General features: G+C 43.0%; 4 protein-coding genes and 1 long non-coding RNA gene across 8 annotated transcripts; all 5 read left to right on the top strand.

Moving 5' to 3' along the window:
* Window positions 1-3,217: 3,217 nt before the first annotated feature.
* LOC115164596 (immediate early response gene 5-like protein) lies at window positions 3,218-4,759 on the top strand. Its single transcript, XM_029717250.1, has one exon. The coding sequence runs from the start codon at window positions 3,405-3,407 to the stop codon at window positions 4,296-4,298; it is 894 nt and encodes a 297-aa protein (XP_029573110.1). The 5' UTR covers window positions 3,218-3,404; the 3' UTR covers window positions 4,299-4,759.
* An 827-nt stretch (window positions 4,760-5,586) lies between these two features.
* LOC115164595 (carnitine O-acetyltransferase) lies at window positions 5,587-13,893 on the top strand. Its single transcript, XM_029717249.1, has 14 exons — window positions 5,587-6,008; window positions 6,966-7,244; window positions 7,587-7,705; window positions 8,817-8,870; window positions 9,482-9,647; window positions 9,800-9,974; window positions 10,189-10,367; window positions 10,482-10,582; window positions 11,736-11,855; window positions 11,949-12,071; window positions 12,183-12,318; window positions 12,417-12,479; window positions 12,606-12,743; window positions 12,966-13,893. The coding sequence occupies exons 1-14, from the start codon at window positions 5,982-5,984 to the stop codon at window positions 13,179-13,181; spliced, it is 1,896 nt and encodes a 631-aa protein (XP_029573109.1). The 5' UTR covers window positions 5,587-5,981; the 3' UTR covers window positions 13,182-13,893.
* Window positions 13,894-24,345: 10,452 nt separating this feature from the next.
* On the top strand, window positions 24,346-53,886 carry ncs1b (neuronal calcium sensor 1b). 3 transcript variants are annotated; one of them, XM_029717248.1, is made up of 9 exons: window positions 24,346-24,469; window positions 35,595-35,619; window positions 41,483-41,511; window positions 44,573-44,711; window positions 48,430-48,508; window positions 48,955-49,043; window positions 49,339-49,416; window positions 50,124-50,237; window positions 53,255-53,886. In XM_029717248.1, coding segments are annotated over exons 3-8 (486 nt in total). In that variant the 5' UTR covers window positions 24,346-24,469; window positions 35,595-35,619; window positions 41,483-41,509; the 3' UTR covers window positions 50,223-50,237; window positions 53,255-53,886. The 3 variants fall into 3 exon arrangements, with proteins under 3 accessions (XP_029573108.1, XP_029573106.1, XP_029573107.1); XM_029717246.1 differs by lacking the exon at window positions 41,483-41,511 and adding an exon at window positions 26,085-27,341; XM_029717247.1 differs by lacking the exons at window positions 24,346-24,469; window positions 41,483-41,511 and adding exons at window positions 24,560-24,699; window positions 26,085-27,341.
* Window positions 53,887-58,016: 4,130 nt separating this feature from the next.
* On the top strand, window positions 58,017-121,444 carry hmcn2 (hemicentin 2). Of its 2 annotated transcripts, none has more exons than XM_029717245.1 (81): window positions 58,017-58,566; window positions 62,429-62,499; window positions 62,844-63,002; window positions 63,098-63,220; window positions 67,645-67,816; window positions 67,966-68,072; window positions 68,192-68,312; window positions 68,395-68,658; window positions 68,758-68,902; window positions 69,997-70,118; window positions 70,338-70,610; window positions 71,078-71,219; window positions 71,554-71,681; window positions 72,468-72,581; window positions 72,690-72,848; window positions 73,030-73,224; window positions 74,584-74,679; window positions 74,856-74,983; window positions 75,078-75,222; window positions 75,853-75,965; window positions 76,534-76,693; window positions 76,818-76,977; window positions 78,530-78,657; window positions 78,795-79,046; window positions 81,946-82,029; window positions 83,937-84,128; window positions 84,224-84,354; window positions 84,582-84,729; window positions 86,234-86,360; window positions 86,812-86,969; window positions 87,122-87,400; window positions 87,525-87,667; window positions 87,780-87,930; window positions 88,065-88,298; window positions 88,430-88,543; window positions 88,693-88,880; window positions 89,069-89,165; window positions 89,312-89,473; window positions 89,740-89,853; window positions 89,963-90,159; window positions 90,309-90,390; window positions 90,509-90,640; window positions 90,784-90,927; window positions 92,501-92,660; window positions 99,836-99,960; window positions 100,074-100,257; window positions 100,405-100,502; window positions 100,614-100,892; window positions 101,039-101,229; window positions 101,327-101,408; window positions 101,518-101,654; window positions 101,763-101,904; window positions 102,028-102,172; window positions 102,328-102,455; window positions 102,644-102,800; window positions 102,904-103,025; window positions 103,120-103,284; window positions 103,394-103,501; window positions 103,648-103,782; window positions 103,897-104,031; window positions 104,189-104,458; window positions 104,590-104,780; window positions 104,860-105,073; window positions 105,209-105,343; window positions 105,458-105,648; window positions 108,490-108,571; window positions 108,780-108,950; window positions 109,100-109,252; window positions 109,432-109,569; window positions 116,212-116,333; window positions 116,439-116,676; window positions 116,868-116,927; window positions 117,171-117,290; window positions 117,622-117,756; window positions 117,867-117,986; window positions 118,125-118,250; window positions 118,377-118,505; window positions 118,614-118,907; window positions 119,156-119,275; window positions 119,376-119,502; window positions 119,802-121,444. In XM_029717245.1, exons 1-81 carry the CDS (start codon window positions 58,293-58,295, stop codon window positions 120,184-120,186), a joined length of 12,642 nt encoding a protein of 4,213 aa, XP_029573105.1. In that variant the 5' UTR covers window positions 58,017-58,292; the 3' UTR covers window positions 120,187-121,444. The 2 variants fall into 2 exon arrangements, with proteins under 2 accessions (XP_029573105.1, XP_029573104.1); XM_029717244.1 differs by having other exon boundaries at window positions 116,436-116,676.
* A 9,614-nt stretch (window positions 121,445-131,058) lies between these two features.
* Window positions 131,059-132,142, top strand: LOC115164591 (uncharacterized). Its single transcript, XR_003869950.1, has 2 exons — window positions 131,059-131,427; window positions 131,567-132,142. It is a non-coding gene; the product is annotated as an uncharacterized LOC115164591 (long non-coding RNA).
* The last annotated feature ends 12,037 nt before the right edge of the window (window positions 132,143-144,179 follow it).

The following is a 144,179-nucleotide window of genomic DNA, read 5'->3' as shown; positions in this document are numbered from 1 at the left end:
GATCTGAAACACAAGGTTGATTTATGTAGCCTCAGAAAAATCTATTGCATGTGGTTTGGAATGGAGTGTTTTCTTTCTTGTTCTCGCTGTGGGACGTGCACATACAGAACACACAGAAATATTTTGTCTAAAGCATAAGCTCTGTGGAAAAAAAGCTCAATTTCCAGACTTTTTACTGATTTCTCCCCCTTTTCATAGCACGTGTGTTAAATTTAACATATGTTTTCATGTGTGAATGAATTGAATTACATACATCTGTTTCCAACATGTAACATCAAAGAACATTCTATAGTACAACGGTCTGAATTGGATCATACTGTATATCCACGTTATGTGGTAATTAAAGCTAAATCCAACCTGTTCATTAAGTTTTCCTTTTTATTTTTAATGGATGCAGCGTCGTATAGAACCTATGCCACTTTCAACACACCTTGCATACTGTATATTTAGCAGTGACTGATGGTGAAACTTAGGTATGTATTATGGTTCAAGGAGGTGTTGGCTCCATAATGAGCCCACAGCAATACATTTTAGTCATATTTTATATTAAGATGGCTAGCAATCTCTTATGGGTATCTGACAGTGTAACATTTGTGGTCCCGTGTGGCTCAGTTGGTAGAGCATGGTGTTTGCAACGCCAGGGTTGTGGGTTCGATTCCCACTGGGGACCAGTAGGGAGAAAACATTGATGAAATGTATGCATTCACTACTGTAAGTCGCTCTGGATAAGAGCGTCTGCTAAATGACTAAAATGTAAAAAAATTGCTGTCTTCGTTAGAGTTTTGAAATGGGAGTGTAGCATTAACAAAGTGGAATTCTGGCAATATACAGTATTAGGTTTAAAACTGGCTATTCAATTTGCAAGATGTATTCTATACCTGACTTTTTCTTGAGAAGGTTGCAGGTAGTCTCTTCTGCTGTCTATCATAAGGATGCTACCTGGACCTGGAGTGGTAAAATATTAATAAAACACCATTTCTCTGCCTCGACCCTCATCTCTATCCTGCTCTTCCCCCTACATCGCTCTCTCTATCCCCTTGTTGTTCCACCCTCACAGTAACCTTGCGTATGCATATGTAAATGTACCACGCTTGCTTGGTAGAGACAATTGTATGCATCTTTACTGGCCTACAGCCTCATTCCTTTTTTTCCCCTTTCAGCACCTTCCCTCTTTCCTAATACACAGAAAGCAGTTTTCAGACTGCATTGCAGGGAATAGAAATGGTCTGCTTGCGTTTTACAAGTCTATAGAGTTACATTAGAGCAATGAGCATCTGCTTGGGGAAATGTATTTTGTTGAATGATATAATTTATGAAATTCAACGATGCAACATTAAATAGTATACCTTTACCGTTCCCATTCTCTTTGAACAGCCTTGAAGAGAAGAGTGTTGAAACAAAAAACATATTTTGTCACGCTTATGAATCTATATCCCTTGTGATACACAAGGTGTCACCAAAACCCCATACTAGTACACTCTGAGACTATTTTCTCTGTTAAAACAGACAGAAGCACTGCATTGTCACTAGCTGCCGTTTCTCCGTCTTGCTGATCACTAATTTCTGAAGCCCATTCTTTCTCACTGAGTAAATTGAGGCCACTTGTCTACTTCCTTGCATTGTTTCTCCTTGGTTTGACCATCGAGCTGTTTGAACAAGTAACAGAGTTATTATCAATTGTGCTAAGGGAAAGTAAAGTAATTAACATGTTATAATATGGACATTTTTATACTGCTGCTTAAGTGTAAAATACAATCTGAGTGCTTATGTATCCTTTAAATGACAATATTTAATTTATTTTAGAGTTAGAGAAGGATGGCACACAAGACGGGCGTATCGCTGCAGGCCACATATGCGCATTAGCACCACTGTAGATGTCTCTCTGTCTGCCTGAGATGGTGACATGGTGTTAAACATTTGACCTTCATCCTGGTAGTGATTGGTGCTGTTATATGCCCCACTCTGACAGTGATGTTAACTGTGTGCGGCTGTCATAGAATATGTGCCCTGACTTGACATTTGCAATGTTAGTGTCAAGAAAAAAGGAAATAAATGGCTGTGGATGAGATTGAGCGCATTCAGTCATTGCACAGGTGCATTCAAGTTTTCTTATTGGGTATTTTCTTTCATTCCTATCTTTTATTACATTTAAAAACTCTAACAACCCTGACTTTAGTATAATGGCAGTACGCTGTATGGTTTTCCCGATGCCTCCTTCTTGCCAGTGTGTTACATTTTAAAGATATTTGAGTGATCAACATGTGGGTTGGGGAAATCCCTTGTGTCAACCTTCAAAGAAAGCAATAATGAGTCACACTCATTTGAGTCCCTCATTCTGGACCCATTGAAAAATACACACCCAAACACTGACAACAATGCTACACTGACAGACATACCATCACACATGCGCCCATGGCTACCAAGTTTACAAACAGTATTATCAGGCCATAATAGCCTTAAAGATGTTTCTTTATTTGTTATTTTTACCTGAGTGGTTAGGCCTACCTCTATTACTGTAACCTATTTGGCAGAACATGAACGCCGTGTGCAGGTGTGCTGTATGATGTCAGCCATCTGTCTACTACCAGCAGATGTGCAGTTCAGTTGGCTGATTAGTCTATCAACAGGGAGCTTTCCCAACCAGACATAAATGCTTAGTGACAGAGAGGTTTCCGTAAATCACTGGGACTTTATGACATCACCTCCAGGTGCAGATGAATTGATTCATCCCTAACCTGTGTGTGTGTGTGTGTGTGTGTGTGTGTGTGTGTGTGTGTGTGTGTGTGTGTGTGTGTGTGTGTGTGTGTGTGTGTGTGTGTGTGTGTGTGTGTGTGTGTGTGTGTGTGTGTGTGTGTGTGCTCAATTAATTACTGCACATCTCAGGCACTGATTCAATAGCTCATATGTGTGATGAGTTGAAATGGTAAGTATTTTAATGAATTTAAATGTTTGAAGATGTACTAAATAAATAGCAATACCAGAAGTACAACCGGTTTCCACGTATTAACATTGGGGAGAAAGGAAGGCCTACTTATGCGTAATGCGCAATTGTGCAACTTGGTACGCTTTTGGCACACATATATTTGAATAGTAGCGAAGAACCGCCTCTCCCTCATTGGCCAGTACGCACTATAACCCGAGGCAAAAACTCCGTCTTTGACAACGCCGGGGTTTCGTTGGTGGAAACCGTGATAGGGAGGAACCTATGTGAGATGTCTTTAAATTGTTCACAGCAAAAATGGGCGTAAATCCATGCCCATACCCAGAAAGCATGAGAAAGCATGTTGAGATGTTCTCCACGAATTTAATTCTATAATAGGCAAATCACTTATATTTTTACGCCCAGAAGACAGTCTATTGTATTCACTAGAGTAGGTGACAAATAGAAGTATACATTTATTATCATGTCGTGTGCAGTTGACGCGCAGAATTTGATCTCTATTTCTTTGCGGAAAATACATAACTCCAGAACGCAGAGGGGAGGTATCAAGCTCCACAAGAACTTGCTGGTCACATATGTCCTGAAAAACGCTAGAGATTTTTACATGAGCATGGAGTTTGCAGAAATGTACAGCTGCCTACAGCAGAACGGGGAGATGATGACTGTCTGTGATGAAAAGCAGGACTCTTTTGAAATGACCGGGAACTGTGAGGATCTAGCTGGTGAGTTTTGCTGCAACTACACAGGGGATGTGTTGGACACTTACCACTGCGCAGCGCCACAATCGGCTTGCCACCCAGCAATGGTGCCCGAAGCGCACATCCAAACGGCACCTGCCTGTTTCATGGCTCCTGTCTATCAATGTGACTCTAACCTCAAGTACTCGGGTGTCTACTGGGACTGTTATGCGGAACCTTACACAGCCAACCGGGACATTCCTGTCTCTAACACACACAACCAAAAGACTGTATTGGACTTGGACACACATGTGGTGACTACTGTCGAGAATGGATATCTTCCCCCAGACCACTGCTTGTCATTAAAACAACATGGTCAGGGCCCGCAAAGTTCTCATAAGAAACGAAAAATGTATTCAAGTGATGCTTCTGATTCCGATTATCTGTCAGACTTTGTGCCCATGTCAAGCAAACGCATTAGGTCTGATGACGTTTCTTGTAATTCTGAACAACTGGACACACCGAACATCTCCAACCTCATGTCAGTGTTAGGCTCGGGGTTTACTGAGCTGTTGAACTTCCAAACGGACGTGGAACAGGTAGTAAATGGACAAACAAACTGTTGTAAACAAGCACTGGCGGGCAGCGGTGCATGGACTAGAGCAATTGAGGCTTTTTGATTGACACACTTTAACTTTTTCTACAAACCATTGGTGGTCTCAAATACAATACACAATTGATATACTTAACACTGTTCTGCTCTTTTTCAATTTAAAAGCTGTTGAACTCAATTTAAATTGTACTTTGGGGAGAGGGCTCGCGCAATATGTGCAATGACCTATGTTAACCATGGATTGCTGATGCTATGTATGCCTATTGGCCATTTAGAGGCTTTGAAGCCACGGGCCGGCCATATTGGCATTCCCCAGTACTTGCAGTCCTCAGTAGCAATGAATGGAATTTTACAGCATTTCATTGAAATGTTTCAAGGGCAAAATTACATGTATTTAAGAATTTGTGTTCTTGTATTGGGGATAGTAATTTTTTTCTACATATTTTTTCATTTTGAATGTGTATCTTACATTAAGGTGTCTGTAATAAAATACACGTGGCAAACAAATGTGGGCAATAAATGCATTTATATAGCTTCCAAAATGTTTTTTTTTTACACTGGTGGGGGAGTACCAAGATGGCGGTATGGTGGCTTCAACACAGCGCATCCAAATTGTATTCTAGTGTGTATATGTAATTCATTGGATATGGTCCTTTCTCCCGCACCAAGTTGTTGCCTTCATGTGCCTTGCTAAAATGTGTGATGCAGAACCAGCTCCACCATGCGATGATGGAAAAGAACTACACCAATTCATTATCAAATGCATTTTGATAACTCCCGTGAAATTATAAGAAAATTAGCATGTGTGTTATGTATTTCCTACACCAGTATTGGCTAATGTTTTAATTAGGCCTGTAGACCAAGTACATTTTTGTGTAATGATCTCTTACACTATTTCTGTGGCATCATACTTAATTATGGCCCTCTACAAAGCAAGGGACTATAATTTTTTTGTAACTGAAGAATACATTTATTTGCATATTTCCGTTAAGGAACGCCTACTCTGTTAAGTGCGCGTGTGCAATAACTAAATTCGACTTTGCGCTCTTTCTAAACAACGCCATTTTTTAGAAACGTTGGCAAAGGGTAAAGTCTACAAAAAGCAGTCAATCCTGGGTTTTTTTAAGAGAGATTTTAATTTTGGCAACAAACTGTATGGAGATGAAATGTTTCACCGATGAGAAAATGTGCAGAACGTCGGCCAAATCCATCTCGCTTCATCTTCTCCCACTGCCAGCCACTTGGCTTCCTCTCATCACCATATTTGGTAGTGAGTGGAAACGCCAGCCGGATGCTTCACATTTATACGTTTATCTGTGCCTTCTCCTTCAATGAGGGGTACGGACGTCCCAAGGATCCCAGATAGCGAAGACCGATTGAATATAGTCAACAACTTAGCCCTCTCCGAGGATCTATTCATTACGGAAACCTTTTGCCGTTTAACAACCGAAACGGAGAGGGACCTACTTGAATTTGTCCAATAGAAACTATCCTTTGCGTTTTCCTTTTGTCGTAAATTGTTTCTGTTGCAAAACTAAACGAAACGTTTTGCAACAGAATTGGAGTAATGATTACAGCCCAGCTGTAGCCATATCGGTTGGGGTTATGACCGGAGAGGGGCGGAGAACGCCGATATTCCTAAGTAACAAACGTCATGCGTAGGCTACGTCCTTGAGGAATGAAATGACAGTTCGAGGTGTTTTTTAAAATTAACAACAAGCAAAGCCTTGCTGGGCCATTTCTATGAAAAATGCTGGGTCTTCTTGTGAGAGCGGTGGTGAGTCAAACGTTTTTATAGCCTAATTCATGAGTGCGCAGTTGTGCGCCCATAACTAAGAGCAGCGCGTTCACTATTACTGCTGTAAATGCGGGTGGGGCACCAGGTTAGGCAACTGTTATTATTGTAGCCTAAAATGTGAAGTCAGGCCACTCCGCATTTCTCCACGAAAATCATATCAAATTAGCATTTACCCCATTGTAGTTACCACTCGAGTCTCTATATTAGGTTACAACATGGATAGCCGCCAGTTTCAAGGTTTCATGGTCGTCTATATCAGATTAAGATAAAACAGTGGGTTAAACTAGTATACCATTTTAAATAGCCAACAGATTGCTTTTCAGATGTGGTGTGGTGCATGTTCATTGGAAGGGTTCACGGACTGTAGCAGAACTGGCTATTTATATTCTAACTTTAAAAAGCTGTCAGGAAACTTGACAGCCAAGCACAGTCCAAACAAATAGTCTAACAACATACTAAACTTGATAGATTTGTTTTGGTCTCAAGTTTCTGTCATAAAATTAGGTCATACAGTGTTCTAACAATCTATTATTTCAAAAGGTTTTTGGATTCATGAAATAGGATTATGTTGATCACACCTTTTTACATCGAAATTAATGTAAATACATGTTAAATCACTTTGTTAATCACAGTTTTGTCTGTTTTTCTTATCTTATGGTTTCTGTTGCAATGGCCCCCTGTGTCATGGTGTTGACAGTTGCTGGCAATATAGGCCTATAAATCAGTTCTGTGGTTGTCAACCAACATTGTTGATATATTTTATATGCCAATGGGATTATCAACTGTGGATATTAATATTTTAGATACTTTAAGACAAAATATCAACCTAGACATGTATGGTATTGAATTATGTCATATTGAATGCAGAACAAATTATTTATTAGAAATGCAAAGACAGATTTATTTTGTATTTTATTTTTTATTTTATTTTTTTAGCTAAGGTCAAGCTTGGTGAAGCCATATCACCTGGTCAAGCCAGTGTCAGTGACTATCCTCCCAGAGAGGTCTTCGCACCACCAGGACAATTTGCCCAAGCTGCCAGTGCCTCCACTGAGGCAGACATTTGAGCGCTACCTGTTGATGCTGGAGCCCCTGCTCAGTGAGGAGGAGCTGGATCACACACGCAAGCTGGTCAAGGAGTTCCTCATTCCTGGTGGGGTGGGAGACAGGTTGCAGAGAAGCCTGGAGCGCAGAGCCAGCAACAAAGAGAACTGGGTTGGTACATACTGTAGTTGAACAGAGAAGGTCACAAAGAAGAGGATTATGTGGTAGGGCGGCGCATGGCCCATAGAGGTTGAAAGAATAGAATAAGTCCTTAGAGGGATACAGGCAGCTAAAGATCTGTGCTGATTGGCAGGAAAAGATCCCTGTATTATATCCAATATGCAATCACGTAAATGTGATGTTGATTCCATCCATTTCCCCCACTTTTCGAGATTACATTTAACATTTACCCATAGGTTTACTCCCTTGCATATGTCATAACCTGTGAATGTGTTTAGGAGAAAATGATCTGATACTTGCTGGACTATAGCATTGTCATTGCTGTTTATGTAGCTCACAGAGTGGTGGATGCAGTCAGCGTATCTGGATTCCCGGATGCCTGTGGCAGTCTATTCCAGCCCTGGGGTGGCCCTGCCCCGCATGACCTTCCAAGATCGCCAAGGACAAATGAGGTGAGCAACAAGGAACCATGCGTGTCTGAGACCACTGTACTAAAACCAGCCATTGTGACAAGACAGTTTAGATGCCTTCCCTCCATTAGCCTTCCCTCCATCACTGAAAAGTCTTTATGGCTGTCCTACACGTCAACGAAAAGCACGTTTTATAGGCCTACTGCTTCTTAAAAAGCAAGTTAGTAGAAAGTGATTGACTTTAGTGTTGTATTACACCATAGCTCTTGTGAACTTGAGAATAGGCTTGAGTTTCATACTGACCTTTAGACAGACTTCCCCTTCGTGCTGGCTATTTTAGGCACATTGGCTGTTCAAAGCATTGCTCAGCTTTTTTGGACCACAGTGATCCATAAGGTACGTAGTCAACATTGTAGGCTTACGTGGCTTTTTGTTGAGCAAAACGTGTCAGTGAATGTACTATAGAGAGAGCACGCACACATGGGTGTAAGAGTGGGCTGCCATTGAGTTCGCTTCATCTGAACCATTCGCGCAAATAATTTGCCGCTGTGTGGTACTGCTTCGATATTACGGACAGTGCCAAACTTATACAGTAGACTAGAAGAGGATACTAGAGCAGACTCCAATGCTCATATGAAAAGCCAATTATTCAACAATATACTGTACTGTACACCATCTTAGCCACTAGACTAGAGTGACACAGACAGTTCACTAAATGCAGAGATATAGAATCAAAATAGACAGATGTTTCTTATAATAATCGTGGTCCTGAGTCTGACGTAAGCAAGTCTGGTTGGAGATAAAATATATTTTTATTGTCACATACACCGGATAGATGCAGTGAAATGTGTTGTTTACAAAGTCAGCCATAGCAGCATATTATGGTTAAATGCCTTGCTTAAGGGCACATCGGCATATTTTTCACCTAGTCGGCTTGGGTTTTTGAACCAGCGACCTTTCGTATACTGGCCCAACGCTCTTAACCGCTAGACTAGATATGAGGCCATGTAAAACAAAATAGTGCACTAAAGTGTATCGGAGTAGATTATGTGACTAGAACATGAGATGGGGAGCGGTGAAAGACTGAATGTCAGTTGGCTGAAGAAATACCATATATGGTTTCATTATTAATTCAACAATGTTTTCTGCTCAGGTTTGCTGCAAAATTGATTGCAGGGGTTTTGGACTTCAAAAAAATGATTGACAGGTTAGTAATATTATCTCTTTTAATGATATACAGGTAACTGCCAAAATAATGGAAACTCTTGAGTAAATGAGGGATACAAAGTATATTGAAAGCAGGTCCTTCCACACAGATGTGATTCCTGAGTTAATTAAGCAATTAACATCCTATCATGCTTGGGGTCATGTAAAAAATGCAGGGCATGCAATTATTTTAGCTACCCATGGCTACGCCCCCATAGGATGACAATGCCACCATCCACAAGGGACGAGTGGTCGCTCAATGGTTGGATGAGCATGAAAACGATCTAAGTCATTTGCCATGGCCATCTCAGTCACCAGATCTCCCAATTGATCCCTTACGGGAGATTCTGGAGTGGTGCCTGAGACTGCGTTTTCCACTACCATCAGCAAAACACCAAATGATCTTATTTCTTCTCGAAGAATTGTGTCACATCCCTCCAATAGTGTTCCAGACACTTGTAGAATCTATGCCAAGGTGCATTGAGGCTTTTCTGGCTCGTGGTGGCCCAATGGCCAATTAATACACATTTTGTTGGTGTTTCCTTTATTTTGGCAGTAACCTGTACATCTAACGTGTTCGTCACCCTGGCTGACACTAACTCTGTGTCTTAGTGAGACGTTGCCTATTGAGTATTTGGGTGGGAAGCCTCTGTGTATGGACCAGTACTACCAGATCCTGTCCTCCTGTCGTATCCCTGGACCAAAGAGAGACACTGTGGTCAACCACGCTATCGGGAAAGTGGCCCCTACTCACATCACTGTGGTCCATAACTTCCAGGTAAACTAGAGCTTTGCTTTGCTTTCTTTGCTGCTGCTTGATGTTGCTACAACACAGGGGAGATCAATCATGTTGTTGCATTGTTAGTTTCTTGGCTGTAACCCACTTAACCAAATCTCATATGCTGATTAGCCTTCTCCCTCTGGCCCTAGTTCTTTGTCCTGGATGTGTATAACAGCGATGGCTCCCCACTGACGGTGGACCAGATCTATATGCAACTGGAGAAGGTCTGGAACTCGTCCCTGCAGAGCAACAAGGAGCCTATCGGCATCCTGACCTCCCAGCACCGCAACACCTGGGGCAAAGCCTACAACAACCTCATCAAAGGTATGGCAATGGAGGGGGGACATCACTATGACAGTGAGGGCTCAGAGGAGCATATTGGGTGACCCACCAAATAAACAAAAGCCATTCTTGAGCCATAACGTAAGAGTAACTGGAAGCAACCTTTCACTTTGGACATATTGTTTTAGAGCTATTGGTCAATGATTTCCTCTAGGTCCTTGTTGGGTTGCTTATTGTATTGTTTTTTCCCCCCTAGACAAGACAAATAAGGAGTCTGTCCGTGCTATCCAGAAGAGCATATTCACGGTGTGTCTAGACGCCCCCATGCCACAGATGTCTGAGCAGCGCTACCAGAGTCGTGTCGCTGCCCAGATGCTGCATGGTGGAGGGAGTCGCTGGAACAGTGGCAACCGCTGGTTTGATAAGACGTTACAGGTGAGCTCTGAGATTAGAACTATAGAACAAAGGTTGCATCCTCCCAGATATTGTTTCATATTTTAATTCACAAGTCTCTTGCCATTTTTATAATGTTTGTTATTTAATCCCCAGTTTATTGTGGGTGAAGATGGTACATGTGGTCTGGTGTATGAGCATGCCCCAGCTGAAGGCCCACCCATTGTGTTCTTGGTGGACCATGTGGTTGAGTACATGTAAGGCATTACAGAATATATTTCATTAATTGATTAATGGTACACAGTATTTCTGTGGTCACTGTGTACTCTAGAGATTTATTTTAGCACCGATTGCTGGCTGCAATGGCTATTTTTCCAACCGGATCAGGTGCATTGTGCCTGAGCATAGCAAGCATTTTGAAGATTTCCAGTTTGTCATGTTCAGATACTGCCTCATCCTTTTAAAAACTCTTAACTACCATTTGAAGCCTACTGACCATGACCCTGGTCTACTGACCATGACCCTGGTCTACTGACCATGACCCTGGCCTACTGACCGTGACCAGGCTGTGACCGTGACCCTGGCCTACTGACCGTGACCCTGGCCTACTGACCGTGACCAGGCTGTGACCGTGACCCTGGCCTACTGACCGTGACCCTGGCCTACTGACCGTGACCCTGGCCTACTGACCATGACCCTGGCCTGCTGACCGTGACCAGGCTGTGACCGTGACCCTGGCCTACTGACCGTGACCCTGGCCTACTGACCGTGACCCTGGCCTACTGACCGTGACCCTGGCCTACTGACCGTGACCCTGGCCTGCTGACCGTGACCCTGGCCTGCTGACCGTGACCCTGGCCTGCTGACCGTGACCCTGGCCTACTGACCGTGACCCTGGCCTACTGACCATGACCCTGGCCTACTGACCGTGACCAGGCTGTGACCCTGGCCTACTGACCGTGACCCTGGCCTACTGACCGTGACCCTGGCCTACTGACCATGACCCTGGCCTACTGACCGTGACCAGGCTGTGACCATGACCACAGCAGATGCTACATCCATTTTTGGACTTACAAATGAATGATATGTACCCATTTATTCTTGAAGAATATAACTTATAAATTCCTCATGAGCTTAGTTCAACTGTATAGCCTCAAAAAAGGAACTTTGACTATACAACAAAGAATATATCACATATGGAAAGTGAACACTGTATAGCCTCAACATGGTAAAAACTATAATTTTTTTATCATGGATGGTCAGCCCTTGCATCCATAGCTATGAAGTCTTGTCTATGAATTTAAGTGATTACGTTTCTCCAGCCCAATCCCTCAGTTTATTACCGAAACAGTGGCGGGGCTTTGTAATTGTTTCAACAACTGATTGGCCCTTTGTTTTGTGTTTAAACAGGAGGAGGATGGAGGTAGTACGCACTCCCATGACCCCTCTGCCCATGCCTCCCAAACTGCGTTTCAATATCACACCTGAGGTGAAGAAGGATATTGAGTCGGCCAAGCAGAATATGAACATGTAAGTAGATTCTGTTTCAGTTTTCCTATCAGTTTCTGTTCAAACATGTCTGAAGTGTTCCTCACCCTTTGGCTGACTTTTTTTATACCCCAGAATGTCACATGACTTGGATGTGAACGTGGTCTTCTTTTCTGACTATGGGAGAAATGTTCCAAGGGCACACAAGTTGAGTCCAGATGCCTTTATACAAATGGCTCTACAGCTTGCCTACTTCAGGTGGGTTTCATTATATTTCTACTATAACAAAACAGCATCTGAAACAGCAGTTGGGTTACCTTAACCGGTCACTTTGCCACATTTGAGACTTACTGATCTTTCATGTTTCAGAATGTATAAGATGTGCTGTTCTACCTATGAGAGTGCGTCCTTGCGTATGTTTGCACTTGGTCGAACAGACACCATCCGCTCCTGCTCCAACGAGTCGCTCAGATTTGTCCAGGCGATGGAGGACCCAGCTAAACCGGTGAGTCAACTCTGAAACCTGGATGTTGACAGTAAATAGACACTAACCACTGACTGTTACTGTACTGCAATAATGTACGTTTTACTATATGTTGACAGAACACAGAGAAGGTTTTTCTATTGGACAAAGCATGCCAAGCCCACAGAGAATACACTCATATGGTGAGGACTGGAACTCTGCATCAGTTTTTGATGGAAATATACATTTACTGTAATAACCCATGCTTGTCCCCACCCACTGCAATGTACATTTCTTTTGTGCTTTTATGTATGTCCGTTACTGAGCAGGCAATTCATGGCCAGGCCATAGACAGACATCTCCTTGGCCTGAAGTTGCAGGCGATTGAAGAACTGACGTCCATGCCAGAGATATTCATGGACACAGCCTATGCTGTGGCTGAACATTTCAATCTCTCCACCAGCCAGGTATGCAAGCTGTTTATGTGAGATATTAAGCATCCCAAAATGCAACATATAAGAGGACAAGTTGCAGACCTGTAGCCAGTGGTAACATTACTAAAAACATTGTAAATACAAGTACTATGTAAGGTTTGGTACTAATTTTAGTTTATTAGACAATGATAAGGTTTGGACCGTATTTGTAAATGCTAATGCCTAAAATGTCATTTTTCACTGTCTCTTCTTCAGGCTGGTGCTAAGACGGACTGTGTGATGTGCTTCGGTCCGATGGTGCCGGATGGCTATGGAGTGTGTTACAACCCCATGGCAGACCACATAAACATTGCCATTACAGCCTTCAACAGCTGTGAAGAGACACATGCTGCCAACTTTGGCCGGGGTGTGAAGAAGGCTCTGAGAGACATGAGGTCTCTGCTGGAGGAGACAGCTAATGCTAAGCAGTGAGGCCCCACAGGGGACATGGCTCCTCTGTAGGGCTGTGTGGGACTGAACCTGTGCTGGATGTAGTGGGAGAAACTAAAGTCACCCTGGTATATCTAGTGCTGTAACATGGAGAGAGGAGAAGCACTTTGCACCGATTTAGGTGGGCCTTGGAAAGCTTTTGGGCCCTTCAGGTAGACTTGATATGTGTGGGAAGGAAAGTCCTGTTATACCCAGAAGACTATACCTGTACTTCAGTGAAAAGTGAGTATGACTGATGGAAAGTTATACATTTCATGTTTAATGATATGGGTTTTTCCATTTCCAGATAGTTAGCACCTTATGTTAAAGAAAGATCCACACCAGATGATGGTGACTATTATAATTCTTTTTTTTTAAGTCTACACATGTTGGTGCTGTCTTAAATGGTATTCTGATGGATTTTACATGCATTTATTCAGTTTGTTTACCTACATATTTGTTATTTCATATTTTAAAAATAATCAGTTCAAACAGTTAAGTTATTTAAGTAATGAAATTGTGTGCCATACTATACCAGATGTGCCATAATAATGACTTGCTGAGTGGTTCTGCTGTGATTCACATTGGTAAATGTTTTCTATACAACTAAAAAAACTAAACCAAAGACTGCTGTAATGATAATCATTTACACTTTGAGTATTTATTTTAATGTTACAAAACCTGACAATATTGATTAAACTAAGGAAAAACTGTCCTCCAGTAACTGCCTAAATTTCATTAAATACTGTATAATAGAAAGGCGAGCCACAGATCAAGGCTCCACAAATGAGTATTTCGCTCGGAAGCTACACTTGCTATGCAGGTACTTGCCATGGAATTCTATCTCCGCCATGTTTCCAGCTGAGCGCTAGTGAAAAAGCTGTTGGCCCTTGAACACGTTGGTCTTCAAGACATCTACATCTCGTATGTAATGGAGATGGTATTGGAGACATAATGTTTTTTACAATGGCATACATGTCAAGATGAAGGTTCATTGTTTAATGTTCACTCAACTAGACAGTTTGCATTGAAATACTGAAGTATCAAAACAGAGCTGTCTCCCTCTTCACTCACCATAATGAAGGTGGACTGGGCTGCTGTGCTGTTGTCCACGGGGCCCATGTGCAGAGCCTGGATCCTGATCTTTAGTGAGGGAGGGGCATTGATGAGCACTTGAAAGGTGAATAGCTGAGGTCATCGTTGGATTCTCAATGACTCCACTGGGAGCAAACAGCTGGACATCAGTCTGGGAGCAACACTGAGAGGCATATGTCTTAAATGAACCAAATCATGTTATTTGAAATTTCACATGTTATTCTACCAAATCTATTCTTCTATCACTTTGTAACAGCATGATAGAAATATACCTTCTGTTTCAGCCCATAGCCACTCCGTACCGTCATACCCTGGTGATGAGTGATTACTCTTCTTGGAGGTCTTCTGACGGCTGTAAGTGAGCAGCACTCTGTTTTCAGGGGACAGGAGATTCCAGCAGGATGTTGGTCCTGGAGGTCAGTTCAGTGTCCTCTATTATTTTGGAAAAAGTAGCTATTACCACAACAAACAAAAACATTTTGTTTAATCGTACGTCTCACGTTTGACATTACGACTCGTATGTCAAAAATAATTTGTAGATCAAAGAAAGGCAGCACAGCACTATGAAACTTTATCCTAATTTTTTATTTGACCTTTTATTTAACTAGGCAAGTCAGTTAAGAACAAATTCTTATTTTCAATGACGGTTCCTGGGTTAACTGCCTTGTTCAGGGGCAGAACAACAGACGTTTACCTTGTCAGCTCGGGGATTTGATCTTGCAACCTTTTCGGTTACTAGTCCAACTTACCCAAGCCACAGGTGACAGAGAGGGTGACAGAGAAGGATGTTGTAACAACGGTCCACCTTCCCCTCTTTTCATAAATGCATTATTACTAATGAGTGTATAGAATTGGTATGTGATGTTTGGACTGGTTTGCTCTCCATATGCTTCTCCATATTTCAGATAGACCTGCAGAAGGAGTGTTCTTCTTTATTTTTACTTCTATTTTGAGGATTCAGTAAACATCTCTATTTGGGTGTCTCTCACAATTGTGCAGCTTGCACTATATGTGATGGGCAACAGGGAACCTAGCGGTTAAGAGCATTGGGGAAGTAACCAAAAGGTTGCTGGTTCGAATCCCCGAGCCAACTAGGTGAAAAATATGTTCATGTGTCCTTGAGCAAGTCACTTAACCCTAATTGTTCCTGTACGTCGCTCTGGATTAGAGCGTCTGCTAAATTACTTTAATGTAAATTATGTGTTTTGAGTGTCTGACATGTATGTGAATGCCTCTCTCCCTGCTGACCTGTATGTGAATGCCTCTCTCCCTGCTGACCTGTATGTGTCCTTTGGAAACAGGTCCAGGCAGCAGCAGCGCCTCCATGAGAGGCAGGAGGTCAGGTACAGATGGTGAACCAGATGACCGTCCTCCAGAGGAGAGGGGGGAGTGATGTTTAATGCCATGCTGCCACTCCCAGGCACAACATACTGATCCCAAACCAACACCGCTATGGATAAAAACACCTGACACCTTGCTTACTGTCCTTTGTTTTTTTTTTGGGGGGGGGGGGGGGGGGGGGCTTTTAAAACCACCCATGGTCACCCCAGATACTCACCCAGGTGAGTGAAGACAGGTGCCCTGTTGGCAATGTGAATCTGAGTGGCATTCACTGGCAAGGTCAGGAATGTGAGGTACTCTGAGAATCAAATAAACTGTGAAGGAGAGTTTATTAACTGGAACTGGATGGAGATAGATATGGTCATTCTCCAGACTGAGAAGATGTGTGTCATTACCTCTGGCCTGACCACCACAGTAAGACTGAGAGGTGAGACTGCAGGAGGAGCCATCTCCTCCACCTTCCCAGACTGCAACACTCCATCACAGCCAAACAGCTGGTGGAAGACCGGTAGAAATGATGGCCCATTAGCTTATGAGGACATGTCAGGTCTAATAATATTTCAAATTGTCTCTTAGAACTTTCTAAAGTGGAGAAACCCAAGCAGGCCTTTACCTGGCACATCTCTTCTTTGACAAGCTGCGGTGGCACCCAAGGGAGCTGGACTGTCTGTTTCACATCGAGTCCCGTCCACAAACTGAGACCCAAAGGCTTACAATGAACTTCTCTCCCTCTCTCCACATATACCTGCACTGTTCATCCCCTGGTCATGAGGAACAATCAGAGGGATACAGTGGGTGGAGGGAGAATGTCAAACTATAGTCGTTTTATTGTCCCTCCACCCCACCATTCCGATTGACGAGGTGTCTTGGCCCAACTGTGACATCCTACAGTGTTGGGAGACAGGCACAGGGGCTGGAGCACTGCTCTGCCATGAAGGCCAGCTGGGTCCTATTCAGACAGCATAGTGTGAGGGAGGAATGTGGAACAATGCTTGTTAAGTTTATACCCTTAATTTCAGATGACATCTGTTTGACAATCAATTGGACTGAGTCTGATGGGACCCATCCAAGTGGAGAAGTGGCACACACGTTTACAAAAAAATCAGGGACAGTTAAGTGACAGACCTCATTTATTGATTTTCATGTGGGTCAAGGTAAAAAGAGCAATCCCTGCTGGTTGGTGAACACTGATGTTTATTCTATTGGTCACTGAAGGATGTAATTTACAGTGCAGAACAGTACATTTGTCCACAAACCCACTCCATGCTTGTTTCATGTACAGTATTCTGTTGTGACGTGGTAGTAGTGTAGGACGGAAAACTCCATTAAATCCCATGAGAGTTGGCACATGGAAATGCCATTATACACTTAGTACCAAACATTAGGAACACCTTCCTAATATTGAGTTGCACCCCTCAATTTGTGAGGGGGATGGACTCTACAAGGTGTTGAAAGCGTTCCACTGGGATGCTGGCCCATGTTGACTCTAATGCTTCCCACAGTTGTGTCAAGTTGGCTGGATGCCTTTTTGTCCACCACCGACTATTGATACACATGGGAAACTGTTGAGCGTGAAAAACCCAGCAGCGTTGCAGTTCTTGATACAAGCCGGTGCGCCTGGCACCTACTACAATAACCCGTTCAAAGGCACTTCAATATTTTGTCTTGCCCATTTACCCTCTGAATGGCACACATACAAAATCCATGTCTCAATTGTCTCAAGACTTAAAAATCCTTATTTAACCTGTCTCCTCCCCTTCATTTACATTGATTGAAGTGGATTTAACAAGTGACATCAATAAGGGATTATAGCTTTCACCTGGATTCACCTGGTCAGTCTGTCATGGAAAGAGCAGGTGTTCTTAATGTTTTATATACTCAGTGTATGCAATATTTGTAATGAAGCTCTTGAATAAGACTTGTTGACAGACCAATGCCTTTCAAAGGGAGCATAATAGGTGTGTAAATCAACAAAAATAACAGGATGTTAATTTGGCCTGATCATTTTCACAGAAACTCTAAACTGACCTTATAAGTTCACACAAGCAGTATCATAAATTCTGTGGTTTAGAGTGCATTCTTTCTAAGTTTAATATAGTACCTCTAGAGGGCAGACAAGGCCTATTGTCACATTGCAGGTGTACTGCAGGACTGAATGCTCCTTAGGTGTGATTTCTACAGCAGTGGAGGCTACTAAGGGCTGGGATGGAGTGAATGGAATGGTATCAAACACATGAATGATCAAAGTCATGAATGTGTTTGATACCATTCCATTTACTCCATTCTGTCCATTGTTATGAGCCGTCCTCCTCTCAGCAGCCTCCACTGGTCTATAGGGTTCAGTTGGGATTCTGTTGGTGGTGGATCGATTACTTTTCCATGATTGTTTTCAATAGAAATATATTCAGCTCAACTCTGGCCTTTTGGTTTACTTCTGGAAGCATCACTGCTTTAGGAGGCAGTTCGCTGTGAAGCATACTGAGCTTCTTAATCTCTTCTATCAATTTGGACAGTTTTTTTACAAACTCTTTTGTGTGCTTTTGATGTGTTATTAACAAGTAGCCCTTGGACCATATAATTTAGCTGTGTGTATAATTGGTGGAAAATGAAATTCTTGCACCTCAGTAATGTACTTGAGAAACAATCATTTGATGCACTTCAATTAGAAATAGAACTAGTTTCCATTAATCTAGGTCACGCTATTAAATTCCCTTTCCAATATTCCTTTGATGTTATTGGACTGTCACTTAATTTAATGAAATCATGAAAAATATATGCGAAGGCCTCTGAATAAGACAGTTCTTTTTTGCTTTTTATTTAATAGATTTTATTTCTACTTATATATTCCGTAATTGTCTGTACTTTCTCTGAGAATATTGCAGTCTAGGCGTACAATCCAATCTTAGATTACCAATGATGTTGATTGGCGAACATACATACATACATACATACATACATACATACATACATACATACATACAATAATCTCTGTTAGTAGGTGTTGATTGGTGCCCTCCCTTCTAGAAGTGACAAACCTTTAAAACTCGTTGATGGTTTTGGCAGTTTAGAAAGTACTTGAGCCAAATCTAATATGATATTTCTGCTGCTGTCCTCCTATTGGATGAAGGGAGATCAGACTGGGCAGCCAGCAACTCCAGTTGGCCCTGAGGAGGAGGACAAACTGGTTGCCAGGCTGGTGAACTTTCAAGGTGAAACCTGCTACATCTCACATCTGACAGAGTATGCACTGTGTATATATAGGGTGATTAATAACCCACTAGACTACTGTATCTTACTCCATGCCATACTGTTATAAAGCATAGATGAGTGGAGAAGTAATTTTAATAAGTATTTTAGGCCAGCAAGTGGTCAGACCAAACAATGCCATTAAATCCAGGAACACATTTGACATGCTTTTTTTGCTGCCATACTCAATAATGTCAGTTTGCTCTTAAATTGTGTCAGATTGTCTACTTTTGTGAACTTTCTTCTTTCACTTCATCTAGTATGATGTGTATTTCACTTAAGTTCAAGTTGTATTAGTATTTACAGGATACACATGGTATACACCATCCAACAAAATGCTTACTTGCTTAGTCATGGAGACAGAATTGTTTAGTTCAAAGTGACGTTTTATGAATTCATTTTTGATTTACCCACTGGGCACAAACTGGTTGAATCAATGTTTCCACATCCTTTCAAACCCCAAAAATGTATGTGATGTTGAATCAACGTGGAAAAATGATTAGCTTCTAAAAAAAAGTAATAAACATGAGGGCATTTCGTCTCTCTTTTCACCCAACGTGTTAACTTAAATCCAATGATATGGTGTCATGTTTTTGTTGATTTCACTTTGAATTCACGTCAGTTGACAACTCAACCAAATGTAAATCAAAACTATAGACATTGATCTGATGTTTGTGCCCAGTGGGTGTTGTATTAAAGGCGTTTGATTAAATGAAATGGGTAAAAACACCCTCTCTCTCATGTCACTCTCTAGGGTTTATTTCTGTTTTTCCTGGTATTGGTATATTAGCAGTGAGTATTTAAATTCTGAATATACTTATTTTACCCTGACAGTGCTCAAGCCAGCCTACTCTGTAGCATGATTACGGAGGGAAAATAATTTCCCCTGTTGAGGACATTGTCTGGGAACTATGTTGTAATTAACTAGAAATGTTAACTGACAGGAAAAGAGAAATGAGTCTGTGCAATTCACTTACTGTTAATAAAGACATGATTATTTTTCTATCTCTGAATCAACACATGCTTTTGATGCTATGCAGTAGCACATACCAAATGTTATCCAACTGTAAGAATCTGGTGTTTAGATATTTTGCACTAATATGGTGTTTGACAAATTGGAACTCTGTTGTCAAGGCAGGAGTCTCTCTCCTCACAGTGAGCATAGTTTATCTCTATAAAGCTGGGATTCCAGTCCCATCTGCCATTAGTCGGCTAGATGTCTTCCTGTTGTCAGTCTGAATTAACAGCTGGGTATTAGGCATTATACCAACAGAGCTGCTTTACTAAACCCTGCTGCCCCCTGGAAGAGCAGCACAACTCAGATAAATGTACAAGTGGGGAGTCTAGTCTCAAAGACGAGAGAGGGGATTCAGTTTTTATGAAGCACTAAATTTAACATGGATATATTTCCCCAGGTTGGTACAACAGCAATTTCCGCTCTGCGTATGCTTGTAAGCAGTTTATATTGCATGGGAGGACAGACAGAATGGGGTTGAAACATACCTCCGTGAACGGATGTCATTCGAAGTGCTCTGTGTGTTCTGTACGGCAGGGCCATCAGATCAACTAGTCCACTGCCTCTTATATTTTGTCATGACTAGCACTGACCACCACATTCTGAAGCTGTCACAAGAAAGGAGAGCAGCACTAGCCTCAGTGGCCCAGAATGGGAGTTCCTTCTTTTGTGTTTTTATGCATTTTGTCCTCAGTGACACCTGCTGAGGGATTGTCCTGATGGTTTGGAACATTGTGCTGTTGTAGGGAACCTGTAGACCAGACAATGTAAAAGGATAGACACATCTAGATTGATTTGTTTTGGTTAACTGTGCTGAAGTAGTGTCTCCCAATGTGCATGGATTCCCTCTTAAAATCGGCTCTCCAAAATTATGCAGAGTGGATATGGCCTTGATACAGAACCACCATGAGATACTTGTTTATTGGTTGTCCTTATTCACCCATTCCATCTGTTACATTGGCCCTGAAATGTGTGGCTTCCAGCAAGTGCCCATAAGTGCCTACTTATGTTCCTACCCCATAGTACATTATCTTCATCAGGTGTCCTTATTGTAAACTTAACGTATACACTGTACTTACTCGCTATTCTAATCTAAAACATCCATTCCTACACTCGTAGGGAAAAAAAGGTGCTATCTAAAACCTTAAAAGGGTTCTTTGGCTGTCACGATAGGAAACCCCTTTACCTCCAGGTAGAACCCTTTTGAGTTCCATGTAGAACCATTTCCACAGAGGGTCTTCCATGGAACCCCAAAATAGTTCTACCTTGAACCAAAAAGGCTATGGGACAGCCGAAGGGGGGGGGGGGGTCTTTATGTATTGCCCTTTGAAATGACAAAATAAATATGATGGTGAGTTGACAAAGTTAATAAATTGTGTCCTGCTACTACAGTAAGTCAGCAGAGTGTTTTACTTGTGAACATACAAGATTGTAATTTTTTGAGTTTGTCCTGGTGTTTTTATTTCAGTATTTGCTCATCTTTCTTGCTGTGTTTTATAGAGTATATCGATCACTGTGATTCATCAAATGTGCATTAATTTGAAAAGTTTTGTCCTTGACTATTTATGCAGTGCAATAATGATTGATCTGATGCTGAACAAATAGTACAGCAGCACATTAAAAATATCACCAATAGCCTCATAACCTATATTCAAATATATGGATGTTTCCTTTAATTGTTTGGGGTGTTGTTTATGCAGGAGGGTGGCTCTCTTTTCACAGTTGTAATGTAATAAATGATCTGTCAGATCATGCTACACACAGGAAATCTGTTTAATTTTTCCCTCCAGGGTCATGTATTTAGAAATTAATACATGGCTCTCTTTCCCTCTACTGATGAAGATTTGATTGCATCCCCATGCTGTGCCAGGCATGGAAATTCAAGTCAGTAACTATTAGACAGGTTTAGCTGTATACTGGTTCAATAACACATTCAACTGACTGGGCTGGATATTATATTATTGTTGGATTGTTTTAAGTTAGTCACTATAACATAAGGTATGGACATGAATGTTGATTTGAGGTGGATATGATTTTTTTTAAATTGGTTCACAGTTCAGATCATGTGTGCTTGTGCACAGGGCAGTATGGTATAAGGTGTTTGGTGACAGATGGGCAAATGTGTGTTCCTGGTTCCTGACTGTGCCCAACACTTGGCAAACGTATAGCTTTGCCAGTCTGTGCGCTGGGTGTTTTTTAACCAGGCCAGTGCAGTCTGTGTCTCAGCACTGGCCAAGGTCCCCCTCCTCCCAACCCTGCATCATCCTCACCAATCATTTGAAGCTACTTTCACCCGCACTTTCCTAATACATCAATGCACCTTTAGGCAATGTGTTGGTAAACCTTGAAGATACAAGCAAAATGTAGTAGTAGTATAAGCTTTACGTTGTTGTAGGCAAGCATTTGCCACTTTTTGTTCTTTCTCATTGCAATAAAACACGCAGCATATTTGTATTATTACTAATATGGTCATTAATAATTTTAAATAATGAGCTGATGTGGCAATTGGAAGAATTCTTCCATGTTGTGTTGCTACCATGTTATCATGTTGTGTTGCATGCTGTGTTGTCATGTGTTGCTGCCATGCCTATGTTGTCTTAGGTCTCTCTTTATGTACTGTTGTCTCTCTTTTTGTGATCTGTGTTTTGTCCTATATTTTTATTTAATTTATTTGTATTTTTAACCCCAGCCCCCGTCCCCACAGGAGGCCTTTTGGTAGGCCGTCATTGTAAATAAGAATTTGTTCTTAACTGACTTGCCTAGTTAAAGGTTCAATAAAATAAATAAATACTGAGAGACACATAGATGTTGTTTGGCAGTTTATCTTAATCTATTCCTCTGAGAGTATACCTGATATTGGTGCAATGTAAGGGACTGCAGGACTCTGTTGTGAATACTGAAAGTCTGGCCCGAGCCCGTCAGATACACTGTGTTCCTCTGTTGTGAATGTGAAGAGGACTGCCTCCAGCTTCTAACCTTTAGTCAACCCAGTCCCAGTTCACTTAATCCCAAACAATTTAGCCTGTAGCTGGTTGACAGATGTAGAAATTGAAACTGATGGATTGGATTCACCGTTTGTGTACCATTTCTCCTAGAGGTCTGAACCAAGAGTTTGATATCAGACCATTTGTTACATGAATAAGTCACTTTGATTTGTCTTGCCTTCCAGGTCACCCACTTGGTCATTTTGTTAATATATTTTCTGAAACAACATGTACCCATGGTACATGGGCTCCCGCGTGGCGCAGTGGTCTAAGGCACTGCACCTCAGTGCAAGAGGTGGAACAGTCCGTGGTTCTACAGTCCGTGGTTCGAATCCAGGCTGCATCACATCCAGCCGTGATTGGGAGTCCCATAGGGCGGCGCACAATTGGCCCAGCATCATCCGGGTTTACCCGGGGTAGGCCTTCATTGTAAAAAAGATTTTGTTCTTAACTGACTTGTCTAGTTAAATAAATGTTATATATATATATATATATATATATATATATATATATATATAAACCCATCTCATTGTTATTAAATGATTAGAGCTACACAAATTGTTTTTGCACCCACCATGCGTCATGTCCGCAATGGTCACGTGAGGTGATATGTGTATAATTGAGCACTCAGTTTGTTAGAAGTGACGAAGATCCATTTCGGATCGAAACGTTGTCACTACAGAAGTGAATTGGGAGCTTTAACAGTATTCTTTATTAGCCCTGCAACTATGTTTTTAAGGATGTACGTATGATCACAAACTTTGCCTCCAGCTTCTAACCTTTACTCAACCCAGTCCCAGTTCACTTAAACCCAAACAATTCATTTGAAATAAACATTTTGCCTGTAGCCCGTTGACAGATACAGAAATTGAAACTGATGGGGAGGTCTGCGCTGTGCATGTGTTTGGGGATTTTATCTGACCAGGGGTGCCGTTCTCTGGCCCTGGATGAACCGTTTTACATCGCTTTTCTGTAAAATGCTGAAAAACAACAACAAACCCAACAGCTGGAAAGTCATCTCTCCTCTAACTGTCCTTATGTTCTTCAAATTCCACTGTAATGACAAAGTAAACCCTCATCCAGCACACCACAGCACCACTAGAGACGGTTCTCTCAAGGTGATGCGATTTAAAAGTGATCCCAGCTCCACTGCCGTTGTGCCCTTGAACAAGGCACTTAACCCCAAAATTGCCCCAAAGGCACTGCACCACTGTTTACCCGGTGCCACGTTGGTGTGCGTCTGCGGGGTTAGTAAAGGCAGAGGACGAATTTCCGTTTATAACCAAATGGAAAATAAAGTATACTATTCTATTAAACATGCAGGAAAACTAATTAGGTTCGCTTTCCTATTGTTTCTCAATTGTTGTTAATTTAAAATAATTTCACAATACCTCTGATTTACAGTTCAAGGCTTTCGAAAATAGCACAGGAAATAAAGGGTTAATAGCAAATTGTGTCCAGTGGTTCGGACTGCGATGTTCTGAGGCGAGCCGATGACAGTGGAAGAGATCGGCAGGAAACGCGCTCTTGTACAGAAGCCTCGCGGGAAAGAACATAATTCGTCCATTTACAGTAGTCAATTCCGGATGCCAGCCTGAAAATTAATTAAGGTGAGTGTTTCAAAAGAAAGCTGTCATGTCTGTTACAAGGGTAATATTTGTCATAGCTTGGACAGTGAAAGTCGTTTGAGAAGTAACCGAATGACGGGTACAAAGCGAAGACCTCTCAGTGGCTTATATTAGATTTCCTTCACGGTCGCCATCTCTGTAAACTGTTAGTGTTGCTAAGCAATCGTGCTGAAACAGTCTCTGCTACTGGTACTTTTGCACCACCTGGGAAGGTAGGTTAATGCACAGAGCCCAATAAAAGTTTCACAGATTTTAGCCTACTCTTTCCTTATTGATTTGTTATTAAGTTATTTTTTTGTAAGAAACATCACCCAGCCTGGGTATAGTGGAAATATTGTAGTGAACTCAAACCAAAATGCATGAGGTTTGTTCGATGAGGAGTACAATTATATCTAATTTAGATTTTATTTTCAGTGCACCTTGCAGAATTCATTGTTTGTTGGATAACATATATGCTACATTGAATGACCTACAGAAGGGTATTATTGATCCAATTTATGTAGTATTGGTAAGAGCAGCCCTGTATTGTGAGGGCTGCATACTGAAGCAGGGCATGTCTCTCACCCCAATGAATCTCAAGCACGTTCCTCTTTGGCTGTATCTGCTTTTCCTGTTGAAATTTACCCACACACAAGTGAGTCGCCTGTGTTTTATGTTAATGTAGGCTCTAGTGTAATTTGTTGAAGACACACTTCAGCTATTTAAAAAAAAAACTTTTCCTGTTGAAAAACAATATCCCAACTAGAAATACATTCATGTACTTAAGGGTAAAAAATATAGTATTACACAAAATAGTGTTTTTTAGATACAACTCCCAACTACAAGGATTAGGCCATTCAAGGAATTGGTCTGATGTGATGTCATCCCGCCTGGCTTGCAGGGACAATAGAGGAGCATTAGAGATCAAAAGATACCTGGACCACCTATTGAGATGTGCCTTTTGTTAAGTACATCAGGTGAAAAGCAGACTGGACTAGTACTTTAAGACTTGGGGTGAGCAGAATCAACAACCTCTGTATCATTCAAAACAGTTGCTTTGTGAGAAGGTGTTAAAGTTCACAGTTTGCCATTGTTATGTAAATGCTGTCTTAAAAGTACCCATTTTTATTTTACTAGGCATGTCCGTTGAAAACAAATTCTTATTTTCAATGACAACCTAGGAACAGTGGGTTAACTGCCTTGTTCAGGGGCAGAATTACATATTTTTACCTTGTCAGCGCAGGGATTTGATCTTGCGACCTTTCAGTTACTAGTCGAACATTCTAACCACTAGGCTACCCTGCCGCCCCATGACCTGGGCTTGGCCCCAAATCAGGGCAGGTCCGCCGGCAACATGGCACAGTGAGACGCGGGCCACGTAGATGGAAACAGAAAAGTCTGAGTCTTTTGGGTAAAACACCGGGGTAAATCCTCAGTAGAAACTCAGCAAAACAGTGAGTGTTTGAAGAGAACAAGTGCTCACCATTTGACACAGATAAGTGCTCCTGTCATTGGTGTGGAGTGGGTGAGATCCCAGGGATTAAGGATAGCTGATGTTCACAGTAGTCTGGCCCTCCTGGCACTGCCTTGACCTAGCAACTGCTGTTTGTTTTCACAGTGTCTGGGTTACCCGGGACCGCAGTGCTGAGCAAACACAAGGATGATTACCACAACCACAGTTACATGCATGGAGAAGACAGTCCTGGCCAGGAATGGAACAAACACATAGGCATAGATCCTAATGCTTACTGAGATAAGGTGCCGTAGTGTCCTGTCCTGAGGCTCAGTCAGCTGCTGAGGTTAAGCATCAGTGAATGCCACCTCAGGTCTTTGATACAGAGAAATTCCATGATCCATCTCCTGTTGTCTGTGAGAGGCTGAAATCATTAGGTTACCCTGTGCCGCCGTGAGGCCAGGCAGTAGGGAAAATTATGAGTCAGAATGGAGGAGAAAAGTGAACTGTCACTCTGTAAATCCCTCAGCCTGGAAACATACTGGGAAAACCGCCTTAGTCGTTCATTCAAAGAATTGGGACATTTCTATTTTCTCTCTCATTTCGGTATTTTGCATTTTAAATGACAGTTTAAGTCACAGAGCCGTTTTGACTTTGTATTTTCTGCTGCTGTGTCTGAAGGATGCCGTACTGGGATCTGAGTTCAAGCCGGGGGTGTAATTGAAAAGGGAATGCTTTTGAGGCCGAGCCATGTTCATTGTATTTTAGTTTACCCACCCCCTTATCTCAGCTGTGAAGAGGGAGGATTCTCTTATAAGTTACCTGAAACCACAGAGAGAGTGGTGGGGGAAAAGGGTGAAATAGAGTGTAAGGAGGAAAGGAGGGGTGAGAGGAACAGTGAGCAGAGTGTGAGGGAGTGAGCGTACACTAAACCCAGACACTGGGTGACTCCTGTAACCAAGGACGAAGGTAGCAACGCATCACAACGCCACTCTCACCCACTGGACATTCTAAAGAAAGGACAGGCGAACACTCAGACTCAGATAGTCAGCAGTCTCCCATTATTCAGTCCTGAGCCCCTGGTGTTGGAGTGGCTGCCCTGGAGGGCTGAAGTCTTGACACATCCAGAGTGGACTGCACTGAACACAAGCCTGATGTGGGTGGATTGAGTTCGATCCTCTTCCAGAGTTGACTGTTTCAGTGGTATAATTGTATTGCTTTCCTCTACTGGCCCATATTTGCATCTGTTTGACCAGCGAGGACTGGACTGAGAGGGTTGTTCAGTTAGTGTGTGTCAAGGTGGAGCAGGAGGAGGCGTGGAGGAGTAACCCAAGGCAGTAAGGAGAAAGGTACAGACCATGGGCAAATCAAACAGCAAGCTCAAGCAGGAGGTGGTGGAGGAACTGACCAGGAAGACCTACTGTGAGTAGCCTTCTTGTTTTTATTTGTGGGGATCACAAAATCATTGTAACATGCAGTAACTAATCCTATTTAGGCTAATACCCATAACAGCACTATAATAGCAGTGACCCAAGACGATCTATAATCGTTATCGTTTTAAGCGTTTTATGATGAGCAACAGTGAATAGAAATAGCACTAAATGTGTGCCTCATATGAACTGGTTTGCGTGTTGCCTGAGTAAGACATCTTCGCCTCTGTTTCTCTTAATCCTCATAATCAACAGCACAAATGAAATGTCAGCTCCACTGTGGATATAGCCTTCGTATTTTTGCATAAATACTCATATGGTGTCACAAATTGTGATTAGTTTAGGTCTGGAAGTGGTTCTAATCAGCGTCTTTTGAAACACTCCACTGGGAAGGAGAGATCTTTTAAAATGCTGATGGGGTTAAGACTTTGGATCAGCAAATCACACTGGTGTTTTGCCAAAGATAGCAAATATGGGCTTGCTGGAGCCTTCATACATTTCCATAAGTATGCACATTTAGGCAAACTGTTTTAAAAGGTCTTTAAGTAGCAGGCGAAATAACAATATTTTCATACATCACTTAACCTGTGTAAGCAAACCTGTGTAAGCAAAGTAGACTGGAGGCATTTGCAGAAATAACAAGATAATCAAAATTATGTTATTTAGGCCTAAACTCTCTAATCACAGAATCCATAAAAGCCAAGCCATCCATTGTGCATAAAAACAATTATATTTTGTTGTTTTAGTACTTAACAGACTAGAGTTTAACTGATTGTTCAAATGTGTTGCCCTCACTGTATCTAGTCTAATGGATGGCTAGCCTGTAGCATAGCATGCCAGGTGTTGGGTGGGAGTTGACAGCCTATGGCTGCCTAATGACAGTGTTTTTCACATGGTGGGCTTCACCACACCACAACCAGGGAAGGCTGCTGTGACAGGAAATTGCAGGGGTGAGGAAGATTGGGCTTCGTGCTGGGATGGGCTATTTGCTGCTGTCCTTTAGCCAGCTCTCTTTCCTGTTTTCTCCCTCTTCTAATTCCCTCTCTCTATCTCCCTCTCTCACTCTCTACATCCCCTGATTGCCCTCTTTGAGCAAGGAACGAACTAGTATAATTAGGATCTTATCTGCTTAGCTTTGCTCAGAGGGGCACCCAGCCTTTTCTCCCAGCATGCCCACTCCCTTACCCCGCTCTTGTCTAACTTAGACCCCTTATCATTTCTCTCCTCATTATGTCTCCTTCCCTCCTCTTTCTGGTTCCTCTTCTCCCAATCCTGTTGAGAAGCTTAAATATCCTTCCTCTGACTTATAGCATTTACATACATTTGAGTCATTTCGCAGACACTCTTATCCAGAGCGACTTACAGTTAGTGCATTCATCTTAAGATAGCTAGGTGGGACAACCACATATCACAGTCATAGTAAGTACATTGTTCTTCAATAAAGTAGCTATCAGCAATGTCAGAGCTAGGAAGGGTAGGAAAAAAATCAAGTGTGAATGTTGGGGGGGGGGGTGATGCGGGGGGGGGGGGGATTATTTAAGATACTCTTTGAAGAGGTAGGGTTTCAGATGTTTTCAGAAAATGGGCAGGGACTTTCTTCCTTTCCCATAGGAAGATGTTTTCAGTGATCAATTTTGAGCTCAGGAAGTTGTAGGCCTGCTTTCAGTGCCATAATAAAATATTAAAAGAAGCTGGCTTACACTCCTATCCTGTCCAAGGCACACACCCAACTTAGAGGAGGAGCACCGTCTGTGCTTTAGCTAAATTTAGGGATGCAGTTCTGCTGATTTAAAAAAAAAAAATTGCATCCAAGGTACTTTGACAGCCAGTCAAGTAAATCTCACAAGCAACTTTTTTACTCTTATTGCCAACCTCAGTTTGATCCAATGCCAAATTTGATACATTCTCTTTTGATACTTCAAAGTAATTTTTATTTGATTTTATTTCACCTTTATTTAACCTGGTAGGCCAGTTGAGAACAAGTTCTCATTTACAACTGCGACTTGGCCAAGATAAAGCAAAGCAGTGCGACAAAAACAACACCAGGTGGGGCTTTACCTAGCAAAGACTTATAGATGACCTAGAACCAGTGGGTTTGGCGACGAATATGTAGTGAGGGCCAGCCAACGAGAGCATACTGGTCGCAGTGGTGGGTAGTATATGGGGCTTTGGTGAGTAGAGTGTTGGAGGCTATTCTGTAAATGACATCGCTGAAGTCAAGGATCGGTAGGATAGTCAGTTTTACGAGGGTATGTTTGGCAGCATGAGTGAAGGAGGCTTTGTTGCGAAATAGGAAGCCAATTCTAGATTTCATTTTGGATTGGAGATGCTTAATGTGAGTCTGGAAGGAGAGTTTACAGTCTAACCAGACACCTAGGTATTTGTAGTTGTCCACATATTCTAAGTCAGAACCGTCTAGAGTAGTGATGCTAGTCAGCCGGGCAGGTGCGGGCAGCAATCGGTTGAAGCGCATGCACTTAGTTTTACTAGCATTTAAAAGCAGTTGGAGGCCACGGAAGGAGAGTTGTATGGTGTTGAAGCTCGTTTGGAGGCCTATCTATAATGATACCAGTCTTACAGGTTTGGTTGTGCAGGACAGAAAGCAGAGAGGCTTCCTGTGCTTGGCTTCTGTCACTATTAGCTATTGCAATTTGCCACTATAACAAGCATTTTATATAACATGTTATGCCTAAAGGCATAGTATACCCATCTTTTAATGTAGGGGGCCACAGTTTAGCCTACTGTACCTAAAATTGAACACGCCTAAATGGTTTTCCAAATGACTGGTCTGATATCATGTGGAACGAGCAAGCCCAGTCAAATGACTGGTCTGATATCATGCGGAACGAGCAAGCCCAGTCAAATGACTGGTCTGATATCATGCGGAACGAGCAAGCCCAGTCAAATGACTGGTCTGATATCATGTGGAACGAGCAAGCCCAGTCAAATGACTGGTCTGATATCATGTGGAACGAGCAAGCCCAGTCAAATGACTGGTCTGATATCATGCGGAACGAGCAAGCCCAGTCAAATGACTGGTCTGATATCATGTGGAACGAGCAAGCCCAGTCAAATGACTGGTCTGATATCATGCGGAAAGAGCAAGCCCAGTCAAATGACTGGTCTGATATCATGTGGAACGAGCAAGCCCAGTCAAATGACTGGTCTGATATCATGCGGAAAGAGCAAGCCCAGTCAAATGACTGGTCTGATATCATGTGGAAAGAGCAAGCCCTGTAAAATGACTTGAGGATGTAATAGGTGTTTTTGTTAGCCGTCAGACTCAGCTCAGAGGTTGACTGACAGAGTGCAAGCTGGATGTGTGTGAGCAGGCCCTGCAGAGCAAAGGGAGCTGAGCTGCTAGCCCTGGCCTCACTGCTTTCCTCCCTCCTTATAGGCTGATTATATTACTGCCCATTGCCTTTGACTGAGTTACGTAATAAAACTTGATTGAATCGCAGGCATGGTGAATTGCCTCAATTATTTGATGCCATTGACATTTGAGGCCATTTTAATGGTAGCTTGGCTGGCCTGACAGTCATAAGATTGACTCTGTCATTTCTGAATGTGTCACATGATGATTCCCTGTGAATCGCTGAGCAAAGCAAAGTGAAGCAGGGATGAACATGTCTCTATACTGCACTTATTCTAACTGCACCAGTCAGTCACCATACGTGATTAAATAACACCAATATTGTAACCAGTCTGTTGGAGAGAATTAATAGCCTGGCTTATGGCTGCGACCATTATAACAGTTACATTTTTTCCCCTTGCTTGCAATATTCCTGTAAGCTGTCACGACATAATATGGAAGATCTAGTGACCACTGCTCTCAGAACAGGTCCGTTGACCAAATTGTAATAGAATTCCAAAATTCTATTACATAGCTGGTCCACACTCAAAAAAAAAAGATTCAAGGTTTCTTTTTAGTATTTATTTCACGGTAGATAGACAAACATTTCGGCCTAAGCCTTCGTCAGTGTCATCAGTGTCTCCTCTGAAGCTGTGCTTCTTTATTGTGAACTTGTTTAGGGTAACGAGCGACAGGTGCGTTCGTGTGTGCGCTCATGGAACATACTCACACGTCAATAATGCATCTCAAATATACTATATAATACACATGAATTAAATAAATACTAAACACTAACCTTTAATCTCTTTTTTGAGAGCGGACCAGCTACTAGAAAATATAGAGCACTTAACAAGGTGCTCTAGGTTTTGTCTTCAATCTATGGTGTATCTAGTATCTCACTATTATCAGGATGTGGCCATTCTTTCTGTAATGGACACAAACGCAGCTCTGACTCATAGACAGTGTCGGGTTGTTAGAATTAATGATGATTTTCTCTCATGCTGGTTGAAGGCTCTCCAAATTCCTCCCAAAAGAAATGCTTTCTTAATCTCTGGACTCTGCTGAGACTCATTTCCTGTTCTTTTACACTGGAGACACACTTATTTCTGAAAGCCTGGCACACACAGGCCTAGGATATAGCCCAGCTTCACTGATGTAGGCTTTAACATAGTATTACAGTCAGGAATGTGTGTAACATTGTCAAAGTCACTTATCTACCTAAATAAAGTACATTGTTATCAAGGAAAGAGCCATTGAAAACAACATTGCACCAGGCACTGTATAAATAGCGTACCATTTGCTGCACATACAGTGAGATGCTAATAAAATGTTTTTATTTGAACTGCTTAGCATTGAAATGGCGCTGTCTAGGTTGCTGTTAATGAAAGAGGAAAATAAAGAGTTTATATTTTGGCCTTTAAAATGAGGCATTCTTTTCCCAAAGGATATTTGATTGAGCGTGTAGGAGGAAAGGCTGACACCTACTCTCGTTTATTCATCATCCCTCTCCCTTTCCACTGGGAACTCACATTCAGGCAGTAACTGACATGGGCTAAATACTTGAAAGTTACAGGTATTCCTGGACATTAACTTTGCACATTCGGGGCTCTTTTGCAATTTCGACCTGTTAAAGCCGAAATAGAAATAGAGAGATGTGCTTTTTGTGCCCGTAAACCTCATATTTCATTTAATTTGATTAAAAACTAAGCATATCCCCTCCTCTCAATGAAGGCTGTTTTTTTTGTCCTGCCCAATGCATTCGCCAAGTGTTCAAAACTATTGATAAAGGATTTGTCTCTTGACCACTTTGAAAAAAAATCACCAGAACTTTATTAAAAGATCAAGAGCAAAACAGTGAGGGAACATCCCCTTTTTATCTATGGAAGCTTTACATTATTTTATCCAGCGCCTGTTATTATCTTGGATTAGCGTAAAAAAAAACTCCATGTACTGTAGGCTATATGCCCATCATGGAACAAGACATGAGATAAATCAGGTGACACTTGTATTTGGAAACATTTCAGTTATTTTCCTGTAACAATTGCTTGTTTTCCGTTTCGTTTCATTAAAATACAAGTCCTTAGTAAGCTACCCTTACCTCACTTTAAGGAAAGCTGGTTCAACAGCAATGCATCTGGTGTCTTTCTTATCCTGGCCATGCATTCACCAAGTAGCTTAGATCCATAAACGCTTTCTAAATGATAATCTACGCATGTGGCTTTTGCAGTACTCACAATTCACATAGGCTTACCTGCAGTGCATACTCCATGTGGCTTTTATCCATCCCCATTCCCAAAGAGCGCCTCTCATTTGGTTACCAAAGACGCTCTCCTCCAAACGTATTCCAAGTATTCAGTCCTATAATTCAGTATCAACATCAGGCCTAGGCTACACTATATATACAAAATGTATAATTTATGCATGAATAACTTTGAAAAAATGTATTCATATATAGTTTTCATTGTTTATATCTGTGTCCATATTGTCCATGTGTTTCTAGTGGATAGACCATATGGTTCAAGAGAAAATAGCATAATTAATTTAAACAGCATCTAATCAACAATGGCATTATTTTCAATTAACTCTTTTCACAACTGCCAGCAGTTTGGCATTCACATAGTAAAATAAATATAATGTTGAAACCCATATATTAAACAATGGTATTCACTAAATTGATGGTTTATATTTAGGACAATGTTTTACAGCTTCGTCTTTATACATTATATACACTACATGGACACAAGTATGTGGACACCCCATAAAATGATTGGATTTGGCTATTTCAGTCACTCCCATTGCTGACAGGTGTATAAAATCGAGCACACAGCCATGCAATCGCCATAGACAAACATTGGCAGTAGAATGGCCTTACTGAAGAGCTCAGTGACTTTCAACGTGGCACCGTGATAGGATGCCACCTTTCCATCAAGTCAGTTCATCAAATGTCTGCCCTGCCAGAGCTGCCCCGGTCAACTGTAAGTGCTGTTATTGTGAAGTGGAAACGTCTAAGAGCAACAAGGGCTCAGCCGCGAAGTGGTAGGCCACACAAGTTTACAGAACAGGACCGCCAAGTGCTGAAGCACGTAGCGTGTAAAAATCGTCTGTCCTCGATTGTAACACTCACAACCGAGTTTCAAACTGCCTCTGGCAGCAACATCAGCACAAAAACTGTTCATCAGGAGCTTCATGAAATGGGTTTCCATGGCCAAGCAGCCTCACACAAGCCTAAGATCACCATGCGCAATGCCAAGCGCCGGCTGGAGTGGTGTAAAGCTCACCACCATTGGACTCTGGAGCAGTGGAAACGTGTTCTCTGGAGTGATGAATCACAGTTCACCATCTGGCAGTTCGATGGAAGATTCTGGGTTTGGCGGATGCCAAACTCTACCTGCCCGAATGCATAGTGCCATCTGTAAAGTTTGGTGGAGGAGGAATAATGGTCTAGGGCTGTTTTTCATGGTTCAGGATTTGAGATGAATTGGAACGCCAAATCGCCCAACATCAGTGCCCGACCTCACTAATGCTGTTGTGGCTGAATGAAAGCAAGTCCCCACAGCAATGTTCCAACATCTTTTGGGAAGCCTTCCCAGAAGAGTGGAGGATGTTAAAGCAGCAAAGGGGGGACCGACTCCATACTAATGCCAATGATTTTGGAATGAGATGTTTAACTAGCAGGTGTCCGCATACTTTTGGTTATGTAGTGTATATTTTGCTTATTGAGAACCTGCCTCACACATACAACGCCTAGTTTTTTTTCTTCTCAAAACCCAGCCATTTCGCGCTATTGCGCTGATAATGAAAGCTGTGAAATTGAAAAATATTTCTCACCCATCCCCAACCTATAGCACTATCGCCAGTGCTTAGATTTACCATTGCGTTAGTTTTGTTAAAGTAGAGCCCTCACTGTGTAAGGTTCAGGTAATATGATAGTTGTGACTATTCAAATCCATGAATTATTCCCTCCAAAGACTGGATAAGGTCTTGAAGGATTCTATATATGAGCTTTTTTATCTAACTAAGGTTATGGGGACTACAACATTAGAACACTCATTACCGAGGCAACAGTACCGCACCACTATATCCATGTCAGTATGACCTGTGGCAGTGGGAACAGCAAAATCTAGCCCATGAACATCTAGTTCATTGTGTTGTTTGTGGTGCCTTATTAAGAAGCATCCTGTCAGTTTAGAGAATCCCCATGTCTGTCCTGAGGCTATGAGCAGTGTACGTTCAAAACGCCCTCACAGGTCTACCAGGTTACCTACACAGCCATAGATTTTTCCACCCTTGTTTTAGAGAGTATGCCTCATTGTTCAGATGGTGAAAATTGCTTTGGTTACTTTGGAGGCTGGAGGGAGACCCACGAGGGAGTGGTTGATGCTAACGCTGTTTGTGGGCATGATAACACGTCTTGCTCCCCAAGCCACTCACTTTCCTCCTGCTAACCTCTCTCTCTCTGTCTCTCTCTTTGTCTCTCTCTCTTCCTCTGTCCATGAATCTGCTAAGTTGACCTTTGAAATTATAATAATGTGAAAGTCCTTGGGAGCAATGTAGCAGTGAATTCCATAGCTTCAGGTGTGATGAATCATTCAGTTTGTAATCAACAAAAGTACTGAATTCCAGTACACAACAAAAGTACTGAATTCAATTATACATTAAACAACAAAAATAATTACACATTGTTCCTCAGGGTGGGTGCAAAATGATGATAAGAAACCCCAAAGTGCTCAGTGCAATCATAATTAGATTATTTTTGTGACAGTCCAGTCCTATGCAGCCATGGGAATCTGTGATTTTCAACTGCCAGTGGATTTTTCCAAGTCATTGAAATGGTCTGAGACATGATACATAACTTTATTCTCTCTTGCTAAAAACTCTCCTTTTTTCTTACAGTTACAGAGAAAGAGGTGCAACAGTGGTAAGTACATATGATTTTCAATGACCCTCCAAATCTCCCTTTCCTGCTGTACCCTTTTCTACCCCTCTCTTCTTCCAAAAACTCTAATTATTCTAGTCTGCATTGGGCCTAGTCCTCAATTAGACTCTCAGAACTGTTTCTGCCAATGTGGGTGAGTGACAGATTCACCTGCAACATGTGCTGTTTACTAGATTTGGCAGCTGTTCTGGTGTTAATGTCAGGTACTCCAGGGGCCATATGCCTTGCTGAATGGGTCCCATCTAAAGGCTGGCTGAAGCCTGCAGGCTCAGTCTGACTGGTCTGACTCTGGAGAGCAGGTCTGCTGCTCCGTGGGCTGAGCCCAGTGACTGGGAGGTGAGCTGGCTGGGAGCTGGCTGGGCTGGAGCTTCCTGAGCAGCAGCCAGACTGTGTCAAGAGTTGTTTAATCATGTCTGACTGATGCTCCAACTCTGCTCTGGTTACCTGTTAGTGACCCCTTCGCGCTCTAATCCCGTTAACGGGATTGATTTTGACAACAGCCAGTGGAAAATCAGAGCGCCAAATTAAAAAACAGCTCAAATCTCATAATTCCATTTTCTCAAACAATCAACTATTTTACACCATTTTAAAGATAAGACTCTCGTTAATCCAACCACATTGTCCGATTTCAAAAAGGCTTTACGGCGAAAGCATAAAGTTAGATTATGTTAGGACATAAACTTCACAAGAAAAACCACACAGCCATTTTCCAAGCAACTAGATGCATCACAAAAACCAAAAGTACAGCTAAAATATTCACTAACCTTTGATGATCTTCATCAGATGGCACTCATAGGACTTCATGTTACACAATACATGAATGTTTTGCTCGATAAAGTTCATATTTATATCCAAAAACCCCATTCTACATTGGCGCGTAATGTTCAGAAATGTTTTCCCTCCAAACCCTCCGCTGAATGAGCACAATGAGCATACATATTACAGAAATACTCATCATAAACGTTGATCAATATACAAGTGTTATGCACAGAATTATAGATAGACTTCTCCTAAATGCTACCGCTTTGTCAGATTTCAAAAAAGGTTCACGGCGAAAGCACAATTTGCAATAATCTGAGTACAGCCCAGAAGACACCAACAACTAGCAAACAGAAACTCGCCATCTTGGAGTCAATAAAACTAAGAAATTACATTATAAATATTCACTTACCTTTGATTATCTTCATCAGAAGGCACTCCCAGGAACCCCAGCTCCTCAATAAATGTTCGATAAAGTTCATATTTATGTCCAAATACATCCATTTTGTTCGCGCGTTAGGTTCACTATCCAAATCCACAACGTAGTCCAGACAAAAAGTCAGAAAAGTTATACTACAGTTTGTAGAAACATGTCAAACGATGTATAGAATCAATCTTTAGGTTGTTTTTAACATATATCTTCAATAATATTCCAACCGGACCTATCCTTTCTCTTTAGGAGTGAATATGAACTCGGCTCGCTCCCAAGTCCTTGCGCGTGACTGAGCCCATGCCTTATAATGGGACACCTACTTTCTTGGGCTGTTATTCCCATCAAATTCACCATAGAATCCTCAAACAAGGTTCTAAAGACTGTTGACATCTAGTGGAAGCTTTAGGAAGTGCAGAATGAACCCTAAGTCACTGTATACTGTAAAGGCAATCACTTGAAAAAACTACAACCTCAGATTTCCCACTTCCTGGTTGGATTTTTCTCAGGTTTTTGCCTGCCATATGAGTTCTGTTATACTCACAGACATCATGCAAACAGTTTTAGAAACTTCAGTGTTCTCTATCCAAATCTACTAATAATATGCATATCTTAGTTTCTGGTCCCGAGAAGCAGGCAGTTTAATTTTGGTACGTTTTTTATCCGGCCGTGAAAATACTGCCCCCTATCCCGAAGAGGTTTTAAGGCCTTTCTACAGAGTGCAGGGAGCATGCCTAACTTTATATAGTCCTTTGATTAAATCTTCAATTTGATAGTTCTGTGGCGCATGGATATTGCTTCTAAAGTGAAATCCATGGATGAAGTATTTAAGTAGGCTAGATTGTAGGGCTGGGAATTGCCATGTGACCTCACGCTACGATATTATCACGGTTCGGGTTGCAAAGGGAGGGTATATTGCTGGAAACTAGAAGTTTACCAGTAAACTACCACAATTGTAGTAACTTTCAAGGATTTTATGTCATTTATCACAAAACATCTAGTGGCCCTTTTGGGTACTTTGGATTATCACAGGTGTCTGTAACTATCTCTGGCCCTCATGCAAAATACAGTATATAAAATAATAAAATATATAGCCACACTTTGCCTTGTTGACAGCTTTGCCCACTCTTGGCATTCTCTCAACCAGCTTCATGGGGTTGTCACCTGGAATGCATTTCAATTTACCAAAGTTACCGGAAAAAAGCTGTCATCAAGGCAAAGGGTGGCTACTTTGAAGAATCTCAAATATAAAATATATTTTCACTTATTTAACACTTTTGTGGTTACTGTATAATGCCATATGTGTTATTTCATAGTATTGATGTCTTCACTATTACTCACTAAATAGTCAAAATAAAGAAAAACCCTTGTGAGTAGGTGTGTCAACTTTTGACTGGTACTGTATATATACAATGGCGAAGCTGTAAAACATTGTCCTAAATATAAACCATCAATTTAGTGAATAATCAAATCAAATTTTATTGGTGACATACACATGGTTTGCAGATGTTAATGCGAGTGTAGTGAAATGCTTGTGTTTCTAGTTCCGATAGTCTAGTAATATCTAATAATTTCCCAACAACTACCTAATACACACAAATCTAAAGGTGTGAATGAGAATATGTACATATAAATATATGGATGAGCAATGGCCGAAAGTGGCATTGTTTAAAGTGACTAGTGATCCATTTATTAAAGTGGCCAGTGATTGGGTCTCAATGTAGGCAGCAGCCTCTCTGAGTTAGTGATTGCTGTTTAGCAGTCTGATGGCCTTGAGATAGAAGCTGTGAGAAGCAGTTGCTGTACCAAGCTGTGATACAGCCCGACAGGATGCTCTCGATTGTGCATCTGTAAAAGTTTGTCAGGGTTTTAGGTGACAAGTAGGGCTGGGCAGTATACCGTATTTTATTATATACCGGTATTGATACAGGGACCGGTTTGGGTTTTTACTTTACCTTCTATACTGGTATTTGAATGATTGGTTTGTTAAATGTGATACGCCATGTGTAATGTCAATTTTTATAGTTTACTTCGCTACTCGAGTCATCTCTCTCTGCTCTTTCTCACCGTGCCACTTTCCATACAGACCTAGCCACGCCCCGTCACTCAAGGAGCACATTTGATGTTCCTCAACCACGAGACATTTGCATTCAGTCTGCATGGTCAATGCAGCAAATGCAATAATGTTGATGACAACAATGCTGTTTTCACTTTGCTTCTTAATATAAATCCACTAGCGTTCTATAATGACACTATTAGTTTGTGTTTCTTACATCAGCAAACAGCTGTTTGTATTTTCTTAGCAAGTTGTCCTAAATCTTGAGATGCTAATTGTTAGCCGCTAATAGCTAGAAAGCTAATAAATGTACTGAGTAAGAGCAAATGTAGCTAGCTAATACAACCTGATAATACCAGTGATGGTGTAGGCCTAAATCAGCATGTTGTTTTTGCAACAGTATCTTCTAAATCAAAGAGGAATATGTTAGCTACATGAAGTAGCTAAGAGAAAACAAGCAATGTAGTCAAAGCTAATAGGGTCCCCTAGGAAACACTTATCAACACTTTAGATCCTACCATGTCACAATAACAACTCCATGGCATTTTAATTTGTTTTCATCTCAAACAACACTGTATTCAAAGTGCCTACTTTATATTCTAACTATAACATTAGAATAGTCATTCTATTTCCATGATTCCAACAGTTTTTCTCTAATTCGCAAGTCAAATCGCAATTGCAACATTTGGTTAAAAATAAGTTGTCACGTGTGCTCCCTCTCCGGCCTCTAGGTCACCAGGCTGCTCGTTATGGCGCACACCTGTCACCATCGTTATGCGCATTATGACACTCACCTGGACTCCATCACCTCCTTGATTACCTGCCCTATATATGTCACTCCCTTTGGTTCCTTCCTCAGGTGTCATTGTTTTTGTTTCTTGTCTGTGTGCTGTTAGTGTTTCTTGTTTTGTTTTATTAAAACACTCACTCCCTGGACTTGCACATCGTTACATAAGTCCTAGATTATTTGCCCATATCGTGCAGCCCTACGTGGCAGTGTGGAAATGATCTGTACTGAGCAGTGGTGTAAAAATACTTTCAAGTACTACTTAAGTTGTTTTTTTGGTGTCTGTACTTTACTATTTTTATTTTTGACAACTTTTACTTCACTACATTCCTAAAGAAAATACTGTACTTTTTACTCCATACATTTTCCCTGACACCTAAAAGTACTCGTTACATTTTGAATGCTTAGCAGGACAGGAAAATGGTCCAATTCACGCACTTGTCAAGAGAACATCCCTGGTCATCCACTGCCTCTGATCCGGAGGACTCACTAAACACATATGCTTTGTTTGTAAATTATGTCAGAGTGTTGGAGTGTGCCCCTGGCTATCCATAAAGAAAAAAGAAAAAAAGAAAATGGTGCCATTTGGTTTGCTTAATATAAGAAATTGAAATTATTTAAATACTTTTAGACTTTTACTCAAGTAGTATTTTATTGGGTGACTTTCACTTTTACTTGAGTAATTTTCTATTAACGCTGTTGCGCCTTCTTCACCACACTGTCTGTGTGGGTGGACCATTTCAGTTTGTCTGTGATGTGTACTCCGAGGAACTTAACTTTCCATCTTCTCCACTGCTGTCCTGTCGATGTGGATAGGGGGGTGCTCCCTCTGCTGTTTCCTGAAGTCCACAATCATCTCCTTTGTTTTGTTGACGTTGAGTGAGAGGTTGTTTTTCTGACACCACACTCTGAGAGCCCTCACCTCCTCTCTGTAGGCCGTCTCGTCATTGTTGGTAATCAAGCCCACTACTGTTGTGTCGTCTGCAAACGTGATGATTGTGTTGGAGGCGTGCATGGCCACGCAGTCGTGGGTGAACAGGGAGTACAGGAGGGGGCTGAGCACACACCCTTGTGGGGCCCCAGTGTTGAGGGTCAGCGAAGTGGAGATGTTGTTTCCTACCTTCACCACCTGGGAGCGGCCCGTCAAAGTCCAGGACCCAATTGCACTGGGCGGGGTTGAGACTCAGGGCCTCCAGCTTGATGATGAGCTTGGAGGGTACTATGGTGTTGAATGCTGAGCTCTAGTCAATGAACAGCATTCTTAGGTAGTGTGATGGCGATTGCATCGTCTGTTGGGGCGGTATGTAAACTGAATTGGGTCTAGGGTGTCCGGTGTCCAGTACTTTGCAACCCTAATCACAATACTTGGGTGCCGATACAATGGGTGCGAGTCAATGTTCCAAACATATTGCTCACCATATGTCTGCTGCAGAGAGACGAGAGAGAGCAAGAGAAAACAAGTTTTGATCAGTCAGGGAAATAAAAGTGCTGAAAACATGTTGGCTTACTATTTAAAAGAAAATGGAGAACAAGCTATAGGATTAAAAATACCTGAGTTTTGGCGCAGGTACAGCTGACTAGCGCCAGCTAACGCTACTACAATAGCATAAAATATATATTTTATGTATTTTTTCAATCAGTACTTGGGGTCAAATATTGATATAAAATCATCCAACTATAGTATTGCGATATATGTAACCCCCCCATCACTAATAGATTGCGTAGTGCTACTGCATTTGAGGCTAAAGTTATTTTTTCACACATTGCCTTGGAGACAGATGAGTTCTGAAAATAGAATGACTTTTTCCTACAGGGTCAAGGATTGGTGCTATTGTTGAGGATGTGAGTATTTATAGGTACTCTTTGTCTTTGCATGCATGGCTTTCCCCCTCACAGTTTTTTACAATTTGAAGCGCACAGGGAATTGGGTCATGTCCTCTGCCATGTAACGCTATAAAACACATCCAACTAATCTCAAAGCAAAATGATGATGTAGCTGGATGAGCCTACTGGATCGTTATTCCACACTGCAAATGCCTCTGTTTTTATTCTTGTAGTAAATGAGTGGTGGAAAAGAGTTGAATACATCTCACCTCAGGCTAGATCTAGCCTAAACAATGAATTATGATTTACAGTAACCTATATCATGTGCCAATGCTGCCTTTCCCTATCCATCTCACATGCCAGGTCTTTAACGCTATTTCATCAGCCTTGGCTTTGTGTCAAAACCTGATCCTGACTGTACGATAGGGAGAGGAGTCAGTGCCTCGTGAGCCAGCCAGTCAGTGTATTGATGCGCTTGGCCCTCTGATAGGGCCAGTGACCAAGGGCACATCCACACACAGCAGCAGCATAAAGACAATGCTTGGCGGGCTTCTCCAGCACGGGGCTACAGAGCTGACCAGTCTCAGGGGCTGCCTGGGTGCACTGGGGCAGAATAACCCCTTGGCTGGGCACTGCAGCCAGCTCAGTCACCCTCCCATACATGATTTTACGGAAACTTTGCATGACTCCCCACTTGAAGATCAGCCGCAATCACCATGGCTGAGTGTGAAGGATGAGAGATAGTTTAAACAGGGGAAATGTCAGGTGGTGTGTAATTAGTGGAGGAGCCACCGACAGACATGGAAGAATTAGCGGGGTTAGATAAATGTCGGTGCTGTGCATTAAAAGTCTCCTCCTTATTAATGGAGGAGACTTCAGGCTTCATTTCCCCCTATATTCAGGGGGAAATGTCATTAGTATGCTTAGTGCTCACCTGCAATCAATAACAGAGGGACAGAGCCAAGTATCCCTGTCAACTGGACAACAACAGGGAAAATAGCTAAATATCATTGACGGATGGCTATGAGCAGTCCACAACACTGTTTATAGCCATCCACCATGATGACCGATGACAGTATGTTGGTAGAAAGCTGCCAGTCATGTTGGCTCGCTAATTGTGACATAATTGCACTGGTCTACTGGTGTAGGCTATCTCTATGTGAATAAATACAATTATCCTGAATGGCCTGGGACCTAGTGTACCACATGGGGATGTGTGAAGCTCACTCCTCAGCCTGAAATGTCCCCACTTGCGCCGCCGAATAGCTAACTTTTTGGTGGCGTCGACTGGTAAGACTCCGGGAGGGCGGTCACGTCTGCTAGCAAGGCAGAGGTCCCATGGGTTGGAACCTCGGTATGAACCGAATCTGGAGGAAGCGGTACTCGCTAAGCTGGCAACGTGACATCCGTTACACATGGTGCTGTGATTTGGATCTGCAGTTGCACTCAGCTCAACTGGGGCCGTTGTGGATTAAGTTTGGGGGGTGAATCTATCACATGGGGATGTGCGAAACTCACTCCTGAGCCTGAAGTGTCCCCACTTGCGTCACTGAATAGCTAGCTTTTCGGCTGTGCCGACTGGTAAGAAGCAAAGCAGAGGTACTGGGTTCAAGCCTCTGTATACGCCGAATCAGGAGGAAGCGGTACTCGCTAAGCAGGCAGCAGGGCATCCGTTACACTAGGCTAGACTATATGTGTCCATGCACAACTCCACATATGCTACTGAGTTAGACAGGGCCACATCAAACTAGAAAGAGCTGCTCCACATTTAGTTTAGTTAGATAGGGATCATCCTGCTTAATGTCCAATTAGTAGTCAATGGCTGCTAACCAACTGATTAAATCTAGAGGGCTGTGAGTTTTTGCATGAACAGTTTTTTTTGCATAAGTTCCCCAATGAATCTACTGAGAAGATTTCCTTTTTACAGAGACAATGGGAAATTCACAAATGAGTCAGACGAAATCTATCTCACTTGAAATGGGTCATTTTGGGATTATGATGTGCTTTGTATTGCCTGCACACTGAACGGCAATTAGACTTGATTCCTCATTGTTCTTCGCTGGGTTTTCATTTCTCTGCATATCTCCACATCTGGATATGCAAATGATGGGGTTTATGGTCTTCTCTTCAAACTTTTCTCAGCCTATCTTCAGATATTCCTGTCTGTCTCCTATTCCCGGCCATGGAGGAGTGTGTTTTGTCTGTTGGGCAGATTAAAAGTATGAGTTTCAGAGTAAGGAGCCAAAGGAAGGACTGAATGAAGCCCAGGATCTGTCCTGGGCTTCATCGTCCATGACTCTCAGTCTGGCCTTCATTACAGCAGATCCTCATCAGGACCTGTCTGTGTCTGTGGTCAGTCACACAGAGACATAGGAGGTTATGGGAACTCACAGAACAGTTGTCCACCTCTGAACATCACTGTCTAACATTGGTTCAGACGTCATATGGATGCACATGTTTGTCCTCCAGACTGATAAGTACCCCCATGCCTTAACCAGAGAAAGATATGGAGAGAGAAATCTACACTTATCATCTCCTTAAACTAGCATACTCATCTCTGATTCATTCTCTCCCTCTCCCTTTCCCTCCCTGCCTCTGTACAGGCCCATTAAAGGCTTGTTATTCGACTGATAACAGTTTCTTTATTGAGTTGTACAACGAGACTGTCTACGTTTGATTGACTGGGAAATTGGATATGAAACATGGTTTTGTATTTAACTGTGATGTTATGTCATTCTGGATGTATCATCTCCAGAGGCTAGAAGCTCACAGATTGATCTATCATTTATGCACATTAGCAGAAGGAGACAAGAAAGTAATTTGAATTAAACTCCCTCTGCCTATTCTTTGGATTAGAGACATTGTCTTATCTGCTAGCAAGACAAATAGCTTTGGGTCAAACTTTTTGATACAGCATGCTGTTTTATACTAGATAAATGCTGATTGCATGTGAATAGCTGTATCTGAACCATTGAACACATTTTCATATTATATTCAATAGGCTAATTGTATCCTTATCCTGTTAACTTTCTCTTGTGTTCTCTTTGCCTTCCCCTCTCATCATCATCATGTCCTTCAGGTACAAAGGCTTTATAAAGGACTGTCCAAGTGGTCAGCTGGATGCTGTGGGCTTTCAGAACATCTACAAGCAGTTCTTCCCTTTTGGTGACCCCACCAAGTTTGCTTCTTTTGTCTTCAACGTCTTTGATGAAAACAAGGTTCTTGATTGTTGATTCCTTCATTTGTTCCTCCACAAGTACATGTGCTTTTTCTGTGATTTTAATTACAATTTCAAAGTCACTGCAATGTTAGTAAACAAACGGTAACATATAGTAAAAAGGTTAAGGGTGCTGTCTCTGGTTGGTACTGGTAGTGTCTAGTCATGGTACTGGTAGTGTCTAGTCATGGTACTGGTAGTGTCTAGTCATGGTACTGGTAGTGTCTGGTCATGGTACTGGTAGTGTGGTCATGGTACTGGTAGTGTCTGGTCATGGTACTGGTAGTGTCTAGTCATGGTACTGGTAGTGTCTGGTCATGGTACTGGTAGTGTGGTCATGGTACTGGTAGTGTCTGGTCATGGTACTGGTAGTGTCTAGTCATGTTACTGGTAGTGTCTGGTCATGGTACTGGTAGTGTCTGGTCATGGTACTGGTAGTGTCTAGTCATGGTACTGGTAGTGTCTGGTCATGGTACTGGTAGTGTGGTCATGGTACTGGTAGTGTTTAGTCATGGTACTGGTAGTGTCTGGTCATGGTACTGGTAGTGTCTGGTCATGGTACTGGTAGTGTCTGGTCATGGTACTGGTAGTGTCTAGTCATGTTACTGGTAGTGTCTGGTCATGGTACTGGTAGTGTCTGGTCATGGTACTGGTAGTGTCTGGTCATGGTACTGGTAGTGTCTGGTCATGGTACTGGTAGTGTCTAGTCATGGTACTGGTCATGTCTAGTCATGGTACTGGTCATGTTTGGTCATGGTACTGGTAGTGTCTGGTCATGGTACTGGTAGTGTCTGGTCATGGTACTGGTAGTGTCTGGTCATGGTACTGGTAGTGTCTAGTCATGGTACTGGTAGTGTCTGGCCATGGTACTGGTAGTGTCTGGTCATGGTACTGGTAGTGTCTAGTCATGGTACTGGTCGTGTCTGGTCATGGTACTGGTATTGTTTAGTCATGGTACTGGTAGTGTCTGGTCATGGTACTGGTAGTGTCTAGTCATGGTACTGGTAGTGTCTAGTCATGGTACTGGTAGTGTCTAGTCATGGTACTGGTAGTGTTTGGTCATGGTACTGGTAGTGTCTAGTCATGGTACTGGTAGTGTCTGGTCATGTTACTGGTAGTGTCTGGACATGGTTGGTAGTGTCTAGTCATGTTACTGGTAGTGTCTAGTCATGGTACTGGTAGTGTCTGGTCATGTTACTGGTAGTGTCTGGTCATGGTACTGGTAGTGTCTAGTCATGGTACTGGTAGTGTCTGGTCATGGTACTGGTAGTGTCTAGTCATGGTACTGGTAGTGTCTAGTCATGGTACTGGTAGTGTCAGGTCATGGTACTGGTAGTGTCTGGTCATGGTACTGGTAGTGTCTAGTCATGGTACTGGTAGTGTCTAGTCATGGTACTGGTAGTGTCTAGTCATGGTACTGGTAGTGTCTGGTCATGGTACTGGTAGTGTCTGGACATGGTTGGTAGTGTCTAGTCATGTTACTGGTAGTGTCTAGTCATGGTACTGGTAGTGTCTGGTCATGTTACTGGTAGTGTCTGGTCATGGTACTGGTAGTGTCTAGTCATGGTACTGGTAGTGTCTGGTCATGGTACTGGTAGTGTCTAGTCATGGTACTAGTAGTGTCTAGTCATGGTACTGGTAGTGTCTGGTCATGGTACTGGTAGTGTCTAGTCATGGTACTGGTAGTGTCTGGTCATGTTACTGGTAGTGTCTGGACATGGTTGGTAGTGTCTAGTCATGTTACTGGTAGTGTCTAGTCATGGTACTGGTAGTGTCTGGTCATGTTACTGGTAGTGTCTGGTCATGGTACTGGTAGTGTCTAGTCATGGTACTGGTAGTGTCTGGTCATGGTACTGGTAGTGTCTAGTCATGGTACTAGTAGTGTCTAGTCATGGTACTGGTAGTGTCTGGTCATGGTACTGGTAGTGTCTAGTCATGGTACTGGTAGTGTCTGGTCATGGTACTGGTAGTGTCTAGTCATGGTACTGGTAGTGTCTAGTCATGGTACTGGTAGTGTCTGGTCATGGTACTGGTAGTGTCTGGTCATGGTACTGGTAGTGTCTAGTCATGGTACTGGTAGTGTCTGGTCATGTTACTGGTAGTGTCTAGTCATGGTACTGGTAGTGTCTAGTCATGTTACTGGTAGTGTCTGGTCATGGTACTGGTAGTGTCTAGTCATGTTACTGGTAGTGTCTGGTCATGGTACTGGTAGTGTCTAGTCATGGTACTTGTAGTGTCTAGTCATGGTACTGGTAGTGTCTAGTCATGGTACTGGTAGTGTCTGGTCATGGTACTGGTAGTGTCTAGTCATGGTACTGGTAGTGTCTAGTCATGGTACTGGTAGTGTCTAGTCATGGTACTGGTAGTGTCTGGTCATGGTACTGGTAGTGTCTGGTCATGGTACTGGTCGTGTCTAGTCATGGTACTGGTAGTGTCTGGTCATGGTACTGGTAGTGCAGTGTAATGGTGTCTAATCAGAGGTGGAATCCGAGCACGGAAAGGAGTCCCTTCTGTGGGTCCAATCTGAGGTGAAACGGGTTGACAAAGCACAGGTTAGAGGTGCCTGAAAATGAAAGGGAAATGGACTATGTGTTGTTAAGAACAGCTCTTCCAGGCTGGCCGATGACCCCTGGCAGCCATAGCCTGTGGGTAATGGGCTTTGTGCCATGGAGATCACACACACACTGGTTCTGCTCTTTATTTATGGGCTTCATTTGTGCTAAGCACCCTGTTGTTAGAGAACACATTGGTCTTAATAGTGGGGTCACTCTCTGAATAGGAGCAGTGGGGAACTTCTTCTCAGGGTTACTATCCTATTCAAGGTGTCAATTCTCAGGCTTTACTAGGAGCAGCTCCTGTCATAGATATGCTGCTTTAGAGCATGAATAGCAAAATACTGTGCACTATTAAAGAATCCATTAGTGCAAGTCTGGTAGAGCTGAATGAGCTTTGATTTCAGAACTTCATCAAGAGAGCTGAATTTGCAGCCAGTCTGTCTTTGTTAGTGCTGCTTTATGATTCCATTTCATACTTGACCACTATCTCTTATTGGCAGACATTTCCATGTACTGCACAAATTGAACCCTTGCAGCAGTAAGCTGCAGGCCACCGATTTGCCCCCAATTTTTGGAAGGTAATTGGAAATTCTTCCGAGTGCTGTGGCAGGATGCTGTGAGGGAATCCAAGAAAGCTGGAGCGAAATAAACTATCTGGAGAATGCTTTACCCTGTAGGACAGAGGGAGAAACCTGTGATGTCCATTTCAGATGTATAATCGATGTGAAAGCTGTGAAACTTATTTGGCTCTAATATACAGTGGTTCTATGAGTGTGTAATAAATGTCAAAATATCATGCAGCATGCATCCATCTCGCTAATGACCAGTGATGACATGCTTTAGCCTCGGCGGAGAGCCAGGTGCAGTGCAGAAATAGCAGCGGACACGGAGCACAAGTCGGTCCCATTTTTCAGCAGTAGACCAAACAAAGTGTATTGGGGTGTTAGTGTGAAAGAAGATATTCATTGTCTCTCTCTCTCTCTCTCTCTCTGCCTCTCTCTCTATCTCTATTATCCCCCCTCTCACTCTCTCTCTCTCTTTCTCTTGCTGCCTGTCTGTCCCCCCCTCTCTCTTTCTCTCGCTCTCTCTCTCTGCCTGTCTGACTCCCCTACCCCTCTTTCTCTCTCTCTCTCTCTCTCTCTTGTTCTCTCTGTCATTGAATAGGACGGACGCATAGAGTTCTCTGAGTTCATCCAGGCCCTGTCGGTGACCTCTCGGGGGACGCTGGACGAGAAGCTCAGATGTAAGGAGAGATGACCCCTTCACATTAGGCAGTGACCCCCTGATGCACTTTGACACTTCAGTGACAGGACCTGGCTCTTTGTGATCCTATTGTTATGCATGAACAAAACAAAGAGCTTATCAGGCTCACAGAAGACAACAAATAAGAGATAGTTAGGCATGGTAGCGCATTAAGCTAAATTATGTTGCCTACTGTGTGAGCCCTGGGTTTGGATATTTGGGGAAATGGTTCTGACTATGCAGGGGTTCATTCCATCTCAAAACCCTCCTCCTACTCCACTCCCCCACACACAGCCACTCATTTTCAATCTGATTGGCAAGCATACAATACATTAGTACAAAATAAAGGCTATATACACTCATCGATCCCCGTCTGCACAATCTCAAAACAACTTTATTTACAGTCAGTACTGGGCATTCACCATGTTTTTTTTGTTGTCTTTACAGGGGCTTTCAAACTGTATGATCTTGATAACGATGGCTACATCACACGAGATGAGATGTTAAACATCGTAGATGCCATATATCTGATGGTGGTAAGTTATACAATGCTAAAATGTCAAAGAGAAATGGTATCATGCACATACAGTGTTTTACATTTAACTGTGCAAGTCAGTTAAGAACAAATTCTTATTTACAATGACAGCCTAGAAACAGTGGGTTAACTGCCTTGTGCAGAACAACAGATTTTTTTTTTAACCTTGTCAGCTCAGGGATTCGATCTAGCAACCTTTTGGTTACTGGCCCAACACTTTAACCACTAGGCTACCTGCCGCCCCTACAAAATACATTGACATGTATATTGACAGTATATTTGCCTTTGTATTCCAGGGGAACACTGTAGAGTTACCAGAAGAAGAGAATACACCTGAGAAGAGAGTGGACCGTATTTTTGCCATGATGGACAAGGTATATCGCCATATAAAACACTGTAGTAACCCAAAACCACCACCATAGGTTATGATATCATTATGTAACTATGTGTTGATGTTTGGTATGTTGGTAGCTATTTTGCACTTTGTTGTACAACTTATAGATCACTTTGTTGTTCAAGTAAGTGGCAGTACTATTGTAATGAACTAACTAGCAAAATCAACAGAAAAGACTGAATGTGGATTTGTTCTTACTGTTGTCCCTGTGCTGTAGTGCAGTGAGGCGGGGAGTGTAGTTTAACCTCTTAGCCATAGCCATCCCAGCGTCACTAACACTGCCTGCGGTCTATAAACACCACAGATTTATCCTCACCACCACAGCCCAGTGCTAATGCCTAGTCAGCTCACTCAGGCCCTCCACGTCCTCGTCTTAGTGAGAGATGAGATAGAACCAGCTTGGGTGTGTTTGTCAGTTCAATACCCGGTGCCAGAATCAGCCAATAGGATTGGCTTCAGAGCACAGCAGCAGCACTCAGTCATTTATATGGGCAGAGGGAAGAGAGCTGACCATCCAAGTGCACTGAACTAGATCAGCCAAGCCGTGTAGAACAGACTCTGGTACTTCACTCAGGATTTGTTTGAGAAACACTTTTGCCCCCTGCTGGTAAGATAGAGTAAAATTAGCCTGATCTGCGATACAGCTGCAGTTCCATGGCATTCTCTTCTCCTGTATCCCTATTCCAGAATGCTGATGGCAAGTTGACCCTGCAGGAGTTTCAGGAGGGTTCCAAGGCAGACCCTTCCATTGTGCAGGCACTGTCACTGTACGATGGGCTGGTATAAGGCATAAAGTGTTTGGTGAGTAGAGCAGTGAAAACTTGTATATGTATGTATATATTAAAACCTGTATATGTATGTATGTGTAAAAACCTGTATATGTACAGTTGAAGTCGGAAGTTTACATACACCTTAGCCAAATACATTTAAACTCAGTTTTTCACAATTCCTGACATTTAATCCTAGTAAAAATGTCCTGTCTTAGGTCAGTTAGGATCACCACTTTATTTTAAGAATGTGAAATGTCAGAATAATAGTAGAGAGAAGGATTTATTTCAGCTTTTATTTCTTTCATCACATTCCCAGTTGGTCAGAAGTTTACATACACTCAATTAGTATTTGGTAGCATTGCCTTTAAATTGTTTAACTTGGGTCAAACATTTCGGGTAGCCTTCCACAAGCTTCCCACAATTAGTTGGGTGAATTTTGGCCCATTCCTCCAAAATTTGTGTAACTGAGTCAGGTTTGTAGGCCTCCTTGCTCGCACACACTTTTTCAGTTCTGCCATCACATTTTCTATAGGATTGAGGTCAGGGCTTTGTTATGGCCACTCCAATACCTTGACTTTGTTTTCCTTAAGCCATTTTGCCACAACTTTGGAAGTATGCGTGGGGTCATTGTCCATTTGGAAGACCCATTTGTGACCAAGCTTTAACTTCCTGACTGATGTCTTGATATGTTGCTTCAATATAGCCACATAATTTTCCTGCCTCATGATGCCATCTATTTTGTGAAGTGCACCAGTCCCTCCTGCAGCAAAGCACCCCCACAACATGATGCTGCCACCCCCGTGCATCACAGTTGGGATGGTGTTCTTCGGCTGCAAGCCTCCCCCTTTTTCCTCCAAACATAACGATGGTCATTATGGCCAAGCAGTTCTATTTTTGCTTCATCAGACCAGAAGACTTTTCTCCAAAGTATGATCTTTGTCCCCTTGTGCAGTTGCAAACCGTAGTCTGGCTTTTTTTATGGCGGTTTTTGAGCAGTGGCTTCTTCCTTGATGAGCGGCCTTTCAGGTTATGTCAATATAGGACTCGTTTTACTGTGGATATAGATACTTTTGTACCTGTTTCCTCCGGCATCTTCACAATGTCCTTTGCTGTTGTCCTGGGATTGATTTGCACTTTTCTCACCAAAGTACGTTAATCTCTAGAAGACAGAACGCGTCTCCTTCCTGAGCGGTATGACGGCTGCGTGGTCTCATGGTGTTTACACTTGCGTACTATTGTTTGTACAGATGAATGTGGTACCTTCAGGCATTTGGAAATTGCTCCCAAGGATGAACCAGACTTGTGGAGGTCTACAAATTATTTTCTGAGGTCTTGGCTGATTTCTTTTGATTTTCCCATGATGTCAAGCAAAGAGGCACTGAGTTTGAAGGTAGGTCTTGAAACACATACACAGGTACACCTCCAATTGACTCACATGATGTCAATTAGCCTATCAGAAGCTTCTAAAGCCATGACATAATTTTCTGGAATTTTCCAAGCTGTTTAAAGGCACAGTCAAATTAGTGTATGTAAACTTCTGACCAACTGGAATTGTGATACAGTGAATTATAAATTAAATAATCTGTCTGTAATCAATTGTTGGAAAATTACTTGTGTCATGTACACAGTAGATGGCCTAACCGACTTGCCAAAACTATAGTTTGTTCACAAAAAAATTGTGGAGTGGTTGAAAAACGAGTTTTATGACTCCAACCTAAGTGTATGTAAACTTCCGACTTCAACTGTATGTATGTGTAAAAACCTGTATATGTATGTATGTGTAAAAACGTGTATATGTAAAAACCTGTATATGTATGTATATGTAAAAACCTGTATATGTATGTATATGTAAAAACCTGTGTATGTATGTATATGTATGTATGTATGTATGTATGTATGTATGTATGTATGTATGTATGTATGTATGTATGTATGTATGTATGTATGTATGTATGTATGTATGTATGTATAAAAACCTGTATATGTATGTATGTGTAAAAACCCGTATATATATGTATGTATGTGTAAAAACCCGTATATGTAAAAACCTATGAATGTATATGTAAAAACCTGTGTATGTATGTATGTGTAAAAACCTGTGTATGTATGCATGTATGTGTAAAAACCTGTATTTATGTATGTGTAAAAACCTGTATATGTATGCATGTGTTTTTCGGAGGGGTTGGGTTAAAAGCTGAAGTAACATTTTGGTTGGACCTTGTGTGTAATTGACCAATAAAGTGATCTCTTTATCTTAATCATGCAGCATCCCAGTGATGGAAATGTCACATGGATCTACATATCATACAATCATTTTCTTTTGTTGTTGGTATAATTAGAGAAACTATGAATTGTGTGGTCAATTGATCTGTTGAGGATGACAGTATAGTACAGTTTTCAGAGACTTGCGTGGTCTAAAAACAATGCAGAGCAGCCATTGTCAGACCACAGTTTGTTCTTGTGCATTATTCAACATTTGGGTCTCCCGAGTGGCGCAGCAGTCTAAGTGCATCTCAGTGCTAGAGGCGTCACTACAGACCCTGATTCGATTCCAGGCTGTATCACAACTGGCCGTGATTGAGGGTCCCATAGGGCGGCGCACAATTGGCCCAGCGTCATCCGGGTTAGGGTTTGGTCCGGGGTAGACCGTCATTGTAAATAAGAATTTGTTCTTAACGGACTTGCCTAGTTAAATAAAGGTTAAATATATATATATATTTTTTTAAATAAACTAACCTCTGCTGATTGCTGCTGATCAAACATCCTTGCAGTGCTCAGAGAGGAGAGAGGGCAGTTAGCTGGTCTCCTCCCTCTGTCTAATGTATTCAACTGCCCATTATTGCCAATTGTAGCTGACGTTCTGCTCAACATGTGACAGAGTTTTTGAGCTCAATATAGACAGATGCATGGGGCCGCTTGGGTTTAAAGTAGCCTTGCATTTACTTCTTATAGAGTTCAGGGTCCCTTATTGTCAATAGGATCTTGCACTGTTTGTTTCCATGTCTGATTTCATCGCCACATTGAACTCAATGGTGATTGTTATTACAGATTCCCAAGTGAATCTAACACAGTGCCATCACACCTGCTATGAGAAGAAGCATCTACAAACATCAACATCCCTCCATGCACCATCCAGGAGACGTGGGAGGGTGAGGAGGCGGGCACGGACTTGTGTAATACTGTCCTCAATTGCACATATTCATCTCCACTAAGCATTGAAAACAACTCTGAGCCCTCTGATATTACAACATGTAAAATAAAACAAGGACACGAGGGTAAGAGACACTGAACATATACATGCGAGGAAGGAATTTGTTGATAGTATATGTCTGTGGACTTCATTCAAGAACTCAAACAAGGGATGGACAGCACTGAAGACCAGCTTTAGAGAGAGTAAAGGTTGTTTTTCCCTGTGGTCTACACTGGAGGATACCCCTTGAGGTGTGTGTGAACTGTGAACGGCGCTCAACAGAGCCATAGTGGTGTGACTGACATGTGGAGAGCTGTCACATGGCTACCTGAAAGACTACAGCGGGAGACATCAACAGGCACTGATTTGATAGTGTGGAGAGAGATCAACTTGTTTATAAACCCATGTATATATGATATAGTATACACTAAGTGTACAAAACATTAGGAACACTTTCCTAATATTGAGTTGCACCCCCTTTTGCCCTCAGAACAGCCTCAGTTCTGTTTAGTGTGAAAAACCCAGCAGTGTTGCAGTTCTTGACACACTCAAACTGGTGTGTCTGGCACCTACTACCATACCCTGTTCAAAGGAACTTAAAATTCATGTCTCAATTGTCTCAAGGCTTTAAAATCCTTCTTTAACCTGTCTCCTCCCCTTCATCTACACTGATTGAAGTGGATTTAACAAGTGACATCAATAAGGGGTCATAGCTTTCACCTGGATTCACCTTGTCAGTCTATGTCATGGAAAGAGCGGATGTTCCTAATGTTTTGTACACTCAGTGTAAATAGGTGTCTAACATTTAATATTTGTTGCTTTGCTGCATTTGTTGGAGTGCTGTTTATTCACATGAAATGAAGCTTAAGAGTTTTTTTAAATGGAATGCCTTTATTTCATCCTCTTTCAAAAACAAACCGCTTCCTTCTGAGGAGATTTCTTTTCTATTTTTATTTGAGGGGAAAGTGGGCAGGGAGGGGCTTTTGTAAGGATTAATTTATTATGTTTGTGGTATGTGCCTCCTATTGTGTTAGATGTGTATTCCCTTTCCCATCAGCACTACCAGCAAGGCACTGTAATGTTTAAAGCCACTTCTTGAATGGCATGACCAAGCAACACAGTGTAATTCTTCACAGTTGACATATCCCAATTGAGGCTCATTATTTCCTTTGAGCACATCTTACTCCACCCTGTGTATAAACAAGGGTTCGGCTATTGAGAACAAACAGGCATACATTCTCGTTGTAAAGCTGTTTGCGGGCTGTGTGTTTGAGTCTGTCGTCTTTGTGTCTGTCCTGTGTGTTCAACAGAAATCACAGATCCCAGCATGTGATGATGCTTTTTCGCCTTCAGTCTCGGTTATTTCAGTCTGAACATTAGGTATTTGTCAGCTTCATTGATTTAGCCTTACTCAAGCGATAAAGATCATTTCCCCCTGTGCTGTCATTTGCATTTAAGAACACAGAGCACAGAATAAAAAGCATTTTAAAAGTGGCTGCCTTTACATTTGTGTGATTGAATTTGTTTCCTAAATCGTGGCTTGGTTCCCTCAAATACCCGTTTAATCGAAAGGGGATAAAGGAACAGAACTCAGACAGAAAGTGATTGAAGTAATTGTTCAATGGAGATTCTGGCTTTTGTACAATTTAAACATAAATTACCCTGTTATCATTAATTAGGGATTTATCCATCAAAGCCTGGTGGTCTCACTTGGTGAAACAAAGACTAACTTGTTCATTAAACAGTGCTTTATGACAGTTGATAGATATGAGTGTTTTCCATTTCAAATCCATACTCTAGTCTAACACCATAAACTCACAGTGTAAGCTTTAATACCCTAACTTTAAGTATTCCTACAGCAGACTGCCTCACTTCAAATAGTCCATTAAGAAGTATTGATGTTCTTGATGTGCCATCACTTTGTTGGTGAAAGTCATAGTGATTGGGTATATAGTGGCTGGGTACAGGCTAGGCAGGTCCTCAGCAAGTTCAACACTGTCTGTTCATTCTTATCCATCTGGTTGACTGCAGGAGATCTAAGAGCCATTAGAATTGGAGTTACTACGTGGTGCAAAAGGAGGATGAAAGTGTGCCATGCTCATACAGTGCATTTGGTAAGTATTCAGACCTCTTCACGTTTTCCAAATTTTGTTACTTTTTTTTCTCATCAATCTACACACAACACCTATAATGACAAAGCGAAAAAAGGTTTTCAGAAATGTTTGTAAATGTATAAAAAATAAAAAACAGATACCTTATTGACATAAGTATTCAGACCTTTTGCTATGAGACTCGAAATTGAGCTGAGGTGCATCCTTAAGATGTTTCTACAACTTGATTTGAGTCCACTTGTGGTAAATTCAATTGATTGGACATGATTTGGAAAGGCACATATATATAAGGTCTATATAAACCTGCCTAGGTCTACACAAACCTGCCTATATAAGGTCCCACAGATGACAGTGCATGTCAGAGCAAAAACCAAGCCATGAGGTCGAAGGAATTGTCCATAGAGCTCCAAGACAGGTTTGTGTCAAGGTACAGATCTGGGGAAGGGTACCAAAAAAGGTCTGTATCATTGAACGTCCCCAAGAACACAGGGGCCTCTATCATTCTTAAATGGAAGAAGTTTGGAACCACCAAGATTCTTCCTAGAGCTGGCCGCCCGGCCAAACTGAGCAATCGGGGAAGAAGGGCCTTGGTCAGGGAGGTGACCAAGAACCCAATGGTCACTCTGACAGAGCTCCAGAGTTCCTCTGTGGAGATGGGAGAACCTTCCAGAAGGACAACCATCTCTGCATCACTCCACCAATCAGGCCTTTATGGTAGAGTGGCCAGACGGAAGCCACTCCTCAGTAAAAGGCACATGACAGCCCGCTTGGAGATTGCCAAAAGGCACCTAAAGAACTCTCAGACCATGAGAAACAAGATAATCTGGTCTGATGAAACCAAGATTGAACTCTGGCCTGAATGCCAAGTTTCACGTCTGGAGGAAACCTGTCACCATCCCTACGATGAAGCATGGTGGTGGTAGCATCATGCTGGGGATGTTTTTCAGCGGCAGGGACTGGGAGACTAGTCAGGATCGAGGGAAATATGAATGGAGCAAAGTACAGAGAGACCCTTAATGAAAACCTGCTCCAGAGCACTCAGGATCGCAGACTGGGTCGAAGGTTCACCTTTCAACAGGACATTGACCCTAAGCACACAGCCAAGACAACGCAGGAGTGGCCTCGGGAAAAATCTCTGATTGTCCTTGAGTGGCCCAGCCAGAGCCCAGACTTGAACCCGATCAAGCATCTCTGGAGAGACCTGAAAATAGCTGAGCAGTGGCAATCCCCATCCAACCTGTCAGAGCTTGAGAGGATCTGCAAAGAAGAATGGGAGAAACTCCCCAAATACAGGTGTACCCAAGAAGACTCAAGGCTGTAATCGCTGCCAAAGGTGCTTCAACAAAGTACTGAGTAAAGGGTCTGAATACTTATGTAAATGTGATATTTCCGTTTTTTATTTGTAATAAATTTGCAAAAAATTCTAAAAAACGTTTTTTGCTTCGTCATTATGGGTTATTATGTGTAGATTGATGAGGAGGGAAAAGGCATTTTAGAGTATGGCTGTAACATAACAAAATGTGGAAAAAGTCAAGGGGTCTGAATACTTTCCGAATGCGCTGTTTGTCTGAATTATGACCTGGTTGGTTCAGAAAGAGAAAATGTCTATCACTGTAGCAAACAGCGTTAATTTCTTGTTTTCTGGCGTTGCAGCAGCATCCTATAAAAGGTATTGTTTCTCTTTGAAATGCTTTTCTTTGGTAAGAAGAAATGTGGAATATGAGACTGAAATGATAATTCCTTTGGTCACAGAAGTGTGACTCTAAATCTCTGTCGATTTCCTGTTATTTCCTGTCAGACACCAATGGTTATTTTTTGGGTCTCTGAATTGTTCCCATTCTAGACAGCCCCTTTCCTTCCTCATGTAGGTTGCCTTATCTCCTCACCAAACGTACGGATATGCTACCTCGGTCTCACGGCTTGCATGGCGTGACAGTTACATATTTCTTTGGGCTCAAATACATCTAATGAAAAGAAAATACAGAAAAGAGATCACTGAGAGCGAATGCTTCAGCATGTGATGCAATCGAAGTATCCGCTCTTATCAGAATGTGTAATCTGAAGAGAAAGGGACGTTTGGCTTCCTAAACCTTTCCTCTGAAAACACATCTGGTACAGCATTTCTCTGTATCTTGTCAAGCCACTGATTCCATTCATGCACCAGAGGGATAGTATACTGTTATGACAGGCTACTACCAAAGAGTAGCATGTACAAAATTAGATGCCAGCTGAATATAAACGCTGCTATTAATAAAACCCAAGCCATTTGGACAATGCTCTTGAGTCATGACCACAAGTATTCTCCACTGTAAAAGTTGTGCACAATTGCTTTGCACCAAACTAGGTTGGCCGGATCCAATGCTGTTAGATAAAGTGTACCCAGCCAGGAGAATGTGGGATATAGGGTTTGGGTTGGAAGTCATAGCTGGGTCAAGTTACACACACAAAAAAACCTGCTTGTTCCTACTCAGGACCCGTTTAACACCCATCTCCGCCCCGTTCCGAGCGCTCAGCGTTCCATTTCTCCAGGGGAGCAGCTCGTTCCAGTCCCTCCAAACGTTTGTACATGGATGTAATTCGGAGGAAATAACGTGCTACATCATCTACTTTAGATCGGCGTGCATTTCAGTGGAGGCAACATTTCCAATTATTTTTGGATTTGAGTTGTTTTTGGCAATAATTGTATTTCTATAGGCCTAGGAGATTTTTTTGATTCGTCAAAAGTTTTGTGTTTTAACTGGTTTGTTACATTTCTGAAAACAAATACAGATGCAGTGAATTGATAATGACCGGTATCATGTTGAAGTGCCTTGTCTTGGCGCTCTTTATTTTCGGGTCCAAAGTACTGGCTGACCTGCGAGTTGAGGGGGTCCAGGAGGACTTTGATTCCATGGACAGTGACAGCGCTTCAACCCTGGCCTTTGTGTTCGACGTTACCGGCTCAATGTACGACGACCTCAAACAGGTGATAGAGGGCGCTTCTCGGATCCTGGAAAAGACCCTCAACCGGAGGACCAGACCCATCAAAAACTTTGTCCTCGTCCCGTTTCATGACCCAGGTAAAAAATAAAAGATGAAAAGTTGCAGAACTCAAATTATTTCTTACAAGAGTAAGAGATTTAGCATTTTTTTAAAATGACAATAGGCCTACATTATTTACATTAAACAATTGACATGAACAATTGATTTCAGTCTCCTGCATTTCACTCACTACATGACTTATCTTAATATTTACTAGCCAAATCAACTGTAGCCTATACAGTATAGCCTTATCTGATTTATATTATGCAAATTATTATCCATTGGCTAATCTGAAGTTTTTAACTGGAAGCAAACTACAAATTACAGATGTTTATGGCTCTGTTTCAAGATAAACAAATTCGAAAAATAAGACACTAATTGGGTCTTTCCACGAAATGAGTACCTTTTCCATCCCTTTGATATTTGAATTAGAAGCTGTGCACCAATGTTGAATAACATTTTAAAAGCCTGTTGCATTCAATGAAGTGCCCTTTAATATAGACCACATGGAGAATTCAATAAATCAGATTTGTATATGAATAAAGACTTGCCAATGTGCCAAAATTCCAGGAAGATTTTAACGAAATTAACCAAGTTTTCGCCATCATTGTAAAGTCCTAGTTATTTTGTTGCTTTGACAAAGTCATTTCTGGAGATGATTATTTATTTCATGTGAGTAGTGATTAATTTTAACAAAAAACAACCTGTCCCTCATTTTAAGGTCAACCCTGTTATGTGAACTGAACTCTTGTTTTAATATGTTGAAACTATTCCTTTTAAAATCTATTTTTCAAAAGAAACATTGAACATCTATCTAATAGTCAAATCATAATATAAAAGCAAGCGAGCTGGCTGGCTCTACTCTTTTTGCCTATTTTCTGGTGTTTTGTGGTGGAAAACCGAGTGAGTCGAGCAGTATGCACTTCATACCCTGTTACCCGTAGATAGACAACCTAGAAGTATTTTAACAATGATTTTTTTGTGTGAAGCTTGCATTCAATTGCCCCTCCCTGTTGCACACAACAAGCTTCCATTTCCCCTGTCACAAGGGGATTTATGGCTGATTAAAGATAAAATCGTCAACCCTGTTATGGTCATCCCTGTCACTTTATTTGGCACTTTATTTAACCTCTTGAGATGGTAAAGCAGGTGTTGTATTAAGTTGAACATGTGCTCCTTATGACAGAATGTTAAAATGAGGTGAAATCAACAACAACAACAAAATCTCAAAGTTACACATCTCAAAAGGCACGACTTGGTGGAACAACCCAGCTACATTTGAGTTAGGCTACAGTTAGTGTGCTTAACATGACTCACACAGAGGAACAGGATAACTGGGCTAAAGGGGATGGCAACAGGTAAGCTTCTTCCCCAAGCGTCCCTCTTCCACTCTCCCTCTATGGGATAGCTGGAGTTTGAAAATAGAGAGTGCCCTATTGGGGGAGGGTGTTTGAGCCCTGATGAGAAGCATATGCTGCCTGCTTGTGTGTAATTACCCCAATCACCCCCCATCCACCCCTCCGGAAAGCCTACCAGCCCCAGTAACCAAGCCTGGGTCTAAGAGCTGGAAGTTGGGAGGGGGATGTTGTGCTCGGCTAGCTACACTAACGCTACACATTCTGTCTTTGGGGACCTTGTAAACCTCCTGAGATTGCAAAGAAACTGGGTGATTGACAAAGAGGCGTGACAGTATCCATGTTTTATGGGCTTTTATGAGTGAAATGGGGACAAAGATTTAAAAAGTCTGCCAAGAAAAAGACAGTGGGAGAGCGAGAGAGAGCGATCAAGAAATAATCACCAGGCAGACTGACAGTCTGACATGTCCACAAATTATCAATGTCTATTGTAATAGTTATATTTAGTAATCAAGGCTTGAAATTTGATGGCAAAGCTTGAAGCACACACGCCACACGTACACACACAAACACACACACAAAAACACACACACGTTTGTCCCACCCCAACCTACCGGGCCCATCCCTCACACTAGAGTGAAATACTGTTCTATATGCTAACCTATTCTCTATCACAAACAATATATTCTCTGTTTCTCGGTTAATGTTTACTGCTACATCGATCATCCCTTGAAGGAGTCCAAATAAGTGTCAGATCTTAGCAGGCTGTTATTTGTCATGCTGGGATACACTGCAGTATGAGAGGGGACCAGGTCACCCTCTGTTAAAGGTCCAATGCAGGCATTTTTATCCCAATATCAAATCATTACTGTGGTTGTTTTCAATTAAAATGGTAAAAAAAAATATTATTTCAACCTCAAGTTTTTGACTTTCATTTAGCCCTTATTTTTCCAGGTAAGTTGACTGAGAACACATGCTCATTTACAGCAACCACCTGGGGAATAGTTACAGGGGAGAGGAATGGGCCAATTGAAAGCTTGGGATGATTAGGTGGCCATGATGGTTTGAGGGCCAGATAGGGAATTTCAAAACCAACAGGTGTAGACCTTACAGTGAAATGCTTACTTACAAGCCCTTAACCAACAATGCAGTTTTAAGAAAAATAAGTGTTAAGTAAAAAATAGTAAAAAATGTCAAATAAAAGTAACAAATAATTAAAGAGCAGCAATAAAATAACAATAGCGAGGCTATATACAGGGGGTACCGGTACAGAGTCAATGTGTGGGGACACTGGTTAGTCAAGGTAATTGAGGTAATATGTACATGTAGGTAGAGTTAAAGTGACTATGCATAGATAACAAACAGAGAGTAGCAGCAGTGTAAAAGAGAGAGGGGGGGCAATGCAAATAGTCTGGGTAGCCATTTGATTTGCTGTTCAGGAGTCTTCTGGCTTGGGGGTAGAAGCTGTTAAGAAGTATTTTGGACCTAGACTTGGCACTCCGGTACTGCTTGCCATGCGGTAGCAGAGAGAACAGTCTATGACTAGCGTGGCTGGAGTCTTTGACAATGTTTAGGGCCTTCCTCTGACACCGCCTGGTGTAGAGGTCCTGGATGGCAGGAAGCTTGGCCCTGGTGATGTATAGGGCCATACGCACTACCCTCTGTAGTGCCTTGCGGTCAGAGGCCGAGCAGTTGCCATACCAGGCAGTGATGCAACCAGTCAGGATGCTCTCGATGGTGCAGCTGTTGAACTTTTTTAGGATCTGAGGACCCATGCCAAATCTTTTCAATCTCCTTAGGGGGAATAGGCTTTGTCATGCCCTCTTCACGACTGTCTTGGTGTGTTTGGACCATGATAGTTTGTTGTTGATGTGGACACCAAGAAACTTGAAGCTCTCAACCTTCTCACTACAGCCCTGTGAGAATGGGGGCATGCTCAGTCCTCCTTTTGCTGTAGTCCACAATCATTTAGCCAGGACACCGGGGTTAACAACCTACACAGGGCAATGTCTCCAATCACTTCCCTGGGGCATTGGAATCTTTTAAACATTTTGACAAGAGAAAACGGTGCCTCCTACTGGCCCTCCAGCACTACTTTTAGCAGCATCTGGTCTCCCATCCAGGACCAACCCTGGTTAGCTTCAGTGGCAAGCCAGTAATGGGATGCAGGGTGGTTTGCTGTTTGATTGCACTGGTGCTTTAACTTCAGCACTAAACACAACTAATAATTACTCAGTCATCATGGGCTTTTTGACCCAGAGATGGCACAATACCCCCACAGACATGCTATATTGTTATATCATCTAGGATGTATGTGATACTTAATTGTCCACCACTAATGAATTATGGTATTACAAGCATTATTTTTGAGGGAGCAGCATGGACTACCATTTAACCATGGACTATCATCCAGAACCCTATAATTATCCAGTGCAACTGACTTATCTTTTTATCTTTCATTTTCGTCTTTTATTGATTGTCTTTTGATTATCCGGCCATTCGTCATTTATAATGTTAATAGCGTCCACATGATGTGTTCTCCTAGACATTGGCCCTGTGTCCATCACCACTGACCCAAAGAAGTTCCAGCAGGATCTGCAGGAGCTGTTTGTCCAGGTGTGTACCAGAACCAAAGCCTGTTACAACGTTAGAGCTACACCACCTCTGCCAGAACATCTGCCAGACTCCATAGGATAGGCTGTACATGCTTGATATCAATCTGTAGACCAGGAAAGAGGTAGGCTATGCAGGATCTGTACAATAGAAGTGCAGACTACTTAGAATATAAAGCCCATAGTCTCTATAGTCAATACAGTATAGTATAATTTTCTAACCTCAATAAGATTATGGTTAGGTTCCATAGCATAGCACCGGTCTATTCATAGTGATGGATTGCTTGTTCCTATTGAGGCCCTCAGTGATGGCGTTGGATCAATGGTCTGTGTGTTGTCTTCTCTCAGGGAGGTGGAGACTGTCCAGAGATGAGTATAGGAGCCATTAAGAAGGCCCTGGAGGTGTCTCTACCAAGCTCCTTTATCTACGTGTTCACTGACGCCAGGGCCAAGGACTACCACCTTAAACGGGACGTGCTGCAACTGGTGCAGCTCCGACAGTCACAGGTAATGATTGATTGCAATGTATGATTACAATAATCTCAGTATAAATTCAGTAATTCAATAATAACCTTCCACTGCTGTCCTCTGTGTGCACCCAGGTTGTGTTTGTCTTGACTGGGGACTGTGGAGACCGCTCTCAGCCTGGGTACAGAGCCTATGAGGAGATCGCTGCCACCAGCTCTGGACAGATCTTTCACCTGAACAAGCAGCAAGTCAATGAGGTGAGAGTCATCAAATGAATTTATATTATTTTCAAGCATACTGACGAGGGTGTGCTGAGTCAATGGTCAACCATAGTGTGATTTTTCTGTAAGAAGCAAAGGTTTATTGTCTCTTCAGGACATGGGCTAAAAAAATGCAGGTGGGTTCAAGTGAACAAATGGTTTATGGAGAATATTTGATATGTAAAAGCAGTTGAAAGACTAGCGATATGAATCCCATATCACCCGAACATGTAATCATTGTATATTTCATAGACACACATCAAATATTTTCAAAGCTAATATTAAACTCACCAGGAACTACATAGTAGGGGTGAGTGATTCCTTTATCTTATCATGTAACTGAACCCCAAATCTTGGAAGCCAAATTCAACGTGGCTCAATAACTCCCAATCGAACATAAAAGAAGCCGGTTTCCTTTGGGAGAGACACTGGTATCCTGAATATCATCACATGAGAGGGCTGGGCTGAGGAGAGGGATAGCTCTACACTGGAGCCAAGTATGACTGTTCACTGGGGGAGGTGGCCCACTGAACCCCTGAACCCAGTTCTCAATGTGTGTTTTTATGGGTGTCTGCTTTTTTCAACTCATGCCGGTCTTTATGTATGCAAGTATGTATGGTGTATGTGTGTGGGATTTGGTTCTATGAACACTTCATAGCCTCCACAGTTCATTGAGGAGTGTCTAAATGTCATGTCCACATTGCAGGACAGTGCTGTGCTACGTTATGATGGTTAATGGTGAGGAGCTGAGGCACCACATTCACCCCCCAACAGAAACCAGTCCTCTCAACCTGGGCCCGAGTGTGGATAGTGGCTGGAGGGCCTTTATGTTTTAATGTGACCCATTATACCTTTAAAATGTCATGCTATTCTCTCTGCTCATTTAGTATGGAGCCACTACCATATTTCAGTTGCATTTACAACCAGTGGGATTGTAACTCCTAGGTGGCATGTTATTACTAAATTAATGTAAATCCTTTAATCCTTAGAAACCGCATGAATACCTCACATCTAACTAACATCTTCCCCCTTAATATGAGTTTAATATACTGTTGCCAAATCAAATATACACTGTGTTTTGTGGTCTCGGGGGGAGAGGTGGAGAGAAAACAGACTGCTTATTTTACTGTCTAATCCCAGGATATGATCTGTCATGGCTTCCCTTTCCAACACAGCTGCCCACTGGAGTTGGCTCCAAGTCCACACACAACAGCTCATTGTGAAACCTTGTGTGTGACACTCCTTCAACTATTAAGACTTAACTTGTTGTTATCACTGGAGCAATCTGCCTAACAATCCCGAGCTCGGGTAGAAAAAGAACACTAATGCATTGATTCTGGTCCTAATGATCACAGAGGCTATCCTCAGTTCTCAGTGTGTGAAGGATGTAAGAGGACTGAGAACCTGGCCAAGACAAATCGTTCTGGGCTCTGGGAGGTTTCATCCATGCACGAATCCATGCATATTGTGGATGTCTGTTCTGTTGCCTCAGCTTAGACTCAATAAGGGTGATAAAGAGACAGGACAGGCCATGAGCTCATGAGTTATTACCCTCCCATCTATAATCTACTGTAGACTGTTTATGAGTACCTTGGCAGTATCCTGGCCAATGCATGTTCGTGTCTCTGTGTTTCAAATCCACACCTGTGGAGACTGCTGAGGGGAGGACGGCTCATAATAATGGCTGGAACGGAGCAAATGGAATGGCATCAAACACATGGGAACCATGTGTTTGATGTATTTCATACCGTTCCACCTATTCCACTCCCGCCAATATCACGAGCCTATCCTCCCCAATTAAGGTGCCACCAACCTCCTGTGATCCACACGCACTCCACACTGAAATAGCTGGACTTCCTTCCATAAAAGAACCACTGGTAACATTGGCCTATTGATTTCAGGTGGGCCCAGTAGTGAGTTAAAGTGACAGGAGTGTTTGTGAAATTATAAATGAAATCCAGTTAACCTGTATCCTCTGTCGTGTTCCTGAGGTTAGTGAACAAAGCCATTCTCTGTGGTCTAGACCAGAGACAGGAAGACAGATGTGGTAGACTCTTGTCTGTTGTCTGGGGGAAAGGCAAGGCAGGTGTTTTGACATTCCCGTCCAATAGGAGAACGGTGATCCATCTGGGACTGATCTGGCCTAATAGCCTGGTTCCTGGCACCCCGTCTCTTCTCTCACCACGATGGTGGTGGCGTCTTAACCTCAGAGCAGGAGATTGGTGACCCCTGTCTGCAAGGAGGGCTGTAGTCTGTAGGTTCCCCAACCACGATGAGAGAAACCATCAGACAGGCGGTCTACTGGAGGGGTTCAAAGGGGCATGAGGAAGAGGAATCCCTGTAGACAACCACCAAGCTGGAGGAAGAAAAGAACAGTGCATGCTTCTTCCTGACACACCGGCATGTGCCTGTTCAGCTGAGACACAGCGGATGAGGTTTCAAAGACCCGTAGATTCTCTGGATTTCCCATGGCTCAGGCAGGGAGCAGCTGTAGCAGCACCATCAGAACACAGCATGTTCCTTGAGACACACCTTGGTCAGACCAGACAGTCTCCATGTCCCTTTGTCTAAGGCTGTGGGGAGATGAATGTCTCGGAGTCTCCATGTCCCTTTGTCTAAGGCTGTGGGGAGATGAATGTCTCGGAGTCTGCATGTCCCTTTGTCTAAGACTGTGGGGAGATGAATGTCTCGGAGTCTGCATGTCCCTTTGTCTAAGGCTGTGGGGAGATGAATGTCTCGGAGTCTCCATGTCCCTTTGTCTAAGACTGTGGGGAGATGAATGTCTCGGAGTCTGCATGTCCCTTTGTCTAAGGCTGTGGGGAGATGAATGTCTCGGAGTCTCCATGTCCCTTTGTCTAAGGCTGTGGGGAGATGAATGTCTCGGAGTCTGCATGTCCCTTTGTCTAAGGCTGTGGGGAGATGAATGTCTCGGAGTCTGCATGTCCCTTTGTCTAAGGCTGTGGGGAGATGAATGTCTCGGAGTCTGCATGTCCCTTTGTCTAAGGCTGTGGGGAGATGAATGTCTACTCTGTGTCCTCCCTGGGTGCTGGAGATGAAATAGACACCGGTTTGTGGAAGATGTAGCTCACGCTACAGCAGTTTCCTGCTCCACTGGGGACGGCTGCACATGTGGCAGACCTTACAGCTGTTTCCAGTTGTAAACTCTGAGAGGAACCAGCTGCTGAGAGTAGCCAGTGGGCCAGTACACAGAGAGGGGAGGCCTGCTAATTAAATTATCAAAGGCTTTGCTCACTCCAATCTCCATTATTCCTAAATATATGAAGATGTGTTGAATAAGCCCCTTTTCTCAGAGGGGCCACTGAAGCAATGTTTTCTGTTTGTTTTATTATAGACACAATGCAACCATAATGTCTGCCCTCACGATTATGGGGTCAAAACAAATACAAGACCACAGTTGCTTGTTAAGCCCTTGAAAGATGGAAAAAAGGATGGTCCAGTCAGTGAAATGAATGAGACACAGTTACACAACAGGTTATGCTCTTCTTTTCCTGTAAAGGAGAAAGGACACAGGTTGTTTTTCTTCTGATTCATAACCACCAGCGTGATTTCACCTACAGGGTTGAAAACTCAAAGATAAAAATTCTACCTGTCAAATATTCTACAGTAATAGCCATGGGGGAAAAGTATACTCAGTGATGTTTACTACTGGAATTGAATGCAATCAAGCCACCCAGGGTTATTTCAGTCTCAGCAGAAGCCAGGCATTGGGTCATCTTTTCTCTGAGAACAAGATAATGAGCCTCATTTCAGTGAAGCCGCCACAATCCCATCAACTCCAGACCAGACCAGTCCTCTCAGGCCACATCTGCTATTTAAAGCCCACCCAATTTGTCAGATAACACAGAGTAAAAAAGTTGATCCATTGATAGTCTTCATTTATCCTGCACAGTTGGACTTGTTTATAATCTGGAATAGATCTCTCCTAGACTCTTGTAAAGCCAGGACAGGAGAACCAATCCCATGATTCATTAAAGGTGGCTTGCAGAAGGACAGTGTGCTGCCTTCCACTGTGAGAGAAACTCCTCTGGGGAATTCATGCTTAAGAGTGCAGAAAACTGTATGTTATCTTTTTGACAGTTGAGCTGTTTCACTTTCCTTTTGTTTATGGAAGATCCCTTTGAGACATACTTTGGCGATGGAAGAATGGTCCAAAGACAAAGACCAGCTTGCAGTGTTGAAGCAGACAGTTTCAGAATCAGAGATGGGTCATGAGGTCACATGCACATCCTTCCTGTCTTTTCGCTCTGATTTGGTTTCCAGTAGAGGTCTTTGACAGCATGTCTATATAGTCTAGTCTAGTGTGACAGGTTCCAGACCACCCCTGTCTAGTTTGTCCTCTAGCTGTGTGGGGTGTGAGGTGTGCTGCTGTCTTGCTGAGATGATGTCTTCTTTCCTGCCAGGTTTTGAAGTGGGTGGAAGAGACAGTACAGGGCCTGAAGGTCCACCTGCTCTCCTCCAACCATGACAGTGCTCAGGAGAACCAGTGGGAGGTGCCCTTTGACCCCAGCCTGAAGGAGTTCACGGTGTCACTTAGTGGGCCAGCCCCTCAGATCGAGCTCAGGGATCCCCTTGGTATATTATGCTTTCATTATGTATTCTCACTGAAAAGATATCAAATAATGTTGTCACAACTTGAGAATAATACTATATATCCATTTAGCTGAACATCAAATGCTATTTCACATTTTGAAATTACATTGTTATGTGTTTCAATTGCTTAGGTCGCATTGTTGGAGTGGAGCAGGGCCTCACAGAGCTACTGAATATCCCAAACTCAGCCCGTGTTGTCAACCTGAAGTTCCCCCGACCTGGAACCTGGACTCTGAAGGTACTGTACCGTAGATCCTCCTGACATGGTTGTGATCATCCTGCATTGAGAATGAGATAACTGATTTAGTCACCTCTGATGCACAAAACAACAACTGAATGTCCCCTTTCTATGTCCAGGTGGGCTGCGGTGGCCGCCACACTCTGAGAGTTACAGGGGTCAGCAATCTGGACTTCCGGGCTGGGTTCTCCAGTATACCAGTGTCTGAGTTCAACTATACCAGGGAGAGACCCATCAAAGGTAATGTGTACATGTAATTTTACATCTTTGTATGTATATGTGATTGCATTGAATAACATTTGGCTTTCCTCCCCTTTCATAGGAGTTCCAGCCCATGTGTTGCTGAAGTGTACAGGACTAAAGCCACCAGGTCAGCTGAGTCTCATGGAGTTAGTGTCAGGTTCAGGACGCTCCCTACGCACCCTCCCTGTGCCTCTGCCCTCTGACAGGGGCAGCCGAGGACTCTGGAGTGTCCCAGAATTTCGCACTCCTTCCCAAAGTTTCTTCCTCAAGGTGACAGGGAAGGATGAGGAAGGTTACCGCTTCCAGAGGTTGTCCAGTGTCTCCTACACAAACATCATCCCAGGTAAGAGACCCCTCTCCTCAGTCTCCACCCTACTGTCTCAAAGACAGCCCTAGTCCGGTGTGTGACCTCTTCCCTTCTCTCCTTTTTGTCTTGAAACAGATCCTCCAGTGGTGAGCATGCCCCTTGTGGTGAACAGTTTTTATATGCAGCCCGCTATGATTGGCTGTTCGGTAGAGAGCGATGTTCCCTATAGGCTGAGGTTCACTCGGAGTGGAGTGTCTCTTGGAGAGGATAAGTTGTTCCAGTGAGTATCTGTCTCTTCTGTTCGTTGAACACACTAAGACACTAGACTTGGCAGCATCATTAAATAGTACCCACAAAACACCAGTCTCAACGTCGACAGTGAAGAGGCGACTCCGGGATGCTGGCCTTCTAGGCAGAGTTGCAAAGAAAAAGCCTTATCTCAGATTGGCCAATAAAAAGAAAAGATTAAGATGGGAAAAATAACACAGACACTGGACAGAGGAACTCTGCCTAGAAGGCCAGCATCCCAGAGTCACCTCTTCACTGTTGACATTGAGACTGGTGTTTTGCAGGTACTATTTAATGAAGCTGCCAGTTGAGGACTTGTGAGGCATCTGTTTCTCAAACTAGACACTCTAATGTATTTGTCCTCTTGCTCAGTTGTGCACCGGGGGCTCCCACTCCTCTTTCTATTCTGGTTAGAGCCAGTTTGAGCTGTTCTGTGAAGGGAGTAGTACACAGCGTTGTACGAGATCTTCAGTTTCATTGGAAATTTCTCAGATGGAACAGCCTTCATTTCTCAGAACGAGAATAGACTGACGAGTTTCAGAACAAAGGTCTTTGTTTCTGGCCATTATGAGCCTGTAATCGAACCCACAAATGCTGATGCTCCAGATACTCAACTAGTCTAAAGAAGGCCAGTTTTATTGCTTCTTTAATCAGAACAACAGTTTCTAGCTGTGCTAACATAATTGCAAAAGGGGTTTCTAATGATAAATTAGCGTTTTAATGATTAACTTGGATTAGCTAACATAACGTGCCATTGGAACACAGGAGTGATGGTTGCTGATAATGGGCCTCTGTACACCTATGTAGATATTCCATAAAAATAAGCCGTTTCCATCTACGATAGTCATTTACAACATTAACAATGTCTACACTGCATTTCAGATCAATTTGATGTTATTTTAATGGACAAAAAAATGTCTAAATGACCCCAAACTTTAGAACGGTAGTGTACATTAAATAATGCCGGCCTCTGGCGAGAGGAATTCACTGTGTCTCTGTGCCAGAGAGGCTAATTTGTCAGTGCTGTAAGACAGTATCCTGTTCTCATCATCACTCACCTGCCAGCTAACTGTTCAAATGTCTCAGGTTCTCTGGCAAAGCATCATGGGAAATTCCGCATGCCTCAGGTGAGGATGAGGGTCCGTACGAGTGCATCGCTCAGAGCAGCGCGGGACTGGGACGAGCCCTCACACAGCTGACTGTGAGAGGTATGTCAGAAGAACACACACACACACACCACTTCAAATATATGAATAGCATTCCAAAATACTTATCTTATTTATATATTACTGATATAAAGTCCACTGATATAAAACATGTAATTCCAAATGTTTATATTGACAGTAAACTATGTCTGTACTGTTTAGTCCCTGCTGATAGTGTGTCGTTTGTCTCACTGTGTTGAATGTGTGTTTCCCATGAGACAGAGCCTCCTCCGGTGCTGAAGGCCCCAGTGAACGTGAGCTCTACTGTGGGGGCCATGGCTGTGCTGGCCTGCCAGGTGGAGGGCTCCATGCGCCACAACCTGACCTGGCAGCGGGCAGGCCTCACTATCCTGGCCCGCTCCGGGAGGCTAAGGGTCTTGCCCAACTCCTTCCTGGAGATCAGTGGGTTGCGGCCCCAGGACGCCGGCCAGTACCAGTGTGTGGCCACCAACGCCCATGGAGACAGCCGAGTCACAGTGTGGCTGCTCGTCCCAGGTACTGTAGCTCACCGCACCCCAACCGTACCGTACCGGTTATCTGCTTAAACACTAAACACACCAGGGCCTCCTCCATACCTTCTCCAGGCCTCTGGCATCTGCTTTCCATTACTGCCTTAGTAGAAGGACTTATCCACTTCTCCAGAAACGCTCCCAGTCAGAACATGTTTCAAATCAGCCCAATTGATGCAAGTTGAAAATTGCAGGTTCTATCATGGGCATGGCCTCAGACGCTTGAAAATGCGTTTGAAAACGACCAAACAAATTTGAAACATGTCTCTGACTGTGATCCGCTGTGATCATGACGTCAGACCATCCCTGTTAATCCTGATCTGCCCCCAGACTGCAGAGGATCACCACAGTTTAGCCATGATCACCGCTGCCTGTAATAAATGACTTATCATAAAGCCATGGCTGGGACTTGAGTCATCAGCCCTTTACTATGGATCCTCTCTGTCTCTGTAGAGCCCCCTTCTGTGGTAGTCAGCCCCCAGAGCCAAGCCTTCTCCAGGGGGTCTGAGGTCCACTTCATCTGCACAGCGTCCGGCTCCCCCCCTCCACAGCTCTTCTGGAGTCATGGAAACATCTTCCTCACTAATCAGCCAAGGTAAAGGAACTCTCAGCCCACTCAACACCTACACGACAGCAGCTGCAGAGACTTGTTTGATTCTATTTTAAATGCCTACTATGAATATACAAATGTCACATCTTGTTTGCTTCATTTTATAGTTACATCTAACCACAAAACTATATTATTCCAGATTTTTTGTACATTTACATATGGCTGCCAATAAATACATTTTCCTAAGAGAAATGCCTTAAGCAATCCAAACAGTTCCTTGGACAGCTAGTGATGAATTTCACTGAGACATCTGCATTTGTAATCATCTATATCAACAAACATTAATTCCCATGACTGATGTCTGTCTTACATGATACAGGATGGCTATATCCAAACATGGTGACCTAACAATCAGAGATGCCCTCCCCGAGGATGCTGGGAACTACACATGCCTTGCAACCAATGAGGCTGGAACTTCTAAACAGACTGTATCTCTCAATTATGCAGGTAGGTAGAGATGTCTATACAGCCCCAGTCCTACCATAGGTTAAGTGAGACAGCTCTATAAAGGCTATGACAGGTTCTCTCTAGACTAGTTCAACTCAAGATTATCTTCCACTGTTTCCCCAGGCATACATTTTTAGAGTAGGGTCACTATTGTATGGTTTATGTGTTAGAAAACTTTGTTGAGTGCTGTTTGAATGAATTTCTCTCTGATCCATGGTGTTTGGGCTATGTTGTCTAGCTGTGAGTAGAGCTCAGATTGACAGTGGCATATTTCCTCCTGTCTTGCTTAGTGGGTTGAAACTCCCTGTGTGGGCAGGGTTGACAGTCATCAGGATATATTTTTAGCCTTGCTGTCAGTGAATGCTTGACGGAGGGCACAGCACTGATGGACCATGGCAGCTTCTCCCTGGAGTGTGCTTGTATTATACTTACTTTTGTCTGGGAGTGTCATTTTGAACAACACTGGTCTGTCAAGACACCATCATGCCGGCTCTGGCTGGATGCATCGTCTTATCCTTTCAGCTGTCTCTCTCTCTTGACTACTGTAGCATCTGTCTCTGTCACGTCTCCACTGACGTACAAGGCGTGTGAAATGTCAGACAGCGATATTTCTATTTTTACCTCCTGCTTGGACCGCTGCCCAGTCAATTTACAAAATTAATTTCACACTACTTTGCTATTCTGATCATGTATAGCATTGTGAACATGTCTGCCGATTTGGTAGATAATAAACATGTTTTAGTCATGTTTATTATTGAAGCTCTATCTTGGTTCCCCTCCCTACAGAGGAACCCAGTATCTGGGTGGTGAAACAGGTTGTGATGGTAGCAGTTGGAGGTGATGCCACTCTGGCATGCCAAGCAACAGGTGTCCCCCCTCCTCTGGTCAAATGGTCCAAAGGTAAATACTGATCACTGAGTGATTCGTTGTGATGTGATACCTGTTAGGTTGATATTTGCATTAATAAGTCACTGTGTCTGTGTGTCATTTTCTTGTTTTTTTTCTCAGGTGATCTGCAGGTAGGCTCAGTTCCTTTTGCTGAGCAGGACGTGCATCGTGGGACGCTGCAGATCCGAGGGGTGCAGGAGAAGGATGCCGGGGAGTACAGCTGTGTGGCCAGAAACCCGGCTGGAACCTCCTCTGCTACCGTTATTCTGGAGGTTGGAGGTGAATAAATGCTACTTTCAGATAACCAGTAATAATGGCAAGGCATTTCACCCTTTATATAAACCAATTAGGTGTAATACAGACTGTTTATCTATTTTAAGTAGATTAGTTATATGTCCTTTTTATACACTATTTGTGTATAGAGAACTTCACGCTGATCTCCCCACTCTTTCTCCCACAGCGGCCCCTCTGTTTTCAGAAACCCCCGTTGACATGATGGCAGATGTGGGGGAGAATGTCACCCTGCCCTGTGTCGCCCATGGTTTCCCGTTGCCCAAGGTTACCTGGCATCGAGATGATGGGAGACCGATTCCCACTAACGTAGACAGCAGCGGTAGCCAGGTGCAACTAAAAAAAGGGCATCTCCTGATCCAGAGTGAGTCTTTCCCACTATTGTTCTTTACAATATTTTACTATCCCACTATTGCATTCCATACCAAAGCAGCAGGCACCAAGAGACCAGAACCTCCATTGGGGCCTGGTGTGTGACTGGCATGGCTGACATTCTTTGGGTTCATGAATATTGAAGAGGTGGAGCCCCTCAGATCAGATTCAGTAAACGTTTTCTTAAGAGAGTGAGCGTAACAGGATACAGCTGGCACTGCTGAATAAATAGAGCGTCTCCCCTTTCTCCTGCAGTGAAGCAAACTGAGGCACTTTGAGAGCCTTAGAGATCTGACAGAGATTTACATGTTAAATCAGGGTTGAGTCAAGTTTAACTATATGATGTGGATATAATATCTTTTGGACCATGACTTTGGCCTTGGCCAGTGAGGGAGGGAGGGAGGGAGAGAGAGAGAGAGAGAGGGAGGGAGGGAGGGAGGGAGGGAGGGAGAGAGAGAGAGAGAGAGAGAGAGAGGAGAGAGAGAGAGAGAGAGAGAGAGAGAGAGAGAGAGAGAGAGAGAGAGAGAGAGAGAGAGAGGGAGGGAGAGAGAGAGAGGAGGGAGGGGAGGGAGGGAGGGAGGGAGGGAGGGAGGGAGGGAGGGAGGGGGGAGAGAGACAGAGAGAGAGGGAGGGAGGGAGGGAGGGAGGGAGGGAGAGAGAGAGAGAGAGAGAGAGAGAGAGAGAGAGATATCCACAGCATAGATCCTCAATATTTATAGGCTGGGTTATTTTTTATTGGCGAGGGAGAAACAGCAGTATTTGCATGGGGAAGTGGACTTCCATCACTCGCCCCGTCTGTGTCTGCATACTGACCTGATTTGCTTAAACGGCAGAAGATGCTTCTGTCTTTACCTGCCATTGTTTATAGTAAGAGAGTCCAGTGTCCTATTGATTAATGTGTCAGATTCTGCATGTAGGCTAAATATTGTACATGCATGAACCACATCACTTTCATTGTTTACTCTTCACATGGGTTGACATCAGCCATGTAGACACTGGCAATTTAACCATGTTTCCATCTGTCATCATGTGTTCTAAGTAGAATATACTGTGTAAGACATGTTGTATAGGCAGCTGTACTACTTTGCACCTAATTGTATTCATCAGTTTTCAATTAACCCTAATGACATTATAATAAACCAAGATAATGCCAGTAGACAGTTGAAACAAAGTTGATGAAAATGATGTCTTGTTAGTATGCACTTGTCAACTCTAAATACAGTACTTCCACATGTTACCTTTCTCATACTGAGGTTTGCATGGAGATATATTTCCATCCTATAGAGTGCAATCTGTATATATCTTTGGTCATGATAACAGTATTCTCCCCCCGCTATACATTGGTCCACAGGTGTCTGGTTGGATGATGAAGGTGTGTATGTCTGTGAGGCCAAGAACCAGTTTGGAAGCATCAGGACTGAGGCCAGAGTCAGTGTCGGTGGACTGGGTATGAACTAGTGTTTGTGTTCAGTCTTACCTTTCTCTGCTGATAGATAACACTAGTATCCATTGCTTCCTCTCCCCATAATAGTTTCAGTTTGATCCTACATTATTTTTTCTACTGCTGCTTTGTATCTCTGTCTGTCTGCTCATGTAACGATATCCCCCCGTTTTGTCCAACAGAGCCCCCTTTTTTGGCACATGGTGCACCAGTCATCACCACTGGGATTGGTCAGTCTCTGAGCATTCCCTGCATGCTATTGGATGGAATACCCCTGCCAGAGAGACACTGGACCCACAATGGAAATGAAGTGAGGATGACCTGTCCCAAATAATCTTACAATCTTACTACCTCTTGCAATGTGTGTTTATCATTGTCTAATTTAATCCATTGCTGTTCCCTAGCTGCGGCTGAGTGGCAGGACATTCCTGAGGAGTGATGGCAGCCTGTACATAGAGAGGGCACTCCCAGAGGATGCTGGGACGTATGTTTGCACCGCGGTCAACATAGCGGGGTCGGTCAACATATCTGTCAGCCTGGAGGTCCACGGTGAGAGGAGAAACGATTTACAGTATGGTCAATACAGGGCTATAGCAGATCCTCTAGTGTCATGCAGGTTGACGTTTATTGAGGGGAACTGAGGAACTAGATGAGCTAGCTGCAAAGTCAAAGTTGGCTGCATCGTAAAAATGCATGAAAACAATAAGTCGATTTTTGGTTTTAATTTAAGGTTAGGGTTAGGCATTAGGGTTAGCAGTGTGGTTAAGGTTAGGGTTAGGGTTAGGTTTAAAATCAGAATTCATGACTTTGTGGCTGTGCCAGCTAGTGACCACTCTGCAGATCTGCCTCCAGTACATGAGTCATCCCAATAAATACCAACCTGTTATAGTCATGGGGTCATTTAATGATCTTAAGAACATGCTGACTATTAGTATGGGAAAACAACCTCTGAGTAACTTGAGCACCCTGCAGTGTTATAGTTAAGACTGCATACATTGATGAACAGTAATTTTGTCCATAGACAATAATGACAGACACACACACTTATTAGGGTTCATCAACAAGTTGTGAGGAAGAAATGCCTTGAAGGCTGATGCTGTGAGCTAAATCCAGTGAGAATTCTGCCTCCATGGTTGTCCATGCTCAGTCGACAGCTGTACTTGTGACCTACTTTCCCAGTGCCCCCAGAGATCAGCGCTGGTCCAAACCACTACATAGCCAATGAGGGTGTGGCCATCACCCTGTCATGTGAGTCCAGTGGAGTTCCCAAGCCAACTATTGTCTGGTCCAAGGTAGGATGTTATGCTTTCTGCTCGGAAGCTATTTTTTCTCTAATGATGGTTTTGGCTCCATCTCTCGAAACACATATGACAAATGGCCCGTGACAAATCGTGTAATTTAGCACAAGGGAATCTAGAGGGGATTATAATCACAGCCCATCTGTCTTAAAATGAATGGCAACTAACATCATGTTAATAACCTTTAAACTAACGTAACACTTGTTTATATATTATACGGCTGCCTGTGTTAAGGAATGTTTTTTCATAGCCTTGTTCCATACATTCTCAGATTAGTGCACTAGAGTGAACTAAATGTATATTATTGTCAGACGAAAGTAAGTCTGCAAAAGCCATATTGTGTTCAAAAGGGAAGTGTGTGTGTGTATGTGTGTGAGTGAGAGAGAGAGAGAGAGAGAGAGAGAGCATCTATTTAGTTTAGTTTGGGAAGGGGGCTCAGCTCTGTAATTATAGCAGGCATCAGAAGTGAAGTTGGGTTTTGAACCTTTGGCCTAGATATGTGTCCCAGTGCAGTTGAGTGTGTATCTGGGCCCGGGCCTCATTCTGCCTGCTCTGCCCCCAGGGAAGGGAGCCCCAGCCCAGGGACATGTCCTCTGCCCAGTCAGATAATGATGGTTACCTCCACATCCTCAACCCCACTGCAGAGGATGCAGGCATATACATCTGCACAGCCACCAGTGCAGTGGGCTACGCCAGCCGTGAGATCCAGCTTAGTGTCAACAGTAAGCGCTGCAAATGTACTTACTGCAAAGGCTGTCCAGTGCCTGCAATGTCAATGGCCTCTCTTCCAAGTGTTTCATTGATAGAGGTACTGTGTAAAATATATAATGTTTACTTTTCCCCCAGCCAAGCCTAAGATCGTAGGTGTGAGCAGTCAGGAGAACACAGTTAAGATGGCTGCCGAGGTGGGCTCTGAGGTCATCCTCCCCTGTGAGGTCCAGGGCAGTCCCTCTCCCCTGGTCACATGGAGCAGGAACGGCCAGCCCATCCCTCCAGTCACTGCCTGGTAAGAGAACGTCCCATCTCCCAGTACTGGTCATATAAGAGTGTAGCAGTGAAAATGGTAAATAGGCAATAAAGGGCAAGTTTCTCACCATACCAAGGCGATTACCTTACCCCTGACTTAACTAACCAACTCCTTTTACAAGGGATGTTGATTGAAGCCGGCTGCTATCCAAAGCAGCCATTAACGGTTGAAGAATAACAACTTCTCTGAGGAATAACATCTGGTTCCACACATGACTCTCTCATGCCTGGGTCTGTGGTCGCTCGGTACAGACTTCACTGTCTGGTGGTGTCTGTCTGTAGGGCACAGATTAGAGACTTACTGGCCATGACCTGTCCCTGGAGGAACTGAGCAACAGTGTTGAAGGCTATGGTTGTGGTAGAATGAGGATGATTCATGTGGGGCCAGGAAGGAGAGAGGGAGGAGAGGAGGAGGGGTGTGCTGACAGGAAGAAGGGAGGAACACTGACGGAAGAAGAGACAGAAGTAAAGCCTGTTTGACTTTTGGCTCCCCTGTGGATCTCTTGCCATAAAAGAGCATGTTGACTCTCTACCAGCCCTGGCTGTCTGATGAGAATAACACACGTCCACCAACAACTCTCTTAGCCCTCAGCCACAGGAGCGGACAGATGCATTCTCTCCATCCGGGAGTCTATTTACCCCCCATCCCCTGGCCCAGCCGGTGTGAGCAGGGGGAGCTGATTGTTGGAATAACTCAGTCAGTGGGTGTTCTGAGTGTCTGCTGCCGTAGCCCTGTTCTCTTCCACCTCCTCCACCACAAGCCCTAGCGCTGTATACAGAGAGAGCTAGCACAGCTGGAGAGGAGCACTAGCCCACACTGTGTCAGTTAGGGAGGCTAGGGAGCTGCACTCAGACCCCTCTAACTCAATTTGTCCCAGTCAGCCTGTGTACACAGATGAGTGTACACCACAGTGGGGAGAGATGTGGGGAGATGGATAGGACTGTGTGTTGGGTCCATGTCTCCAGTGTGTGCTCGGCTCCCTGCTCTCTGCTAAGGTGACTTAGACACTGACTGCTGAGCCAGTCATTCTGTTTGAATGTTGTATGCTACTGGTTGGGTTTGAAGCAGTAGGGGAGCAGAGTGGTACGGCAACATGTGCAGTGTTGAAGAGGAGTCTTTGTGGTTCCAGATCGTTTTCACTTAAGGAAACTACATTTGAGTTGCTTAGCAGACTCACTTATCCCAGATACATCTCAGAGCACGGTTTACATTTCTGCATATAATCAATTTCTGCAGCTGGGTAGGTACTAAAGCAAATAGTTATGACATTCTGCTGTGGATTTCAGTTCAGTTGAGAAGTTTAGTTACTATTGTGCAATATTAATGGTATTACAACAGCCAGAACTACACAGGCGTGCACGGTCACATGTACACACACACACACACACACACACACACACACACACACACACACACACACACACACACACACACACATCTATTCACAGAAACACCTACATGGTTGCACATATTCAGTGTGACTCCTGACAGTGTTATCCCAGCCTGACCTCTGACCTCTTTCCATGTCCAGGTTCACCGTGCTGCCTTCTGGCTCTCTGAAGATCACTGATGTCCGACTGGTTGACAGTAAACTTTACACTTGCTCAGCAAAGAACCCAGCAGGCAACTTGTCTATCAACTACAATTTACACATACAAGGTATGTCCTTATGGATAGTCACTTTGTAAAGCCTGTTTCACTTCACTGTTTAAGATGCTGTCGTGCATCTAAGACCCAATATGCTAAACAGGCAGATAGATATCATGAGAAACAAACCTTGTTTGTTTGTTTCCCAGCTAAGCCCAAGATCCAGGCAGCTCCGTCCCTGCTGAAGGCTCTGATAGGCCAGACAGTGGTTCTGCCATGTGTTGTTCAGGGGGAGCCCAGCCCTGAGATCAGCTGGTTCCACGACGGACGTCCTATCTGGGCCAAGGACACTGCAGCCCTCAGGATCCACAGGGCCAGCCTCACTGACCAGGGCATCTACAGCTGTGTGGCCAAGAACAGTGCTGGACAGGACACCATGGAGGTCAAACTGGAGGTGCTAGGTGGGTCTCTAACTTGAGGGATCTGATTGATCAATGTGATGCAGCTTTTCTCTTTCCAAATACTGTACACCCATGTATCCTTTAGTCAGCTGATAACACCCCTTACCATCAGCACTGAAAACTAACTGAGCCAAACCATTTCTTTGTTAAAAGAAGTTCACACAGCAAGAAGTGTAATATTATAGGTAGAGCAGATACCTCGGGGTTTACATGAGAGTGGTGCTGAGCGATTAACCAACATTTAAACAACTCATTGACTGACTCCGGTTCAACTATTTGAATTCCATTTTTTTTTCTTTTTTTTCTGTGAGCTCAATGCACACATTGCAGTTTCTCTAGAGATAAATCAAATCAAGCACGAACTGTGCGATGTAGTAGGGAGTTTCCAACAGGCCAAAATTCTAGATAATTTAGCGCAGAAAATGTGGTAATTAACTACAATCAAATCAAATGTTATTGGTCACCTAAACATATTTAGCAGATGTTATTGTGAGTGTAGCGAAATGCTTGTGTTCCTAACTCCAACAGTGCAGTAATATCTAACAATTCACAACAATACAAAAATCTAAAAGTAAAATAATGGAATTAAGAAATATATAAATATTAGGACGAGCAATGTCGGAGTGGCATGGACTAAAATACAGCAGAATAGAATACAGTATATACATATGAGATGAGTAAAGCAGTATGTAAACATGATGTAAACATTATTAAAGGGACCATAATCCATTGTGCACCTACTTGTCACCTCTGATTCTTTTATGCCTGCTTCATAACAGAGACAGTAGAATGCACCATCGAGAGAGATAGAGAGCAGTTGCTTCGCAAGGTATTTCTACCTGGAATACATTATCTAAGTGATTGATAATTGGTATGACTTATTTACTTTGAAGAACTACTAAAATAGTGATTTTGTCAGACAGTATAGGCAGCAGCTCTATAGAGAGATGATTACTTTGAATTAAATAATAAAGTCATCAAATAAAACAAATGTAATATACACAATTGAAATAAAGTAAAGTCATGTAATGTGAACAAATGATGGTTAATAGGCCTAAGTGGTAAGCAGTCACTATCATGGTACTTTTATTCATTGTTTTGTTCTGTGTTGTTACAGCATTCAACCCACGTAATACATACTGCTTTATGTAAAAAAATACAAATGTAAATGTGAAACCGTGATATTTTTTTCAATAATGGGACCAAAACCGAATCCACCTCAAAAAGCACTAATTGCTCAGCACTACATGAGAGAAAAATCTGTCCCAGTTCAAAGACAGAATAGACAAGGACAGTAGTCTTTAGAGGTGCTTTCTTTGGAAGCAGCACCATAGTCAGAGTGCAAGCAGCCATATAAACCCCATTATATTTGACCAGTGTATGGATCAGTCTGTTAATGTTAGGGGGTTGATTGAGGTGCTCTTTGACCTTAGAGGTCAGCTTTAGCTTAGGGAAGGATCAGAGGAAGCCAGAGTTGGAGGTTAACTAGTGAGTATGGGGTATAGGAGACATGACTCACATTGTCACAGGCCAAAAGCCATCTTCACCCTACCCCTAGGATTAACCCTCACACTGTCTTACCCTAATGCTGCTCTACCGGAACCTTCAAACAAAACTTAAGACCATCTTATGAAAATCTCAACCTAACTTTTACACTTATGATTAGAGTAGCCCTTGTGGATTTATATAACTCATGATGCTAAATAAACCCTTTACATTATACATACAAATGTATGTTGACACCCCTTCAAATTAGTGGATTCGTCTATTTCAGCCACACCCGTTGCTGACAGGTGTATAAAATCTAGCACACAGCCATGCAATCTCCATAGACAAGCATTGGCAGTAGAAGGCCCTTACTGAAGAACTCAGTGACTTTCCTTTCCAATAAGTCAGTTTGTCACATTTCTGCCCTGCTAGAGCTGCCCAGGTCAACTGTAAGTGCTGTTATTGTGAAGTTGAAATGGCTAGGAGCAACAATGGCTCATCTGTGAAGTGGTAGGCCACAGAATGGGACAGCCGAGTGCTGAAGCGCGATCTCCAAACTGCCTCTGGAAGCAACGTCAGCACAATAACTGTTCTTCTGGGTTTTCATGGACGAGCAGCCGCACACAAGCCTAAGATCACCATGTGCAATGCCAAGCGTTGGTTGGAGTGGTGTAAAGCTCGCCGCTATTGGATTCTGGAGCAGTGGAAATGTGTTTTCTGGAGTGATGAATCATACTTCAGCATCTGGCAGTCCTACAACGAATCTGTGTTTGGAGGACACCAGGAGAACGCTACCTGTCCAAATGCATAGTGACAACTGTAAAATCTGGTGGAGGAGAAATAATGGTCTGGGGCTGTTTCTCATGGTTCGGGCTAAGCAACTTAGTTCCAGTGAAGGGAAATCTTAACGTTTCAGCATACAATGACATTCTAGACAACTCTGTGCTTCCAACTTTGTGGCAACAGTTTGGGGAAGCCCCTTTCCTGTTCCAGCATGACAATGCGCCTGTGCACAAAGCGAGGTCGGTCCAAACAAAAATGGTTTGTTGAGATTGGTGTTGAAGAACTTGACTGGCCTGCACAGAGCCCTGACCTCAACCCCATCGAACACCTTTTGGATGAATTGGAACGCTGACTGCGAGCCAGTGCTAATCGCCCAACATCAGTGCCCGACCTCACTAATGCTCTTGTGGCTGAATGGAAGTCCCTGCAGCAATGTTCCAACATCTAGTGGAAAGCCTCCCCAGAAGAGTGGAGGCTGTTATAGCAGCAAAGGGGGGACCAACGCCAAATGAATGCCCATGATTTTGGAATGAGATGTTTGACGAGCAGGTGTCCACATACTTTTGGTCATACAGTGTATCTTATTCCCTGTGTTGTCATAATGCGCTGTCCTTTATCGGTTCCACAGAAGCCCCGTCCTTCGCAGAGGCTGGAGATGCCATCATGGAGAAAGTGTCTAACAGCAAGGTCACCATTCCCTGCCCTGCTGAAGGTAGGATAAGATTTATGATGTACAGTATGTCCGTTTTATGGGAAACAGATACTCACCAGAGGGAAACATACAGTCCAAGTCTGGTGTCAGACAAAACACACCATTTACACCGCCTGACCAAAGTGAACAGATCCAGTGAATCTTTTTCCAGGTATGTTTGGATGAAACCGTTTTGGCTCCATATGAAATGTAGGACAAAGGTGTGGACTTATCTAGCTACCTTCAAAGCATTGCTCTGCTATCTCCAGAGGCTTTCATTAGTCTGTGGAAACAATTGTGTGTTTCAATACCCCTGCTATCCTAATGGTGTGCTTTGATTAATTTGTATACTGTTTCTTTCTCTATTTTAGCATCTTGGCAAGGGGGAGGTAGCACTCAGCATGGCTGAGAAGGGGTGTGTGTGTGTGCATTATTTCTTATGAGTGGGCCCATTGAGCTTCTTGTTGACAGGGCACTTAAATAGGTGTTGTTTGTATGGAGCCGTGCCATGGTAACAAGGCATGTTTGAGAAGGTGAGGAGTAGGCTAATGCGGACACACCAACAGCTGGAACATCATTCTGCCTGTTCCCTCAGCAGGCCACATCTGCTTTCCTCTTCGCTCTGCGAGGGGGCCTGCTGGGAGAGGAATCCTAATTACAGGCTGCTGCTGCCAGATAATGGACAGAGATGTCTGGGGTGCTCCTCCGCTGAGGAGGCTGGCTCCACTGGCCCTCCCTGTAGAGCCCACACTGTTACTGGTACTGTTACAGGGCCCTCACAGCGATGCTCGCAGGCAGCCACAGCTCCAGGCAGCCAGCACTAGATGTCTGGCTAAAGAAACTAGGAGACAATAGCTTTTTCATCCCCCATTGTATCATAGAAATGTGTCTGTCTGTGTGAATGTTGGATGGCAAGATGAAAGGAGATTCTGCCATCAGGAAATTATTATGTTTTACCAACAGGAACATTTAATGCCCCATAATAATGGAAGTACTTGTTTAAAAAACACATGAAAGAGATAATGGAAGGAAGCGTAGTGAACTCAAGCAGATGAATACAATAAACAGGTTTTAATTATTTTAATCTAAACAGAACATCTGTATTTCCTCCCAGCAATGAGATTATACATTTGAGTCAGTGCTGTAAAGTGTAAACATGTGCTCCGCGTGGGACCGGGTGATAACATTACCTTTGGTTCCTCTCTGTGGTTCCTCTCTGTCCCCTCTATTTTTGGACGGGGGATGAAATATGTGTTTAGTTTCCCGTACAGCCTTCTCTCTCTCTGGTGTTTGGATATGTTCTGTAAGTAGAGATGGGACAGGGATTTACTTCCTTCTTTGCTCTTAATGCAAAACGCTGGACTGGATGTCTGCACAGCTATGTATGTCCTGTCCTATTTATGTAAGAGAGACCTTAGACTGGGTTATATCGGGTACAGGTGCGCCTTCTTAACCCCATTCCGTCCCGTGCTCCACCTCTAACTCCATCCCAGACTCCTGCCACTGCTCCCGGCCCTTTTCCCCATTGTAAAGCTCCAAACACATCTGTTTCAGGTGCCTATACATCACATCAAGGCTTAGAACTTCTGGCCCAACCACTATTCTTACTGTCCAGGGTCCTCAAGATATGATTCTGGTAGTAAATCACGACACTAACATTTTAAATCAGGCATCTACCAACATATTGTGTTTGGCGTTCATGTGCTACTTTCTAACCTTGAAGTATCCCAGCCCACCGATAGGGCTCTGTCTCTATCTGTCCTGCTGTCCAACAGATAAATGTAGGGCCTGCTTTTTCCAGTCTGGGACACCTACCCATTCAGCCCTTCCTGTAGGTGGGGGCGCAGACAGAAGTAACTTTTGTTTCTGTCAGCTATGATCAATAAAGAATCCTCTCACCCCCCCCTCTGCTATCTTTACACCGGCAGGCTCACCCCCTCCCAAGGTACGCTGGTTCAAGAACGGTCTGGAGATACACCCTGACCAATCAGAGCTCTCTGTGGCACAGGACGGCTCTCTTGTGATTGGTTCAGCATCTGCCAGTCACAGTGGGGACTTCACATGTGTAGCCAGCAATGATGCAGGCTCTGTTGAGCGGAAGACCCGGCTGAAAGTGCATGGTAAGATCTTATCAATTCCATCTTTAGTTCAGATAACAATAAAATGTCTTAACAAAGGGACTTCTAGATGATGTCTGTCTCCCGTACTCCTCCAGTTCCCCCTGAGATCCAGGATGATGGACAGCATCTGAACCTGACAGTCACCCTGAAGCAGCCACTCACTCTGAGCTGCGATGTCATTGGTATCCCCTCCCCCACAATCACCTGGACTAAAGACGGGCAGAATGTGAGTCACCTACCAGGCATTCAAATACGCTTCTTAAAAACACTTCTTTTTTTTAAACGTATAGGTATAGGTGTATAGGTGACCATACTTCTACTGATACCTCTCGATGGCAACCATGTTATTTGTATCTAGCAACACAGTGACACCAAGTGGTCATTTAGTTTATCACAGTCCAATATTGCTCATACAGCAACAAGCACTTACAATGTATGTCTGGCTGTGTATAGGTGGTGGACTCCCCTGGAGTGTATCTACAGAATGGGAAGAGACTTCTGAGAATCTACCGGGTCCAGACAGAGCACGGTGGCCAGTTCAGCTGCATAGCTAGTAACACAGCTGGGCAGGCCCAAAGGGACTACAACATTGTTGTACAAGGTGAGCCTTCATAATTTTAAGCACTAAGTCGGTGTCCTACCTCTCCCATTGATTTTACATTTAAAGTTTAAGCAAAGTCAGTTGTGTAAAAAAATACTTTAAAGTACTACTTAAGTAGTTTTTTTTTTATATCTGTACTCGACTTTACTATGTATATTTTTGACAACTTTTACTTCACTCATTCCTAAAGAAAATAATGTACTTTTTACTCCATATATTTTCCCTGACATCCAAAAGTACTCGTTACATTTTGAATGATTAGCAGGACAGGAAAATTGTAAAATGTCAAATTCACACACTTATCAAGAGAACATCCCTGGTCATCCCTGCTGCCTCTGACCTGGTGGCAGTCGCGGTTCCAGCTTGTATGGCTCCCTAGGCGAACCTTCCTTCCGCCCCCCCCCCACCAACAAAAAAAGCACCATCCTGCACTAACTGTCATTTTTATTCAGACATTTGGAACAACACAAATAAATAATCATAACATTTAAAACTATATAATAATTAAAATATATACAAAAATAATCCTAAATATCAAAAATAAGTAACAAAGACAAATAGAAACAAATTTGTGTTGATTTGGCATTCGAGCATCAATACATTACCCATCCCCCAACACTGTCAACCAAGAGTCAAGGCTAAACCAATTCACCTTGGTGGTGTGCAGACTGGTTTTATATTATTCTTAACGATTTCGCTCAAACCAGACAAAAATGCAACAGTATGTCTGTGAAACTATATATTCACAGTATTATGAATGAATTGTGTTTTATTTGGTAGCATTTCGTAGTGTGACTGATTTTACTAATTGCATTAGTACTGTACAAAGTTAGAGGTGCGCTATTTGATAGATTCCCCCGCTCCCCCTACCTCGGGCTTCCAGTGGGGAGACCTGAGGTCAAGCTAACCCCACTTTCCTCCCCATCTTGTACTTCTGAGTGGGAGACCTTCCCAGGCAGGAGCCTGCCTAGCTCACAAACTAGAATCAGGGCACCCACTCCGACAAGGTTAATTGACCCATAGTCCCACACGGTGGCGGTGACATGATATCATTGATGTGACGTGCAAATGAGCGATAGCAAACCGATCGTGCAAATGTCACCATACCGCCCCCTGCAAGATGCCGCCCGGGGCGGCTGCCCATGTCGCCTATATCTAAAACCGCCATTGCCTGGAGGACTCACTAAATACACATGCTTCATTTGGAAATGATGTCTGAGGGTTGGAGTGTGCCTCTGGCTATCGGTAAATTTAAAATACAAGAAAATGGTGCTGTCTGGTTTGCTTAATATAAGGAATTTGAAATTATTTATACTTTTACTTTTTATTCTTAAGTATATTTGAGCAATTCCAGGTCTAAGTTTGAATTGCATCCTACCGTGGCCTAACTTCTCTCTCTCTCTCTGTGTGTGTGTGTGTGTATGTGTGTGTGTGTGTGTGTGTGTGTGTGTGTGTGTGTGTGTGTGTGTGTGTGTGTGTGTGTGTGTGTGTGTGTATGAGTTAGCCCCACCAGTGATCTCGGGGATGTCCAGGGTACAGGACCTGTCAGTGGTGTCAGGACAGGAGGTGGAGTTCCAGTGTCGGGTCAGTGGGCACCCAGCCCCCAAAGTTGAATGGAGCCGGGATGGAGAGTGAGTCCTCTTTGACATTGACACTTGTGCATATAGCTACTACCCATCACATTAATTTGTTTATTCACACTCATATACAGATGTAGGATCTTAATTTGATTACTATTTTGTTGCTGAGAATTCTCCTGCACGGCAGGAAATGCAAACTTGTAGTGTATTTTAGTTTTAAAAGGATTCTAAAGTTTGTAATTTCCCATTTGAAATTTCAGACTTGATTTGTCCAAATGAAAAATGTATCAGACCCAACAAAAATGTCCATTAATTATAATCCACATAATAATTCACATTTCCTGTTCCTCCAGGATTATTTTCCTGCTGTAGCAAAGTCACTCAAATGAATATCCTACATCTGTACATACATCATGTGTCAGATATCACTATTTGTGTGTGGATTAGCCTAGTCAATACACTATCAGGATTTGGAGTATTGATCCCGCTCCCTCCTCTCCAGGGTGCTGTCCAAGGACGGGGACCCCCATGTGAAGTTCCATGAGCAGGGCCAGGTGATGAAGGTGAAGGCAGTCAGACTGAGGGACCAGGGCTTGTACCAGTGTCTGGCCAGTAACAGCGCTGGGACACAGATGCGCCAGTTCAGACTCACTGTGCAAGGTACTGTTCCCTCTCTCATGTTTCCTTCTCAATGACCTCATACTAACAGCACAAACTTCCTTCTGCAGATTCACCTTCTATACTACAGTATACCTTGAGAAAGTCATCTTTCTCTCTTCTCACGCTCCTCCTCTCTCCTCCTGTTTTTCCAGCTCCCCCCACCATCATGGGCCCCAGTGAGACCTCAGAGGTGTCTGTGGTGTTGGGTTTCCCCACGGTTCTGCCCTGTGATGTAGAAGGTTCTCCCATGCCCAGTATCACCTGGCTGAAGGACAACCAGCCCATCGTGTCCAGTGCCCAACTCACCTACACCCGGGGTGGGCAGGCGCTGCGGCTGGGGACAGCACAGGGAGACAGTGCCGGTCTCTACACCTGCCGAGCCTCAAACCCTGCAGGCACCACTCTTAAACACTACTCACTCAGTGTGCTGGGTAAGGGAACCAGACGAGGAGAGGGTTGATTCTGGTGTATGTAAGGAACAGTAGTCTAACATCATTACAATTCAATGTACGTAAATACAGGTGAGGTATTTGACTGCCTGTTTGATTTGACCAGTTCCACCGCAGATTGAAGGGGACTCTACATCTCTGAGATTCGGTAGCCAAGATGAGAAAGTCCGGATCAACGGCTCATTAACCCTGTCCTGTCTGGCTAAAGGCTTCCCTGAACCCAAGACCCAGTGGTTCAAAGATGGACAGGTTGGTTTGTGTTTCTGTCCAGCTACTGTATTTCACATAAGTTCATTTAGCGCCATAGATGTCTATTTCTGCTTATTTGAAACATTTTTGTATTTATTTTTGCTGTTTTTAGTTGTTGACTAGGAATTCCCACACTGGTATCCGTGAGAGTGGTCGCCTTCTTCACATAGACAATGCCATGCTCTCCCATGAGGGACAATACACCTGCATGGTCACCAACACTGCAGGAGAGGACAAGAGAGACTTCCACATCACTATTCAGGGTGAGTGTCCATGTATGGAATTTAAACTGTCTGCCGTTGGCAAAATTAGTTCATTCACGCTATGCAACCTAATCTCACTGCACTCTTGTGAAACGAACTGAACATTCGTTCTCTCTCTCTCTCTCTCTCTCCAGTTCCTCCCATCTTCCATCGGGGGAGTAACGGTGCAGCAGCCTGGGGTCTGGGAGGAGAGGAGGAGGAGGAGGAGGGAGGGGTTAGAGATGATGAGATGACAGAAAGAAGGGAGGTGGTCCTGGGGCATCCGATCAGCCTGTCCTGTGAGAGTAACGCCATCCCTCCGCCCCGTCTCAGCTGGTACAGAGAGGGACGCAAGCTCTCCACCGCTGACGGAGTGGTACTGCTGCCAGGTGAGAGGGGGACCATGGCCTCTAGGTCTAGTTCTATGATATCAAACCGGTACAACGACCAGTATGGCTCTACTGCAGCATCAGCTGCACTGTGATCCAATAAGATGCTCTGTTATGTTGTTGTCCTCTAGGGGGGCAGGTACTCCAGATTCCACGGGTCCAGCAGGAGGATGCTGGGAAATATACGTGCCAGGCGGTGAACGAGGCAGGGGAGGACCGCATGCACTTTGACCTGGAGGTTCTGGGTAGGCACGCTTTGTTACTACTCCCTGTCATTCAGTCAACTTATTATTCAATCATGGTCCTCGTACAGTCAAAAGCCTTAATGCCTAAACATACAAAACGTAGGCGCCATTTCCTAATGTTTTTCTCTTTTGGCGTCCTGTTTTCCCAGTCCCCCCAGTGATAACGGGCCAGTTGGATGAGTTCATGGAGGAGATAGGAGCAGTGGTGAACAGTACCGTGGCTCTCCACTGTGACGTGACGGGTCACCCAGAACCTGCCATCTCCTGGCTGAGGGACGGCACACCGCTGCCCTCCGGACAACACCACAACATCAGTGAGGACGGGAGACAACTACAGGTCAGAATCCCATATACCAAAGCACTGCACTGCTTATTACAGTATAAGGACTTCCCTTGGAATAGAATGGCCCCCGTCCTGCACTGGTGTCACTAATGTGATTTAGTTCAATATACAGCTCTCTCTTATTTCATCTGTCTCAGGGGGCAGGTCTATAATGTCATGTTATTAATTATTCTGTCTTTCAGATCCTCAGTGTGCAGGTGTCAGACATGGCCGGCTACCTTTGTGTGGCTGAGAATAAGGTTGGCGCAGTGGAAAAACTCTTCAGTCTGACTGTGCAAGGTGAGATGCAGCCCACAAATATAATCATCTCTTCAAATGCCACATCAAACAGATTTCTTCAATTCACACAGGAAGGACAGAGATATCCTGTGACTGTGTTTATGTGTTAGCTGAGTGTGAGCTGATGTATTCCTGTTCCTCTCCAGTTCCCCCAAGGATGGTAGCTGGCAGGGAGGAGGAGGTGAGTGTGATAAAGGGTCACATGGTGTCCATGCTGTGTGACGTCCAGGCGTACCCTCCTCCAGAGATCACATGGACCAGAGATGGACAGGTCCTCCAGTTCAGCACGGGCATCCATATCCTGCCAGGTCAGAGCTGGCTCCTCAACACACTGCCCAGAGCCTATAACACACTCCATAACTCATTGTGTACTCAATCGGCCAACCATACACAATAAACGCATAGCATTTCAAAATGCATTTTATCTGTGATTTGCCTACTGTCCACTGTCTTGCTGCTGTTCTCTGCTGACTTCCTCTGATACCTGCCATCTAGTTTACTGTACTGCCATTCTGATTAATTCTCTGAACATAAACTATGCCTTCTGAACTATGTATTGTTGTCTGTACTGTAGGAGGTCAGATGCTGCAGCTGCCCCGGGCCAGACTAGAGGATGCAGGACAGTACGTGTGCACTGCCACCAACTCAGCAGGCCAGGACCAGAAGAGCATCCTGCTCAGTGTCTATGGTGAGAAACATCATAGTACTGTGCTGCCCTCATCAGTGTCACACTTCACTTGCTACAATATCTGAATTAGCACTTAAATATTGTCTATTTTATTTCTATGGGTTTACAGTCCTGCCCACGCTGAAGCCCCGCCTTGACTCTGAGTCAGAGGTCCTGACCCCTCAGGTGGGGTCATCTGTCACTCTGCGCTGTGAAGCTCGGGGCATTCCGGCGCCTGAGGTCACATGGTACAGGAACGGGCTGCAGCTGGCAGCTAGGACTGGACTGAAAGTGGAGCAGCATCAGCTGGAGATCATGGGAGTGCAGGTAAACACACTGTCATCACCTTTAGTTTGTGCTATCCTAACTGCTTTAGAGGAGTTAGCACTGATAACTGAGGGCATGAGATTAACCCTGTTTTAAGCATTTTAAGCATGTTGTTCTGTTTCATGCTGACTATGGTTCATGGTCCATAGGTGGCTGATGGTGGAATGTACATCTGCAAGGTGTCCAATGTGGCTGGACAAGTGGACAGGACCTTCCGCTTGACTGTTCATGGTGACTTGCCCTTGCCATGTACCCTCCATTTGATCTGTTTCTTACATATGGTAATACTGGCATATCAGATGTCACAGTATAATGAATCTCATCATTTCTATTCTGTTCTCCTCCTTAGTACCCCCTGTCCTTGATGGACCTCTTCATGAGTCCCTCACCCAAAACCTGGGCTCCCATGTCACCTTGCTGTGTGAGGCTACAGGGGTCCCAGTACCCAGTATAACCTGGCTGAAGGATGGCACCCCTATTGGTAAGAAGCTGAAGTTTTATAAATTAACTGTGACAAATTCATTTTTGACAAGATCACATTTTGACACTTGTATTAATGCATTTGAATGAATGATACCTCCAGCTGCTGGTTTAGCCTGACCTGTGTGGTTATTTCTTTCCCAGAGAGCAGTCTGCAGTGGCAGTGGTCGGTACGAGGCAACAGGCTGGAGCTGGGTCCTCTGACCCTCTCTCATGCTGGAACCTACACCTGTGTGGCCAAGAACAGGGAGGGACAGACTCAGAAGGACTTTGCTCTCACAGTACAAGGTAGGCAACAGACTCTCCCACAACAGTGGCAGTCGGTGACGTTTAAGATGAGGGAGGATGATTTTTTGTATTTTTATAAGCATGGCTTTATTTCTATTACAGCATATTGGATGACTGTCATTCATATTACATTCACCCAGTTCAATGTAACATCAATAGATTTAGGCTACTACATGATACTCAAAGTTTCCCTATAGCCATCATGAGTTTGCTACAACATAGCCTATGAATGAAAGTTTACAACGTAGGTGCACACAGGTCAAAAGAAAGATTTGAGGAAACAGTGACAGATTGACAGACAGTAACACATCCAATATCGCCTTGCACACGCTTGCCTGCATCTAGCTGATCTAGGATGTAATCATTAGTCCAACAGTTGCAAACTAGAGTTCCTGTTGGACAAATTCAGGTATGTTTATCCATGTTTAATTTGCTTCCGTTTGAATACACTCCTGATCACAAGCAAACAGTTCATTTTCATAGCCAGATACAAAACAACTCGTTGTATTCCTTCTCGCATCTACGCTCTCTCCTCCTCTCACCTTTTCCCTTCGCTTGTGGACATCAATGCACACCACATCAGCTGTCTATGACCAGGCGATTAAACCTTTTCAAGCCAAACCTTCATATCATAACTGCTACACAGCCTACATTGTTGTCAACATGTTAGCAAAAGTAACATCATAGTCAGCATAGCTAATAGAACTAACTCGTTAGTAAACTTACTATAATCATGTAGTACAATCAGTAAGCAGTTACGCCGGTGGGCCCCAGTGGAAATAAATTAGTAAAGGAGTTCCAGTGTTGGATAGACATAGCCAGCTAGCTAACATAGCATGCCACTCTATTTGAGCCGGGTGTTTGAGTAGGTTAAACTAGCTAGCTGCTAAGTAAATTAAAGTGAAAGTGACATTTTTGGGGGGAAATATAGCTAGCTCTCTTTCTCTCTCTCTCTCTCTCTCTCTCTCTCTCTCTCTCTCTCTCTCGCTCCTCCATTTAAAAAAAAAAATTAATTTGTTCAAAACTGTTCAACTATTGTCTTTCTCTCTTTGAGTCAACTACTCACCACATTTTATGCACTGCAGTGCTAGCTAGCTGTAGCTAATGCTTTCAGTACTATATTCATTCTCTGATCCTTGATTGGGTGGACAACATGTCAGTTCATGCTGCAAGAGCTCTGATAGGTTGGAGGATGTCCTCAGGATGTTGTCATAATTACTGTGTAAGTCTATGGAAGTGGGTGAGAACCATGATCCTCTTAGGTTTTGTATTGAAGTCAATGTACCCAGAGGAGGACGGAAGCTAGCTGTCCTCTGGCTACACCATGGTGCTACCCTACAGAGTGCTGTTAAAGCTATATTGCAAGACTTTGTGGTTTAATAAATTATTTGGTGACATGAGAATATTTTTAGTGTAGTTTTATCTAAAAAGGATAACTTTTTAAATGTTTTACCCCCATTGTCCCTACACATTGTAAATTAGATTACACCCAAGAGAATCACATTTTGTGAAGAGAATCAAATACCTTTTGCATGTCAGTGTTGTGAGTCATAGTGCTGATCTTTTGTTTCAGTGTCGCCCACAATCCTGGACTCTGGCCATCCATCTGACCTGAGTGCCCCAGTGGGCGATGAGCTGACTCTGGAGTGCAAAGTGACAGGGACACCCACACCCCACCTCAGCTGGCTGAAGAATGGAGTGACTCTGGAGGGCTCAGACACCCAAGAGATAGAGTGAGTCCCTCTCACTTACAATTGCCAGCCTAAGTACCGTTGAAGTCGGAAGTTTACATACACCGTAGCAAAATACATTTAAACTCAGTTTTTCACAGTTCCTGACATTTAATCCTAGTAAAAATTCTCTGTCTTAGGTCAGTTAGGATGACCACTTTATTTTAAGAATGTGAAATGTCAGAAAAATAGTAGAGAGAATTATTTATTTCAGCTTTTATTTCTTTCATCACATTCACAGTGGGTCAGAAGTTTACATACACTCAATTAGTATTTGGTAGCATTGCCTTTAAATTGTTTAACTTGAGTCAAAGGTTTCGGGTAGCCTTCCACAAGCTTCCCACAATAAGTTGGGTAAATTTTGGCCATTTCTCCTGACAGAGCTGGTATAACTGAGTCAGGTTTGTAGGCCTCCTTGCTCGCACACGCTTTTTCAGTACTGCCCACAAATTTTCTATGGGATTGAGGTCAGGGCTTTGTGATGGCCACTCCAATACCTTGACTTTGTTGTCCTTAAGCCATTTTGCCACAACTTTGGAAGTATGCTTGGGGTCATTGTCCATTTGGAAGACCCATTTGCGACCAAGCTTTAACTTCCTGACTGATGTCTTGAGATGTTGCTTCAAATTATCCACATATTTTTACTTCCTCATGATGCCATCTATTTTGTGAAGTGCACTAGTCCCTAATGCAGCAAAGCACCCTCACAACATGATGCTGCCACCCCCGAGCTTCACGGTTGGATGGTGTTCTTCGGCTTGCAAGTGTCCCCCTTTTTCCTCCAAACATAACGATGGTCATTATGGCCAAAACGTTCTATTTTTGTTTCATCAGACCAGAGGACATTTCTCCAAAAAATACGATCTTTGTCCCCATGTGCAGTTGCAAACCATAGTCTGGCTTGTCTATGGTGGTTTTGGAGCAGTGACTTCTTCCTTGCTGAGCGGCCTTTCAGGTTATGTCAATATAGGACTCGTGTTACTGTGGATATAGATACTTTTGTACCTGTTTCCTCCAGCATCTTCCCAAGGTCCTTTGCTGTTGTTCTGGGATTGATTTGCACTTTTCACACCAAAGGACGTTCATCTCTAGGAGACAGAATGTGTCTCCTTCCTGAGCGGTATGACGGCTGCGTGGTCCCATGGTGTTTATACGTGCATACTATTTTTTGTACAGATGAACGTGGTACCTTCAGCCATTTGGAAATTGCTCCCACAGATGAACCAGACTTGTGGAGGTCTACAAATTCTTTTCTGAGGTCTTGGCTGATTTCTTTTGATGTTCCCATAATGTCAAGGAAAGAGGCACTGAGTTTGAAGGTAGGCCTTGAAATACATCCACAGGTACACCTCCAACTGACTCATATTATGTCAATTAGCCTATCAGAAGCTTCTAAAGCCATGACATCATTTTCTGGAATTTTCCAAGCTGTTTAAAGGCACAGTCAACTTAGTGTATGTAAACTTCTGACCCACTGTAATTGTGATAGAGTGAATTAGAAGTGAAATAATCTGTCTGTAAACAATTGTTGGAAAAATGACTTATGTCATGCACAAAGTAGATGTCCTAACCGACTTGCCGAAACTATGGTTTGTTTACAAGACATTTGTGGAGTGGTTGAAAAACTAGTTTTAATGACTCAGTGTATGTAAACTTCCGACTTCAACTGTATGTGTATCAGTGTTATTCTCTTAACATGGTTCGACATACAGGGCTGCCTGCTGGCCCGGGGAGGTTTTGGAAACGCTCAGTCGAGCATCCCCATCAGTGGCCCGCTTGGGCCAGTGAAGGAAATATTGTAATAGGGCTATTTTTAAACTAGGCTATATAACTGATTAAAGACAAACAAGCAGATGAAATCCCTTAGCTGTCTGTTCCTTATGTCAATTATTTATCACCAGTGGTGATTCTATCATGTAAATCTTGGTGGTGCAAGCTCCAACAAAGTATTTTAGATGCATGCCTGCAAGCCACTACACAACACAACACAACACTAAACAATACATTAATTGCACTATTACAGTGACAAATGGTGCCCACAAACTGTTAGGGCCTACTTAAAGCTGTCCCAACAGCAGTCCCAACACCTACACTTGGCTATCAGCGGTGCCTTGTCTGGCAGCGAAACAGTTAATTCAGTATAATTTACTGCCTTTAAAAAAACATACAGTACCAGTCCAAAGTTTGGACACACCTACTCATTCAACGGTTTTCTTTATTTTTACTATTTTCCACATTGTAGAATAATAGTAAAATCATCAAAACTATGAAATAACACATGGAATCATATAGTAACCAAAAAAGTATTAAACAAATCAAAATATATTTTAGATTCTTCAAAGTAGCCACCCTTTGCCTTGATGACAGCCTTGCACACTCTTGGCATTCTCTCAACCAGCTTCACCTGGAATGCTTTTCCAACAGTCTTGAAGGAGTTACCACATATGCTAAGCACTTGTTGGCCGCTTTTCCTTCACTCTGCCGTCCAACGCATCCCAAACCATCTCAATTGGGTTGAGGTTGGGTGATTGTGTAGGCCAGGTCATCTGATGCAGCAATCCATCACTCTACTTCTTGGTCAAATAGCCCTTACACAGCCTGGAGGTGTGATGGGTCATTGTCCTGTTGAAAAACAAATGATAGTCCCACTAAGCGCAAACCAGATGGGATGGCGTATCGCTGCAGAATGCTGTGGTAGCCATGCTGGTTAAGTGTGCCCTGAATTCTAAATAAATCACACAGAGTCACCAGCAAAGCACCCCCACACCATCACACCTTCTCCTCCATGTTTCACTGTGGGAACCACACGTGCGGAGATCATCCGTCTCACAATCATCCATCTCACAGTGGTTGGAACAATAAATCTCATTCCACTGGTGTAATGTCCATTGCTGTGGTTTCTTGGCCCAAGCAAGTCTCTTCTTCATAATGGTGTTCTTTAGTAGTGGTTTCTTTGCAGCAATTTGACCACGAAGGCCTGGTTGAGATGTGTCTGTTACTTGAACTCTGTGAAGCATTTATTTGGGCTGCAGTTTCTGAGGCTGGTAACTCTAAGGAATTTATCCTCTGCAGCAGAGGTATCTCTTCCTTTCCTGTGGTGGTCCTAATGAGAGCCAGTTTCATCATAGCACTTGATGGTTTTTGCGACTGTACTTGAAGAAAAGTTCAAAGTTCTTGAAATTGTTTGGATTGACTGACCTGCATATCTTAAAGTAATGATGGACTGTCGTTTCTCTTTGCTTATTTGAGCAGTTCTTGCCATAATATTTGGTCTTTTACCTTCTGTATACCAACCCTACCTTGTCACAACAGCAACTGATTGGCTTTACCTTGTCAACTCGGGGATTTGATCTAGCAACCTTTTGGTTACTGGCCCAACACTCAAACCACTAGGCTACCTGCTGCCCCATGAAGCTGGCTGAGAGAATGCCAAGAGTGTGCAAAGCTGTCATCAAGGCGAAGGGTGGCTACTTTGAAGAATCTCAAATATATATATTTGGATTTGTTTAACACTTTTTAGGTTACTACATGATTCCATATGTGTTATTTAATAGTTTTTGATGTATAAACCCTGGAATGAGTAGGTGTGTCCAGACTTTTGACTGATACTGTAGAAGATATGGCTGACTTGCTTAAACAAATGTGGTTTCTACTGACAATTGAGATGTACAAACGATGGCATAAGAGGACGACGAGCGGATAAAAGGCAATCCGTAATTTCGATTAAGATATTAATGACCGAGCTAGGATGGACTTAGTCAAATTTAACTATTTGTTCAGCACTTTTGAAATGTACAGCGACATAATTCAGAAAATGGGCCTTTCTGAATTATTCTCTCTGTACACTAAGTTAGAACCATAGGATAAATAAAGGATAAATAAAGGGGGCATATAAGCAGACAATGAAAGCTCTTACAATATTCGATGATGCCCTTTCTCTAAAACAGTTTATAGGCTAAATGTGCACCACCAAATCAGAACAGTAGGCTACGTTATGAGGGGGAAAGGGACCAAATTATTAGGCACATGGGCTACTAACAGCTTACGACACAACATACACTTAGTATTACTTTCTTAGCTACAGTATACATATCTCCCTGGCATATTACATCCTTTACGCAGCAGCATAAAATATATTTTTGGATTCACCTTGTTGTGCTGTGCTTCCTTGAACAGGAAGGTGGCGCGGTGGTCCTTCGTTGGCAAATTTTGTCATCAAACGTTGTCATCAAAGTCTTGCATTCTCTGGATTTATGGTGCTTTCAAGATAACTTGGAACTCGGCAAAAACAAGGTTGAATCATGATGTCAGTGATCTTCAAGTCAGAGCTCTAGAAAAAGGCCAGAGTTCCTGACTTGGTATTCCGAGTTGGATGACCGTACAAAACATATTTTCCCAGTCGGAGCTTGTTTTTTTCCCTGAGTTCCTAGTTGTCTTGAACTCACTGAAGTCTGAGATTTCCCAGTTCTGAGTTTCAAGTTGTTTTGAATGCGGCAGAAGTCATGTGGCCAAAGTTGAATGTTTATCCTTTTAAGCTTGGAAAAGAGACCCTTAAACCCAGACTTGGACCACACACCCTCTCCACTGAATAGCAGGCTAGTGATTGCTTTGCAACGCTTGCAGTTAGCCACTGATTCCTTCCAAACCACTCATTATTTCCAACATGTCGTGTAATGTTTATGTCCAATGGCCAATGAGCACCGATACGTTTTATCTGTCATTTCTCTTCATAATTTCTCTTCATATGATAAGGATTGAAAAGGATTTGCCAGTACATTGTAGACTTGATTCATGATGACTGCCAGCTTGCTAGCTAAGAAAGTATGATGAAAGTATGATGTTGACATGATCAGTCCAATCAAAGCTACGGTAGATATAATGTGATTTGACGTTATTTTATCTGTGGCCTTGAGCCTTCTTGGGTGGGCATTTATAATGTAACTCTATGTCAGCACCCAAGGGGCTTGAATATTCGAGCTCTCCCAGTAGATTTTGCAGTGACGTAGTATACGCATGAGTGACAGAACACTAAGCCAATCACAGCGCAACTAGAGAACATTACCAACCTCTACGCTCTGTATTTTCCGTTGGCTGCCCCACCTCCACAGAAAGCACTGAGCTAGGCTGAAACACCTGCATCTTGGAGCTGCCTTACACAAGGAAGCATAAAAGAGACCATGTTTGAATGCAGCTTTATTAACTGAATTATTATTATTATTTTTTACATTGTTTGAAAACTGATATGTGACACATATTAATTTAAAATCATATGCAAAACAGGCACACAAAAAAAGAAAGCTAAACAGGTGGGGCTCAAAAGAGTTGGGGTTAGGTCGGGTCGCCACTGCTTATCACATTCGCGGTGCACACATAGCATTGATAATCTGTCGGGCAGACAGCAAATAGCCTGGAAAACAGCTTGTTGTTGCATGGAGCAGCTCACCGAAGACCAACAGCTGTAGGGGTAGGTAAGATGTTATGATATCTACCAGTAAATGATAAGGCAAGAATGCAAACCAGGTATTTAAAAAGTTCAAAGTCTTGGTTGAATATTTGCGATGTGCAATTCAGTCATAATGGACTAGCCTACCTTGAAATTCAGATATTTCCTCTAGGCTATTTGGTCCTTGAAAAGTCAAGGAAGTTATGGTAGCCGATTTAGAGGTTCTACTGCTCCAATATAATTATTCCGTGATTTCATTTCTGATCAGTTTTCATGAGAGATGTAGCCACGTTCGTTTGTTTCCCACTGTTTAAATTAAAGGGTGTTGTGAAGATATTATGAGCAAGACAACATTGAATGTTGGCTTGAACTTTGTTTTCCATACAAAGCGTTTCATTTCAAATGGAAACCGATTTTTGGTCGCCTTCTAGTTTTTAAAAGTTCTTCAGGATTGGTGGGTCCCCTGCGGGACGGTTGAGCTAACGTAGGCTAATGCGATTAGCATGAGGTTATAAGTAACAAGAACATTTCCCAGGACATAGACATATCTGATATTGGCAGAAAGCTTCACTTCTTGTTCATCTAACTACACTGTACAATTTACAGTAACTATTACAGTGAAAGAATACCATGCTATTGTTTGAGGAGAGTGCACAGTTTTGAACATGAAAAAATATTAATAAACAAATTAGGCACATTTGGGCAGTCTTGATACTAACTTTTGGACAGAAATACAATGGTTCATTGGATCAGTCTGAAATGTTGCACATACACTGCTGCCATCTAGTGGCCAAAATGATACAAATGGTTAAAAAAAAAAAGTTTTTTTTCTTTGTATTATCTTTTACCAGATCTAATATGTTCTATTCTCCTACATTCCTTTCACATTTTTACAAACGTCAAAGTGTTTCCTTTCAAATGGTACCAAGAATATGCATATCCTTGCTTCAGGGTCTGAGCTACAGGCAGTTAGATTTGGGTATGTCATTTTGGACAAAAATTTAAAAAAAGGACGGATCCTTAAGAGTTAAACATGATACAGTAACCCCTCAATAACTCTTCAGCATCTCAAATGGCGAGACTGACTACTGACCACATGGACAGACTTAATTAGTGAGTTTGTGTCAGGAGCAAGATGTCTATTTAGTCAGGCAATGCCCACATTATTCTGACATATTTTAGAATGTAAAAATGCATTATGCTTAGTGGTAATGCATACTTTTTTGCTATAGGCTATTACAACAGTGAATATAAAATGTTGGTTCTTGAAAATTACAATTAAGTGATCAAAAAACGAATTGAAAGACCTTGAATTTGACTTGCCAATGACTGTATGAACCTTGTATTGGCTACTTGTTGATATGGCTGTTGATATTGATATGATGTTGATATGGCTGTAGGTATCCTAGTGGTTCGCGCATTGGGCCAGTAAACGAAAGGTTGCAGATCGTATACCCAAGGCGACAAAGTGAAAAATCTGTCGATGTGACCTTGAGCAGGGTTAATCATTCTAATTTGTTTCAGGGGCTCTGTACTACTATGGCTAACCCTGTAAAACAACACATTTCACTGCACCTATGTGGTTTATGTGACAACAAAATGGTTTATATATTTTTTCTTTCTTGGAGGGGCCAGTAGCCTTCAGTTGGCGCTGGACCTGTGTGACACTGGCAAATTTACCTGAATGTCCATCCCTGCTTCGTAATCACTGATGTGTGTGTGTCCTGTGTATCAGCATATCCCCTGATGGGAGCACTCTAACCCTGCTAAGGCTGAGGCCTGAGGACTCTGGGACTTACACCTGTCTAGCTGTCAGCCCTGCTGGCCAGGAGAGCAAGATCTTCACCCTCCTTGTACTAGGTCAGTTGTCTTTTGTCTACCTGTTAAAGAAAATATTTCCTAACTAAGTTAGTACTGAGCTTCCTAGAAACAATCTGGATTGTTGGTAATAATGATTGTGTAATTCCGCACAGTGCCCCCCTCTATCTTGGGCGAGACCAGTGCCCCCAGAGAGGTGCAGACCACCCAGGACAGTGTGGTGACCCTGGAGTGCCAGGCAGCGGGTAACCCTCCACCTCAGATCAGCTGGCTCAGGAATGGACGCCCCCTGCTCCTCTCTCCACGTATCCGCCTCCTCTCTGCAGACACTGTACTCAGGTAAGCTTCTTTACATGGCAAATGTCTAGTTTGGTTGCTTTCTCACAAAACTGCCTTAATGAAGGTATAAACAGGATATTGTTTTAGTAAGTATGCCTGAGTTTCAGGTGAGGTGAAAGTGAATGTGTATGCCCTCTGTGTGTGCAGGATCTCTCCAGTGCAGCTGTCAGACTCTGGGGTCTATACGTGTGTGGCACGCAGTCGTGCTGGCCTCGCTGAGCTTAACTTTGATGTACAGGTCCAAGGTACTAACTTATACACCCCACCTCCTTTTGATGAATACACCACTGAGCTGTAAGTGCTATACCTGTAAACGGATGTCTGTCTGCCTGCCTGCCTGTCTGTCTCTGTCTCAGTTCCTCCGGGTGTGGACCGTGTAGAGCCTATAAAGCCGGTCACAGTGGTGCGGGGGTCCCTGGTGACGCTGACCTGTGAGGCGCAGGGTGTCCCCCCTCCCTCCTTGAAATGGCTAAAGGACGGACAGCCTCTGTCCCTGCATCGCAACCTGCTGCTTGATGGCCAGGAGACGCGGCTGCAGCTGCCTGACGTGGGGCTCTCTGACAGAGGCCTCTACAGCTGTGTGGCCAGCAACCAGGCTGGCAGCAGCACCAAGAGCTTCAACCTTACTGTGTTGGGTGAGCAGGCAGAACAAACATTCTCCATTCACCAAAACAGCACCTACGCACAGATGAAAAGTTGAAGCTCCACCGAAGCAATAGGAATGGGATGTCATGTTAATATTTGTTGTTTAACAATGGTGTCATTTTCTATTCTTGTACAGAGCCTCCAAAGATCTCCATCAGCTCTCCAGAGGAGTTGATGGTGGCCGTGAACACTGCTCTGGAGCTGGAGTGTACTGCAGAGGGCGTCCCCTCTCCTACCCTCAGCTGGCTCAAGGATGGGCGCCCTCTACAGGGAGATAGTGAGATAGTAGAGGAGGACGGGCACTTCCTCAGGATTACCAAAGTGCAAGTAAGTCACAAACGTAATGACACAGCATTTAGTTGACATTCAGACCTCACTGCTATATAATGGTAAACACCAGATCATCAGATATCTCTGTTGTTAGGTGGAGGATGCAGGTCTATACACCTGTCTGGCTAGCAGCCCAGCAGGCGAGGATGGAAGTAACCACTGGGTCCGTGTTCAAGGTGATATATGTGTTTCCTAGCTGTATATTGTCAATCCTGCCAATAGATAGCAAAGTACTTATAAATCAAATCCTGATCCTAATCATCAACGCTTGTTTCCCTGCTCCAGTTCCCCCAACTCTTCTTGGTTCTGATGATGTCAGAACGTTGTCAGTCCCAGCCAAAGGACACCTGACTCTGGAGTGCCAGGCTGACAGTGACCCTCCACCTGACATAGAGTGGTACAAGGACGACGTGAAATTACAGGTCAGACTGGACGTCATGGAAACAGAGGGTGGCAGGAATCACATAATATAGTACATAACGTTATTGACTCTCTCTTTTTCTGTCTCCCTCTTTCTCTCCTGGTCCCAGCTGGGGGGTCGTATCCAGAGGCTGGCCGGGGGTCAGTACCTGGAGATCCAGGACGTCAGGCCTCAGGACAGTGGCCAGTACAGCTGTGTGGTCACCAACATGGCTGGAAGCACCAACCTCTTCTTCACTGTGGAGATCCTCAGTGAGTTGATAACATGATGAGTTAAGAAGAAGATTGAGATCATGCGTTCAGTGATATGGAATAGATCTGCAGAATAAACCTCAATCAATTATAATGTGTATTTTCATGTCTCTTTCCCCCCAGTGCCACCAGTCATCAGAGAGAGCAGCTCTGTGGTCACTGCACATATCAGTCAGGATGCAGTCTTGCCCTGTGAAGTAGAGGGGGAGGCATCACCTACAATCCTGTGGAGGAAAGATGGCATCCCTATTGGTCCTGACAACAACAAGTAAGGGCTTCCTGCTTTTTGTTCCACTGACTTAGCTGATAGAGGTTATTGGGATACTGTCTTTACACATAAAGCAGAATGTGTCATCTTCTGTATGACTATAGATGTGTAGATTGTCAGGGGAGCTGACTGATTGTGTGTGTCCTGTGTTCCAGGTACACCACGCTGTCTAAAGGCTCTCTGCGTGTAATGGCTGTTCAGCTGAGTGATGCTGGACGCTACTACTGCACCGTGTCCAATCAGGCCGGATCAGATCACCATGGGATGGACTTACGCGTGTTTGGTAAATAAATACAACTCAAAGAAAAACAGAATCACACCATAATACAGTAGATTTACCTTTTTACATTAACATTTTGGATCAGATACTCTTATCCAGGTTTTCAGCCACAGCATTACAGTCAGCACCTTACAGTCAGATTGGTTTGTATGCCATACATATGTATTTTTTTATGACTTGGGTCCCTGTAGTTGGTCCCTCGATCAACCCTGGTCCCTTCAACGTGACGGTGACCACAGGGGTGAGAGCCGTGCTGAGCTGTGAGGCCACAGGTATACCTGCACCTAAAGTCACCTGGAAGAGGAATGGGACTCCCATAGACTTCAACCAGCAGCCTGGCACATACAGGTACGTGAAGCAGAATGGCCTGTCCTCCTGTGAATTATAACACAATGGACATACATACAAAGGATTCATTTTGAATTATTGTGTGTGACTGTTTTGTTTCAAGGTTACTCTCCTCTGGATCTCTAGTCATTTCCTCTCCATCCAATCAAGATGAGGGATACTTTGAATGCACAGCAGCCAATGAGGTTGGAGAGGAGCGCAGTGTCATTGAGGTTATCCTACAAGGTATTGTTGCTTTTAGGTCCTAATCCAACATTGGTGGAGAGCCATTTCATTTAAGATAAAGACAGACCGAGATTTATTCTCTCTTTCCCTTTAGTCCCCCCCACCATTGAAGATAACATCACAACAGTCATTGCTATCAAAATGGCCCCTGTGGTGCTGCCATGCCATGCCCAGGGCCGCCCAGAGCCCAGTGTCAGCTGGACCAAGAGTGGAGCCAAGCTGGGCTCCCGAGGGGGGAGTTATCGGGTCCTGCCCACAGGTAGGTCCAACTGCTGCTCAGAGTGTAACATGGTGCTATGGCCATCAGTGATTCTGTCATGTTAGTACTTTGATTTTCATTGTTGTGGTACTGTATTGTTTGGATCCAGGGGTGCTGGAGATTACAGCTGCTACCCCCAGTCATGCAGGGAGGTACACCTGCTCTGCCCGGAACCCTGCAGGGGTGGCCCACAAACACATCACTCTCACAGTGCAAGGTGTGTCCTCGGGTGGATTGTTGTTAAGGTTATACAGTAATGGTTCATGTTTTTGCTTTGTAATGCTCTGTCTTAATTTTACCATTTAACAATGGTTAGTCTGTATGTGATAAACCACGTCAATGGATTTGCCCTCTCCCACTCAGAGCCCCCTGAGATCAGGCCCATGCCAGAGGAAGTCCAAGTAGTGTTGCATCATGGGACGGTTCTGCCCTGCGAGGTGAAAGGTTTCCCTCGACCCTCCATCACCTGGCAACGAGAGGGTGTTCCCATATTAACTGGTGAGAATGTCCTCTTTTAAACACTTGATCAGAAATCAAGCCATTATATAACACAATGGTCAGTTATACTCTGCTGCTTCTGAATAGTGATGTCTTCTTTCTATGGCTCTACAGGTCACAGACTGGCTCTCCTCTCAAATGGAGCTCTGAAGTTCTCTCAGGTCACACTGGGTGATGCGGGCACTTACCAGTGCCTGGCACAGAATGAAGCTGGCACAGCAATGGGAAGGACACGGCTCATGCTGCAAGGTAACACACTACACCTCTACAGAGCATAGACATTTTGTTCGAAAAGTATGGAGGCACTTGTTGATAATTAGTTGAATGCTTGTGGGCCCCAGAGAAATGTAAATAATGCATATCTCAGTAGTGAAATGTTCGACTATGTGTGATGGTGTTGCTCCAGTTCCCCCAGTACTGAGTGTTCCTCGTGTGGAGTACACGGCCGTGCTGGGCCAGCCAGTGAGCCTGGAGTGTGTGGCAGATGGGCAACCCCAGCCGGAGGTGTCCTGGCACAGGGAACGCAGGCCCGTCACAGAGGGGGCACACATACAGCTCTTTGCCAACGGCACCCTGAGGATCGCGGCCTCACAGCGTAGTGATGCTGGCCTGTACACCTGCTCTGCAAAAAACCTTGTTGGCAGGGCCAGCCATGACATGAGGCTTGTCATAATGAGTGAGTGGATAGGAACTGAGGGCATGATACAGATTTAACTGTAATTTAACCTGAAATTAGGTATAACAGTGTCTCATAGAATGGCGTAACTGATTTGCCAGTAATAAACAGAGTCTTTCTCTCTCTTCTAGTTCCGCCTATGATTCCTGCTGCTCAGCCAGAGCTGTCTGTCGTCCAGGGCTTCCAGGCCTTGTTGCCGTGTGCGGCTCAGGGTTCGCCAGAGCCCAGGGTGTCATGGGAGAAGGACGATAACACCGTGCCCAACCTGCCTGGCAAATTTACTGTTCTGCGATCAGGAGAGCTGATCATTGAGAGGGCAGAGGTCAGAGACATTTGTACTTTACAGTGTATAATCAAGGTGATTTAGGTGAAGATTCTGATTAACCTTTTGGCCCTTGTAGCCAGGTGATGGTGGTGTGTTCACCTGTGTGGCCACCAACACAGCAGGCACAGTGAGACAGGACACCCGCCTGTCCGTCAACATGAGGCCCGCCTTCAAGGAGTTACCTGGTGACGTGACCCTGAACAAAGGCCAAAGTCTCAGCTTGTCTTGCCATGGCCAGGGCACCCCTACCCCTGTCATCTCCTGGACCGCTAACAACAGCCCCTATCCAGGTACTCCACTGGCTCCGTATTCTGTTATGATTGATATGATGTAGTCATAGATATATAGTAATAATGATCTTGATTGCTGCAATAGTCTCTCTCTCTAGATCTATATCTATCTATCTCTCTATCACACTATCTCAGGTTCCAGTGTGGATGAGGCAGGCAGAAGCTCCTTGGTCATAGAGAATGTGACCATGAGTGATGCGGGAACCTATGTGTGCCTAGCAGAGAACAGTGTGGGCACCATTAGAGCACTCTCATTTGTCCGCATTAGAGGTGAGCACTTTGAAGACATGACCAGAGTTTAGACTGTTTATATTTGTATTAGTATTGTTCTATTTGTTGATAGGGGTACACACTGTATGTAAGGGATGTGTCATGTCTCCTTAGAACCTCCAGTTTTGAAGGGAGAGGCCCACATCTCTCAGACTGTGGCCCAGGGTGGCACAGCCATGCTGGACTGTCCTGTCCAGGGAAACCCCAGTCCTGTCCTCCGCTGGCTCCGTGACGGCAGACCCCTTCTCCGCTCCCTTCGCCTGCAACCCCTCCATAATGGCTCCCTGGCCATCTACAGCATCACGGTAACACACCACGTGTCCCATCTGTCTCCCTCAGAAATATTTTTTATCCAGTGTTCGTTGAATTGGAGAGTTCATATCTTGAGTTAAAAAATGTCTGTACAAACAAAAAGAGAGTAGGCTTACACAAGAAATGATGGACAATTTTGAAGTCAGCTTAAGAGTGAGAGGATGGACCACTGACTGCAGTCAATCTGCATTCCATCTGCAATCCTGGGTCATGGAACATTGTGTGACCTACAGTAACTGCAGTGTCCGAGTCTGTCCGTAATCAGATTGGCGTGAGTTCAGTCAGAGGCTAACAGTATTAGCTAGAGAGGGAAGGAGGGAGCTCAGATATGGATGTTCCCAGGCTCTCTCCCTGTTCTGCCGGCTGTAACGTTGTTAACTTTGTTACCTCTATAGTTGATGCTGTAATAGTACACCCTGCAGCTGACACTTTCTCAAAGACAAAAGGTTCTTCTCACAGAGAGCTCTGCGATACTCTGTTGTCATACTGAGTTATTGCAAACGAGCTAATGGAAAAACCTTAAACTTTCCTTTTTAGAAAATGTCAGCTTTTAATATGCATCAGCCTTTTTCAACAGAAAAAAAATGAAAACAGTCTGTGGAACACAATGTTTATTGTAGAGTTGACTGACGCACTCAAAGAAACTCAAACGGGACTTCTTTGGACGGCAAGACTTTATTCAGCAGCATTCAACAGTACACCATACTTCAGCATGTGGAAACGTATTTCTGACCAGTCAGTAAGCTAACACACCCTTTTAGAAACGTTGAAACAGGGCAGGACTTAAAAGACTCATCACTTGGTCGTCATACCAGACTGTTACTTCACTGAAGGATATAATGCTGACAGGTTATGATGATCAGTTTGGAAATCAAGATCACCTATTTTCTTTTATCTTAGACATACACAAAGTTGATACATCGGATTAAACAAAGATGTTTTAAGACATCATCAGCTTGATTTAGAAATGTCTTAGTTAATAATTGGCCAATTAATGCAGGTTATTGTTAGTATATGAATATGACAAGTACAGCTTCTAGTAGAAGCCTATATACACTGCTCAAAAAAATAAAGGGAACACTTAAACAACACAATGTAACTCCAAGTCAATCACACTTCTGTGAAATCAAACTGTCCACTTAGGAAGCAACACTGATTGACAATAAAGTTCACATTCTGTTGTGCAAATGGAATAGACAACAGGTGGAAATTATAGGAAATTAGCAAGACACCCCCAATAAAGGAGTGGTTCTGCAGGTGGGGACCACAGACAACTTCTCAGTTCCTATGCTTCCTGGCTGGTGTTTTGGTCACTTTTGAATGCTGGCAGGGCTTTCACTCTAGTGGTAGCATGAGACGGAGTCTACAACCCACACAAGTGGCTCAGGTACTGCAGCTCATCCAGGATGGCACATCAATGCGAGCTGTGGCAAGAAGGTTTGCTGTGTCTGTCAGCGTAGTGTCCAGCGCATGGAGGTGCTACCAGGAGACAGGCCAGTACATCAGGAGACGTGGAGGAGGCCGTAGGAGGGCAACAACCCAGCAGCAGGACCGCTACCGCCGCCTTTGTGCAAGGAGGAGCAGGAGAAGCACTGCCAAAGTCCTGCAAAATGACCTCCAACAGGCCACAAATGTGCATGTGTCTGCTCAAACGGTCAGAAACAGACTCCATGAGGGTGGTATGAGGGCCCGACATCCACAGGTGGGGGTTGTGCTTACAGCCCAACACCGTGCAGGACGTTTGGCATTTGCCAGATAACACCAAGATTGGCAAATTCGCCACTGGCGCCCTGTGCTCTTCACAGATGAAAGCAGGTTCACACTGAGCACGTGACAGACGTGACAGAGTCTGAAGACGCCGTGGAGAACGTTCTGCTGCCTGCTACATCCTCCAGCATGACCGGTTTGGCGGTGGGTCAGTCATGGTGTGGGGTGGCATTTCTTTGGGGGGCCGCACAGCCCTCCATGTGCTCGCCAGAGGTAGCCTGACTGCCATTAGGTACCGAGATGAGATCCTCAGACCCCTTGTGAGACCATATGCTGGTGCGGTTGGCCCTGGGTTCCTCCTAATGCAAGACAATGCTAGACCTCATGTGGCTGGAGTGTGTCAGCAGTTCCTGCAAGAGGAAGGCATTGATGCTATGGACTGGCCCGCCCGTTCTCCAGACCTGAATCCAATTGAGCACATCTGGGACATCATGTCTCGCTCCATCCACCAACGCCACGTTGCACCACAAACTGTCCAGGAGTTGGCGGATGCTTTAGTCCAGGTCTGGGAGGAGATCCCTCAGGAGACCATCCGCCACCTCATCAGGAGCATGCCCAGGCTTTGTAGGGAGGTCATACAGGCACATGGAGGCCACACACACTACTGAGCCTCATTTTGACTTGTTTTAAGGACATTACATCAAAGTTGGATCAGCCTATAGTGTGGTTTTCCACTTTAATTTTGAGTGTGACTCCAAATCCAGACTTCCATTGGATTTCCATTGATTATTTTTGTGTGATTTTGTTGTCAGCACATTCAACTATGTAAAGAAAAAAGTATTTAATAAGATTATTTCTTTCATTCAGATCTAGGATGTGTTGTTTAAGTGTTCCCTTTATTTTTTTGAGCAGTATACTTTTCACAATCTTCACACACACACTACACACTCACATTTAACTGAACCACTGGGGTAATTTCACTACATTCTATGATGTTATTTGGAAGAGTGAAAGGATGAGGGTCCCCACCAGCATATCAATCCTCATATTTCAGAGGAACAATAATAATGTGCTTGTGTTAAATGTGTTTATGCCATAACATGTCTATCTGTCGCCATCGGTGTCAGAGAGGAGATGCAGGGGAGTACCAGTGTGTGGCTGAGAGTGAGGCTGGAGTCGCAGAGAGAACCGTCTCTCTCAAAGTACAGAGTAAGTGATGTGTGGACCATGAACACAGTCACACCAACATCCATATACTGTTGTCAAAATATGAAATAGGAGTATTTTTAAAATTACACACAAGGGCACACAAGTAAATTAAACCTTCTGTCGCGCTCAACTCTGGTCAAGAAAAGCAATGGATTGTTTATTTCATTCTCTAAATGTATTCTCTCTCTCTCTCTCTCTCTCGCCACAGTTAAGGGAGGTTACTCTAATTGGGAGGAGTGGGGCCCATGCAGCACCACCTGTGGAGGAGGGGTTCAGGAGCGAATCAGGTTATGCAACAATCCAGAGCCAGTCAATGGGGGGCGATCATGTGATGGTCCCAGTATGGACTCCAGAAGATGTCAGACTGGACTCTGTCCAGGTACGGCTGATTGAACTGATCTCCTGTCACTCCAAACAGATGCGGCTGAATTTAACAATGGAAATATATTATGTAAATAAAAAGTTTAGTACTATATTCCCCTCTTTCTCTCTCCCCCCTCCATCTTTCTCTATGTTTGGTGACTGAAGGGGAGGCCCCTCGTAAGGCCAGGGGCAGCCTGATAGGGATGGTGAATGATAGGGAGTTTGGGGTGTCGTTCCTGGAGGTTAACATCACAGAGAACCTAGAGGAGGGAACCAGCACCCTGCAGGCCCACCTGGACAACATCCCCCCTAGTGTGGGTGAGTGTGGGAGAGGATTCTGTTAGAAATACCAATCAAGTCAGTAACAATCAAGTTGTGAAGACGTTGTGGATATATCCCTCAGTCACTGTCATTGAGCATGTCTGTACCCTGACCTATCATACTCTTCTTAGAGATATTTCCATATAAGCTGTGGTCTTACTACTGATGTTTTGCAGGTCCATTGCTGCGGGCGCTCGTGTCTGTGTTTGCTCCCATCTACTGGACCACAGTGCTGCAGACTGGAGCAGCCAGGAACGGCTACTCACTGACCCAGGGCCTGTTCAGACAGGAGTCCCAACTGGAGTTTGACACAGGTCAGTTAAGAACAGATACAGTTACATCCTGCAAAATAACCTGCATTGTTTTACTCTACTTTAAATGTAGTCCTACAACAGTGTTTGTCTCTACTGAACTGAATTTCCCCTTTAAATCTGTACAGGTGTAGGATCTTACATTTACATTTTAGTCATTTAGCAGACACTCTTATCCAGAGCGACTTACAGTAGTGAATGCATACATTTCATTCATTTTTTTTGTACTGGCCCCCCGTGGGAATCAAACCCACAATCCTCGCGTTGCAAACACCATGCTCTACCAACTGAGCCACAGTTGGATCACTCTGTTGTTGCAAGAAATGTTCTTAATAGCAGGAAATACAAACTTGTAGTATATTGCAAGGTTAAACAGGCTTCACAAGTTTATAATTTCCACTTTAACCCCCCCTAAGGTCGATGTCTGTGCCCCCCCTGGATATTGAATTAGCATAATAAAGAAATCCCCATAAAAATCAGTCAGTTTAAGATAGATATTGGATGCGTCTCAATCCACTGCGTCTGCCTATGTCACACTTCAGCATCTGTGGTGACAGAGCTAGAGCGGAGTCTGTCAGCCCATGGGACATCCCGAAGATCGGTCTTCTCACAAAATCGCCTGTAGCGTCGGTTTGGCCCGTCTATGGAAAGATGAGACTCTCACGAACATGATGGGGTTCCTAGTTTTGCACTACGACTCCCACAAGCGTCTTGGGACTCGTCTGAAGTCGGTACAGCCGATCTACCATCTTCTGTCTGTAGCGTCCAAACAGTTTGGGCTACACACTAACCCCTCTGTGGAAAGGTGAGACTCTCACGAACACGTACATGTCTGTTGTTTTGCACAGGACCCACAAGACTGAAGGTCCACAGTAGCAGTTGAAAAAATTTATGGTAGTATATATGGAGACTGTTTAGTGCCAAAAATAAGGGGTTAAATACATGTAAGAAAGAAATAACAAATGTTTCCTGATCTTATATCTCTGTTTCATGTAGTGAATCTGTTATTCAATGCATTTCTATGGCCAAATAGCAGTAAGGCCAAAAATAATGTTTCATCAAATTACATTTTTAAATATTTTTTTGATACTTCAAGGTGTCTTAAAATACCAAATCAAATAGCCAAATGATCCCTGGTATGACCATCTTAAAACAATTCCATATAGTTTAGTAGAACCCCCCCCCCCCCCCCAGCTTAGACAGGGCTTAGAAACTTGTCAGACTTAATTTGCCCTAACAAAAAAATATATCAACCCCTACACAAATGTCCATTTTAATTATCATCATCACAATAATTCAGATTTCCTCTTGCTGCAGGATTATTTTCCTGACATAAAGTGGTCAAATTAAGATCCTACATCTGTACGTTGTAAGAGAACCAGCAGAGGGCATATTTCTCCATGACTGCTGTTAATTACATTTACATCATTTAGCAGATGCTCTTATCCAGAGCGACTTACAGTAGTGAATGCGTTTCATTTGATGCATTTTTTTTATTTTTTGTACTGGCCCCCTGTGGGAATCAAGCCCACAACCCTGGCGTTGCACACACCATGCTGGCGTTGCAAACACCATGCTCTACCAACTGAGCCACAGGGAAGATAACTCTGGCACACCACTGGCCATCTTCAGTAGCCGAGGACACATTGTCAAGAAGATGCTCTACACTTACAGAGACAGAGAAAATTACCAAGACTCAAACTCTCCTTTTAGCTGATCATCGGGTTCCAGGGCGGTCTCTATGACCCGCTAACTAATCTGGTGCACCTGGGGAGGAGGGACTATGTATGATGTGGTGGCTGGGAGGTGGACCACTCCCAACCATAACCTGTGGATGGAGCTCAGCATCAAACCCAAGCCTTTCAACCTCTACTCTTTCAACAACAGCTACGCTGTTGAAGAGTTACAGGATGTCACCAAGTTACTACAGATATTAGCAGTTGGTTGCAACTGTTTGGGTTTCAGCTCCACAATGTTGTCCCTGGTTATCCCAAGCCAGAGGTGGAGAGCATGGAGCAAACCTACGCAATGATGAGGACTCAAACCAAGACACAAGACTGGGACCCTAGTAAGGTTCTGTTGGGTATCCAGTGTGAGTTGCAGAAACACCTGAAGAACTTCATCTCTCTGGACCGGCTGCCTATGAGTAAGGTGAGTAGTCAGCTGGGGGCGTGGCATGGCCAGAGGCCCAGCTTCTCTGCCATCTCCTCCATCTTTAGTAAGGGCGTCAAGTTTGCCATCAGAGATGATGTCGTCATCTCCAAAATCATTGGGGTTGCTAGCGAGGACAGCCTGCGTGTGGCTGCAGTTCTAACCACGCAGTCTACCTGTCAGGCCTGCACTTCATGGTGGGCATTCTGGATACTCACTACTTCATCAAGCCTGACCTGTTGGAGGGGGACCTGGGAGTGGTCGGCCACACCGGAGTGGGTCGCGTCCTGGACAACGGCGTCAACATGACCTTGTCCCAGATGACGACTGTGGTGGGAGCTTCGCTGACATCCAGATGCAGAACAGGACTTACTTCAACATCCTCTACGGTGTCACGGAGGAGGAGAAGGAACATGTGCTGGAGGAGGCCCTGCACAGGACCGTGGAGCAGGCCTGGGTCATACAGCACAGGAGGCTGGAGGAAGGAGAGAAGGGCTCCAGGCTCTGGATACAAAGGGAAAGGGGATGGTTTCCATGTGTTTGATGCCATTCCATTTACTCCGTTACAGCAGCTTCCACTGAACAATGTTGTGAATTGCACTCATTTCAGTTTATACAGTACATATCTGTGATCTGTGAAATTGTAGTGACAGCTACTGTCTTTTTTTGTGACTACAAGACTCACTGGCATCTGGGATTTTGCTTCTTCCTGCTTATTTGACATTCTGGTGGTACAATGGAATAGAATGTGTGAGTTTAGACAAATGAAATTGTATATAGTAAGTGCTTTATTAATCCCGTTAATCCGATCAATAGAATTGATCGCTGGAGTTACACAGAGCAACGGGAAAAAGTATTCAAGCTGAACCTGTACAGTATCATTTACTTTTTAACAAATTGCTTATTGTAAAATATGTACTGTATTATCTGGGTGGAGCTCCTTCCATATCATGAAAAGTATTATTTGTATCATTTATTTACTGGACTAGAATATGGAGCTTGCAGGGCAGACTATAGTGGCCTACACAAAGTGCTAAATCATAGTGTAAATACAGCAAATAGCTCATCATATTGTAATTCACAGGTATTACATTCATTGTACCTTAATTATCCCGATGCCATTACAAGGCTGTCCTTACCAGTCCCTGTTCAGTTAGACAGACGTGTCCTAGTAATAGAAATATCCGAGCTAGCAAGTCAATTCGCAGACAGTACAGAAGATAAGTCTCACTGAGTAATCCAAAAGTATTGAATTAGTTGTAAGAATCAATGGTTTGCGTGGTACAAAAAGGTGATAAGCTGGTAAAAAATGTCCAAATCAAATGTAATTGGCACGTACAGTGAGGGGAAAAAGTATTTGATCCCCTGCTGATTTTGTCTGTTTGCCTACGGACAAAGAAATGATCAGTCTATAATTTTAATGGTAGGTTTATTTGAACAGTGAGAGACAGAATAACAACAACAAAAAATCCAGAAAAACGCATATCAAAAATGTTATAAATTGATTTGCATTTTAATGGTTTGCATTTTAATTTGCATTGATTTGCATTTTAATGTCCTCAAATACTTTTTTCCCTGACTGTACACATGGTTAGCAGATGTTATTACGAGTGTAGCAAAATGTTTGTGCTTCTAGTTCCAATAGTGCAGCCATATCTAACAAGTAATATCTAACAATTCCACAACAAATACCTAATACACACAGATCTAAGTAAAGGAATGGAATAAGATTATATAAATATATGGATTGGCAATGACAGAGCGGCATAGGCTAAGATGCAATAGATAATATAGAATACAGTATATACATGAGATGAGTAATGCAAGATATGTAAACATTATTAAAGAGACTAGTGTTCCATGTATTAAAGTGGCCAATGATTTCAAGTCTGTATGTAGGTAGCAGCCTCTCTCTGCTAGTGATGGCTGTTTAACGGTCTGATGGCCTTGAGATAGAAGCTGTTTTTCAGTCTCGGTTCCAGCTTTGATGCACCTGTTCTGACCTCGCCTTCTGGATGGTAGCAGGGTGAACAGGCAGTGGCTTGAGTAGTTGTTGTCCTTGATCTTTTTGGCCTTCCTGTGACATCGGGTGCTGTAGGTGTCATGGAGGGCAGGTTAGTTAGCCCCCCCGTGATCCGTTGTGCAGACCGCACCACCCTCTGGAGAGCCCTGCGGTTGTGGGCGGTGCAGTTGCCGTACCAGGTGGTGATACAGCCTGACAGGATGCTCTCAATTGTGCATCTGTAAAAGTCTGAAGGTTTTAGGTTCCAAGCCAAATTTTCTTCAGCCTCCTGAGGTTGAAGAGGCGCTGTTGCGCCTTCTTCACCACACTGTCTGTGTGGGTGGACCATTTTGTAGGACACTTAAAGTTTATCAAGTGGGTAGAAGTATAGACTAATAATCAGGAGCGGGAAGTCAGAGCAAGGTGAAAAGCAGACAGGATGACAAATTCACAGTGGGTGTCTTATAAGAGCCTGAGTGTATACTAGTTACAGGTCAAATGTAGTAGATGTGGAGGATGATTTTTCAAAGAGAAATGCACACAGAGAGAGTAGCTGTTTCCCACAGATAAAATTGACTGGAAACAACAGCAATGTTTCAATATTTGTATGTATTTGGTCTGTACTTAATTTACTACAACAAAGTCACATTGTGTTACAGCATTAGTCATTCCCATGCCTCTGTCTAGTATTCCACAGAAATGATCTGAGGAAATTCGATGTGCATAAGAGTACACCGTTTTCACAACAGCTAAAATATTTTCCATGTAGCCCCAGTTAAACAAGCCTTAGTAAAGCAATGGTTTACGCCGTCCTTTGAAACCTCTAAGAATCCTCCTTATTTCCTAAGACAGACTTTCATGTATGGGAATGAATTCGAAGTATTTAGTATTTCATTTATTTTTGATCAGAGTATGACATGTTTGGATCCGAAGAAATTTACAAGGTAAAATGTTGTCTCCTCATTCACCCTCACGCGTTTCTCATACGCACAATTTGGTTGTATTGTTGTTAACTATTTTTGTAATTTGGTTGTGTATGGTTTGTGTGCTGACATTTTGTTTTCTATGCTTTTCATACGTAAATGAAACATTTAGCACTGTGGAAAAGGCCGAACCAAAAGCATGAATTGCTGTTGGACGTAGCCAAACACCATATATTCAGTGTCACTTTAATACTGTCCAGTTCATCAAATATAATTATTTTCTTATGTTGTTTTTTACTTTCGTTCTCATTGGGTTGTATTGCAAAAAGGAATTGTATAAAACATAGGCTATATGGTATACTAGGTAATGCTTTACTTGACACCCAGCGTCATAATGCATTATGACACGGTCATAACCATGTCATAACAGCTGACATAACTTGTCATAACCTGACATAATTGCATTATTTTATGGTTATGACACCTACATAAGTGTCAACTTTCCATTACACCATAGCCTACGTGTCAATAGTATGTTTCTGTGTATGTATGTATATATATGTGTGTGTGTATATATATATTTTTTTTTTACCTGTTAAATTATCATTGTAATTGTGCACACATTGATGTCAGACATGCAGCTTACCCCAATGCTGATGACTGGGATGAATGCAGGAACAGATTTCAGGAGCAGGACAAGACATCCTCTTTTTGACTGATGACTGATATAAGGGCATGCATGTGATAGGCCTATCTGGCTTATATGATTATGATGGTCATAATGCTTCATGTCAGTGTCAAAGTGTACTTTCTTAGTCCAAGTAAAGTGACACAGGATGTTCATAATGCTTCATGACCGTGTCATAAAGTGTATTTTCTGCAAGTTATTTAAAATATGCTGAAAACAACATGACTGCAAAGCATTCATTACATCAAAACAAAGGATTTAAGAGAAATTTTCAAATGAAAGTTAACTTAGTGTCAGGGAAAATTCTAAATGTGGGTTTTGACACTAATGTAGGTGTCATAATCAGCCATAAAATGAATGCAATATATATCACAACAGATGTAAATATATGGGGTCATGACAGTTATGGCCATGTTATGTCAGCTGTTATGACACATGACATAGTTATGATCGTGTGATAACGTGTTATGACACTGGGTGTCAAGTAAAGTGTTACCGAATACGGTGTAACATATTTTGGGTAAATGAATTGATAGTACTCCCTATAATTGATAATGCTCTGTCCATTGGTGGTCATATTGATGATATTCTCTTAGTTGGATAAATGAGTCTGAGAGCGAAGAGGGTGTGATTGCTAATATACATTTCTGTTTTACGGGATACTGTGTACTCTGATGGTATCAAAACGCTTGACTGCATTTTCTACTCTGGACTTTGACTAAGAGGCATATATTTTCTATGAGTGCACCAGGAAGTGGGTGTAAATAATGAGAAGTTAATATTTCGGGTGTGGAAAGTTCATGTTCAAAACAACTTTTAGATTTTTTATGAATCCCTGCTGTATCTGAACGTTCTGTTTGTGTGTGTGTGTGTGTAACCAGGAGAGAGCCTTCGGGTAACACATGTAGCCAGAGGTCTGGACTCAGAGGGGGTTCTCCTAATGGACATCGTTATCAATGGCTTTGTCCCTCCAACATTATCAACCTCCCATCTCAATCTGCAGGTGTGTAATGACTAACACTCTCATCCTAAAGCCAGCTCAAGTCCCTGACCGTGACTAACCATGACACTATCTATAATATGATGATTGCTTTGTGTCCTGGAGGAGTTTGATGAGTCATACGTGCAGACGGGACCAGGGAAGCTGTACTCGTGGTCGTCCCAGGCCCATCAGAGAGCAGGCGGTCCCATGGTGCTGCGCTGTAACCACTCCATCATCTATGAGGGCCGAGAGGAGCGCCAGGGGCCCCTGTTGCAGCTGCTTAAGGTGTCCCAGATGAGTAGCATCTACAGGATATTCACTCTCAGTCTGGACTTCCAGATCACAGCCTCACTACTCCTACCAGGTCAGTGCAAACACAAGACAGACTAACACAAGACAGACTAATACAAGACAGACTAACACAAGACAGACTAACACTTGACTTTAAACTGATGTACTGTAGCAAACATGTTGCATTTTTGTCATTGTAGTTGTTTAAATGTAAGTTGCGATTGAATCGGTTCATGGACTTAAGGTGGTGCTCTGTATTTTTAGATGGTGATGGAGAAACTTGCCCGAAAGGTTTTGTCCTGGATACAGCCTCTTACTGTGCTGGTATGTTTTTGTATACATTTGCCTTCTGTGATTTAAGATAAAAAATAAGCTAAAAAACAACAACAATGTATACCGTAGAAAATTGTTGAAATGAAAATAATCCAAATACCCTTTTTGGATTGACCAATCATATTTTGTATTGCAGTGTAATGATAATGTATTACAACAATACAATTACAAAGTATTGCAATACAATTAACTCATGCAGAACATCTTAATAAACTGTAACTGTTGAATCGTTAGATGAGGATGAATGTGCTGCAGAATCGCCCTGCTCTCATTCCTGCAACAATGTGATGGGTGGCTTTTCCTGTGCCTGTCCCTCCGGCTTCACCATCTCTCCAAAGACCAACACATGCCAAGGTCAGCCACAGGAAACACTCTCACTGAATGCTGCACACTTTATCACACAATTTTATGTCTCCTATTTAGATACGTCATTACATTAGGTGATCTGTCTGTATATGGCTCTGGTATCATGTTGATTTGTAAGCTGTATTTAGAAGGCAATCTATTGTGACAGAAATACACAAATATTTACATGAATTTAAATAGTCAGATAGCTAGTGCACACAACATCTGGACCTGGGTTCTGAGATTATCTGAACTGATGGTATCACTGTGAATGTATAAACACTGTTATTGTAGACAGTGTTCTTATGTTTCACTTCACATTTGTGGTACCTCTCTGCAGATATTGATGAATGTGCACAGGGTTCCCACGTGTGCCACTACAACCAGCAGTGTGTGAACACGGTTGGCACGTACCGCTGCCAGGCTAAATGTGGCCCAGGGTTCAAGCCCAGCGCCATGGGAACCAGCTGTGAAGGCAAGTCTATTCACAACAAATGAAAAGTTTATTTTGGATTTTCTTTCAGCCGCTCATCAACTGTATAAGGCATATTAGTAACAGAGTTAGAGCTGTGGTGTGTGTTTCAGATGTGGATGAGTGCCAGGAGTCGTCTCTCTCCCCGTGTCAGCAGCAGTGTCTGAACACCCTGGGCTCCTTCCGCTGTGTCTGCAACCCTGGCTACCAGCTCTCTGGGCACCGCTGTCTAGGTCAGTGGCCCCTGCGGCTCACTGATGATATTTTCAACAGAATCAAATATTTCACACCAGGAAGCAGTAAACTGTAAGTTATGGAAGCAGTTAGTTAGCTCATGGAATCTCAAACCCTTTATGCTTGTTTGTAAACAGACATAAACGAGTGCAGCAGGAATGTGTGCCCAGCTCACCAACAGTGCCGCAACACAGAGGGAGGCTACCAGTGTTTCGACAGCTGCCCAGCTGGCATGAGAATGGGAGAGAATGGGGCCTGTGTGGGTATGATACCATTCATAATTAATGCATCTGTTACTCTGACTGTTGTTGCATGCAGGTACAGCTTTGTGCCATGAGAATGATGACCCTCACATTAAGCCCTGTGTTTACCAACGTTTTGTGTCACAGATGTGGACGAGTGCCAGGATGGGAGCCACATGTGCCGCTACAGCCAGATCTGTCAGAACACCATTGGGGGGTACGGCTGTGTCTGCCCCAGAGGTTATCAGTCCCAGGGGGTGGGCCGTCCATGCCTGGGTAAGACGCTTCATTTTGGCATAGTCATGTTTTACTACACAAAACAATATGCTACTGTTCAATAAAATGTTGTTCGAAGTAGTGTCTGAGTCTTGTTTTGTCTTTCAGACGTTGATGAGTGCCTACAGACGCCGAGTCCCTGTGCCCACCAGTGCCGTAACGTGCCAGGCAGCTTCCGGTGCCTCTGCCCACCAGGCACTGTGTTGCTGGGGGATGGGCGCTCCTGTGCTGGCCTAGAGAGAGGACAGGCCGTCTCCAACGGTACCCGCATCAGGGAAAGACTGCGCCCACAGCTGGTGTCATCACTCGGTAGGCCCATCCTCTCACGGCATCATGGGGTATCCCGCATCACCAGACAGAGCTGCCCCATAGGCTACACCAACCGAGATGGCACATGTGTCGGTGAGTGTTGCTCCCCCTAAAGTAGAAGTCCCTTTGGAAGTATTCCCAATATAAAGATGTTGTTATTAAATAAGCCAAAACACCAAGGGCACTTTGGTTCTGTCATCTAATTGGCATCTGCGTTTGTGGACAAGATGGAGAAGAAGTTTCTAATTTTCCTTGAATGTCTGTAAGCAAAGGCCGCAAGCAAGGGACTTTAATCTGGTACCACTGGTGCTTACCTCATCATGTCATTGATCTCTGTACAGATGTGGATGAGTGCTTGCTGAGGAAGCCTTGCCAACATGAGTGTCGAAACACAATAGGCAGTTTCCAGTGCCTCTGTCCTTCAGGCTACCAGCTCTTACCCAACGGCAGGAGCTGTAAAGGTATGGAGAAAACGTACAATAAACATAACCACCCATCACAACTGGGTTTGCATTGCCAAGAACATACACAGGTACTGAGTTTCCTTTCTGATGCTTGCAGACATTGATGAGTGTGCAGTACAAGGCATCCAGTGTGGACACAACCAGATGTGCTTCAACACTCGTGGAGGACATCAGTGTCTGGACACACCCTGCCCTGCATCCTATCAGAAAGGAGGGAGCCCGGGGTAAGGCGCCTCAATCAACACCACTGTGTGTTGCAATGTGTGGCTAGTTTAACAGATTGTTTCCTGGGTATTTTTGTAATATTGTAGTTACCGTACTCACTTATCACACAACCATAGTCATTTTTTGTGTAGTTAGCTATGTATATAATAAGTCACCGACCATTGATGCCACAAAACCATGAATTGGTTGTTGTGTACAGTAGTTATGTATTGTATGTGTCACTGAACTTTAGAGCCAGCTGACAACAGTATCAGTACCTCTGGAAGTGTAACAGTTGACTCTTCTTTCTCCATGGCAGGACGTGCTACAGACCCTGCTCTTGGGACTGTGCCTCTGGAGGTTCCCCTCTGCTACTGCAATACAAGCTGCTGACCCTGCCCCTAGGCATCCTAGCCAATCACAACGTGGTGCGCTTGTCTGCCTTCTCTGAGGCGGGGGTGTTGCAGGAGAGAACATCCTTCACCATCCTGGAGCAGGGCAGTGAGGGGGATCCGGGGGCAGGGGGCAAAATATTTGGCATCAGGGATGAGGCAGGCAGGGGCATCATCTTCACCCTACGGCCCCTGCAGAGGCCAGGCCTGGTGCGTCTGAGGGTGCAGGCCACCACCCTCTCCACACAGGGCCGCATCACATACCAGAGCATCTTCATCATCTACATCTCCATCTCTAGATACCCCTACTGAGCCCCCCATCAGCTGGAGGGTGGAACTGACTGTGTTTTCCCCTAAGAGGCCCCTGTCCCCTTCCTCAATCTCTGTAGAATCAGGCCCCCGGCCTGGGAGACCGAGCATGCCAAGCCAAGAAAGCACTAATCATGAGACAAGGCAAACAGTATTATCACTAAGGATTTCACTGATATTTGGACCCTTATCTGTGGTACAATGTAAACTGTATTGAAATGGATCTTAAACTGTGAGGACATGGTTTAGTCAAAATCTGTTTTGTTGGATTTATCACAATGAACACGCCAAAGATGGTCCTATAGCATTAGAATGGCGTGCAGCTATTTATATTGTGAAAATGCTACAGGTTTGTCAATATTATTTTATCTCGTGTTTTCCTATTCTTTTAAGTCATTGTTGTCACATGAATCAGCTATAAGGTGCTATTCTGAATGTACTGTACTTGAGTGTGTTTAAGTTAATGGCCTTAGCTTCATCGAAGCAGTGAGCCATATGGCATTTGTGTTACAAGAACAAACGGATGTGAAAGCATTTCCTCCCCCTGCCTGGACTAAACCACCTTAAGCAGGAAGTAGAAGACCATTTGAGTTTGATTGCGCTCATTGGACTCTGTGCTGAATGGAGTTGGCCTCCACTAGCATTAAACTTTGCCATTTACAACATGGACATCAGAGAAAATGTCCCTTTCTGCTTAATCACGTTTAGTCTGTAGGCTGTAGTGTTCTGATTTAGCCATTCATCTTTCTAAATGTGTTTCAAAATTCCATGGTTAAAAACCATAGAGGGAGGGAAGCAACAAAGACATCGTGCTGACTATTTATTGTTAAACCAAAAGCATACTCAGTGAGTAGTATGCACACACACACAGCCCAAAATGTGAAGAACCACATTCAGTGGGTGTTTGTGAAACAGGGAAAGAGGAAGCAGGCGAATATTAATAGAAAAGATGCACAATATACTTGTGTGAATTAATCATGCTGAACAAACTCAGCAAAATCATGGCTGCAATAGTGCAGTGTACATTTCTTTAGAATTTTGACTGCACCCTTCCTTCTATTAGCTGTATGATGAATTAACCAACATTTCAGTGTCACTGTATACACATGTAATGCCATCAAATTCATCAAAACATTTCTGTTTTGGAAAATATGTATTACTGTCCGCTTTGGTCATTGTAGTAATGCACGTTAAATGTGTATTAACTGTAAGTCAACCAATGAGAAATTGAAATTAAACTTTGCCATTTATGACACAATTATACTTGGACTGTTTCAGTTACCTGCTGCACTACCTCCAAGGCTGGTCTTTGCTGTTCTGCTACCCGTAACGATACCAAAAAATGCCGCCCCCTCCATGTATATTCTAGAGGTTGAACTTAGGTTCAAATTTAGGTTCTGAATGAAAGGTGAAAAGGTATTTTCCATATGTTTAAAATATATATTTTCCAGGACGTTGAAAAGGAATCTTTTCCAGATGTTGAAAAATACGTCTTTTCCATACATCGAAATAAGGTTAATTTTCAGTTCTGAATGAAAGTTGAAAATTCATATTTTCCAGACATTGAAAATATGTATTTTCCAGATATTGAAATCAGGCTCATTTTTGGTTCTGAATGAAAATTGGAAATAAGTAATTTATAAACAGCTATGTTATGACCGGACAAAATCTGAACCAAACATAGACATCTATGATTGGTTCAGATTTGGTCCAAACCGGACCAAAAACCAATGTCAGTGGATATGGAAATCAAGGCCGACCGTACTGCCCCCCAAAAAGACTTCCAAACGGCATCGCAGTTGGTGCTTACTGAGGGCTACAGTACTGCCTGAAAAAAAAATGGAATGCCCATCTGTGGTAAGCCTACCGTTTGTAAACACCAAACAAAGATGTCCAAAAGATGGCAGGCTTCACCCCAGTAAGCACGAGTTGACATGTCGGCCCGCAATGGAATTGTAAATGCTGATCCATGTTGTAGGCCCACCGTTTGTAAAATAGGCCGTTGCATTGGCTTTATTAGTCCTGATTCCTGTGACTAATCAAGTTGGCCATTTAAACTCTGAATATCAGCAGGGTTGGGGAGTAAGGGATTACATGTAATGAAAGGTGAAAAGGTATTTTCCATATGTTTAATCCGTAATCCGTTACATGTAAGGGGTCCCAAAAAACGGTAACTGTAATCCGTTATGTCACCAGCGACAACATTGTAATCAGATTACTGATACTTTTGAAAAACTAGATGATTACTTTGAGGATTACTTTTAAATTCAGAGAGGATGTTCGCAAAAAAAAATCTTTGACACTTCTCTGTTTTCTCAATGACATTCAAATCAAAATTTAAAAAAGGCGCACTTTTACATTTGTTCCACCTGAGCGAGTCTGAGCACAAGTCAGAGACCACTATGATGACACACCAAATGTGTTTGATGGATCGCGGAAAAGAGCAGGAATAGGCTTTTGTAGGCTACAGTCCAAGCTATGTCTTCCAATGGTGCGACTGCTGTCGGCATCCAAAGATTATCCAATTTGAAAAAACGCTTGGAGGTAAGGACGGCAGTAGCGGTGAATCTTACGCCGATGGGATATCACGTATTGATATCTACATAGCGCATTGATGTGAATCACACTGCTGCTCTCTCATTTAGCTATTTGCACTTTATGGATTGTGGTTGTTGTAGATGGCTGTTCACAAATATAAATGTGTATTTGAACCCAATAATGGTTGAATTCAAGAAGTTTAAGCTGCCTATCAATCATTGTTTTTTAAATCAATGGACAGCCAGTGAAAAATGCGCTCTTGCAACAGCTGCATAGTGCGGATCCAAGCCTATGGAATAAAAGTGGGTCTTTTATTGCTCAATCTAGTTCATGCTGATAAAAAAAAAAATCCATAGGCCTAATGAACACATGCTCAAACTTGCACACTTTTGATAGACTTAAAGGGGCAATCTGTAGTTGCTACATCCATTTTTGGACTTGATTCTTGAAGAATATAATTTATAAATGCCTCATGAGTTTAGTTCAATTGTCACACTCCATGAGAACCCAAAATATAAGCTTCTTTTTCTCCAATGTTTGTAAACATTGTAAATGTAAATAAACACTGTATAGCCTCATAACATGGTTAAAACAAAAAAATGTAAACAATAGGCCTATAGCAAATGCAGCATACGACATACATTTTTCACATGTAAATAGCACTTTTCAGTAGTGCTCAAAGCATGCCATTCCATGAGCGCAGCATTTATTTTTAACTCAAATCAATGAGCCCAATCAGTCCTACATGACAACAAAATCATAAACAACAGAGTATGGCTGGCTAATAAGTCCTTTGCTTTGGGGTTATGCTCAGGTAAAACAGTTTGGCTAATCTATACTTCCATATTTCCAAGTCGTATTCTTGAAGATTAAGGGGTATAACATTTATTGGAATGGCTGGAATTCTGATACTTTGGTTTTTCATGTAAATATATAATTTAATCATACTATTATATGTAGTAGAAAGCAATGGGTTAGAAGAAGCTTACATAACCAACCCATAAAGTAAAATTGAACATCCATATATGACCAGCAATGTAAACTTTAACATTGATTTATCCTGCAATAGATGTCATTCAATTGGTAACACATGTTTTTCTTCTTCTAATGCCTCTTAAGGGGAAAGTAATCTAAAAGTAACGAAATGTAATCAGATTACGTTACTGAGTTTGGGTAATCCAAAGATTACATTTACAGGTAACTAGTAACTGTAACGGATTACATTTAGAAAGTAAACTACTCAACCCTGAATATAAGTATTTGTTCTTAACTGACGTGCCTAGTTAAATAAATGTTAAATAAATAAAATAAAAATATCAGCTACCCAACTTTATCAAGAGTTATCGTGAGCCTGTTTGCAGTGTGTTTACACAGGGGGAATTGCAGAAGCATTTTATTTTTTGCAATGATCAGCTTGTCAGAAATTCACGGATACAAACTTGAAACCACTGACCATGACAATGGGATGAAATTCCTGGACAACAGTTGTGATTGTCCAATTCCATATTGTCCATTTTACTTTGACCTGTCCTGTTTTTAGGATATGTTGTTTGTTAACATGACAGCATTTTTTTTTATTTGATTGAGGGACATCTAGGTTGGGCTATTTGATCGGAGAAACCGGCATGATGTAAAAAATGTCCATCTCATTACATTGTCGTACATTTTATATCCAGCCTGTAGGCTTCAGAAAAGGCCACATGCTCTTTCTACCATATCCTATATCTGCTACACGGACGAGGTGCGAATTAAAAGCGAGGGTCGACCTCTGCCTGAGATCAGTTTCATGAAGGATAAAAAGGTGAGGGCGTTCAATACCAACTGGTATCAAAAGTATAGCTGGTTAACAGGGAGCCTTTCATCAGGCCGCCTGTATTGCTGGCCTTGCCTGCTTTTTGGAAAGTCTGAGCCTTGGTCGGAAGGTGGGTACAGTGACCTGAAGAACATCGATCGTTCAGCTAAACGGCAAACCAAAAGCAGGGAGCATGTAAATGCCCACATCAGATTCAAGCTTCTAGGAAAAAGCTGCGTCGATAGAGGGAAGGGCAACTACAAGGAGCTTGCAGAGGTAATTGCACGTTGCGATGCTTTACTTGCTGAACATATCGAACTTTCGACTGTCTTTTCTAGGATGTCGAAAACAATTCTGAATGATTTGATAGCTTCCGTCGCATCATCTATTAAAAGTAAAGAGAGAAGTTGACGCAGTGTATTTTTTGGCGTGTGCTCAAGTAGGCTTTGCACTTTCCTCCGGTATTTATTTAGCAAAGATGATAACACATAATCACTCCGAACAGATACAAGCAAAAACTCATGACATTAATTTTGCAGCAGCCTAGGCTACACCTGAACATTAGAAATCTGACATGCTGTGTGGGATGAAAATGATACTATTTTTCAGTCTGGTCAACTGTATGCTACTAATAAGAGCAGCTTACAGTGTTGCCAACTCCTCAGTAAGAAAAGTAGGTATTGGCTGTCCTAAAAGTTGCTAAATGACGTAATCACCTCGTTTGCATAATTTGCCATGTGCGTGTAATTGTGATGGACGCTGTAGGAGAGAGGAATGACGTCGTGGGAGAGACAAAAAGTGAGTAAAAAACACCCTAAATATGTTTAGAACTACAAATGAACTTTCTTCTGTCGATTCTTGTTTTTTTTATGTCACAATTCCAACCCTCCTCCGTTATCCGGGCTTGGGACCGGCAAAAGTGACCCAAAAGAGACACTCTGGCGGAGTTACTTAGTTTTTTATTTAATTTTTTTGTTTAGTTTTCTTAATTTGGTTTGTTTTTTTTAACCTTATGGTCCACTTAGGAGCCTACAACAAGTCACAGTAACACATGAACATTTTTAACCATAACATTTTTTTGTATACAATCTAAATGGACCAAAAAGAGACAATAGAAAAAACTATCAATGGCAATGTGAGAAAATTATGGTGACTAGTCTGGCCCTAATTCAGGTTAATTGTCTTTTTTCCAGACGCTCCTCCACACACACACACACACACACACACACAGGCTGTGCTGGCTCACAGAAAGAGTGGGTCATCGTCATTTTGGTGAAGGCTCTCTATGGCAGGTTCAGCAACTGAGGGAGCTGACTTAAATGAGTAAGCAGCTGATGTGCCAAAAAGCTGCAAAACATTATCAGGCAGCTGGTGCTCATAGCAAGTCTCACCAGACAGCTTCAGTCCATATCGAATGTACAGGATGGAGTTAAGGGTCTGCAAGGACATCCGATTTCCAAGTTAGATTTTTATCACACTCATCTGCCTGAATACTCTCTCGACTTCAGCATTCGAGTGTGTGGCAAGGACAACACAGACACAGCAGCCATGGCAAGTTCTTGAAACGGGTTGATATCAGCTGCATCCCTGAACTTCCAAATCTCACTCCAGAAGCCCAGTGTGTTTTTTGTCTAGTTCCATTTACTAAGATGGATGGCACGCCATTGCTGGACAATCTTGTCTATCTCTGCAGGGGAGTAGCCAAGGAGCTTGGCTATTTTTTTCTATTTCTCCAGGGCTCTTATTGTGCTTTAGAGTTTCCTCCACATTGAAAACAGACATGTACTGCAATGCTTCGATGTTGTCCGGCAGTCTCACCCTCAACTCATTAGTGAAGGAGATGGTGAAGGCTACACACCGCTTTCGGACATTGTTTTCATCCTCAGGCGCAAGGTGGAGCTCAGCTGCCTTTGACTCAAAAAGGTAACCAAGGTACGGTTTGAGTGATGTATCCATCTATTGGCCCTTTGAGTACATCAACATTTGCCAGTTGATTCAGCACCCTGCTGCTCACAGACTTGATCAGGCTAACCAAGCTGTCAAGTAGCTTAAGAGGGTCTACTTGCTCTCCCTCAAAAGCCTTGATGGCCAACTGTATCTCACCCAGCACTGACTTCAAAAAAGTCAGAAACAATATGTTTTGAGGATCACTGTACATGGAGTATAAAACATCAGCCATGTAGCAGTGTTCACTGGACTTGATAACTGTGAAATGTAGCCTAAGCTCCTCCCACTGGTCCAAAATGCGTGAAACCGCGGGTTCAATGGAGAGCCAACGTGTGGCACACACCTTGGTTATCTGTAAAGGTTTCTCCCCGCAGTTCATGGTCTCATATATGGCCTTGTAGGACTCCCTGTGCTTTGGAGACACTGAAAACCAGTTATAAGTCTCTCGTACCAAGTACTCCACACTACGGGGGATGGTGTCATTGGAAGCATGACTTACAGCAAGCTGCAGAGAGTGGCACACACAATGATTAAGAACCAGATATTTGAGGCCATACTCCTCCTTCAGCACTTTATGGACCCCATTGTTAATCCCCGTCATAACAGAGGCATTGTCAGTCCCTATCCCCAGGAGTTTCTTTTTTTTAAGACAACACTTCTCGAAGAAAGCCACAACAGCACGGGCTATAGATTTGGCATCTCCTCTGTCCAACTCAACAAGCCCCAGAAATGTTGATACAATTGTCTGCTTGGTGTCACTAAAGTACCTTATCACAACCCCCAGGTACTTAGAAACACTTACATCCGTGGACTCATCGAGGAGGAGGCTGAAACGCTGGTCACCCACATCTGCGACCAACTTTTTCAGAAAGTATGGTGCTAGAACACCATTAATCATTTCTGTGCACTTTGTCCTGTGCATTTTGAAGTGGGTAGCAACAGTGGAGTCTGAGAAAGCAGCTCTACATGCTTCTCCAATGTGATCACATGGCAGCATGGAACAGTGTTCAGCAATAGCTAATGCCTTGTGGCCTCAGCCTTTTTTGCAGTCAATTTTTTTAACCATAAATGTCAGCTTGTTTTGGGTGGAACTGTTATAAGGCTTTGCCTTTTGAGTATTTTTTTGAGTTGTCATGTGTTTTTTTACATCACTAAGTTTGGCGTAGAAATCAGCCTTACAATGCAGACAGTATGCCAGTGTATCATCTCCAATAAACGGCTTCAACCAGCCTTTGAATTCAGGGTTTGATTCCCACTCCTTTCTGTATTTTTGAGTGTACAGTTTAGACTGAGACATGATGAGCTAGCCAGCTAGATGTTTAGCTTATGTCACAGAGAGTCACACACACAGTGGACAAGGTGAGTAAGTGACTGAGGCTGTGTGAGTCAAATGCAGTAATTTATTTTTGTGCAGTGAGTTATTTTAGACAAAGAACATTTTACATTTACATCCTGCCCTGAATTACTCACCTTGTCCACTGTGTGTGTGCCTCTCTGTGACATAAGCTAAACAGCCAGCGGCGGCTTCCCGCACGCGCGATTCATTTACAGTCTGGACACGGAGGGATGAACATCTCCTGCCCTGACTGCAGCTGGGAGGGACTGCTGTGCGAGGACTGGGCCGTCTGTGAGTGCTTTTGGACGGGGTGGGACCGGGGTGGGGCTCACGGCAGCACCTGCTGCTCGTTGAGAAGAGTAAGAATGATATGTGCTTTCGCGTCAGAGTTTCCAAAAGTCTCCAATAACACCAGAAAAAGTCGCTAGATTGTTTTGAAAATGTGTCGCTAGAGGGGTCTGAATGCTCACTAAATATAGTGACAAAGTCGCTAAGTTGACAACACTACATCTGTATACAGCCTATGTGCCCTGTCCATCTGGTCAGGGTAAATTAATTGGTAACGTTATGTATTTATAGTCAATTTGTGTGTCAGGAGAAAATGTGAATGTTATCAAATGTTGTTTATATTCAAATTTGGGCTGCCTAGGCTGCCTATACTTTTTTTAATCCAACATTATGAACTGGAATGAATCAGTCAACATAATAGTGATGAGACGTGAGTACATTTCTTTACAAGGCCTACAGCTGCATAGGCCTGCATGATGCAAACATTCATGAAGCAAGCTCAGACCTGTGAGTTCTATTGTCTATCAGTTGTTGTCTATGTGTCTGGGTAGAGGAAATCCCCCTCCTAATTTAGTCTAAATATAATTTATATGAACAAACATAAGGTAGCTGCAGTTTGACAGGGTTTTCATCCCCCCCAGGGCCAGGAGTTTTTTTCCCAGAGTTTTTTAAAACCATGTGACCCGATTAGGGAAAAACTGATCATAGCCCATATTTAACCTTTTTACAATTGATTAATCACTGTCATACCTTATAGGGTCCAGTGTTTTCTTAGTTAGGTTAACATATAAGGAAAAACTCCAGGCCCCAGGGGGTAAAAATTGCCCCACCACTCTGGGACATATGATGCCACCAGTCTGCTTGCAGTTATCGTCAGGTATGTGGATGATCAGGGCTTTATTCAGTAATGTTTCTTGGAATAACTTGATGTGTCAAGTGAGTGAGTTGCCAGTCTGTTTGACTTTATGAATTTTGAGATGTCTGAGTTTAAATTCATAGATGGCGCTGCTGTAATGGAATGTACAGTTGAAGTCGGAAGTTTTCACCTTAGCAAAATACATTTAACCTCAGTTTTTCACAATTCCTGTCATTTAATCCTAGTAACAATTCCCTGTCGTAGGTCAGTTAGGATCACCACTTTATTTTAAGAATGTGAAATGTCTGAATAATGGTACAGAGAATTATTTCTTTCTTTCAAAACATTCCCAGTGGGTCAGAAGTTTACATACAGTCAATTAGTATTTGGTAGCATTGCCTTTCAATTGTTTAAATTGGGTCAAACGTTTCGGGTAGCCTTCCACAAGCTTCCCACAATAAATTGGGTGAGCTGGTGTAACTGAGTCAGGTTTGTAGGCCTCCTTGCTCGCACATGCTTTTTCAGTTCTGCCCACAGATTTTCTATAGGATTGAGGTCAAGGCTTTGTGATGGCCACTCCAATACCTTGACTTTGTTGTCCTTAAGTCATTTTGCCACAACTTTGGAAGCATGCTTGGGGTCATTGTCCGTTTGGAAGACCCATTTGCGACCAAGCTTTAACTTCCTGACTGATGTCTTGAGATGTTTCTTCAATATATCCACGTAATTTTCCTGCCTCATGATGCCACCTATTTTGTGAAGTGCACCAGTCCCTCCTGCAGAAAAGCACCCCACAACATGATGCTGCCACCTCCGTGCTTCACTGTTGGGATGGTGTTCTTCGGCTTGCAAGCCTCCCCCTTTTCCCTCCAAACATAAAGATTGTCATTATGGCCAAACAATTATATTTTTGTTTCATCAGACCAGAGGACATTTCTCCAAAAAGTTCAGTCTTTGTCCCCATGTGCAGTTGCAAACCGTAGTCTGGCTTTTTTATGGTGGTTTTGGAGCAGTGGCTTCTTCCTTGCTGAGCGGCCTTTCAGGTTATGTCGATATAGGACTCGTGTTACTGTGGATATAGATACTTTTGTACCTGTTTCTCCAACATCTTCACAGGGTCCTTTGCTGTTGTTCTGGGATTGATTTGCACTTTTCGCACCAAAGTACGTTCATTTCTAGGAGACAGAATGCGTCTCCTTCCTGAGCAGTATGACGGCTGTGTGGTCCCATGGTGTTTACACTTGCGTACTATTGTTTGTACAGATTAACGTGGTACCTTCAGGCGTTTTGAAATTTCTCCCAAGGATGAACCAGACTTGTGGAGGTCTACAATTTTTTTTCTGAGGTCTTGGCTGATTTCTTTTGATTTTCCCATGATGTCACGCAAAGAGGCACTGAGTTTGAAGGTAGGCCTTGAAATACATCCACAGGTACACCTCCAATTGACTCAAATGATGTCAATTAGCCTATCAAAAGCTTCTAAAGCCATGAAATAATTTCTGGATTTTTTTCAAGCTGTTTAAAGGCACAGTCAACTTAGTGTATGTAAACGTCTGACCCACTGGAATTGTGATACAGTGAAATAATCTGTCTGTAAACAATTGCTGGAAAAATGACTTATGTCATGCACAAAGTAGATGTCCTAACCGACTTGCCAAAACTATAGATTGTTAACAAGACATTTTTGGAGTGGTTGAAAAAATGAGTTTTAATAACTCCAACTTAAGTGTATGTAAACTTCCGACTTCAACTGTATCTGCTATTTGTCTTTACAGCTAAGTCCCCTCCTGTTCCCTGATTTTAAGAGGTGATGACCACTCCACTCCAGTACCGTTCTCAACTCTCTCCTGACATGAACTGAAGCCATGTCTCATGTGCCCGCTCATCCACTGGCACATTAAATGTTTCCTCTCCATGCACTGTGAGTACCCCTATCAATTTTCTCTCATTACTGTATGTTGTCACGCCCTGACCTGAGAGAGCCTTTTCATGTCTCTATTTAGGTTTGGTCAGGGTGTGATTTTTGGTGGGCATTCTATGTCCTTTTTTCTATGTTTTTGTATTTCTTTGTTTTGGCCTGGTATGGCTCTCAATCAGGGACAGCTGTACATCGTTGTTGCTGATTGGGATCCATACTTAGGCAGCCTGTTTTCCTTTGGGGTTTTGTGGGTAGTTATTTTCTGTTTCGTGAGTATTTTAAGTGTTCACCAGAAATAAATACATGATGAGCACTATCCACACTGCGCCTTGGTCTACTCTTTCAGACGGCCGTTACATATGTAGAGTCAATCACATTATTACACATCAATGATTTTACTCCTTGCTTGAACTAACTCATTCTAAGTTCTTTTGTCTGACTATGTAGTGTGTTGCGGTGTTTTTTGTTTTTGGTGTTCCAATCGAGTCCTGCACTGGTCAAGCCTCTGAACACATCAACTCATGCCTCATACCCTCATCCAATCACTGCTGTGATCCCTTCCCAACACTGTAAGTAGCCCTCTCATTCCCATTTCCCATAATATTGTACTATAAATGTATTTTATTAAATGTTTTAGGTTAAAATAATTCGTCTTTGACGATTTTTGAAACACACTTTGTCGTGGCTGTGCATTCCGCGCCTATACAGTGGATCTCCCATCCTCCTCCATTTTTCAAGTCATCAGCCTCCACTGATGTAAATGGATTCTGGCACAGCACATCTGTGGTCGCAAAGGGGAAGCCAAAATGGTCGCTGTGCATCTCCACCTGTGCCATTAAGGCATTAAAGAAGACATGTTCACCATAGAAAAAAACTATGAAGTGGCTGGAGATAATGTCCTCTGATTATAATAATGATGCAGATTGTTCTTTGGTCTTTGTAGGCAGACACCATTAAATGATTTGTGTTTTTAATCTGAGTTATTGTTTTCTCACTTATGAGCATTTGGCAATGTGTTTTTTGCAGGGTATGTGAATGTATTTGATGTGATATATATGGACCATGTCCAATATAAACAAACATACCACAGCAAAAAAATAGAAAAATACCAAACTTCCATTTCAGCGTCTTGTCCTTCAAAACGCATGATTCAAGACCAGACCTATTGGGGGAGACATCATTTATTGTTTAGAGCTCAAGTTCCTTCTTTCAAATACAGTAGCCGAACTCAGGCAAGACTTGACTTTTCCCATTAAACCAATAGAGTTCAGTAAGAGTCAGCAACCTTTTCCTCTGTCATTTTTTTTGGTCATCTGCGGACTCAGATGTGAATATTGTAACACTGCGACATCCACATGAAAAACTGTCCTACTTTCCTTATTAGGCTTTGTTTTTAGATTGGATTTGGACAGAATTTATTGACTAGTGCAGCAATCCTACGAGCACTTTATTTCCAAATAAAATAAAGAATATGGAAACACTGGTAATTCCAATAACTGATTTTGAATGTAATAATAATGTAGTTGAGATATTGGTCGGTCACAGCCTGGGATCGAACCTGGGTCTGTAGTGACGCCTAAGACCGCTGCGCCACTCGGGAGGCCCTGCTGTAATTTTTCTAGATTTGAACACGATATCCCAGAAACCTCTGCTTTCATTGGTAGTCTCTGCTGGGATGACGTAGTATAAAGATCTGCGCTAAGACTTTGTGGCTGTGTTATCTAGTGGGAACCCAGAGCAACAGAGTGGAGATTTGAGACTGTGGATGCCGATACGATAACAGTTACAGACAAGATTGAAAACTCGATTCCATTTTTGCAATAATGTCTTCAAAACAGGCACTGAAAATGTTATACACCTGCTATAATTCTGGTTTTTATATTTTAATGAAAAGATATTCAAATTGTTGTCATCCAGAAAGGTAGCTAACGTTAGCAATGTCAAGGTAGCTAGCTAGCTACGTGGTTGATAATAGCTACCATGAATTTTGCTGCCTGGTACAATGTTAGATAGCTTGCTAGCTGTCGTCAGATTGCTAACTTAGTACATTAGCTTTTTTACGAAAGTTTGAAAGCTATGTAAAAGAATGCATTTTAACTTTCGTATTTCTGCATTCATGGAAAATAACCTTGGCTTTGGCATGCTTTCAGTCCTTTGCCATTCTGACACCTATACTGGTTAGCTAGCCTCTCTAGGGTAGGGGGCAGTATTTGCACGGCCGGTTAAAAAACGTACCCGATTTAATCTGGTTATTACTACTGCCCAGAAACTAGAATATGATATAATTGTTTGATTTGGATAGAAAACACCCTAAAGTTTCTAAAACTGTTTGAATGGTGTCTGTGAGTATAACAGAACTCATATGGCAGGCAAAAACCTGAGAAGATTCTGTACAAGAAGTGCCCTCTCTGACCATTTCTTGGCCTTCTACACTCTCTTTATTGAAAACTGAGAATCTCTGCTGTAACGTGACACTTCCAACGGCTCCCATAGGCTCTCAGAAGGCGGCAAAACGTTGAATGATGACTTTGCAGCCCATGGCTGAAAAACAGTAGCGCTTTTGGATAGTGGTCGTTCTGAGAACAAAGAGACTGGGGCTCGCGTGCACGAGACGACTCCATGTTTACATTTTCAGTCTTTGAACGAAAACAGGGTTTCCCGGTCGGAATATTATCGCTTTTTTACGAGAAAAATGGCATAAAAATAGATTTTAAACAGCGGTTGACATGCTTCGAAGTACGGTAACGGAATATTTAGAAATGTTTTGTCACGAAACGCGTCGGGCGCGTAACCCTTCGGATAGTGTCTTGAACGCATGAACAAAACGCCGCTATTTGGATATAACTATGGATTATTTTGAACCAAACCAACATTTGTTATTGAAGTAGAAGTCCTGGGAGTGCATTCTGACGAAGAACGGCAAAGGTAATCCAATTTTTCTTATAGTAAATCTGAGTTTGGTGAGTGCCAAACTTTGTGGGTGTCAAATTAGCTAGCCCGTGATGGCCCGGCTATGTACTCAGAATATTGCAAAATGTGCTTTTGCCGAAAAGCTATTTTAAAATCGGACATATCGAGTGCATAGAGGAGTTCTGTATCTATAATTCTTAAAATAATTATGTTTTTTGTGAACGTTTATCGTGAGTAATTTAGTAAATTCACCGGAAGTTTGCGGTGGGTATGCTAGTTCTGAACGTCACATGCTAATGTAAAAAGCTGGGTTTTGATATAAATATGAACTTGATTGAACAAAACATGCATGTATTGTATAACATAATGTCCTAGGAGTGTCATCTGATGAAGATCATCAAAGGTTAGTGCTGCATTTAGCTGTGGTTTGGGTTTATGTGACATTATATGCTAGCTTGAAAAATGGGTGTGTGATTATTTCTGGCTGGGTACTCTGCTGACATAATCTAATGTTTTGCTTTCGTTGTAAAGCCTTTTTGAAATCGGACAGTGTGGTTAGATTAACGAGAGTCTTGTCTTTAAAATGGTGTAAAATAGTCATATGTTTGAGAAATGGAAGTAAAGCATTTCTAAGGTATTTGAATATCGCGCCACGGGATTCCACTGGCTGTTGAGTAGGTGGGACGATTTCGTCCCACATACCCTAGAGAGGCTAGCTAGCTAATAACATTAATGGGATGGCCCCTTGATTCTCAAGAGCTATGGCTTACAGGTTTAATTGCAAGAGCTGTCCTTTGAAGAAAGGGGAGAGGTGCTGGAGCTGGCCGCTTCCCGTTGACCTGGAGTGATTTTTGACATGGAGTACCAGAGGGCTATTCCAGTGTCTCCCAGGCCGTGGACAGCCTCACTGGTGCACCTGCCTGAATTGGAGGGAGACTCCTGCACCTTACAACACACAACTGCTGCCATTTCACCACTGCAATATTACATTTATTGGTAACACTTTACTTGACACCCAAAGTCATAACACGTTATGACATGGTCATAACAGCTGACATAACTTGTTATTACCTGTCATAATATGGTCATAACACTGTCATGAACAATATATTTACACCTGTTGTGACAGATATTGCTTTATTTTATGGCACCTACATAAGTGTAAAAACCCACATTTATTCAAACTTGTTTTTTCCCTGCCAAGAAGTTTCCTTCGTTTGAAAGTTTGTTTCTTAAGTACTTTGTTGTTGTAATTCATTCTTTACAGTCATGTTTTTTTCACATATTTTAAATAACTTGCCTAAAATATACTTTATGACACTGTCAGAATGACACTGTGTCACTTTACTTAGCCTAAAATAATTCGCTTTATGACACTGTCAAGAAGCATTATGACCGTCATAATCATTAAGCCAGATAGGCATATCACGTATTATGTCTGTGTAACAGTATAGCTTCCGTTCCCTCTCCTCGCCCCTACCTGGGCTTGAACCAGGGTCTCAGAGCGAGTGACATCGACAACAGCCACCCTCGAAGCATTGCTATCCATCGCTCCACAAAAGCAGAGCAAGGGGAACAACTACTTCATGGTCTCGGAGTGAGTGACATCACCAATTGAAACACTGTTAGCGTGCACCACCGCTATAGCTATTTCACATCGGTTACATCGGTCATCAGTCAAAAAGAGAGTGTCTTGTCCTGCTTCTGAAATCTTCTCCTGCATTCATCCCAGTCATCAGCATGATGCAGAGCATTGGGGTAGGTGCATCTGACATCAATTTGTGCGCAATTACAATGTTAATTAAATATGGTCAATTTCAGAAAATGGTATATAACATAGACATATGTTTGACAAGTAGGTTATGGTGTATTACTCCTCGTGTTACTACTTTTTCTTTTTTACTTTTTATTATTTTCTAACTGCATCGTTGGGAAGGGCTCTGAAGCAAGTCTACACCCGTTGTATTCGGCGCAAATTTGTTTTGATAAATATAATTTTGGAGGTTTTACATCATTCAAATCTTTTTCACAACTTTTAGAACAACTAACACTTACATCTTGTTTCCCTATGCACACGTGCTGCCAGTAGGGTTCCAGCCTCATAAGCCCTATTCGGACGGGATAAGTGTTACTGGGGGGAGCTCAGGTAATGTAATTATGTGCACGAGCACAAATCACCACATCCGTAATGTTAGTCCCATCCGAATCTTCCATGTCAGTCATTTTTTACTTGGCAGAAAGTTTATTATCCCAGCCCTAAAAACCTACTGTTTTTCGACAAATTCCCAGGACCTCTGACAATACTTATCCTGTGTGAATTGTTAGGGTTTGACTAGCTATTTGTTAGCATAACCTATATAAAATAACAGAGCAGCTATGCTATAATATTAAGTATATAAACTATAGATAATTGAGTACTGCTATATGTTAAGAGGAAGTGGCTCATGTGATGGTGGGTCATGTGGAAAGAATACTGATGCTTTAAAACAGGGTTTTGCAAGAGCATTTTGCTGAACAACAGCAATAACAGGATATGGGTGAAATGTATATGCAGGGGGGTATAAGGGTTTTAGAGAACTGCGCATTGTGCAGTCACAAGTTGAGACATCCGCCAGGAAGCTGGAGTGCGTCTAGAGGTTGGGACCAACCTGCACGCCAACGATAGGCTGGAATAAGTCTAAACCATATTCTAGCCTCTACTATGACAGGCCCTCAGGGAGAGGGAACTAAGTCTGTCCAGTATTTAAGGAAGAACTTGTAATGTCATTCTAGTTCTCTGTCTGCCCTGCGTGGTGTTACAGGGAGCCCGTATATACGAACCCCATATTTACCATAAATGTGTTTGCATTAATTCAAGTACAAAGAAATCAGAAGTTACTATGTGCTGACTATTTTGTTCTGATACCAGATTCGAATTGACGTGACCTGACAGAATCATCATCCCTGTGTTTTGAGGGATATTACAGAGTTTAACAGGTGCTGCACCCAGTTTGGGAAAGAACATGGGTACACATTGATACTTAAAACAAAGTTATATGTGTAAATGACATCACTCTACTTGCTTAACGAGTGCCGTTCCGATTCGGCCCATACCTGGCGCAAACTCGGGATCTCTGCCTCAAAAGCTAGATATTGAGGTGATGCAAGCGGGACACTAAGGCTGAGGAGTAAGTTTCACACATTCATTACATATGCAAGTAGCCTACAGATTAATTATCTGTTTTGTCACATAGCCTATCAACTTTCCTAGTGCCATACTACCCACAACTGAATCTTTCCCCCTTGGTATCATGATACAACTCGGTATTGATACTTGGTCTTGTATCTTATCATTAGTAACATTTCGGTATTGTGACAACACTAGTTGATTCAACCAGTTTTTGCACAGTGGGCAGTCTTGTTAAATAGGCAAGTGAGGCTATTCTATGGGAACTGTGTTGATACTTGGAGAAAGAGTGCCCTCTTGTGTTTTAGAAGACAATGTACAGTAAATCAAACCTTTTCAAACATTGCTATTCATCCAATGCAATAAATTACGGTGTGATTAAACAATATCTCAGCCACTGTGTCAAATTGATTGGTCCAACATCTCCAAGTACTGTTGTACAGTATATCTTCTGTGATAAGCACACATTAGGGCCTTCCACATTTTGCTTCGAGACAGACATAAAACCTATAGAACATGTGTACCTAGTACCAAGTCAATATGCAGTCTGAACCATTGGAAATGGGTGGAGGAGGATCATTAGGACAATAGCAATCACACAAATTAAGTAAAAGTTGCATCAAAAGGTAAATCAACATTATTGTCTGGGAAAAGCAGCATGACCACCTCATTTGGGTTGAATAAAATAAATGTGAGCCTCTTAAAGTTTTTACGTTTACAAATGTCTACTAACACATGCAATCACGGCAGTCTTGGGGTCTTTTTCCACAGTGCTATAAAAAGGAGAGTATTTGTGGAAGTGAAGCAGCATTGGTTTGTTCCTGCTGAGGATGGCTTCTAACCTCGTCTCCCTTACTGCTTTTAACAGTCAGGATATCAGGACACATGGCCACACTATGGGCTCCACTCTAATGAGCACAACATTTTACCCAATTACTGTGTGGAAGCTATGGAACTCTGACCGCAACCATCGGCATTACAACTTTAAGCCTTCCAGCAAAAGAGAGGTTTGGGAGCAAAGTGAGGCTACTAGGTCTAGTCTACTGTATCCCAAATACCGGTAGGAAATAATATGCAAATGTTAAAAATACATTGCATTTCGGAAAGTATTCAGAGCCCTTGACTTACATTACAGCCTTATTCTAAAATTGCTTAAATAGTTGTTTTCCATCAATCTACACACAATACCCCATAAAGACAAAGCAAAAACAATACCCCCCAATTATGCCACTGTTAACTCATGGCACAAAAAGTCAAACAACCATTGTAGAGACTCAACACACATCTTATCACAGATCAGAAATGAAATAACAAAATCGTACATTCTGTCATTGGAATCCTCAAAAATAGCAGCATGAGTAATGTCATCTGCTTCAGACCATCATAACTCATCAGTCTTTTGCCTTCATGGTATGGGCAGTTTAAGTAATACTCTCAACCATCATGACATGGTGTGGTAGAGGACTTCAGCCGAGGGTAGGCACTTTAGCCACAGAATGAGCAATCCTTTTAAATAGACAACAATACTGTTACTGTACACATTGAGAATACTTACTGTATGTGACGCTGCACTTCTCAAAACTTTGAGATGACCACTATACAGCATACTTTCTGGTGGTGTTGCATCTGATTGACAAACCTGGGTAATGCAATGTTGTTTGCCTGCCATGAGTCTTGACAGAAATGTCAATGGCGTGCCTGTGTAAATCTTGAGTAATTTCCAATGTTCTTCAGTATTCAATTAATCAGTCCAAGTGCATTCCTGCTCCATGACTCCTGTCCTACTGCTTAAAGTAAACATGCTCTCAGACTATATAAGAGGATGAATAAATACAAAGCTGTTGGAAACATGTTTTTAGAAACATTAACAAGATTTGTTACTAAGTGTTTAGTCAATGTTATGCTCAACCGAGAAGCCAAATGTATGAAGCCAAATATTTCTAAATGACAATCATTTCCCACAGCCCAGTTACTAAGACAATAGTGAATGTGTTGATTAACATATTCTTATTCTTAGTCATTCCATTTCCACTGGCCCACCAATTAGGCATAAAGGATGAGATGGTAATGTTTACTGGTCACTATGGCAGCTACGAAAAACAATCCTCCTAACTGGGTCGTTGAGAGAACCTTAAACGCCATCACACCATTCAATGTGCAGCCATTAAATCCAGTGATGCCCGCACAAATTGCAAATTTGGTAGCCTAGTGGTTAAGAGCATTGGACCAATAACTGAAAGGTTGCTGGTTCATATGCCTAAGCCAACTAAGTGAAAAATCTGTAGATGTGCCCTTGAGCAAGGCACTTAACCCTAATCACTTCTTTAAGTCGCTCTGGATAAGAGCGTCTGCTAAATGACTAAAATAACAAATATTAATTGTGTAATACATTTAATTGAAACTACTATGTAACAGAGCATATAGGCTTCTCCTTCATTACTGTTCATAATAATATAACAAACTTTGGGTAAAAAGTTGAGCTGCAACAGACAATATTTCATTGGAAGTCTCAATCATGCCCCCTCAATCAAGTCTCAATCATGCCCCCTGTGTGATACTGGTAAATCATTGCAGTTTCCTTGACAGCGTGAGACAATGTTCCCTTCCAACATATGGGAGTATGTACATTATAAATTAGTTTCAGGTCAGGATCTATTTTCATTGGCCTGTATTAAAGCTTCATATGTTTGTTTATAGAATATGTAGCTGATGACATCATATTCCACTGTTGAGAGGGGGCCCACAACTTGGCTTAAAAACCACCCACCATGTTCCCATTAACTCCGAACCCACTCATACCCACCCATATCCAATTTGCCCCCATCCCATTCCATCCCCATCTGTTTAAGAGAGCATCCCTCTCACTCTTTACCTGTCTGCAGGGACAAGACTTCTGGGATGCTGAGCAACAACTGCTGGTCAGTGAAGACCCGTCATTTTTTGGGGGCCTGTTTTGCATGTTATTTTGGCAGTAATATATCAGTTTGCAAACAATGTAAAAAGATTATATATATATATATATATAATTGAGTTATAAAGCCGCATACAAACTTGGTCTCTTTTTTTCCTCTTGAGTAAGGCAGCTCCAAAATGCTGGTGTTCCAGCCTAGCTCAGTGCTTTCTGTGGTGGGGCAGCCAGCAGAAAATATGGAGTGTAGGGCTTGGTAATGTTCTCTAGTTGTGCCGTGATTGGCTCAGTGTTCTGTCAATCTACGGGTAGAGCTCGAAAATTCAAGCCCCTTGGGTGCTGCCATAGAGTTACATTACAAGTGCCCATCCAAGAAGGCTCAAGGTCATTGGCCACAGATAAAATTACATCAAATCACATATGTACAGTAGCTTTGATTGCACTGATAGTAGTTATCATCATGAATCAAGTTGACCAACTACTGGCAAATCCTTTTCAACCCTTGTCATAGGAAGAGAAATAATGAAGAGAAATTATAGATTAAACATATCGGTGCTCATTAGCCATTGGACATAAACATTACACAACAAGTTGGAAATTGCAAATTCAACAATGAGTGGTTTGAAAGGAATCAATGGCTAACTGTAAACATTGCAAAGCAATGCTGTTCAGTGGAGTGGATGCGTGGTCCAAGTCTGGGTTTAAAGGTCTCTTTTCCAAGCTTAAAAGGATAAACATTCAACATTGGCCATGCTGTCAATCCAGCATGACTTATGCTGTGCTCAAAACAACTGGGAACTTGGAACTTAGAAATCTCAGACTTCAGTGAGTTCAAGACAACTTGGAACTCTGAAAAAAACGAGCTCTGACTGGGAAAATGGTCATCCAACTCGGAATTGCAAGTCGGGAACTCTGGCCTCTTTCTAGAGCTCCGACCTGAAGATCACTGACGTCATCATGATTTGCCTTTGTTTTTTTCTGAGTTCTCAGTTGTCTTGAAAAAAACATAAATCCAGAGAATGCCAGACATTGATGACAAAGTTTAATGACAAAATTTGCCCACGCAAGACTGCTGCTCCACCTTCCTGTTCAAGTGAGCACAGCACAACAAGGTGAGTCCAAAAATGTATTTTATGCTGCTGCATAAATTATGTAATATGCCAGGGAGATATGTATACTGTAGCTAAGAAAGTAATACTAACACCGTACCCAAACCGGCAAATTGATTTTGTCCCCATACACCAAAGCGATCACGACACACAGGTTGAAATATCAAACAATCTCTGAACCAATTATATTAATTTGGGGACAGGTCGAAAAGCATTAAACATTTATGGCAATTTAGCTAGCTAGCTTGCAGTTGCTAGCTAATTTGTCCTATTTAGCTATCTTGCTGTTGCTAGCTAATTTGCCCTGGGATATAAACGTTGAGTTGTTATTTTACCTGAAATGCACAAGGTCCTCTACTCTGACAATTAATCCACACATAAAACGGTCAACCGAATAATTTCTAGTCATCTCTCCTCCTTCCAGGCTTTTTCTTCTTTGGACTTTATATGGCGATTGGCATCTAACTTTCATAGTTACCACAACGACCAACTGAACTCAGTTCATCTTTCAATCACCCACGTGGGTATAACCAATGAGGAGATGACACGTGGGTATCTGCTTCTACAAACCAATGAGGAGATGGGAGAGGCAGGACTTGCACCGCGTTCAGCGTCACAAATACAACTGACTTCTATTTTAACTCTTGACAACGCGGATGGTTGTTGGTGCGCGCGAGCAGTGTGGGTGCAATAATTGAATAACGTATGTTTAAATTTATTTTGCAACGCTCGTGGCGTGGTCAGCATGTAAGTGTGTGTTGTGTAGTAAGCTGTTAGTTGTGACGCTCATCGTAATGAGTAGACCAAGGTGCAGCGTGGTAAGTGCTCATGTTCAATTTATTTATATAAACTCAGAACACTAAATCAAAATAACAAAACAAAGGAAAATGAATCTTCAAAAAGAAAGGAGGACCAAGGCACTCTTCATATAATTGATTAAAATGCCTTTATTAGTATGGCATATTCAATAGAAACAATGTTTTTAAAAAACCGATGCGTTTCGGCTGCATGGCCTTCATCAGGGTGTACAAAGAAATAATACAATGTTCTCTGTTTAACAGCTTTTCCAATTAACCCTAATTAGAAGGGGGAGTGGTTAAAATTGATTGGACACACCTAGTAAGCAATAGTATACACACTTTAAAGTGAAATGCTGTAGCTATGTTATCATAAAAATGTAACTCCAAACTAGAAGTATCAGAACACTTAGAAAGGTAGTTCTAACCTTATATGTCTGGGCGAAGTGTCAAGAATAAGAAAGCAATACATTCCATAGTACACTAGAACACAGCAAAACATGAACAACAAGAGTCTAAACATAGCTGAGGGCAATTGAGCAAAGATATCCACTAGATGACAGCAAATGTACCCATCACAACCCTACAGGAAGGGTGAGAAATCCATATCTTCATTCAAACCCGGGTATTTAGTGGCCTGTAGTTTGTAAAGGAAAATGAATGTCACGTTCTGCAGGCTATACTGAGCTGTACAAAAACAAGATCCCACAACTAAAGGTGGAAAAAAGGGCTGCCTAAGTATGATTCCTAATCAGAGACAACGATAAACAGTTGCCTCTGATTAGGAATCATTCTCGGCTCAACACAAAGAAATAGAAAACATAGAAAGGCATAGAATGCCCACCCCACATCACACCCTGACCTAACCCAAAAAATATAAAGTCAACGGCAATCTAAGGTCAGGGCGTGACAGTACCCCCCCCCCCCCCCAAAGGTGCGGACTCCCGGCCGCAAACCTGAACCTATAGGGGAAGGTCCGGGTGGGCATCTACTCTTGGCGGCGGCTTTGGTTCGGGGCGTAGCTCCCACTCCGCCCGCTGATCCCTCCGCTTTTGTGTCTCCGGAGGAACCAGACCGTGGATCATCGCCGGAGGCTCAGAACTGTAAACCCCCGCTGGAGGTTCTGGACTGCCGACCGCCGCTGGAGACTCTGGACTGCAGACTGCTGCTGAAGACTAGGCTGCAGACCGCCGCTGAAGACTCTGGGCTGCAGACCGTCTCAGGAGGTTCCGGACTGTAGGCCGTCTCAGGAGGTTCCGGACTGGGGACCGTCGCTACATGCTCCATGCCATGGATCATCACTGCAGGCTCCGTGCCATGGATCACCACTGGAGGCTTTGTGCCATGGATCATCTCTACAGGCTCCGGGCCATGGATCATCCCTACAGGCTTCTTGCCATGGATTATCCCTACAGGCTCTGGGCCATGGATCATCACTGGATGCTTTGTACGTGGAGCCGGAATAGGTCTCACCGGACTAGGGAACGTCACTGGAGGCTCCGGACTGGGGAACGTCGCTGAGAGTTCTGGACTAGGGAACGTCGCTAGGGAACGTCAAATTATATGCATATTCTAGTTTCTGGGCAGGAGTAATAAACAGATTAAATCAGGTACGTTTTTTATCCGGCCGTGAAAATACTGCCCCCTATCCATAACAGGTTAACCTCTCTAGGGTAGGGGGCAGTATTTGCACGGCCGGATAAAAAACGTACCCGATTTAATCTGGTTATTACTACTGCCCAGAAACTAGAATATGCATATAATTATTGGCTTTGGATAGAAAACACCCTAAAGTTTCTAAAACTGTTTGAATGGTGTCTGTGAGTATAACAGAACTCATATGGCAGGCAAAAACCTGAGAAGATTCCTTACAGGAAGTGCCCTCTCTGACCATTTCTTGGGCTTCTACACTCTCTTTATTGAAAACTGAGGATCTCTGCTGTAACGTGACACTTCCTACGGCTCCCATAGGTTCTCAGAAGGCGGCAAAACGCTGAATGATGCCTTTGGAGCCCCTGGCTGAAAAACAGTAGCGCATTTGGATAGTGGTCGATCAGAGAACAATGAGACTGGAGGCGCGTGCACGAGGCGACACCATGTTTTTATTTTTTCGTCTTTGAACGAAAACACGGTTTCCCGGTCGGAATATTATTGCTTTTTTACGAGAAAAATCGCATAAAAATTGATTTTAAACAGCGGTTGACATGCTTCGAAGTACGGTAATGGAATATTTCGTTTTTTTTGTCACGAAACGCGTCGGGCGCGTCATCCTTCATCACCCTTCGGATAGTGTCTTGAACGCATGAACAAAACAGAGGATATTTGAACATAACTATGGATTATTTTGAACCAAACCAACATTTGTTATTGAAGTAGAAGTCCTGGGAGTGCATTCTGACGAAGAACAGCAAAGGTAATCAAATTTTTCTAA

This window comes from Salmo trutta, chromosome 27, assembly GCF_901001165.1.
Source record: "Salmo trutta chromosome 27, fSalTru1.1, whole genome shotgun sequence".
Lineage (NCBI taxonomy): Eukaryota > Metazoa > Chordata > Actinopteri > Salmoniformes > Salmonidae > Salmo > Salmo trutta.
Note: the sequence above shows the minus strand (reverse complement) of the source record. Positions and strands in the feature narration are given on the sequence as shown.

What these genes read in the sequence shown, in the direction of transcription:
- LOC115164596 (XM_029717250.1), top strand. Translation starts at nt 3,405, where the DNA reads ATGTCGTGTGCAGTTGACGCGCAGAATTTGATCTCTATTTCTTTGCGG.
- LOC115164595 (XM_029717249.1), top strand. Translation starts at nt 5,982, where the DNA reads ATGCTGGGTCTTCTTGTGAGAGCGGTG. An exon ending in GCCAAGCAGAATATGAACAT is followed by an intron (nt 11,856 to 11,948) that starts GTAAGTAGATTC and finishes TTTATACCCCAG; the next exon opens with AATGTCACATGACTTGGATG. An exon ending in CTACAGCTTGCCTACTTCAG is followed by an intron (nt 12,072 to 12,182) that starts GTGGGTTTCATT and finishes TTCATGTTTCAG; the next exon opens with AATGTATAAGATGTGCTGTT.
- ncs1b (XM_029717246.1), top strand. Translation starts at nt 27,278, where the DNA reads ATGGGCAAATCAAACAGCAAGCTCAAGCAGGAGGTGGTGGAGGAACTG. An exon ending in GAGAAAGAGGTGCAACAGTG is followed by an intron (nt 35,620 to 44,572) that starts GTAAGTACATAT and finishes CATGTCCTTCAG; the next exon opens with GTACAAAGGCTTTATAAAGG. An exon ending in TTTTTGCCATGATGGACAAG is followed by an intron (nt 49,417 to 50,123) that starts GTATATCGCCAT and finishes TCCCTATTCCAG; the next exon opens with AATGCTGATGGCAAGTTGAC.
- hmcn2 (XM_029717244.1), top strand. Translation starts at nt 58,293, where the DNA reads ATGACCGGTATCATGTTGAAGTGCCTTGTCTTGGCGCTCTTTATTTTC. An exon ending in CAACTATTGTCTGGTCCAAG is followed by an intron (nt 75,966 to 76,533) that starts GTAGGATGTTAT and finishes CTCTGCCCCCAG; the next exon opens with GGAAGGGAGCCCCAGCCCAG. An exon ending in TAACAACAGCCCCTATCCAG is followed by an intron (nt 105,074 to 105,208) that starts GTACTCCACTGG and finishes ACACTATCTCAG; the next exon opens with GTTCCAGTGTGGATGAGGCA.